This window comes from Diorhabda carinulata, chromosome X (genome assembly GCF_026250575.1).
Source record: "Diorhabda carinulata isolate Delta chromosome X, icDioCari1.1, whole genome shotgun sequence".
Lineage (NCBI taxonomy): Eukaryota > Metazoa > Arthropoda > Insecta > Coleoptera > Chrysomelidae > Diorhabda > Diorhabda carinulata.
This window is the reverse complement of record NC_079472.1, coordinates 28,130,084-28,274,262: the sequence shown is the minus strand read 5'-3', so window position 1 is coordinate 28,274,262 and position 144,179 is coordinate 28,130,084. Positions and strand designations below refer to the sequence as shown.

General features: G+C 32.2%; 2 protein-coding genes across 3 annotated transcripts; both read left to right on the top strand.

Moving 5' to 3' along the window:
* The first annotated feature begins 57,668 nt into the window (after window positions 1–57,668).
* LOC130900618 (uncharacterized) lies at window positions 57,669–60,225 on the top strand. 2 transcript variants are annotated; one of them, XR_009060198.1, is made up of 6 exons: window positions 57,669–58,197; window positions 58,554–58,757; window positions 58,846–59,154; window positions 59,244–59,537; window positions 59,619–59,790; window positions 59,893–60,225. XR_009060198.1 is itself a non-coding variant. In XM_057811337.1 (5 exons), exons 1-5 carry the CDS (start codon window positions 57,915–57,917, stop codon window positions 60,063–60,065), a joined length of 1,263 nt encoding a protein of 420 aa, XP_057667320.1. In that variant the 5' UTR covers window positions 57,669–57,914; the 3' UTR covers window positions 60,066–60,225. The 2 variants fall into 2 exon arrangements, 1 of the variants encoding a protein (XP_057667320.1); XM_057811337.1 differs by lacking the exon at window positions 59,619–59,790.
* Window positions 60,226–62,528: 2,303 nt separating this feature from the next.
* Window positions 62,529–130,951, top strand: LOC130900832 (muscle segmentation homeobox-like). Its single transcript, XM_057811726.1, has 3 exons — window positions 62,529–63,221; window positions 122,004–122,191; window positions 125,639–130,951. Exons 1-3 carry the CDS (start codon window positions 62,660–62,662, stop codon window positions 125,912–125,914), a joined length of 1,026 nt encoding a protein of 341 aa, XP_057667709.1. The 5' UTR covers window positions 62,529–62,659; the 3' UTR covers window positions 125,915–130,951.
* The last annotated feature ends 13,228 nt before the right edge of the window (window positions 130,952–144,179 follow it).

Sequence of the window (144,179 nt, the reverse complement as noted above, 5' to 3'; positions counted from 1 at the left end):
TAATAAATATCGGATTAAGAAGATTTGTGTAGTTCGCTGAATAGCATAAAAGCTGTCCCTTGTCGCGTTTAAGTAATTTAATTGATTAGTCGTCGGCCGAAAATACTCCTTGTGTGAAAATTCAAATTTATAGGCAGAAAATTAGTGAGGTTAGAGTTGATGTGGTTGATTATTTATTATTCCGGTTTGAATTATACAAAGTTGAGATGGTAGTTCTCGTATAATGGAAGCACAATTATTATTAATTACGGCTTCAGATAGGTGGGACGTTGAAAGCACCAGATGATCGGTTGGAGGATTATTTCCTATATATGTTATTCACGGGTATTATAATAAATATGAAAACGAGAAAGGGCTTGTACTAAAAGAATATTTATTTTACTTGCTGTAAATTAAAGAAGATTAAAGGAACATTCATAATGTAAATAAATATTCTTCCTCACAGTAGAGCTTATATTTTTTGATTACACATTAACATATTTAGAAACAATACTGCCATAGATAGTTCAGCTTCTGAAGCTACAGAACTTTAGCAATAATACTGTGAGCCCCAGTATAGAATTTCTTAAGAATTTGGTATTGGAAAATTGGGAAATTTGATTTTTGGAATGATTATAATATTAAATAGTCAGATTTTAATACCGTTGGGCTTTTTTTGTGTACTTCAATGACGATGGAAGTGTTGAGATTATTATAAGAAACAAAATTAAAACTAAATAGAAACCATAGCAATGATATCTCATACAGTTTAACCAACTTTAAGAAACTAAATGAACTCGATAAGTGTGACCATATCGAGCAATTTTTTCAGTGAAAAATGTATATTTAATAGCACAATATCTACTTATTTCCTGTTGTTATTTTTATGGATAATAAATGGATTTGTGTGATAATTTTGAAAAATATTGTCGCGAAACTTAAGAAAGATAAAAATAGGTTCAATTTTCAGTGAAAAACAGGTAGAATGAACAGTGTCATGTATGGTTCTCTCCTTCATAAAGATATAGAATGTTGAATTTTTTAATTATAAATTTGCTAATTTTTCTAAGCAAAGAGTCTACCTTAAGTCAATTTCCGAAAATAGTGGGAGGCTATAAATATCTCAAATGAATTCTGCATATCTTGAAACAGTTAAATTTTTATTTTTACTGATACCATGTGTCCTTCAAAGTATTATTTTTACGTATTCGTATGTATGGATATACATTTATATATAGGAAGGAATTTAAAAATTCTTGACGATTATGCATATCATTGTTCTTGTGAACTAGGACGGCTCCCATTTGGAAAACTGAATCCAGATTCCAGACACTATCAAGCCTCAATATTTAAGATCAATAGAAGAAACTCTAGGAAACCCCATCAAACCATATCAAATCATTCGAATTTTCAAGTGAACAACGCTGGAACAATTAAATAATTTTAACCCCCAATTTATATGATGGACAATGCAGTGCCATCCTGTAGTAATGCATATATTGAACATCGACGTATAACTCTTGTGGAAGTAGCTTCTCTACTAGAATCGACTTTTAGACCACATGTATCCTACAGCAAAGCTAGTAGTTTTTGTGAAAACTTAATCAAATATATTGCTACCCTATTAAGTATTGCGCTACAACTCGTGACGCTTTTTAGTTCGTTGATATAAGGCTGCGCCAATTCGGGACGAGGATATGTCTGAGTACAAAATACAACTCGTGGCAGATTCATCGAGATTATTACCTGGAATTCAGTATGTAATCCACTTTGCAAAACTGGAAAATCCAAAAATTAAAACCTAGAATTTCTAAATCCTTTAAATTTCATTTTAATATTAGGTAGATACTAAACAATATACAATAGAAAATTTTCGAAATTTACGTATAAGTTGTAATTTGTAAAATTCCATATAACATAATAATGCACACTTGCAATTTGTTAAAATTCTACCCCAAATATTGCCATCACCCTCAGGTTAGATTAGGTTGTATAATCTTCCGTCACGAGTTGTCTAACCACGAGCTGGCACACGACGTTATTAACTTCTCCTTATTGTAAAAGATAGATCAGCGAAGAAAATAAAAAAACCAAGAAAATACGTTGAATAGTTGAAGTAAAATTTTCTATTTAAAAACGAGTTTCGACAAATAACATATAAACGTATAATACGAAGAAGAATGTGATATTCTTCTCGAAGTGGATGAAACCGAATGTTCAGGATGTGGAAAAAGATACATTGGCACCCGAAAAAAAAAATAATTTGGTTGTACTACATGATATGCTCGATGTGGAGTCATGAAAATTGTTATCTTCTACAAACACACAAATACAACAGTAGTATAACAGTAGTAGTACAACAGCATATAAAAACAAGAAAAAATTAAGAAAAAATGATAAAATTTTTATTCTAACTTTATAAAAAGTTTGTTATTTTTCCTATTCTCTATTATATCGTATATATATAAGTATATTGGCCCTATTCATTTAACTGTATCAAACAGTGGCCATCTAACCCTACTTCACCTTAATTTCATATTAATTTTCAATTAATTTCTATATTATCCTCGGAAAATATTTGTTGTTTATATTTAAATGCAAAGCCGACCATTTCGTTTCAAAGTAATTCCGATATGAAGCAGTTTATTGTAAACACCAATGATATACCCTCAGGTGAGAAAATTGAAAGATATTGTGAATGAAATTCAAAAGGCAAAAAAAGGTAAGGGAACCAAGGTAACAGGAGCCGTAAAAGCAATGTCCAATATATTATCAAGATCTATTCACTCAATATCAAGAGGGATATTATCAAAACAGATGACAAATAAACTAGAAGGGTGGGAAGGAAAATATTGACAAAAAATTTTAAAGTTGTCCAATTTGATGAAGGTGTCTGCTTAAGAAGAAGAAAAAATACGTTTCCGATCAACCATCACTTACCAAGGTAAGAAGGGAATAACGAGATACACACATTCCAGAATACCAAAAAAGTTATTGAGAAAAGTAATAGGAAGATTGGATTGAAGAGGTACATGACAGAGTCAAATGAAAAAATTTAGTGAAAAAGATCAAGCTAATCAAGGCTTTTTGTAATTGAATAAAATAATATGAGTGAGATGTAATAGAAATGCAATTCTACTTAACCTAAAAACTAACTATTTCTAAACGTACCTATATAATTTCCCATTTATTGTCTTTTGTTTTTCATATTTCAAATTATCTATAATGCAAGATTAAATAAAGTATGATTGATATTACCTAGTATGGAAGTTGAAGGGTTCAAATTAACCCTAATTTGTTCGAATTACAGATAACAACACGTTCACACATAATGAATAGAAAATTTCTTCATCGACTCATATCAACAAAACGTTTGTTGCCCAACCAATCATTAAATGAAATTTAAAATTATAAGGTATAGGCGTAAACGGTGAAAGAAAATGACCCCTCTGTGAATCATTTCGAAATTGGATCACGTATTACCGAAGCCATTAGCAGTCAGTTTCACACCAGTTAACACGAAGCGAATTAAAGAGGATTGATAATGCTGTATTTTTCGATCACGAGGTAAGTTTAAAACGGAAAATTCCTATTTGAATCGCGTTGTTCGAATTTGGTAACTCGCTGCTTCAACAACTGTTATAAGCATTTCCTTGTGAATAGAAAACGTTTTTATTTTAGTACTTATCAATGATTGTTCGTTGTTAATAAATCCAAGATGTATAATTTTTTTAATAAAATCCTTCTGTTTATCATCCTTAGATTTCAAACAAATTTTTGGAAGTATGACTTCTATCGCTGGCAGCACGATTTTCAGGAATCAAATTCAAAATAAGTGCAAACCATAGGCGTTACATCGACTATTACAAAATAAGACGAAAATGAAATTATTCTTCCTCAGAAAGGGGTATTCGGCCTCAGTTAAAGTATATAAGTAACTAGTACTTAAATTGTAGGCTACCAGCTTTTTAACGGACGAAATTAGAAGTGAATTTAAAAAAAAGTGAGTAAGCTTGAAAAACCTTATGAATTAAATAAATAAAACCTAAACATACTATCCCCGGACACGGTCTTCAAATTAATATGTATTGCTGAGAACAATAAAATAGGTTGTAGGAAATAATAAATTTATTAAAAAAAATAATGAAATTCGCATTAACTGCGTATCCACGAAAGCACAACGCCAAAGCAGTTTCTCTAAAAATAAGAACTGGGATATGTCGAAAGCTGGGATGGTTGCTGAATTGGTATTGAATATGGTGTTTTTATGATTGTGCACTGGCTAGGTCAAATTCCAACTTGCCAGCTGTAGAATAGATTTGAATAGAGCTTATGCTCTAACATGGTAAAAACTGATGGTAAAAAATGATATTTTTTGATATGATTTGATTTAGTAAATATCACCATACTGTTCTATTCTATTCGTTCTGTTCCCCAAAGCAATACAAAGTACGAATTTACACAGCAATAAATATACAAAATTTAATAAAAAGTAAAGAGCAAAGTTTGAAAATATATTAGAAAAATTTAACAGTGATTACAAAGAATACTATCATCACAATTTTCTTTGATTTTAACACTTGTAGAGTGTAAACAGAGGACGTTTCAGCAATGAAACTGGAGTTTTATTGAATTCTTTGATTGGAATGGGAGGCCGATAACTAATTATTATATTCTAAAAACTTGGACATTAGAATAAATGAAAAATAAGTGACTTCTGTGTCAAAATATGTGAACAAAGGTTAATTAAAAATATGTGAAGAAAACCGCAACAAGCCTAACCAAATTTTTATACGAGAACTCAAGAACAAATTTTAACATTATCACTAGATACTTACAAAATAATAAGAAAACCTACTTCCATTACTACTTGTTCACGAATCAAGGTGAATATTTGAGAACCCACTATTTTCAACAGTCACGTTGTTTTTAAGAAAATAGTATTACAACAACCCACGACTTACGTTCACCACACATATTCTGATATGAAGGGATGGGCCAAAAAGAATTTACAGGTTTTCAAGTGAAAGGGAAAGTGTATTAGTGCACCTAAAACAAAAATTCACCATCCATTCTACCACAGTGACAATTACAAGACAATTACAAGACAATTGCAAGTACGTAGCTGCCGGTATTCTGGAATTGAAATGAGCTTAATCAATTTTTCACGTTCAGATCTAAACAATGTTTGCATATGTACATACCATCAGAATGTTAAACTGATGTTGGTAGCAGAAAACATTGATTTTCGTTCTGCAGAAACCAATGTGTATCTTCAATATTATAAAGAACACTCTTCATAGTTCGTTGTTGTGGACAGCCGTGAAGCCGCTGCGCACATAGGCCTTGAGATAGGTCTATCGTGTCTCACAAGAGTACTCTTAAGCGTACTCTTTATAAGATTATATAAATTAAATAACAATGTATCCCAATCCTTCCAAAATTTGTTATTGAATGACTTAAAAATTATCTCGAAGTGAATATTGTGTTTCTTGTTCTGTATTATTCTGTATTGGAGTCTGCATTTGAAAATAATTTTTGATGATAATAACAAAAAAGTGTTATAATTGGAATTATAATAAATATTGTTTGATCCCTCATGTTGTTCCTATATTAGGTTGCTTCATCCGACCACACAATGGAATGCTGGAACTGCGGATCATGCCGACTGCATTCAAGGTACCACTCGCAAAAGTCATCATTGTGAAGTGCGTGGAGGAGACGCGGACGGTAAACTCGATAGTGCATGCGTTTCATAATTCGTCGTGAAGAATGATCGGATATTTGAAGCCGCTTTGCAAATTGGTTCGGCTGCTTAGCTAACTCCAGCGAAACTATTTCCATATTTTCGTTGTTATAGATACCGATTGTACAGAGCTCGGCAACAGAGCTCCACTTTGTTAAATGATTTGGTAGCAGCGAGTTTGGAAATTGTATAAATTTAGAAAACATACCTTCGAAATCCGCGTTCCTATGCAGATACGACGGAACAAAAAAACTTGAAGCGTTAATTGTATCGGTTATTCATTCTGAAAACACGTCAACTCAACGAGCTCGTGTTATCATGAGACAGACACAACTGTCTGAAGCAGAAACATGCTTGGTTTTAATTTTGATCTACAGCTTTGCCACACTTATGAGCGGAGTTATGCCGATTTTCTGAGTTCTGACTTATGCAGACCCCTGTATCTATATGTACTAATAAAAGAACTTTTAATTTAGTATTGTTATAAACATGTATTGTTCTTTAGAAAGTTTCACAAATAAATATACGGCATGGTTACCGAAAGCACGTCACTGATCTATACTTTCATATTCGATGCTTTGTAATAATTCCACTGTTCTATTGTAATTAGAGGTAAAACAGAGACGCGTTTGTTACTAGATTATTTCAGTAGGTTCGCATTTATAATGAAGATGTTTAACTGTCAGTGAAAATAGGATATACCTTAGTTTTTTGTTGATCTCCTGATTATGTGTAGTTATTGTTGGATATTACAAACATCTCGTAATAAACGAGATAAGTTATATGCTTGTAAAGAAATATGGAAAATGAGACCGCCGGTATAAAAGTGAATGGGGTTTTGATTAACGACATCAGACATGCTAATAATAGCCGGTAGTTTGAAGGATTTAGAAAGAGTAATGGTGTAATGGGACTCACGAACACAGGAAAAGGTACACTTTTTAAAGAAGACTTATTAGAAAGGGAAATAAGTATAACGTATATATAAAAAATGGAATAGAAAAAGTCTGTCCTTGTCTGAACTTTACAAACATAGAAGAATATTGTGGAAATTACCTTTTAGAAGGTTCATCGTCTTGAAATGAGGAATTATTGGAACCGTTGCCAGACAAGAAGAATATGTATAACCAATCTTTACTGAGATAGTTTTCTTATAGTTTACTACTTATGTTTTTATTTCTTTGAAGAAAATTAGTAATTTCTCAATTTAAAAACATGAACAACTTAAACAGATTCGAAGCTTCCAATAAACACGTTGGAAGATTGTTCACTAAACTAAGGTATACTTCCGGACAAAAATTAAGTCTATCTGACATTATTTTTGGTTCGCAAATTTTGTAATCACTTTGTCATTGGAATTGTCTGTTCGGAATATAAATTGTTTTCAATGGTTAGCATGGGAGAAGCTATTGAACGATCTTCGTAAAATGCATTTTTTGAGAACGTTTTGATTCGATTTAGGGTTGAAAAACATGTTATCTGATGTTATTATAAGAATTGTGACTACAATTCCTATAATTTCGAGGGTTTTCGGTGGTAGATAGCTCACTCCAACTCACATTATTCTGTGATTAAAATAGATAGCAGCTACGCCTAGACAAGTCAGACATGTCAGTTTCTAGCGTGATACTACAGGGTGAGCGAGAAAGGCGTACGATTTTACAAACTCTCTTGTGTTTGAACGTTATGAGAGGGAGCTGCAGGGGTGGTGGGGATGAGTAGCTCGGCTCTTGGAAATTTACTCGCGATGGATCACTTCAGAGGAGCGCAACGTGCATTTTGCATTAAACATTATTACAAAAATGGCGATTGGTGCGCTATTGTTTGGCGTTTGTTTCGACCGGAACTTGGATTACATGACATAAATCAGTGTCCGAGGGAAAGTGTGATTCGATCGTTGGTCAGAAACTTTGAAGCTACTGGTTCGACTCTCAATCAGAAGCCTACGGGACGCCCAAGATCAACAAGAACAGAAGACACAATTCAACAAGTTATAGCTTCATTTCAGCGTAATCTTGGTCTATCGACTCGCAAGCAATCAGCCGAATTTGTGTTATCAAGAACATCTTTGCGTTGCTTTTTGTCGAAAGATCTGAAATTACAGCCCAATGATTTAATTTTAAGACGAGTTTTTGCTGGAATGATGTTCGAACGCTATCAGAACAATATTCTGTTCTCCGGCGAAGCTCATTTTCACTTAAATGGGCATGTCAATAGACAAAATTGCCGTTACTGGGCTGCAAAACATCAAAAGCCTCTGCATTAGCCAAAAGCTGATCGAATTCTGATCGATACATAGCCATGTTAAGGAATTTTTTCTTTCCTCAACTGCAAAAATTTGTAGCCTATAATCGTACGACATGGTTTCAACAAGATGGCGCGACATGTCATACTTCTAATGCTACTTTGATGATCGTAAATCAGATGTTTGCTGAGCAACTGATATTTACCGAAGTGACATTGCATGGCCGCCTAGAAGTCCGCACCTAACACCACCGGATTTTTTTATGTAGGGATATATGAAAAGTACAGTTTATTTTTTTATTACTATTTTTTTGAATTCGCAAAACTTTCTGGCCCACCCTGTATAACACTACCCACTTATATAAACATTATAAAGAATCAATTGTCTAATTAATGTTTATAGGCTTAGATAAATAATCTAATTATCTATAAATCTAATAATAATTACAATAAATTGTCGCCATCACTTTTCCGGCCGATGAAACCGTCTTTGCCTTTTTTGAAGCAGGTTAGTCCTTTGCAGTTGACTGTATTGCCTGTTCTTTCCTTTGAGTAGTGCAGTGTGAAATCTAGGTTTCATCTACAATCAAGAAACAATGCAAAGAAATCGGCTTCGTTTTGTTTAAATCGCTTTAATTTAAGGTCTGCAGAATGCTCATTCTATTGCGCCTTTTGGTCCAAAGTGAGCAAAAGAGGCACCAAAAACATAATTCTTCTGTCAGTACGCAATTGCATTCATCTGATCTCTCAATAGACTCTTTTATTTTTCCAATCTTAATCTGACGCTCTTTTAGTACCAGTACTATTTGGTGAACTTTATTGATGACGTCGCTGGTTGTCGCAGCTTTTGATCGTCCCGTTCACTGAAGCTGAGGCAATTTTGGATTCGGTGGTAAATAATGGTGCAGAATAGCCGTACGAAGTTTCAAACTCTTTTTTCATTTGCGAAGACGTGATGCTTTTCAAAAAAAATATTAAGTGACATGTCGATACTCAATTTTTCCACTACACCTTATAACCTTAAATTCCCCGACAGGAGACTCTACTTTATGAAGTGGTATTCGGCTTTAGCGGAAGTATATAAATAACTGGTACTCAAATGGGGTGAATAATTAATATTAAATTGGATGCAACCAGTTTTTGAAAGACCGACGTTAAAAATTGATAAAAAAGCAGAAAAGCTGGAAACACCTTATGAAGTAAATTAAAAATATAAATTAAACAATCTAAAACTATCTCCGAACACGATTATCCAAATTAATATCTATTGACAACAACAACAAAAAGTTACAGCAATAAATAAATTTATTGGAAGAAGAGTAAGACGAACAGAAGCAGTTATAAATTAAAAACAACTCAGATTTATTTATATATTAAAGATAAGGCTGGGACTTATCTAGGTAAATCTGGGATGGGTGCAGCCCTCAACTGGATTCCTAGATGTTGAAGTGAGTTGAATTATTAGTCTGGTGGCTGGATCCTTAGTGGTCGAAATTCCGAACCTGGCATCTGTAGAACTGAATAAAATGAGGAAGGTAACGAGAATACAGATGGAAGAAGAAACGACTGGGAAGAACAGATTTTAATAAAAGGAGCTTACGCATACGAGAAAACTGAATTGATATTTTTTAAAATTAAACAAACAGGAATATGTTCTATTCTATTCGTTCTATTCCCCAAATAAATAGAAAATACGAATTTATATGACAAGTATCATGCCAAATAGGCTTAAGACAGAAGGAATACGAATAAGAATAAAATAACCACATATTTACTCAAATTTACTTCGATAGATTCTATTCAATTTCGAGGTTTTATTGAATTTGTCGATGTAGTGGGAGGTCGATTACAAATTCATTTCTTCAAAAACTTGAATGTTAGAATAAATAGATCCGAAGTGACTACTGTGCCACAATACGTGAAAAAACGAATATTCAAAGTGTTACAACTTATACGATTTTTAAACAGAAACTGGGCATCCAAAACCGCAGATATTTCAGTGGGTAAACATATTTATAACCTTATTATCAAGTTCCATGGTCGTCAAGGAGCGTAGCCATCATCTCAATAATTTAAAATGCTGGGTTAACATTTTTTTCTATAAAACGACAGATAGATGTTTTTAATTGACATGATTAGGGAAAATAGAAAACTTTCATGCGAAATTCTTCTAAATCATTAAGTTTGACAACAACTTTCACTCTTTGCCTGAAGTCCAATATCAACACCATTGAAGTCTTAAAGTGTGGTGTGGTATTCTATACGTAACTATATATAGGTTCCCATTCCTTTAATTGACCAATAAATGACGTAGTCTCCATTGATTCTATGGTAAGCCAGTTGCCTATTTTATTAAGAGATGTGGACTTAGGTATGGAAATATGGAACTAGACGGTTGACCTGCACAGTTCTGAAGAAATGGTTTAGTACATTTAGATCTGAGATATGATCATGAAAGAATTAGGCGAGGATGTCTATTTTCTTGGCCACCTCGAGCCCTAGGCCTAACTTGTTTGGTTTGGACTTCTATCTATATAGTAGTGTGGAAGGTATTGTTAACAAATTCCATTAATAACGAGAGAGAATGTGAAAATATCAAAACTATGGTAGCATCTTAAAAGCTGAACTTCAAGCTGTTGTAAAGTCCATGCATGGGCGGCTCCAATAATACGAGGTCTGGCTATTAAATAAAAAGACTGCGTGCCAAGAGGGCGGCCTATGGGGACAATTCTCCATCTCGTGCGTAGTGTAAGCGCTTTAGTGGGAGCAAATAAAAATTCAAGGCAATGCTGATCGTTTTTTTTTCGACATCAACGGTATCGTGATGACTGAATGTGTTCCAGAGGGTCAGAATGTAAACAGACTATTTGTCAATTTTGGCAAAATCCGAGAATGAGTTCGTAAAAAACGGCTCTATTTTTCACCACGCACCTGCTTATAACGCGCTATCTGTGAAGCAGTTTTTGGCCAGTAAGCTCACTCCTGTGCTCTAAAACACGCCGTACTCACCAGATTTGGCATCGTGCGTTTTTTTTGTGTCCGAAGATAAAATCTGCTTTGAAAGGGACTCGATTTGGGTCAATGTAAGCGGTAAAGCAAAAAACGACAGAGCTCCTAAAGGCACTCACCAAAAAAGACTTCCAGCTCTGCTTCGATCAATGGAAAAAACGTATGGAAAGGTGTGTGGTGAGGGAAGGGGAGTATATTGAGGGAGAGCTCTCGACTGTAGAATAATTTATATAATAAAACCCTCTTTCGTAACCGGTCTCGTTATTTAATAGCCAGACCTCGTATACTTTGTGTGATAGAACACAGGTAGAGGACTTAAATAGGCTTAGTATACTCAAATTTCAAGAGTTCAGTGGTTGAATCGCATTCATCTATTTATTCACGTGAATTTTAGTACCTTGAGATATTAAAATTTTTATACTGAAAAGTTAGTTTTATAGATTTTTCAAAAAAGTTTCTGATTTTATATTGTGTGCCGAATAGATCGATCTTTTAATGTCAAATTGGACCACACCAGAAAACATGTTCTTTTATTAACAGCACTTCAAATAACAAACCACTAAATAAACGATTTTCAAGTGTGTGTCTATTATAAGGGTACTCGTAAAATTATTTTCTAATGGACTTTTACAATATACAAAAATATATGGATCACAAAAGAATGAATGAAAATTTTCAATTTATACCTACCACAGTTCTCCAAGAGAACAATACTTTTTAGTAACAATGAAAAAGTGTCTTCGAAAGGTGCTTTATTTATATAAACGATTCGTCAATAACCGCACAGAAAAAATCTTCAGGGGAATCACCAAAAATTATTTCAACTATAATAATAGTTGAAGCACGAATAAGAAGAAAATTCGATGAAGATTTCACAATTGTTCACATTTCCATCGTGACATTTGCTAGGCCACACTTAACATCAAAGGTCAAGCATAAGTGTAAATGTTTATTTGAAATAAATTTTGAGATATACATGGTATGTTGAAAATAAGAGCAGTATTAACAGAAGCGGTATAATCAATATAGTAAGAAATTTGTAAAAATTTATATTGAAAATAGTATCTAGCTTAGTGTGATCTGATTTTTCTAAATCCGAATTCAATGTACGTTAGTACGGAATACCTCGATCATAACATGGCGATGTTACCAAGGTGAAAAAGCAGGAATTAGAAGAAGGAAACACTGAAAGCAGAGATTGAAAAACGCTTTTATAAAGCTAAAACTTTAAAACAAGACAGAAATAGATTGTGAAGCGTATGAACTGCCGAAAGATTATTTACATTATGAAATAAAGTCAAATTCAATCAATCAAGTAAGTTCAATAACCTAGGTCAATATGGTTTCGCTGTTATTGGACTTACCAAGTCAGGAGTTTTTTTTCGTATCTTATTCCTAAGTCAAGAATTTGTGGCATTTTCAATTATGAGATCAAAATGTTTAAAAAAAATAAGGAGGTTCTTGGAGTCTTCTGACAAATGAAGAAAAGTATGCTTACATTTTTATTAGTCAGAAAATCTTGCAGGTAAATAGTTTTTTTCACTTTTAGTTCAGCTTATTATTTTCAAATATTTAGAAAATCATTTTGAGTTATCTTATTACATATAATTTTTTTATGCATTTAGACTGTGATTGTATGATCTTACTCTGTGCTTAATTTTATAATATTCATTTCCCCAGTAAAATCATAATTATATGGACAACATGGATTACAATCGACATTCCAGTGCCCTTAAACCTACCTTCAATCGCCGCTCACTATTAGGAACTCAAGTGGGTTGACTGAGCTTTTTGTACTTATGAATGACCCTCTGGTCACGGGTGGTATCCAGAAATCGCACCTTCAATAAAATTTTGAATAGTAAATTTACTGACTTCTCGGCGAAGTACAATACCGTTTAAAATACGACTGTTTTTGGACTTTAAGTGCAACAAATTTTTGAAGATCGATGTTGTTATAAGTTTTTGTTAAATGGTAAAGCAGATGGTATTATACAGGAACTATTTTTAAGCGACAATAGAAATCTTTAAAATCGAATAAGGAGCTTAATTGAGGTTCAAAAAAGGCACACTTCAATTTGTGTCTTTTCAATTGTGAAAATTTACAGCATTTTTTCTTTTTTAAATCGATGGATCGATCCAAGTCAACGACCAACATTTAATGTAATTATACTCAGATTAGATGTGTCACATAGTGAAGAAATAATTTTTTAAGGGTGTTTAGAACAATAAATCGAATTCTACCTCTACCTATATACACAACACCTATCAAAGTGAATTTTAGTAAATTGTAGTAATTTTATTCTTTATATTCGCTGGTAAGTTTTTCTTTGCTTTTTTTATTGTGCGCACAAAGATTTCTATGGATTCCTTTTGTTTGGGGAAAATAACGAATAGAATAGATTTGATTATATTTAAAAAAATATAAATTCAGCTTTCTCATATGTTAAAGTATAAGCTCCTTTCATTCAAATCTGTTCTTCCCAGTCGGTTCTTCTTTCGTGATTTGTGTCCCGTTTCCTCCCTCATTTTATTTTTTTCCCGCATTTCTACAGTTGCCAGGTTGGGGGTTTCAGCTCACTCCAACATCTGGGAATCCATTTGAGGGCTGCAATCATCCCGGATTTCCATAGATAAGGCCCAGTCTTATCTTTAATATATAAATACATCTGAGTTGTTTTCAATATAACCGCCTTTGTTCGTTGTGCTCTTTTGGAAACGCAGTCAATGCGAATTTACTATTTTTCAATAAATATATTTATTGCTGAAACTTTTTTTATTGTTATTAGCAATAAATATTAATTTGGATAATCGTATCCGGGAATAGTTTTAGATTGTTAATTTTTTAGTTTTAATTCAATTCATAAGGTGTTTTCAGCTTTTTCGCCCTTTTTTATTAATTTTTAACGTCGTTCATTAAAAAGATTATGACATCCAATATTAATTGTTCACCCCATTTGAGTACCAGGTATTTATATACTTCAACTAAGGCCGAATACCACTTCCTCAGAAAGAGTCCCCTGTCGAGGAAATTAAGGTTATACCTTCCGAAGGAAACTGTACAGGAAAGTGGAATACTACAGTTATCCTTAATTATTTCGAGTTTTCACCATGTACTGACATCTTTACAGAAACATTTGTGACCTATTGCTTATCGGGTTCACTGTACTGTAATGAAAATCGTTCATGTCTGTCGGATATGTGCAGAAGAAGGTACAAAGTAGATCAACGGAGTGGTACCAGATAGACTCTTCAGACAACTAGCTCTTTGTTTTATGAACACGCGTTCATTTACTGAGCCTTGGTTTCGAGAGGAGGGTAGGACTGCTATTATGTACACACTAAACCGTGAAATTTTAGCTATTGGTTGCTTTTTGTGGCACGATTACTTATTCGTTTAGCTGCGGACTACGACAGCTCTTAAGCTGGCTAAGACGTTACCATGTAAAGTAAAGAGGTATTGGGTTTTTGTTATGTTATGTTTGTAGTTAATAACTACTTGTATTTATTAGAGGCTAGTGTGTACATATATTAAGTAAATTCTACGGGAAATATAGAGAACGGAAATGAACGTGAGTGTGGTGATGATGATAGGTAATGAAAAATAATGAAGAGGACGGAATGATCAAGTACAATTACCCATATTTATATAATGACGATGAATGAACTTAACAGTGTGAAATTAAGTGAAACCAATTATGTTATAAATTTATGGATATTCCTAGAGAAGAAGAATTTAGGCAAAAATCTTTTCTCTCTCCTTTGTTAAATCAAACATTTGTTTTCTCTTTTTATTTAATGTGTCTCTGGAGTCATCGTTTTTACATTTCTTTTTACTTTACATTCTGTACTTTCTCTGTAGAGAAACTGATATGGAACAGTAACTGAGGAAATTTTAGAAGAGCCTGACTCGACAATTACAAAAAATGTAATAATGGCAAAGAAACAAATATGTTGATACGGAGTTTAATATTGTCCAAATATCCGTTTTGTGTAGACGAATCAAAACACTGATCTTCCACAAGGACTACCATTCCTAGAGTTTGAATAATGAATGACGAATATCATGCCAATTCATTGGATAGACTCAATTGAGATTAGAAAAACAGAACGTCCACATTTAGCCATGTATTACTGCTTATGAGTGCAGTTTCCATGGTTACAATCCATTAATTCTTGTAATGTAACCCCGTGGGAATATTTCTCGTTTCTAAACTTGGAGGAATTGGAGGAGAGAAACATTGGCTAATTGTATATAAAGCTACTTTTAAAAAATAAAATAATTTTCTATTCAAAAACCTGTATTTCTTCCGCAATTTTGCGTATTTTTATATTATCCTGCCCTTGTATCAAACCACAAAATTGTACGTGTATCTTAAGTAAACCAAAATTCTGATAAAACTAACACTAACTTGGACGATATGGCCTCGAAAAGTACCATCGGCAGGTAGTAATACCAAGTAGTACCCAACCATGTTGTCTTCAGTATTTATGTTCTTACTTGTGATGATATTTTAACAGTATAGGCTTGTAAATAACAAAAGTCAAAAGGACCTAATTAAATGTTGTTTTAACAGAACCGGTCATTAGTCCGTGGACCGCAAAGCGCCGCTGAGGACCTTTCGGCATAACACCCTCAGCAAAGTCTTCCAGTGTCGGGTAATTTTAAATTTTCTTGAAGATATTCAAATGAAAAATTCACATTTTAATGAGAATGAAATTCTCCGACGCATTATTCGCATATTAGTTCGTATTAAATATCATGCATTGTAGTATATTGTTGAATTTTATTATTTTTGTCAAAAATTTTGTTTTAACAAATAAAAATTAAGATATTCATGAGATTGATTTGCCGTTATAAATCTTCAAATGGTATTAGATAAGGACGAAAATTGGTAAAAAATCGACAGCTAAAATGAATGAAAATCACATAAAAATACGAAACATGGAGAAGTGACATAAAACTCAATCAGACAAGAGATGTGGAACTTAATAGAAGGTCCAGATAAAATAATTGTACCGTTCTGAATCTGGTAATCATCATTTTAAACATGAGCTGCTCAATTCACTTAATCTGTTTTTTAAATACAAGTTTATTCTTACAAATTATATACTGTTAATAGTAATCAGTTCATTACTTATTATTCCCTATTCAATCTATAAAAATGCTTTTTTGTATGAAATTTGAAAGAAGAAATATTTTTCGCTACTCCACTGCTCTTCTCAGTCTGACTTCTTGTTCTTTTTGAGTCGGTATTCGAAGGATCACTAAACAAACTTTTATTGTTTGGGGTCGAAATCGAATTGTTCTTAAATTACACACTTTAAAATTAGGTTATGAAGAAATAGACATTTAGGAGAAATTTGTCATAAAATATGTTTTTTACCTGGAGCTTTGATTTATCTTTAAAGTGTTTTTTTAATAATGGTGGCTGTAATTTGACATGACTCACTTAAATTAATGAGATTATAACGACAGACTCTTAAATGTTTAACTCGCCAGATACCAAGCTTAAAAATGCGAAATTTTTGTCTGCCATGGAACTCCATTTTAAATGAATACTTGGACTAAGAGATCTACAGAGTGTCCGGTGGCAAAATTAGGATTTAAAATCTATATAACAAAAAAACTACAGAACATATACATTTCTAGTTTTAATCAATATAAGGTAGACAAATGTGGGCTTTATTTTTTCAAAATTACATCTACCAAATGTTTCCTGTTACGTCGGACACATTCTTGGAACCTGGCTTCGGTATTTCTTGCTACTCGCTGGAGAATTGCCGCCGAGATGCCATTGACTTCGCGAACGATATTTCTTTAAGTTCAGAGATTGTCGCCGGGCTTATTTCGTACACTTTACTTTTTAAATACCCCAACAGAAAAAAGTCTATGGGGGAAAGATCCGGGGACCTGGGTGATCAAAGGATGTCACCGAAACGGATTATCAATTTGCTAGGGAAGAAATCACGAAGCAGCGCCATGGTCTCCCCAGCAGTGTGTGGTGTGGCGCCAACTTGCTGAAACTATGTCTATAAAGTGGAGGCAGGATGTTCTCTCAATGTTGGAAATAAATATTCGTTAAGCATTCACCTATAAGCAACAGCGTTGCTGCTTGAAAACGCACATCAAACCTTCAATTTGGGACTGTGAAGTGGGTGTTGATGTTTTCAGCGGGGGTTTTGACTTTTTGGAGACCAATAACGACAATTTTGCTTGTTTTACACCACCATTCAAATGGAAATGAGCTTCATCACTCCAAAAGATAGAGATCACTGTGTGAAATCGTTCCAACATTGTCTCACAGAAATGTTTACGCATATTGTGATCATTAGGCTCAACAATTTGATTATCACATATTTCGGTTCTCGGACTCAAACTGTTGTTTATTTCATACTGAGGCCTCCAATAGCTCAGTGCCCATAATTATTTAACTTCGAATTTTACACGGCAGTAGTATTTTCTTTGAGTTTGCCATGGAAAACTGTGATTCATTGATAGTTATGCCGTTGTGTCAATAAGCAAATATTAATCAAAATGTACTCAAATTTTTAATACATTGACTTATTATTAACCTTAGGGGAGTGTTTAGGAAACTCCAGTGCAGCTGTTACGCGTTATGCGCAAAAGTTTCCTCGATGAAACTTACCAATTAAAAATACATTTTAAGCCATTGAACGAAGTATCCGAGAAACTGGGAATGTGAGAACTAAAAATATTAAATTCTGATAGGCCAAGAACAACAAGAACCATTAATAAAGAACAAGCAACAGTTACCGTAAGGAATGTGGCAAACCAAATAAATACGTCTTCTTCAAGTACTTGGAGGATACTTAAAGAGCAACTGCTACATCCTTATCATTACAAGTCCAAGAACTCCAGCCATAGGATCTACTGGTTAGATTGAATTTTTTCAAACATGACAAGAAAGGACAGCCCCCAATCCAAATTTTTTAGAATGTATTTTTTTACAGACACGGCCACTTTGAAGTGACAAGGTATATTTAATTCCTATTATGTAGACTACTGGTGTGATGAGAATCCACATGTTAAAAGGGTTTCACATTACACTCATTCAAAATTAATGTCGGGGCAGCAACTTTAGGTAACAAATTAGTAAATTATCAAATTCTACCTGGAGATTTAAATGGTGATATGTACCTGGATTTTTAAAGCAATTACTTATTCGGGATATTAGAAGATTTAACGCTAAACGAACGAAGATCTCTATTTTTTATACACGATGGAGCTTCACCGCACGTTGATAGAAGGTGTCGTAATTGGATGAGTAACTATTTTCCGAATAGATGGATTGGTAGAGGTGCAGAAGCTCAGATTCATTGGCCTCGTCGGTCATGTGATTTTAATCCCTTGGATTACACAGTTTGATCTTATCTTAAAGAGGTAAATGCTTACTAATTAATAATAATTATTAACTTTATACTTCTATACTTTATACCAGCATCAGTTATTACTTTATAATTTTCAAATCAAAATATTCCAAAACGATACACAGTATCGTATTTTATCAAGAGTCAGACAAATTCATTAGATACATCAGCTTCCAATCCTTATTCGTATAAAATTTCAATACATGGTTGTGAGCTTTTGTAAGAGTCGGAGTACACAGTTCTTCTCATTGAAATGAAAACAATCGAACAAAACAATGACCTTTTTATTCGTCTTTCATTGATGGACATTTCTAAAGCCGGAATAGGCACTTTTTTCCATTGAGAACTAAATTTTTTTCTAAGGATCGTCGGCTAAGATCCATATGAAATGCGGATCTGTACGAAGTTTCCAATTGAAATATGATTTTCTCTCTTTTCATCTGACAAAAGTTTTGACACTCGCTCTTCTTACGTAAATCATCTATTGAAATGATTCCTTCATTTATGAACTTCCAGTGATACAACATTATTTGCATGGATAAATTTTGCTATTTTATTAGCTTTCTTAGCACTTTGTAAACATAAAACTACTCAAAGCGTTTTTCAAGTCAGACGTCACAAATACGATCTCACCAAATCAGCTTTTGTAGCAGCCTAATCTACCGGAAATGGATCCAAACCTGTCACTTCTGGTCTCAACAAAATATAAAATATAAAAAAATCAAGTGGAAATAGATACTGCGTAAGTAATGGCTGTTATAAAAATATGTTTACTGTATTTTTTTGATAACTATGACTCAAAAAGTAGTATTATTATTGAAATATTTTAAATATATTAAAAGTACCATCTAAAAGTAAATAAATATATTTGTATAACAATCTATTTATCCTCGTACTAATATAAGCAATATACTTTGTAACATTATAATCAAATTTTCTATTATAAATAGACAGTGAAACTCATCTAACAGTAATTCTGATCTCACGACGAACTAGACAACGGCTTCATTATAGTAGATAATTTCTTTCTTCAACCTGACCTGAATCCTATCTTGAAATTAACTGAGCCTTATAATTAATTGTTGACCATAAATATAATTAAATAGATCTATTGTTTATAGGGTATTAGCATTAGTTTAGACATTAAGTGGTATGCAAGGATCGTGTCTGATGATGCCGTTCTTTGCGGCACTATAGGGTTGAAATTAACGATCTGAAATCTTACAAGGTGTGTTAAGTATTACTGACCAACAAAACAAATGTTTTCTCTATTATATTAAGCAGACAATACTATGAAGAATGAAAATATTCGTATATATCAAAATTCACACAATCACAAATAAAAGACAGCTGGTATTATTAGTTGTAGCGTACAAAGAAACAGGGGAGTAGATACATAAATATTATCATCAAATGGAATGGTATATGAAATAGATATGAAAAAGTTATTTGCAAAGTGGGTACTGGAATTGTTTGGTACTAACCTCGCTAGCATGAAAAATTCAAATGAATGTTTGTATATCTTTAAACGTAACCCAAGTAAATTTCTCCATAGATAGATCATAGTCATAGGGACTTGGGATTCTAGAGGTGTAATCTCTCACACGTTCGACGTTTCCTTAGTCGTTGAAGGTTTACTTTTAAATCCTTCTTAGCTTCCCAAAAATTATCAGTGTGGATGAAGAATTGATGATCACTATAACAAATTTTCCCTAAAAACCTGTATCAACTTTTCAACTTATATATACAACTCAACTCTAAATTCCATTGCTCTATTAAACATACCTCAACTAATGGTACTTTCAAAAATAATGTGTTAGCTGTACGAATCTCAAACACAAACTGTGGAAGTGGAAGGTAGACACAATGCTACCAGATCGCTTGCAGTGAGTTAGGTTCGACGAAGAATATTAAAAGTTCAGCCTCATGGAGTCATTCGTTCATTCCGAGCGACGAATTGGTTCACGTGATAAGATAAAATTTGTAGCAACAGATTTGGATTTGATATTGAGCTTTGTCGCTGGAGGATTAACGTGGAAATTAAAATAAATTCTGATCCATACTTTCCGATCTAACACCAACCTAACCAACCTAAGGTTAGGTTAGGTTAGGTTAGGTTAGGTATGAGAAGGTGTGTTGTCCTAATTTTACCATATCCAATACCTAATGATACGTAATACTCCTCTGTTAATGTCTTACCATTTTGAAGATAGTCAATCTATGACTATCCCAAAAAAGCCGTGATCACTTTTACGGCCGATGATAACGCCTTAGTCTTTTTCGGAGTAAACTGACTCTTTGCAATTCACTATTTTTCCGTTTGAACAGTGTAGTGCTGGATTCAGGATTCATCTCGAGTTCTTTTTTGACTCATTTCGCTTAAATGCCGTCAATGCGTCATTCGAATTCGTCAGTCAGTATAGGGTAAATGCATTCGTTTGAAATTTCTGTGATGTTTTTCTTATTTATTCAAAGTGTTTCTAGCGATGAATTGAATTTATTCTTATTATTATCTACTTTACTAACCAACTTACATAATTGAATCAAATTCCCCGACTACTTTTTACTCTTCCGATCAGTTCACTATGACTGCTATTATTCACTGACTTTTCCGCTGATAAAAATAATTTCTTGTTAATTCGGCTCAATAATATAAAAAGGTCGTTCTAGAAACTGATTCCATAGAAACAATATGAACAAATAGCCGCCATATATAAAAACATGTAGAAAGCCCTTCTGAGAATTGCTGCATACATCAATCTTTAGATTCTTTTAGCATAATCGAACAGAACCGGTTTCACCTTTCATGTAATGGACGAGTTTGTAGCATTTTTCCCTCCTTAGAAGGAAATTTCTCCTGGAACTTATATATAACCGAGACTGGATGTTTATATCTACAACTACAATTTTCGTCTTTTGAAAATAGCAGGGCACCGACCTCATTAGAAGCTGATGACAGGGCGTATAGCTTCAAACCAATAAGTGGACACCGATATCTTGGAATATCATCTCTACTATGTTCTGACGAATCGCCAATACAATTTGTTACTCAATATCTTGGTCATAATCAGATTCTTCTTCCAATATATGGTCTCGGAGGCTTAAGCGTTTTCCATACATCACAGTTGATCGATCTTGAAATTCGTTTTTGATTATCAGCTAGAAGACGTATCTGATCCTCAGTGTCTTGTCTGTGGTTGGGATGTTCTTTTCAAGTTTTTATAATTGCCAAAACTTCTTTCGAAAGACGGTTGCCAAGACTGATCATCTATCTAGCTTTCCCGGCACCTCCGAACGCACCCAAATATTCTTCAAAGGCAGGGTCAGGCTCTTCTCGCATATGGTTCACTCCTTCCTGTAGATCATGATCTCCTTCGAGCGGCGCTAGTCGATTTAGGTGAACTACTTATGTTATAGATGACATCATTGATCCTTTTATTCATTCACCTTGTAATTATAGGAGACCTATTGGCGGGATGGGTAATAAATGTGTGGAAATCAGCATCTTGGGTGACTTTAGAGGTAATGTTGTTGTTGGCCGGAGTGATATTGGAACGAAGTGGATGAAAAGGTGCTTCCAAGTTGCAGGCAATAGATGGCTATCTTCCCTTGTGTTGAGACAGTTTGGACCTTTCTCTATTTCGATAGCTTCTCGAATAATCCTGGTCTTGGAAGAGCAGAGTGGAGCGATAGTTTTTGTTCTATTGACATCGATTGTGTGTCCGGCATGGACACGATATTGGGCGAGGGGGGAGGAAATATCGGAATAAGTGACACTTTTTGTTCCTTGGCTCTGACGGAAACACGTCTATTTGTCTGGCCAATATAGAAACGACGGCAATCGGAGCAGGAGATTTCATACACTTCATGGTATTCATTGGATATTTTGTCTTTGATGGATCTAATTTCTTTCTTTTTTAGGCGAGACGCGCGGACTATCCAAAGTTGTAAGATACAATTAGTACAAGTATTTTTTTTATTTCGTTTTGGCAACTTTAATCATATTTAATTAACAAAATAGCAAATTTTGTAGTAGAGAATACCCAAAATTATAACACAAAATATCTTGACATCCTCAAAAATTTTCGATTTGGACAGCAAACTCTTAAAAACGGCATTATTGGCCCATAAACTTTTGAAAATGCACGTGGCGATTCAGTGCAAACTTTGCAGAGCACGTAAAAATGCTAGGATATTTTTTAAACGTCGTTAAGAAATTTTCCCAAATAAATTTTCCCAAACAAATTGATTTCGAGTAGAGGCGATTTCTTTTAGGGATATGTTAGAGCCTAAAGATAGACCTTGACTATTATTCGATTTCTGTTCTAATGTTAGATTTATTTTGTTAATATTTTTTTTTCGACTCGTTCCCGACATACATCTTTTTCTGTAGGTGAAATATAATTTAGACTTTCAACTATTCTATTCTATTTCAACTATAGTAAATTCAATCAGCGAAAGCTTTAAAATATTGAAAGTAACTTGGATTGATTTACTTTTTTTATCTGTACACTTTATCCAGACCTTGTTCACAACTTCTGAATTTTCATATTCTCACCACAATATCTAAATAGTAATTTTGTTGAGAACCTCTGTTTGTCTAATTAATACTATATTCTAATTACATGACATGTCGGTTGAATATAGCGGCAACTTTTTGATAATTTTTTCAACGTTAAATTAATGATCGATGATCAAAATAATATTAATCTTGCAAGACTGCAAGTCATTCGCTCCATTCACCGTAAAAAATAACAATATAAGAGCATATGTGCCAGTGCGTACTTCTTAGTTCAACTATCAACTCTTCTTGAATATCCAAATGAAATATTCTATCTACAATAAGGACAATCTGAAATTGCTGATTTACTAGTTTTAAAGGCCGCTTGAAATGGTGAAATTTCTTGTATATAATTTCTTGCAAGCTCAAAATATTGCATAGATAAATATTGCAGATGCATGTCTCTTGTCATTGCATCATGGCTGCCACTAACAAAAATTCAAAATGTGAGTGAAAAAATGGTCAGTGGATCACTGTCAATAATTATATCTGTTGTTGCATTGGTTTGGAAGCCTGATGGATAGGTTGGTTGTTAAGCCAAAAGTAACTAGACTGCAGCTTGCACGCAATAAAAATGGCACCAAAGCAATTATGTTGCAAGTGCGAAATCTTGCATGAAACAATCAGCTGAACTTCATGGACGTATGGTTTTTATCAAGGAATATTGCGCCTTGCATTGCATTGCACGTTTTATTGCATCATGTAAAGCGGTCTTAAGGATACAACTGTAAATTATTTGACTTATGAAGGAAAAACTATAAAGTAAATAATATGTCTAACAGTAAACTACGCTGCGCAATTTTTCTAGATCATCTCTAGATATGTATAGACCATTACTTGTCTCTTCTGATTACAGTGTGATTCACAAATAAATGTAAGTAAATTTTGTTGTCTTTTTGATCAAGTTTCCATTTGTATTTTTCTTACTTCTGGTTGAGGGATTTTTTAATAAGGAACTGAACTGTTATATCGTGCGAGTGTAGATATGATTGTCATTTTTCAGTTCATTGTTTACTTCGTAGAGGTTATAAAGTTATTGTTATTTGTTCACTTCTAAATAAATAAATATTGAACTTTTCTTGGAGTTCAGGCTGAAATAGCTAGCCAAATATCAGAAGAGCACTTTCGGCATTGTCTGCTTATGAGTATCGCAATTATAGCAACAAAACTTTTGCGATGAGTGTACGAGTGCACTAGACGTTAGTCACACACAAGTTAATTGTCTAACTTCTGATTCGGTTATTTTGATCTCTTGCACTTATCTCTATCAGGAAGAAGTTAGGCAACTACATGATAATGTAGAAGTGGTGTAAAATCAACGTCAAATCGAGGAAATCTTAAACCGCCCGAACCAACTTTGGTGACAAGCCAAAGACACTTGAAAAAACGAACGGAACAAGTTTTTGTTTCCCCCATAAGGGCTACAAAAGCAAGAAAACAAAAATAAGAAATCTAAGCCAACCGATACATCACATGCTAATCACAACCAAGTACTCCGAATCTTTGAGAGAATATACGCGGAATTGTTCAGTTCAGGCAGAGCTGAAATCCCAGACAAACTGTTTTTTAGCTGATTTTTATTGTAAACGTGTGAACCAATATTAATTATATTGAATAGGAAATCATCCGACGATGTCAAAAGAAAAGGAGTGCAAAACGGTGCAAAACGAACACGAAAAAAATAATGAATTGAGGCGGTAGTAACTATTTCACCATCGTATTGTTACGAACTTATCTCCACCTTGGAGCGGCCTTGCTGGGATTTGGTGGACTTCCAAAATTTGGATTTGGCGAATGCGTCGCCTTTGATGAAATATCTGGAATTCGTTTGATCTTGGTTTTATAGCAAGTGGTTTATTTACATTATCTCCTTTGAATAATTTCTAGGAAGGTTTATTTAATTATTTGTTTTTATCTTTATTTTTCTAAATATTTTGAGAATTGTTTTGGGATATATAAAGAGTTTATGTAATGCAGTTTAGTTCACTTTCTAATAAATAGTCGTAGTGAACAGACCAAAATAGAAAGTAATCGGATATTTCAAATAAATTACTTTAGTTAGTTAAGTGATAGTGATAAGTGAATTATATTATAAGTTAGTGTAGTGTACAGTATTTAAATAAATTAAGAACGTAAGAGGCAGTGTTTATTAATTCACAACACCATTAGAAATCGTATAAATAAATAACATATCAATGTTAACCAGGTAATGTCTGTCATAATTCTGATGATATCCAAAATTCCATCTCCAGATATTTACAATTACTTTCCGGTCCTCCTGGTTAATTATGGATTTTATTCTACCAAAGCGACATTGTCACGCCAATTATTTCTTTGACACAAACTATGAGAAGCTTGATAAACTTCAATTACTAAAAACTTAATCGTTCGATTACAAGTTTTAGAAAGAAGTTTTGTAAAAACCAATCTAGAGCCAATTCATATTTACAAAGTGTTGCGCAGCATCTCTATGAGAGAACCTACGCAGCAGTAGGTTCTCTCATACTGATCAAGAGACTACAGACTTACAACCCTTAATCTCGCAATAAAAAGGAAATTGCGTAACTTATTACGATAAAATTGTATTGTATTGTATCTTGTATTTCTGCAATGAGCATTATAAGTGAAATATTTCATTATTGTCTATATGATTTGGTGTTAAATTTGGTATATGAGAAGACATTTCGGAATAATTCCATGAACAAATACTGACGAAGTAGAAATGCGCTACCTAGTATGGATTGGTATTGCATACCGTTCAAATAATTCTGATAATTTAACACTGATTATTAACGTTCATTGATTTGAAGGTTCGACATGTACCAAGAATATTTAATCAACATTTTGCGTTTTTCTAGAGAACACTGAACAAAGCAACAGTTAATCGGCGTGATATATGGTAATTTATGGCCGAAAGTTTTCATTAAATTAGGATGAACTAAATATACACAAAACAAGGAAGTATTTGGATCTACATAACATTTAATTAATAGGTTATTCGCATTACTGGCTATCAAACCAATCCTTCTTTTTTCATCATCAATCCTCTAACAATATAAACGGGTAGCAATGGAATATTTTACCACTCCCTGTCATTACGACATGACCTCTACATAATGCGCGTCAAATTTTGCAATCTATCATATTCCTTCTTCCCCTATTCTATTGAATATTTCGTATCATTGGGTTCTTAACGAAGTAACGCTAAGGGATTTACATCCGTCTCTTTCGCTATTATATGTTTCGTTGTCGAAGTGTGACTGTTTTTGATACTGGGATATACTGGGATAACATTTTCCTGCATTCTGTTAAAAAAGCCACAGACTAGGTGAACCATAACCTACTCTATAATTGTGTCCAATGATTAACTTGGCACGAGCTTATCACGGAAATTTGGAGTGATTGTATGGAGGATTTTCCCAGTTCTTTTGAATTTATGAACTGCTTTCTCAGAGTTTTGTACTTCTATCGTGCAGATCGCCAATTCCCTTATCGCCTTGTTTTATTGGATTATTAGTACTTAGCTATTCAATACAATTTTATATTCTTCGAATAATTCTTCATGCATTGTTTCCGGGGGACAGTAATCACTTCTTGAGGCATCTGTATTTTTTCTTTGTTTGTGTCACATACTATTGAGACATGGGTGATTCCGTTCTAACTGTGATTTTTTGTATTCAAAATTTCAAGATTTTAAAATTTAACTTTTCTAACTTTTTTATGCATATTATTCATCTATTTTACTGTAAAAATAAAACTCTAAGAGGAATTTACTACAACTTCAAAGTATCACGAGCAAGACACAAATGTCGGATTTTGAGTTCCACGGTACTGACTCATTTATCCACGGTACTGACATGGTAACTTAAGATATTAAACAACAAGTGCATCAATTTTCCTCAGTTTGATCATAAACATTAGAATTTATAAGGTAATTAGTTTAAATCATTTGTTACGACAAAAAAAATTAATAATTTATCGGTAAATTCTAGGAATGGACATGACACGGTACTGACATTCAAGTGATGTAGTATAAGTTTTCTTTAAGTGGCAAGTTATATTGTATAAAAATAATGTTTAAATATCTTAAGAATTATTCAATTAACACAAAATTTTTATTAATTGATTATTAATTAATGACTAGTACAAAAAAACAATACAGGACATTGAATATCACAGTTATAATGGAATCACCCACATATGTGATTATAGATAATTCTATAGATCTAAGTATCTTGTCCAATTTTAGTTTCCTTTTTCTGCCTCGTGTCCATGTGCTGGGAAAATTTCAATTTTTGGTCCTTTAACAAATCTAAGTCTTCGCCATTTTTGATTTCTCTGGACTGTAATTCGTTCTTTTCTTATAGAGCTCTACTTAATTTGCTAAATTTTACTTTAAGGCTTTTAGTGATACTTTTTACTTCTATGCATTTTGGTATCTTCCGCACATAGTGCCTTAATGGTGTTTACCGTCTCAATTTTCCATTTGCTAAATTCATTGGGAATTTTCTATCTTTGAAACATCATTAAGGATTGTTATGTGGAGTTTGGATCTTATACTTTCCATTTAATAAAGAAGTCCCTCATGGTCGAAACCTCCCGTGGATTTTTTTAAGTGAAAGTATAAGTGGTAATAAAAATTTCTATATCAATTTTTTTTTGGTTTTTCTCAATACTAAAACAATTTAATAACAAATTAAATAATTATTTTCATTTTTAAATCAACCACAATAATTCTTCAAAATTGTTTGTATTAATCTATATATTTTTTCTTAATCACTTAAGTGAGGGGAGACTTGACCACTTTCGGTAATATTGATAAAAGGTGTGAATGCCAGCCAGGTGTGGTATGAAGTCTCTAATGAATAGTTTTATTGTCCATTGCCGTGAAATGATCCTCTAATTGTCCAACAATCGCAGTGCTGTTCAAATTGGAAACATTTCCTGAATGCCTTTCTGATTGCTTTGTATTCAGACGAGTGTTATATACGGGTCCACTATGTTTGTTGACTTTTTTTTATTGTTGTTTATTATCATAAAGTCTATCGTCATTTGATCGTTTGGTATGTGAAGAGGATTAATAATAGGATATTCATTAATGATAATTTATTGTCGGTGATTTGTATGAATAATAAGGATTCGATAAATTCCCAACTTAAAAATATCACTCATCAATTACGTTTATATTTGTGTATAGAATTTTATTTTGTGCAGCTGGGATAAAAACTAGGAATGGGAAAATCACTTGTAGCATGCCATTCGATAAATTCGATAAAATCTCAAAATTGATTCGAATTCTTTTTATACCTATTTACACTCCAAATAAAAGTAAATATTAGTAAATTTGTGGTGATTCAATTCATTATATTCGCTTGTAAGTTTTTCCTTACATTTTTTATCATTGCGCCCAGAAAAATTCCAGTTATGGTTATTAATTTCCTTTTTGTTTAAGTTTTCGCGTGAACTCGTATTTTCTATTTATTTTGGGAACAGAACGAATAGAATAGAACAGATTCCTGTATGGTTATATTATAAAAAAATATAAATTCGGCTTTTTTATATGTTAGATCATAAGCTTTCATTAAAATCAGTTCTTTCTACTCGTTCCTTCTTCTGTAATTTTCATCTGTGTACCTGTTTCATTCCTCACTTTATATTTTCCGCAGTTCTACAGCTGCCAGGTGGGAGTCTCAACCACTAGCACTGCACCACGAACACCGGACTACAAAACACTGGAATACAGATTGAGCCAACAACTCAACTTCAACTCTAACATTTGGGAACCCAGTTGAGAGCTGGAGCTATCCCGGATTTCCATAGATAAATGCTATCTCTTTAATATATGAATAATTTTGAGTAGTGTTTTAATTTATAACTGCTAAAAGCTGGTGACATCCAATTTAATATTGATTGTTTCCCCTCTGAGTACCAGTTATTTATATACTTTGACAGAGGACGAATACCACTTCCTGAGAAAGAATCTTCTGCCAAGGAAGTAAGGTTACACACTCATTAGTTCATATAAATACATTAGGAGGATTAGATATAATCTTGACCAACGAATAAAACTATTAGCTAGGCCGCTACCCATACGTGATCCTGGCAATCATGCATACATCTTCACCTCACTGAAACTATTGTATTATTTGTTTTCAACGTCCTTCACCGCGATTTAATCATCTGTCTAAACCTTGAAAAATTGCTAAAGATCAATTAACATTATTATTATACGAAAGACTTATGCACTACTCAGTTTAGAGCCGGTATTATTTACCTATCCCGAATACAAAGGATTTGGCTCGGTTCATATAATGAACTTGCGCATTGTGTGGCAAGTATTCAATATTACAGCTTCTGGTGTTTGTTGAGAAAGTTATGAGTGTTCGACAAAAGGAACTGAATCGACTCTTCTATCAACTACCACGATGTCAGGTCTGTTATTCGTCACCTGTCTATCGGTGATAATGGACCTATCGTAGTAGAGTCTAAAATTGTCATTTTCGAGGACTTTCTGCGGTTGGTACTTGTAATACGGTGAATACGTATTGAGAAGACCGAGCTAACTGGCCAGTTTCTGGTGGATTATGTTGCACACTTGGTTATGCGTATTAGCTAACACACTACAAGCAGATGTTATTATGGTCTCTGATATCTGTTGGCACTTTATGCATTTGTCAGATTGAGTGTTCGCATCCTTAATAATATTTTTCCTTGTAGTTATTCGTGTTAATAACTTGATCCTGGATAGCCATCATGAAGTCTTCGGTCTCTGGAAAGAGATTGCCGGTAGTAAGCCATCTGTTTGAAGCGTCTTTGTCAACATGCGGTTGGTTGAGGTCATGATGATGTCTACCGTGTGGGGCCTTTCGTGACCACTGTTCCAGCTTCAGTGTCCAATACTATATTTAAATTAAATTCTGGCGTTGCGACGTTGAGGGGTGAATAATCCTCATCTACTTTGGATATAATTCGGTGCAGAGTTGAGATTTCCTATTTAGTATGAAAGAACTCGCGTAGTTTCATTACCTGGCGAGAGTGCAGGTTAATAAGGTCAATGAAGCGTCTCCCACCTTCTTTTCGGGGTAATGTTGTTCTAATAGTAAATGACTTCGGGTGGTGGTTGTTGTACAAGAGAGTACGTTAAAACAGGTGTGGCACAGGTGTTGACTAACTTACTTAACTATTTTGGTGTATTGATCGTGGATTCTAGCTTTTACCTGCTTGTGGCTTAGCAGCTTAGCCTGTTGAAATCCTACGTATTTGTAGGTTTCTTCATTTTCCATCGTCTGTACGATATATCCGTTGGGAAGTTGCACATCTCCGTTCATGATAATACTTTTCTCGGTATGTAGAACCTTATTATTAGGTTCATAACTGTTTAAAATCATATTCTTAATGTTTTGATAATCCTGTTAGTTACATTAATAATGTAAGTAAGTTTAGTTTAGTTCTACATCTCCTCCACCTTCTTTATTTCTTCACAGAACAAAAGAATAAATTTATTGTTTTATTAGTGACCAGCGCAACTCTGAGATGCAAGGAGATATCTAAATGAATTTTAAACTGTAATAATTAGCAAATTGTCGTATTTATATTGAGAAAAAACAACACAGATTATGAGGAAATAATTTTTGAATTCATAGAACCCATTAATTGAACAGATATGGTAATATAAGAGGATGAAAGCTTAACCTGCAGAGATGAGTTGATGAAGTAGATCTCGAGAAATTCATTACTGAGAATATACATACAGGTCGCTTTAAGAATACGGTGCACTCAAAAGAGCTTCCGCCATCGTATCGGCTTATTAGAATTTGACAAAATTATTATTATTGATGGAAGTTTTAAAGCTTCACATCGATCTCTCTAGGAACATGCAATATTTCTTATGTAATCTTCATTGGATAAGTACTTATTTAAAAACACCTTGTCTGATTTTACATTTCCATTCATTAGTTTCTATAAACTTCATACTACATTTTAAATGAAACAAATCTCTTGAAACATATTTGAAATAACGTTTTTTTTTTTTGCTTCAAACAAAATTATCTGCTGGCGATCGTATTACTTACATACGTCCTGTCAAGATCCTGTCAACATCAATAAAATTCTAAGAACGTCAACCTTCTTCCGCACTCAAAAATCTGAAACGAAGCGAAATACTAAACACCCAGCAATTAAAGCCCGTTTTAATTACGTATATATCTATCCGAATTCAAGAACATGATTAATTTTAAAGGAACACATGTCTCTTTAACACCGCATACCTCCTAATGAGGCAACTAGTGACTCGAACATTCCTCCTGCTCAGAAACATTAAATTTGATGCCCGTATCCGGATTATCGGGAATCTCATTCTCTTAGAAGGGCGATGGTCAATTGCACTTAATTTATAATTTATTAAAAAGGGTTAGAACATAAGAAAAATGAAAGAATTTATTGATTTAGTTGGTCTGAAAAGTGTGAGAAGCGTTACTTATTTATTTGATTATTTGGCTACTGACAAAAATCATTATTTTACGGTATGCTTCAATAATGGTCAATTATTTGAAAGTTTTCCCGTCAATACACTGGTAAAAAAAAGCCGGAAAAAATGTTTGTGGTAGCTATTTCATAACTAGCTAATTCTTTATTTGCGATTATTACTTTAGAGTTTCACTCATATGTGACTTGTGCTTCTGATATATTTTCTAAAAAAAATTAATATTCTTTGAGAGCATTTTTTGTACCGTGCTGGTCGAGTACCTGAAGCATTATCATTGAGGTAAACTACGAGGGTTGTTACTTAAGTTTTGATATATACAAATAAAGACAAATATTTACAATTGGATTTTTTTCCTTCCGATGGAGGTACCTCCAATATATGTGATTTCAACGCAAGTGAAAAAAGAAGAGAGTGAGAATAAGAAGAAATCATTGGGTGCCAAACGGAGATTGATGCGGATGACCCATAAATTCGATGTTTTCACTGTTCGAAAACGTATTTATTTGTGATGTGTGGGGGCACGCATTGTCGTGGTGGAGAATGATTCGTCTTGTTCGATTGAATTTCTTCGATTACTTCTGGCAAACAAATGGTCAGTCATTCCGAACAAACAGGCGACCAGTTACGTTCTTCGTTCAACAACATATTGTTCGTCTTGAAAAACAGCCGATTGTTGTTTAGTTTCCGGTTCTTATGTTTAGATCCAGGATTCGTTGCCTGTGAAACTAATTCTCAAGTATGTCTCAATTTGACAGTTTATCACTTGACCATCTTACAATATCAGTTTACGCACAGCATCTGGCACAACAGCCAATTCAAGACGACCCTCATGAAATTCATTCTGTAGTGCAGTGCGATCACGATTGAATGCGGAAAACTAGTCATACACGCCGCTTCGATATGGTGATTCATCACTAAAAGTCGAAGCGAATTGATTGCCACACTACTATTAATTTAATCTTTGTCGAAGTCCACGTTTTGACCAATATGAATATATTTGTATATACACGTTGTTAGTATACCATTCAACTTTAAGATGACAATGTCAACTTTGACATATTCCCATCAGTGTTAACTTAAATAGCAATCCTCATACCTCTTTTTCAGCTGGTGCTACGTAGAACATAGTCTTATATTCAATATAAACGAAGTACACAACAGTGAGAGGCATTTGTTTGGAAATTTGTGCTATGTTGTTCGATTTGCTAGAAAGTTTACTTGCGTTGAGGTAATTTATTGATATTTTGTACTGTGCCAGTATCAGGTGATATCATGCTCGTTTCAACCTAATATCTAGTAACATTTATGTCTATTTCACTTTAAATCCACACTACAGTACAAGTACATGAGTTTCGGCAGGAAAAGGATATGGGAGGACATCATTTGAAAGCGACTTTTTGCTTCCACAGGGAACATATCCTGCGAACGCCCTTATACCTCCAATGCTTTTGTGTTTAGATTGACCTTCTGTTTGTATATTTAATCTATTTTAGTTTAATTTGGCATATCAGTTAAGAAGCAAGTAATATTTTTTCGGTAGCTATTTCTCTATTAAAATATTTATAAGTGAACTTATGCTAGGACCTGACAAATTTGAAACTGTCGAAGCATGCTAGGATTAGAAGCTCAACTTCGAAAGAAACACCTGATTTTAGTATAGTGCTTCACACCCAATGCAATTTCACAATAATTTTATTGCAACTCCTGCCGCAGCCGCAACTGAGAGGAACCGAAGTTATATAGTGGGAACGATTGAATCGATCACAGCGCTCGATGCGGTCAATTTTTCGTCAAATGATGCTCTCAATATAATTAAATTTTTTACAATAGTTATTATGTTTGTTTGCGTTGTAGTGTACATTCTACATATCGCCAGTAGCTAAGTGAATAGAAGAAATATATGGAAGAGTGGAGAGAAAAACATGAGTAGTTTATAACTTCACTCTGTATCGTGTAGTATGTTTTTCTGTAAAATCAATATTGATTTTGTAAATATACACAATATTTACATTTAAATAGATGTAATAAACAAAATTAAATTGAAAAATTTTAGGACTGGTCATGGATTTATTAAAATCTTTTGCATTCTTTGAGTTTGTTAGTAGCATCTACCTCTACGATTGTAAACGACAGCAGTCGATCTGTAATATTTAAAATGATTGTTAATTGGAATGTGGTATTGAAATATTCAAATATTTAAAAATATTTTACGTATCTGTAGAATTGTGTCGTTAAGTGCACTCAAAGTTACCTGAAAATTATTAAAAAATAAAAAGGTTCAACAAACTCATTTTACGATTATCACCTATTTTATCACGTCTATTATTTTTTAAACGGATCTTACATATATTATTCTATTTTCGATTCTCTACAACTATTAGAAGTCTGTTTCATAACGCACCCTGCTAATAGCACACACAAGCTTCAAATTAGTTCATTCGTCATATTCCTCAGATTTGCTCCCCAGCCATTACCTGTTTCCAAAACTTAAAGAACAGCTGCGTGGTATCAATGCATCTTCTTCTAACAAAGGCTGGCGATAACCCCAGCAAAGTCATTTCTGTCTGAGAATCTAAGCCGGTCCATTCGCGAATATACATTCCGTATAATAAGGTACCGAATACATAGCATTTCACCATCCGGTACCGAATTTTAAGGTCGAGTGGTCGTAATGTAAAAAATTGTTTCATTTTTAGAAAGACATTTCCTGATTACTGGATGCGTGATCTTGTTACTATATCTGGGTCTATATCTTTTGTTATCCAATACCCCAGATATTTAAATTTCTCGACATATTCGATAATGCCACCATTTACCTTGATATACATGTATGTTTGGATGTTTTGAAGATAATCATGGTTTTGGTCTTTTTGATGTTGATGTCAAGGCCATAATCTTTTCCTACAATTTTTATGCGATCTAAGAGTGCTTGGAGATCCTGTTGAATATCTGTAATTAAGGCAGTGTCATCTGCGTACCTTATATTATTTAGAATTTTTCCATTGATTTTTACACCTTCTCTTGCAAAGACTTCTTCTGAATATATATTGAAGAGTAGAGGAGACAACACGCATCCCTTCGCACGCCCCTTTTAATGCTGTATCGTTCTGTGTTGCCGGTTTCAGTTCTCACCACTGGAGTTTGGTTAGCATAAAGCTCCCGTATGATTTTGAGGTCATTCTCGTCTAGCCCCTTCCTGTAAAGGCAGTTCATCAGTTTATCGTATCTTACTTACGAAAGCCTTTTCGTAATCAATAAAACATAAAAAGAGGTCCTTTTGCTTGTGTCGGCATTTTTGTAGTAGTATAATGAAACTGATCAATGCTTCCCGAGTCCCAAATCAATGCATACATACAGTAAATTGATAGTTTGCCACAGTAGAAGAATCTTTCTAATTAGAAATTACTACAGCATCGATATTCTTCTTTTTTGAATTCATGCTAGAAAACTTGAATTTAATGCTTTGGTGTCAAACTATCGTTTAATTAATTTTCCTTAAATTTAAATACTACTGACAACTTGATTCCTTGTTTTAACCGAAGACAATTAAAAGCAATCAGTCCTCGCGAATTGAGTGTCTACCTGTTCGAAACGTATTATTTAAAACCAGTCAAATTGCTAGTAGTACAATGGCTCTTCTCAAGCACATACCGTCTTTTTATTCCCCGGGCAATTATCACCATTCTCCCAGAATTGACCAATGCGGATTCTCTTACAGTTACCCATCATCAACCATCGTCGATGTCATTATATACTAATTTGACGTTCGTAACAATATAACGAATATAGAGATGGGAAGTAAAATATTTGGGAAAATGCTTAGAGAGAAAACAAAGTGATGAATATTATTATGTAAGGAAATATATAATGGAATTATGTTGTCACAGTTTTTAGTGATTATTTTTGTTTTATTAGAAATAATTTTTGGAAATGAAAAACAGGTGATTTGTGGAGAAAATCCAGATGTTCTTATTTTCTTTGTTATTAACTGAATTATATTAGTACCAATTGAGAGCAAGCAAAATTTAATATTTACTGATGAGCTGTACTATAGTAAAAGCAGCTTTATGAATGTCTGATATATTAATGTTGTATGAGGCTCAACTACATCTTTTTAAATGTGATACTTGAACCTTTATCTGATTATTTAAAAATACTCATAATATTTCTAGTATCAGAAGGGCTAGGAGTAATGTGATATAATAAAGGAAAAGAAGACATATACAAAAATTGTATACATTAATTCATAATGAAGAAAACTACAATATGTAGGACGGTTTCTAATTGGAAATTTTGATATTCATTTCTAGAGTTTTATTTCAAAATATTTACTATCTTTGTATTCCTGTACTCGGTGCTCCAAAATAATTTACCATAATGTAGGACAAAAAAGTAACAGTCCCACTTCTGAATTCGATTGACCAACGACCGGTTGTAGCCGGTTGGTCAGAAGAATGCAAGACGAAAGGAAACACATGTTTGGTTGCCTATGCACGACAAAATATTTTCTTAATTAGACCTAATAGAGTTGAAATGCTCAAGATTATTTCCGTAATTTGCATAGATAAATGGAAGGGGCTAGCTTAAGGGATTTTTTATGGGTTTGTTTCGGAGTGTTATTAAGGGCTCGGAATGATATGTAGCTTTTTGGTAATTTTTGTGTCGATTAGGTTGGTATTATTTTAATTAAATTAAACTATAATGCTAGTAACGCTAGATAATCGAATAATTATACAGTTGACTATAGATATAAAATATACAGGGTAATTTTAAAGTACGTATTTCTATTTTTCATTAAGTGTTTTTGATGTCTTATCAAAACAACAAGAGTTCTGTACTTCTATAGATATGGAGGATAATAAAAAACACATTCCACCCTATATACACCAAAGATATATCAAATAGACCAATATTGGAAACTTAATTTTTGAAGCATTTGAAAATGAAAACTAACTTCAGACTTGAAAGCAATAGTATCATAAATACGGTCCATTTATGTTGTAAAGCTTCTGGCAAAAGAGAAGATTGGACAATTTTTTTCATTTTTACAAAACAGACAAATGCAAAAAAACATTTTTTTTTCTGTAATAAACAAGTACAAGAAGATAAACCCAATTACAATCGAGTAGTACGAGTGGTGCCTACCGTGTGGAGATGCCTGTGGATATTAATCTTAAACTTCTGTAGGTTGTATTGTTCGGGAAAGATGTGTCTTAGTAGCTGATTCTACAGGCTTGCACTTCTCCAAAGAGAGGAGAATAAATTATTGTTTAAGGCGTCACCAGGTGAATTCGGTGTTTATAGGTAAGCCGTGTCTGTCGAATATGTTTTGAAAATACTGCTTCAGGTGGGATTATAGGATTATGGGACAGCTCGAAAGAGCATTTGCCGTGATAGTGTCGGTAAAACAAAGTCAGATCAGTGGCCTTTCTTCTTTGCTCTAAGCTGTCCAAGTTTCTGGTCAACTCTAGATCGTCTAAAGTCGAATTGCATTATATGTCCATCTTTCCAATATTCTTATAATCTTCACTGGAAACCTACATTTATATATAGGTCATGAAGTGAAAATAATTGTAATGGGCAGCACACGCATATAATCATTCACACTGAAACGTAAAACGCATTCTGATTTTTTGTTCCCAATTTTTCAACAAACACTCATTGATCAAGGCATTAACTTTCAAACAATAAGGAATGAAACGCAAATGGAATAGTCGTCGCTTAGTCTCAGGAATAAAATACCAATGGGAGGTAACCATAAGATGTTGAGCAGCCAAAGACAAGAATAATAGATTATCATATTTCCGAATGGATAATATTAGACAAACTAAAAAAGAGTTGGTCACAAAATAGAAGCAAGAAGATTTTAAGAGAATTACCCTTGACTAGACAACTAGCTCTAAGAAGGAAGAAAAATGAGGTCTGCATTGAACTAATTCAAACCGATAGATGATGCTAAGAGTACACAGTTACATAGATCGCTACTTTGGCCAAGAAAGTTACAAAATATCTAATAGAACAAACGTTTTGCTCGACTACGTACGATTCTACTCGTACATTCCTTTGAGGCTTTTAATTGCTCCAAAAAAATCGAAAAAGTGCTTTCATGTTTTTATATGATCATAAATGCAGTTTAGTGATGATAAAATCTAAGCAGCTTCATCATTTTATTACTCCAGCTTAGGTAAAAGTTATTATCTCATAAAAAACCTTTTTGGGCAGTTGAAAAATGTACAAAAGGCTTGTATGAGCTGTGTCCTTTTGATATGTTGTAAGAGATCAAAAGCTTTTAAACCTCATGAGCAAATAACATTCTCAAATGGTGAAGTTACCAATTTCGACGTATAATGAACTTTTTAAGTACCAATCTAAATAATAAATTATATATCTAAATGTTCTTCTTTCATTTATAACGTTACTTTTCATTTATTTCTGATTAACCTCTGGTATAAAAGTGAACGCAGACAGGAAATTGTAAACTGTAATTTATAAAGCCATCAAACAAAATTTCCAACATCCCACACCTACAACAAACTGCGCTATAATGGCCTATACAACATCAAATGTAAACCCCGTTGAAAGTCGATTACTATTATGTACAGTCCGTAGAAAAGTAATTAACACAGAGTGAAATGGCTCGTGCGTAATTGGTTCTGCAAATAGCTAATAATTGTCTAGAGTTAATGACGCGCGCATTGATAAATTCTATCAACATATTTGGAGTATCTCGATGTCTATGGGAAATAGGGATAGGGTAGGAGATTTTATCTTTGTCTCAAATATGCAGAATTGGATCAACAAAGGGTTTCGAAAATTTTTGTATAAATAAACGAAAAAGAAACAAGAAAAAACAAGAAATATTTTGTATGGAATAATTTCGGCATATATATTTGATTTTGTTATCAATACATAGTACAGTGTAAAAATGAATTGATTATGAATGTGGGATCTTATTGATATAGTGAACCATAGACCACAACAGACATTGAACTGAATTATTCCGGAAATATTGATACGTATTTCCTTTTATCTGAACTTTTAGTAATGCTATTGATAATAGTTGTAGGATATTAAATACACAGTTCCACGAATATACTACAAACAGTAGTAGCAAAAGATCTCATATGAATTCTTTTTATTTGCATTTCTTTGTCCAAAAGAATGTATACTTGCACGCATCATCGAAAATCTTTCAGTTTGTCACTTATCCTCTAATTTTATGTTGATGATGATGATGATGATGATGAGGCTGCTTTTGCGTCTATTAAGTTTTCGTTGCATTGCTGCACAATCACTTCAATAGAATCTCGGATTCTTATCGATCTCCAACTCTACATATATTGCATATTTGAATCGAATAATCATTATCCTAGGAAGGCTGCGAGATCCGTTTGAATTGAACTGAATATTTAACGGAAAAAAACTACCAATTGATTCAAGTAGCAGTTAACAGGTGCCAAAAGTGTTTGTTATTTTTGGATCAAAGATATCCGGCATAGCTATATTAAATTCTGGCATTTCTTTGATCAATATCGAAGAAAGAAATTTCAATTGCGACGGGTATAAGACAAGATTTGACTCATTCAAAAACATTTCTCTGGCTTAAGGAACCCAAAAATGGAATCTAGCTGTATAAAAACAAAATTTAAAGCAGATCATGTCCTAGCTAATGGAGAAATATAAACCGAAAGTAGGTGGTGCACAGTCAAACAAAAAAAATTATCTGATATCAGAGCGACATAATTTGGTATTTTTGTCAGAGAATACGTTGATATTTCTAAAAAACTTAATCTGAGGAATTGAAACAATTGAATGGACAACACTAATAATTACATAAGTAGATGAAAAAGAACTTGGCGAGATTCCATTTTTTACGAAATTTTCAATGACGCTAAACATGATACTCATTTGCATTCCAAAAATCAGGATCTATGAAACATATGTCAGATTTGTCATGACGTATGTTATTAACGGAATTAACGGAATTATGAAACAGAATACAGTTGAAAAAACATTTATAAGATGTCTGACGACTCCTCATAATAACAAAAATGGACGACGTTCAAATCGCTAGAACGAAATCTGAATCAAATCATCTAAAATTAAAAAAAATCAATTTTATCTCTCATCAAATTTCAATTCATAACAAATGTCGACACGGGCCTAGAAAACCACGTTTTTTCAGTGAAAATACTCATCAGAATTAACACTGCAAATAAGGACATTTACGTTTTTAGGGCTTAAATTGAATACCTTCAAAAAAGCGACGGGCTTATGAATGAATAAATGAATTTTTCAAAGTCCGTTACTGTATCTGCACATTGTGTACAACCAATTCACGCAAAGCAAAGTGTTAAAGTGAATGCTGTGAGCATCCCCATTTCGGTTCCGGCTTGTGACTCCCTAATAGACATCCAGTTTAAATGTGACTTATGTTCCCACACCCCAAAAATAATCACTTTATTTTATCTCGCAATGGCTTTTTATAGGGTTTTTACTCGGTTGAAATTGTAATTAAAACTGACAAAAGGGTTCGTTTAGTCGTTTTTAATATGGAGGAATAAGAGGAGTGCTTGTCAACAAGAAAGGAAATTACGGGAAAATGTGTATGTGGTATAAACCTACCAATAATAATTCTCAGTTTTTTCCGTTCAATTATAAAACTTTGGATATGTTTTGCCACTAACATTTTTCATGATTAAACAAATAATATATGGAACTACCTCTTCTCTTCAATATTGGTGTGCTTTACAAGAAACAACCCAAGGGCGAGATGGTTTAGGAAAATCATACAATTGAAATCTGTGAAAAAGTCTTCCTAGACAATTAAGAAAAACAACTTAAAGTCAGAAAAATCCTCAATAGATCAAGTATAAGTAACCATGAGTGATCTTTCTTAATAGATTTTGAATCCCGAGTCAAAATGACTCTTTTCTTTGAGTTAATACGGTTAACCCTAAAATTGGATAAATAGGATGCCAATGAGGTAGAAGTTATTACATTCTAATGTCGATCTATCACTGTGCGGGAAAAATTGGAAGGAAGGAAATAACATCTTGTTATCTTCCTAGGCAATGAAGTAAACTGTGCACGAGAGTCATATGGGCAATGTGCAATAGCCAAACAACCTGCGACAATACCAAATGTTGACCGAAACCCTTTTGGCGCATTGCAAAATCAATAACTAATGAGATTACTGAAATATATATATAGTAGAACTCTAGGTTATGGTAGAGAAATTCGCCAGTTCAAAGAAGAAGACAGTAAAGACAAGAAGACGGTCTAAACCGCTGTGTTCAGTAGGTATCTAGGAAAAAGTCGTTATGTACATTCTGGGATCAAAAGAAAAAACTGCACATTATATATCTCTGTGACAGTTTCTCAAACTTATGGATACTATATTAGACTTAGAATGGCCTTTAGCAAAAAATTACGAATTCAATCTCTACGCTGCTAAGCTTTATACCAAGAATAGAGAGGGGAATGTAATAAATTTAGAGAACTAAAATAGAGATTGTATTTCTTTGATGCAGTGATACTAAAATAGTTTATTCGCTTTCTAAATAGCAATTTCAGAACATTGAAAGCCGTGGCCAAGGAAAAGTCTCACCAAAAATCATTCTTATGTCGTTCAATTCATAGGTAGTTGGGCACAATGGTATGTAAAGCAGAAGTCAAAGATCAACTCATACCGTTAACAAGTTCAAAAAAAAAAAATTATGTTGTAACCTCTGTAAACTGTTCTGTTAGTTATATCATGAAACACTTGCACTATACAACAAAAAATAAGTTCCTGTTGGAGGTCAACGTCTTAAGAACGGATTGCAACAGCATTCAAGGATATACCTGATAATAGTATAATAATCGTAGAGCATAATTATAACTTAAATACTTTGCGAAGTATTGTGGTATTTGGTGGAGATTAATCAGATTTGTATTTGTAGATTGCCTACCTACTTTATTTTTTAATTGGACAATTTTGGACGAACTGTATTATTGTTGATACATTTCAAATCGGCCTTAAATGAAAAAAGTGGATCTGTTCTCTGAACAATTTTAATTAGAACAAATTCTTTGGATTTTTATCTTCTCGTAGTGGTAAAGAGGGATCCCGCCTTTTTGTGTGACAAAAACGATAAATGTCCACCCAGTTTGGAAAAAGTAGCAGCGAATCCAGTTTGCAAATAGTGCATCGTGAGCTACCGAGAGGACTGGTTCAATATTGGTGAATCAATAAGGTATATTTCGAAATTGTATGATCCAATCAAGATTTTTAAGATAAATCCAGTAGCGTACAAAGAAAATAAGTAACAAGTTCTTATTAAGACTATAATTGATCATTATTATAATTATACGAAATAATGAAAATGATTAAGTATGAAGCTTGTTCAAATGTAGATAATGGTGAGTGAAATAAATCAAATCGTGCGGACTAGAAAAAAAAAATGAAATGTACATTAGACTCAACAAAAGGTTTGTTCCAGCATCAGCAGGATTTATGATCATATTCCGAACTTTGATGCAATACGCATGACTATTATGAACCCAACAATTGTTGCTGGAACACCACTTTTATTACAGGTAGGGAAGGGAAGAAAATAATCATTTTTGTTTTTATAAAGCTTGACTTGAACATTTACTTTCATTTTCACTATCATTAGATACCGACTAACTCATTCTTAAGAATATTTTGATAAAGCACGATACACGACTTAAAATATGTATTGACATGCGCAGATCCATATGTGCTAAAATTTTTTCAAAACATTTTTGCTAGTCTCGAACCTATAGTCTATTTTTATGAATGAGAAGTTTGTAAATGATTTGATCAATTATATATTGATGTTTCTCCATCAACTGTAAAGGGACCGATTTTTCAGCGCTTATTAACTAATATAGCCTACACACTGCACCTTGCAAGAACTAAGTATCTAGTCATGAAATCACGAAACTTTCAGCCCTCAAAACATTCAACCCTCTTTGACCTTTCCACTTTCTTTGCCTTCTTCTCCCCCTTGGACCAAAAATATTCCCATAGTAGATACCTCACTTATTTAAAATAAACATGAATCTCCTAGCGTCCTTATCGCCATATGTACTGACTCTCTTTCATCCATACAGTCAATTTCAACCATATTCATCAAACATCCAATAATCTAAAACATTCACGACATCTAGCAAACTCTCTTTTCTCTGGATATAATAGTCTCTCTCCTCTGGCTTCTATCTTATACTGGAATTGCTGGAAACGAATCTGCAGATCGCCATGCCAAAGAAGCCATTAAGAATCCCTCTGAAATCCTAGTTCAGCTTGCCAATAATCTGAAGACTAACTTCAAAAATCTTGACGCGATATATGAAGCAAGAGTACTACAGCATTACATAACATGCACCCATCTACTTCTCAACTTTCCCTGAACTCTTCGAACAGCAGAAAAGCTGTGACAATAAGAAGATCGCAAAATTTACTCACGGCTATTTTATGTCGTCTGAAACTCGTTGTGTCTGCCAAGGTTGTCAAGTTCCTGTGCTTGTTGAGCACATCCTCACCGACTGCACTCTACCGCATACCAGCAGTTTAATATGAAAACCAACCTCAAGAAAATCATAGAGTTTCTCAAAGCTACCAAGCTGTATGAGAAAGTATAAATAATTTACGTATTGTATTAGATTTTGTAACAGTTCTTTGTTTAACTTATGTATCATATGATTGTTTTTGTGTGCCAATGACCAGCGCTGCGAGGCACGTTAAACTAAAATTAAAAAAAAACATAAAAGTTCGTGATTAGATCTAATCTTCAATCGTTCAGATATTCATCGTCAAATATCGCTTGGCAGAAGAGCCGAATACATCAAAAATCATTTTGTGATATCATTATTCAAATATAAACACAGCAATACAATAACATTATGAATTCAAGATAGGAACAGATTTAATCAAATGAAATTAACAGTCTTGAATTACAATCAAAAGGATCATTTAAATTTCAATATGCTCAAAAATTTTATATCGTTCTGTTTTGATGTATTATAGATTGAAGCTTGTGATAAGAACTTACAGACAACTCAGTAACTTTTCCAAAGAGCAACATAGAACTGAATTGCAAGCACAACCCAACCTCATTGTAAATTATTACACGTTTACAAATTCTATATGGTAAAAATAACAGAACAATTTTCAATATAAAAAGTGTAACAGTACTAACGATATCAACAGGAAATTACCGTTTTTTCTCTACCTATCAATACCACACAATTTTCCTTAACTTCTTCGTACCTGATACGGTTCTGGTTATATACAAGGAATTAATTAGAAGATATTTAGAGTGATGTTTCGTTTTCTGATACATTCGAGACAAATTTAACATATTAACTACCAATTTTACTGGTTAGAATGTCAACTGTAAACGTTACAGGAAAAAATTGGGTTAATTGCGATGCAATCAATTCACACACATTCGCAACTCGAATAATGTTTCTGTGAATGTAATCGCAAGCTGAATTTTAAAAAGTAATGCTACTAAAAAAATCTAAACGTTATGTGAACAACATACGCAGCATTGCAACAAAATAACTAATAGTATTAGTGTATTGATTGACTCTATTGAAGGACCCAATTGAATAACATAAACTTTGACGGGACCTAGAGGGAGAAATACTAAAGATGCTTTAAGATGAATTTTAGTAGGAATGATAAGGAATGGTTGATTATCAACTTATTCCAGATATATACGTATACAATCATACATAATGAATATATAAAAAACCATATAGACAGACTACTCATAGATTTCGATTTATATTAATACCACGTGTGGATGTATTTTACAAAATTAGCAACCAAAAAGCATACCTATCTAATTTTGTGCTTAAAATCACTCTACAATCTCAACCAATTATTATTTTTCACTTGAATGCTCACATTTAGTCTCATTTAGCTTGTCAACCTGTGGGAGTGGCTACCAAAACGCCAAACGTTGTCTATAGCAATACAAAACTACTTTGAAGACTAAAAATGGTTGGTAATCTCTTGCAAGAGTTATTCGGGGATTGAGATCTTCGAGATACGAGTCTGTTACGTTTCCTTGGAACTATCAAATCAAAAAGCCATGTCAGTATTATAGCATGTGTGAAGACAGGAAGTTGCCCCGAAACACATTTCAAAAAAATTATCAAGATCAATAGCATACGCAACTACACACTATATATTTACAAATTACTGTAAAATCTGCCTTAAATAATTTAAAATATACATGGTGGCTATTGCAAGTTTTGTAAAGTTGTTCTGAAGAAACATAATGTCCTGCAGTGGCTTTATGTGTGTTTAGTTAAATGTCTTTTGTTTTTTCTGTTCCAGTTCCAGTACCTTTCCAGTTGTAGTTATTCGAATATTTCTTCATAATACCTATGTATAAACAAAAAATTAATCCTTTTGTATGAATGTCCCTTGTGCTATTAGGCCTCCGTCGAAAACAACTAACGTTACTTGACGTCTCGATAGCTCATGCGATTGGCATTATCAGAAGTTGTCTGTTGCTCCGATTAACGATTATTCTTTTGTATATTATCCAAAATTGTGTCATTGGATTTGAGTCATATAAAACTTTTCCTGATCTCGACGAGCACAAGAAAGAAGATATATTTCACTAGAAATAAATTTCTTCACAGGTACTGCAGCTTCATTAGGCTTTTCAACAAACATCAAGTAGTTGCTTATGTTATTAAGAAAAGAATCATCCTGATAGTTATCTTCTTCTAGCCATGCTCTCTAATAACCTTTACCGGTTATTCACACTGTATCTCAGTCAATCAAGTTGAAAATAGTCTGACTTAGTAACATCTTTACTATTTAATTTCTTCTTCCTACTTTCTTATAGCTTCGACATCAATAATTCTCTTTATTTAATACTGGGCAACCTTGTACCTTTTTAAAAAAACAACCGTTAGTAGATTCTTCAAATACAATCAGGGCAGTCTATAACGGTTAGGAATGAAATGTCTCTGATTACTACTTCACATGATAGAGTCATAATTAAAATCCCATATTTCTGCCTGCTGTAATAGAAGAATATTCAATTGTTTAGATAGTAGGAAGACTTTTACTCTATAACCAATCATCATCATCCTACAACTGACCAACCAAATAAGATGAAGGTAATGACTTCTTGCTGGCCAAACTGCAGTTGCAATTTGTAATTTATGTAGTTAAGTATTCACTACTTCATCCATATTTGCACTTTATTCTTTTACAAATGGTGCATATGTTACCACATAGATACTGTTCTAAAATATCTGTTATGTATCGAGCAGTTGTAAGAAAATCTGCCTGAATCACCACCATCTGGGTTTGGGCATCCAAACTAATTCTATCCCAAAACTTCTTACAACGAAAATAAATGTAAATGTTGTTTGAGAAATATCGGGAATTTGCGTATCACATATTGAGGAATTCGGTCATATGCACTTTAATATCCGTACTTACTTCAATATTGTTTTTTGTTATTAACAAATTTGGACTGTTGTACTAGCAGCTACTACCAAAAGATTTTTTTACGTCGGACGTAATTTGCTCTTTTAATTCATAATTCGGGCCACATGTTTGTTGTAGAGTTTCAGTTCCACCAAAAACCAATAGCTTCGCTGGTGTTAATTATGTATTCGTATTTCACTATAATTACTAACATATGAATACCTATTGAGAATAATAATAGTTTTATAGTGCCTCTTTGCTTTCCGTCATAAATGATTTGAGCAAACGTAAGTGAAAAAATCACAAGATGTTGGGTGTTTTACCATTTGACAAACTCCGTGTAAATTTTCCTCTTAATATTAGTAAAACTATTTTTTAAATCTCATTATTCAGATGAAATTTGATGAAAAATGCTCTATAGATGTCATTTCCACATATTCAGGATGTCGTACAAAGATATCGCGATAAATTTCTAGTGTCATATTCTAAGTTCTAGTTCTAGTTTTATATTCTAACAATGCTTCACGATCATTCTATTTTCCAAATTTCACCAAATAGTATATTTTTGGAGGTTATCTTCCTCTACATCTCACATGCTATCTTGTAGGATCAATAGAAGAAAATCATTCTTATTGGTATATATTTCATTGGCTGTTCATTCCATTAACAATATAATAAGCTGTATAGATTAATATCTAAGAGTTGGTCGTCAGTAGATTCATAATAACAAAACGAGAAAAAGCAAACTCGAAAGAACCGTTAGCCAATACATTAATTTTGCAAATATCCACATCTACGTTTATTAAATGATCTCTAAAGCGGTGGGCTGTGAACCAAGGACTTCAACTTATAGGTATTTGAACGCGGATATGATAGATCAAACCAAAATGAACTAAAAACTACCATATGAAACAGCGGAGAAGCTTCCGACAGCTCTTGTAACTTCTGTAAGGAACGAAAGTAAACCGCCAAACACATTCTTTGTGAGTGCGTGGCAATCCATAAACAAAGATTACGGTACTTACAATCAACTTTTTAAAGCCAGACGAGGTAAACCTCATAGCCACCAGGTAGGTAACTCACTTTGCAAAATCGTTGCTGCCAGATTGGTGAACAGTCCAGGATACTTAACAGATCAATAGGTCCAAGTGTTAGAGAGGTAAATTCGCGATCTTACTCCCAAGCTCATCTAATCTAATCTAACCATATTAGTAACATAATTTTATGGTTTCAATGATAGATACTATAATGATTTCTTCTGCTAGATAGCTATAAACACATTTCAGTTAGTTAGCTACTATAAAATCTCATCAGCATTTGAAATCTATTGCTATTGCTCACATTGCATCATTGATCGAGTATTCGTTCTATCCTTCATAATGTGTTCTTTATGACCCTTGAGCTCCATTTATTTCATAAGTGAGGCTTCTTTAGCGTTTCACTGTGACAATCCACTTTTCTAATGCAGATTCTATGCTCTTACGTATATCCATAATATTTTCAATTAACATGTTTTTACGAAGATTTGGAATAATTTCGTAAGGTAATCGATAAAAATAGATAAATATCATAATGGAAATGTCATCAAAGCAAATTCAATAGCAATCGCTTTGTCAATTTCGTTTATCCCATTTCATAATAATAAAATATACATCATCACACGCATCATCAATAGAAAATCTATTGATGTTAACTTCTATATGAAATCCATCGCTGTCACAACATGCTGGGTGATCATTATTTATTTTTACGGACTTTTTTGCCATGGGTGGAGAAACAAGCAGTTTACAAAAACAAAGTGAACAGTTACAAAAATAATGGTGGCAAATAGTAGAACGATATATAATTTACAAGGTAGCTCACTTAAGAACCCGGGATACAAACATCAGATGTAAGTCTAGGGGAAATTTTTGCGTCTATTCCTAACACTACAAAGAAATACCAATTAATGCAAATAAAATATAGAAATGATATTTGACTTAGTTTCAACTTCATGTTTTCTTTTCGAACAGGATTGTTATTACTAAATGTACTGAAAGGTTTAATGTCGAATGAAGCATATTGATTTCAAAAATATTCAACTTCTGTCGAAACTAGATAAATTTCCCTTTGGTAAATATACCTACTTCTATCCAATCAAATTCAAGTTCAACAAAACCTGTGTGGTATGGATTGATTCTAGGTGCAGAATTCATATAGCATTTGTCAAAGTTTTTATTGAATAGGAAAATAATTTTGTCTATATTTTTCTTCCATATAATTAACTTTTGAACCAAGTGTGAAATTTCTTTGAATACAATTTGAAGATTTATCAACAACTATTGTTTTAATAATGGAAAATCAAGTTTAACGGTGCTTTTTCCTATAAATAAAATCATAACTTAGGTGAATAAATATTTTTTCTCTACCAAATTTTTATCTAAGAAAAATATCACTACGCCTATGTTCTTTGATACCCTTCATTATTTGTTATATCGTCGAAATTTCGAATTCTACGAATTCCGATTTATTGACAGGATTTTTTGCTGATTCGACCAATGAGGACGGAGTTCCTGTTTTATTTTGGTAGGACGGAGACAAAAGGTTTTTAATGAGGTTTGCAAATTGCTTGTTACTGATTCGAAAATAGGGACAGACGGCTCTAAATATAAAAAAGGGGAAAACTCAGGCTTGGACTTGACATTTCAGAGAAAATATTGATATCATTAAAAATTATACTACTTTTGTTAACTTTACAAACGAAAACGATTTTTGATTTATTATTTTGATGTTCCCTTCTTCTTATTTACTTTAATTCTCAAGTCAATGATTTCTTTCATGAGTTTTAAAGACTCTTAGAGGAATCAACAACCTCTTTTTCAAAAAGATACGGAATTCAAGTAACGGATTCCACTAGGAGGGCTGATGGATATGTAGGAATCCCGTAGCCTACCCACTAAACCACCATCTTCTGTCATATCCGTCCAACCAGTAACTATTGTGATATTACTTCTGATTGGTGAGTCTGTCCGTGTGTGTTTTTTGGTATGTTTCTATGATATCGTCATACCAGACATACTTTTACCTAAGAATTTTTTCTGTGTAGGTAGCAACCAGTTACCACCATTCTACCTTGTGCAGCATCACCTAAACCATCAGAGTTTATGCTGCCGACAGACAGTGGTGGTTACACACTTATGTATATCCTCTTAGGCTCGAAGGCCAGGAGTTCCACGGGGATTATACCCGCCACCACTAGGACAGCCTATGCAATGACAGTCCGGTAAGAGCTAGCGATTCTCAGTTCACCTTGTCTCTGTACCATCGTCATCGCTTTGCAGTATTTCTATATTCTCAGGGCGTCTGACCCGACCACTGCACCATACAGAAGAATTGAGTGAGTCGTCGCCTTTAGCATTCTTTGTTTCTCCGGCAGTGGTCCGTTAATATTTGCCATTAAGCGTCTCAAAGATGCTGTCGTATCGATCGTCTTTTGAGCTGTCTTCAGTATGGAGGGCTACTTTACGTAACCTTGAAATAATTTCTTTGAACTCTTGGCTACCAAAAATCCATTTTTCATTCTTATAAACATGCGAACTTATTAAATTTAATGATATTGCTCTTTATAATATGTTCGACACAATTTTAAGAAAATAAGGTTGAAAGTCGAATAGAAAAATTATTTATTAACAATACCTAAGTAGAAAATATGAAATGGGATTAAAAGGTTTTTTTTCACATAAAGAGCAAACCTATTTTGACATGTAGAACTAACTTGCCTAAATCGATGGATCCAAATTTCAGCGGATGTTAAGACATAAATGTCTGGAAAGAACAATGTGTTATATAAGTGCTATTTCAACATAACAAACAAAAAATAGTCACTAAGTGCCAAATGTGGACTGAAGAATAATTTCAGAATTTTCTCTAGAACTTCCGCAACAATTCCTGTAGGTACCTGTAGTGAAGTATGGAATCTACCATAGTCATGCAAGAAGATGACATCTTCACTCATTATGCTCTGTCGTATGCGTATGGTTATATGCTTCTCAAAATATCATAATATTGATGGTTGATGGTCTAGCCATAGTCAATATAATCGAACACTGTATAAATCTCAACGTCATTTCTAATTACTACTGTAATTCTTACTGTCGTTTCTGTTGTTGAAGAAGTGCACTGGTTGCCACCTAGCAAGACCGACTCCATTTTTATACGTGTTGTTTGCTATTTGCTTCTTTATAAAAAGATATAATTTAATTTAAAGAAGACCCAATTTCGTATTATTCCAATCCTCTTGAATTGTCTGGAAGCTTTCATTACTTACCCGCACGAAATTTATTTTTACTCTATAGAGACACACAATTTCTTCGCCATAAGTAATTTGCAAATACTGTAAAATGTTATTTCTTTCTTGATCATCACTCGTACTTCAATTTCTCAAGAAAGCTCCGAAGGTTTAGCTTCCGGAGAGTTCAAAACTACACCAAACTGTTCAAGGAATTCAAAAAGCTGTCGAATTCTTGAAAAATTAATAATCAGTTTTCGGGAAAATTGTTTAATTTCGAAAAAAAATCAAGTAGGTTATGGAGGAATTTCTTGATGTATTTTATTATAATAAATTAGAGAAAAATTGACAGCGATTTTTGATAAATTTTTGAATCTGTGGTAGGGCTAAGCTATAAATTCTAATAACCCATTAATTGGGCCTTCCTACAGACCGGGGGGCAATTGATGAATTTAGTACTATGGATGCCAGTAATATTTCAATCCCATCCCTTTCAGAAAATCAGATGTGTGATTGTTCTGGCTGCCGTTTTCTGTTTCATACGCTCCCAGGAGTAATGCTCTAGAGCTCCGTAGTCTTTCCCCTTTTCAACGTTTACACAGGTTCCGTCCACTACGTAGTATAATCTGCAAATCGTTCCATCAACTACTAAATCAGATGTTCATGCCTCGTCAACTTGGATCTTGTGGGATTGGAGCTTAAAGCTCTAATGATTGCTTCGCTATAGGACAAGATGATCTCCTATTTGCGATAACACTCAAACGAAATTTTACTAATACACGATGGTAACTACAGAATTTTTGAGATACGACACTGATGTGTATATGTCAATCCTGACATTGCTATCGTTAAGTTTGACGTTTTTCATGGTGAACGTACTCAGAGTGTGTTTTCATATTTGAGTTTTTTACAGATACTTGAAACAACAACTCGAGTCACTGTGTTTTATTGGATTTCCGATTCAATCGTGGTTACAGTTTGCTACTGGATGCATTTTGTAGAGGTTGTTCAAAAACAGATGTTCTTCCAGAAAACATCAAGGATGTGCGTAAACTGACGTTAAGATTAAGGCATTCTTGGACATTAATTCCACTCGCATACATTCTATATTGCAAGAGAATTTAGCTGTCAAAAAGTTCTGGTGGCGTTGAATTTGACAATGTTTCAAAAAAGCTCGTGACGCTGAAGCTGAAGCTGAAAAAATTCGCGGTGCTTCAGATATGTCTTTGTCCTTGTTTGGCTTACAATGATTTTGTCTTATTCGCACAGCTGATGAAGCGGTTGAAGTGTTCAAATCAAAGTTTTGTAGGTACCTCAATCAGAATAGAAAAAATAATGCTAATTTCCTTAATAAATAATTTTGTAGATTTTAACTATTGAATAACGAGTAATGAAGTCTTTGCCAGATATATTATGAGCGGTTTCTTATTGGGAACGTGGCAATGAAACACCAAAGTAGACTAACTTTAATATATTTTCCGATCTCTCGAATACTTATGTATTCATCGTCTAGGAAATATTTGTTGGTTGGTCAAATTTGTTCGCTCTGGATACGACATAATTTGACAATTGCTCATAAAAAAGCTCGTGTCGATTAGTGAAATACTTACTGAAAATATCTAATCGCAGTGGTTGAAAAGACGTCTATGTGAACTCAATGGGAGAATATTTTGAAAAATTTAAGGCAATATCCAAAATAGATCTAATAGAGTTCTCATTTATTTATCGCAAAACGTAATGTACTTGAAGATAAGCATAGTAGTTGCAGATGATTTCATAAAAACCGAATAAAAATAAAGTAGAAAGCAGTGAAATTACTTTTTTTATATTATAAATACAACTGCAAAAAATATTCGAAGATTCTTGCATTTGGCAGTGTTTTCCATTCTATATATAAGTGAATATTTGAAAAAATTTTTTTTATATCAACTGATAAATAGAAACAAGAATGAAACCGAATATTAACTTAATATTCTTAAAATAAATTGTCGCTAATCAAGTTTTATGGAAGAATATCAAGAAAGAACACATATTTATAGTAGCTAAATCATTTACGTTAAAACATTGTAACAGTATATTTTGAGATGGATTACATTTAACATACTTTCTTTGAAAATTACTTTTTTTGATCTAAACCATAAAAGGTCTCATATTAAGGAGGCATAGTTTTTAACGAATGCATTAAAAGTGGTTTTAACTTCAGTAGGTATCCAAGTAAGGAACCAAGGATTTTAAAATACCCACCAAGACTAAATATATTGATTTCTTAATCGAAGATCTTTGAATGTTAATTTTCCTAGTGAAAGATTAGGTATTATATTTTGAAATGTTGATGTGGTGTGCATTTTGTCCCTTGTACTCAGGAATTGGTTTTGCCTTTATTAAATTGAAGTTAGTGGTTAGTGACAATCCCGAATTTTTTCTATAGAATGCTATAATTTCACATTACCTACATAAAGAACAACATCGTTATGTAATTTCACGATAATGTTATGTATAAATATTGATAATAATAACGACTTAAGAACTGGAGATGTACTCCGGATGTTTATATTTATGGAGCTGAAACAACGGTGACTGAAAATTACCAATACGTTAAGTGTAATATGAAAAAATTTCTAGATCAGAATCAGTTAAATCTATAATGGATTCTTTGATGAAAAGAATACCATGCTGCGAGTGATCAAAGGAAAAATTTATATTTGAGTTTTATGAGTGTGCTGTCTTATATTGCATATTGAATTCGTAGTATGGATCTATCAGGATAAAAACCATGCTTTTCATCACATATGGATGGTTTAACGTTGTGGAAAACAACGTTATAAAGGAAGATTTTCAAATATTTTTGAGAGATATTATTTAAATGGGGCCATTATTATCCTTTTTAACAATGAGACATACACAATTTCAATTTTCATATAACGAAGATTTGAACTCTATTGCTCACAATGCTGTACAAGGTATTTTACAGTATAAATCGTATTTTCTTGAAGCCCGGTTCTGTGTTTCTGAATGTGTTTCTGAATTGATACTGTCTCTGCAATTAGATATAATGATCACTTAATTGTGAATTATTGGCCTTGTTAAAGGATATCTTGTTGAAATTATGGATGCTGCTGCTATCGACTTGTATTTTGAACGGTGGTTTTTTTGACAGAGCTGCCTTTTCGACTTATATTCATTCCACTAGAGTTGACTGGCAGCTTTTTCTTCTTACCACTAAATATTTATTAACTGATTATCAACATTGGTTTTAGATGGTCCGCATCAATTTTGACACTAATTAGGATTACTGTTATGAAACATTAATAAATTTTTTTTGTCAGAAGTGGGTTGATTTTTATTTCAGACAAGTTTTTGTCAGTCGCAACACACTAATTTGGTAATGTATTTGGAGTGTCGTTTACGAAAGAGAAACGATCTCTTTTACACAGAAATACTGAACATAAACTTCTTAATTGACTTTACTGTAACAAAATCTGTAATAATATCATACAAAACTAGGATATTTTTCTTATATGAACAGGTAAATAATATTTAAATTAAATTTCACATACCGAAAAACTCAAACTTAATTTCAGAATTAACAAATCAATTGCGTTCATTTTTAGAGGTGACAAATGGTACAACAAACAAAATAAAAGTATGGGCGCTAGTCTTAGGGTTGAGGATGGTGTAGTAGAGGCACCACAATAAACAAAATTTGATAACTACTTAAACATTATATACATTATGTACATCAATAATATGCACAAGTTATATACAAAACGTAAAACTAACTTAAGTTGCGCGTCTCAAATCTCTAGGAGCAGCGTAGCTCCAATGAGATGTAGCGTTTGAGAACTACTTGCCTCGCTATCCTGAGTCAGAATGACTCTTTTCGATAAATCAAAATATCGATATTTTTTGTTCGATAAGGTTTAAAAATATGTCTTTTTTCATTTGCTTATCTTTGAAAATGAGTCTCTTTGATTCAAAATATCTCGCCTGGGTTCGTGTTGGTTTTACCTAAAACGGAATCGGGCACATATTTCATGCTAATAGGACATTAATAAGATGACAAAAGAAAATGTACCTGTATTATGTGTTTCTAACTGAAAAAAAAAACGTAATTCTAGGTTCCAACAGGAAAATTTCTGTTTTTATTTTTGGCCAATCTGTGGCATTTACTCGTGAAGATAATTTTGAAATTATACGAGGACGGTTTGACTGAATAATAATTTGTCAACATCATCGCTACTCTAATTTTATATATTATCAGTATCCGCCATATTACTAATGTTTCTACTGCCGTCATTTTATAAATTGGACAGATTAGTTTTAACAAATAAAACGTCACAGGTTTTGAGTGAATATTGAGAATTAAGAAATCTAATTATTGATAAGAACAAATGAAGTAATCAAGAAAAAGTTATGTGAATATTTTCGTCGTGGTCCTATGGAATGGTATGTGAATTATTCTCTATTTTTTTTTATTTACACGAAACGACAGTTCCTCTTGATTATAAAATATAAATATCGTTTTCCCGAACTAACGGTCAATAATATAACCTTACCAAACGAAGCTGAAAAGGAATCAGCCTAACCTGATCTAAAATCAGGCATCAGGAAATGGATACACTTCTTTATCTGCTTAACAACATCAAGAGACATGTCCTAATTGGAATATAAATAAAAGTTGAACAGAGAAAAGCACAAACAACACTTTAGCCAAGCTCCGTGACCAACAAAAAGGCACCTCAAAATTTAGCCTTTTGTTTAATTTGAAAATCAAATGCCGAACCGGAAATCAACCCATGCGATTATTCAACAAAACCAATTTCCTACATATTTGATATAGATAAATTGATTTCAAGACTAACGTGTTTTCATTATGATTTCGAACCGGGCGGATAGCCAAAAATTCAAATCAATTATATTTATTCGTCAATAGTTCACAGTAGATGAAACCATTATATCCCGTAAGCAAAAATATAGTCGAAATAATAGACTTCATTCAAGAAACGTATATAAGAATAAAATCTTAGTCATGGTGTTTCCAAGGGATTCTAAGTATTTGATAATAGAAGAAGAGAAACCATCATTGACATTGCTGCTTAACGAAAAATCCGCATTTGTAGAAGGAAGTTTCATGTCCTGTCGATACGTTTACTATTGTTGCAGAAACTTTGGCTGAACTGCATTACAATTCATTGCTTCATTCTCTATATTCACCTGATCTGGTTCTTTCCGATTATATATATATATATATATATATATATATATATATATATATATATATAAATTCAAGTTCAAAACATCCTATGACGTTGTCCGATGCTTATTCGCTGATCTTTCTTGTCGCTGCTTATTCAGATTTTGTACACTCATTGATTTTCTTATTCCATGTATCCATGATAATCTTAATCTTCCTCTCTTTCTCTTTCTGTTCTTCTGTGGGATCCACTCCATTATTTTTTTTAGCAATCTCGCATGTCCTATCCTCTGCAAGTGCCCGTACCAAATCAACTGCTCAATATATATGATTTTTTATTTTAGATTCATTTGCCCTTTTATTGTGTCGTTTCTGATTCGTTCTAGCCTTGACATTCTATTTGCTCATCTTAGGGTGTCCATTTCTGTGGCTTCTATTTTTTCTTTAATTTCTCTTTCATTATCCATATTTCCAATTCGTATAGATATCAACGTATTCCTAATCATTGCATTGTAGATCGTCAGTTTCCTTTTGTTTTCCCATTTCAGTACACCACAGTATTCCATTTAGTGATCTAGTTACTGTTCTTGCTCTGTTTATTCTACATTTATTTCTGTATTATCTATCCTATCTTTGTCAAAAATAACTGCTAGATATCTACAGTTCTCACATCTCGTTATAATTTAGTTGTTTTATATTTGTACCTACCTTTTCTACATTCATCTGGAGTCCTCATTTTTCGTATTCTTCCTTTAGTTTGCGTGTCATGTATTCTAAGGCATATCTGTCATTTGCACATCTGCAATCTGCACCTAATCATCTAGAAATTGGAAAGCAATCGTTCATTCGGATTCCCATTCCTTAGCATTTATTCTTCCAAGTTGTTAGAGCTTTTGAAATATATATTTTGACAAGTCTTGGTGGTACGTATCACCCTTATTCCAGGCCTTTGTTGACTGTGACTTGATTTTTATGTCCAGATTTATAAAAGACCCTTTTATATCTAGTTAGTGAAACATTAGAATATCCGTTCGAAGTTTCAAATACAAATATCGATAGGCTACAATAAAACGTCATTCGATTTTGGATCCTCCAGGAGTCGAATTTACATAATTCGTCTGCAATGAATTTATTTTATTTTAATCTTAAACATATTGTAGGAAAAATATATTTTCTTAATTTTGTAGTGTATTAATAGTAATTTACTTTTTTCTTCAAATATTTTGAATATTCCTTTATTCACGTACTGTGGCACAGTAGTCACTTTTGATTTATTTATACTAAAGTTCAAGATTTTGAAGAAATTATTTTATTTTCGATCTCCCACTCAATTCGAAGAATTCAATAAAACTCCAGATTTGTTGCTTAAACGTCCTCTATCTATATATACTCTAAAAGTGTTAAAAACAAAGTAAATTTGGTAAAATTTATGGTGATATTAATCTTTATTATCACTGGTAAATTTTTTTTCTAATATCTTTTCAAATTTTGCTTTTTACATCTAGTGCACAACTATTTTCAATAATTTCCTTACATTTTCAGCAAAGTTTGTAAGCTTATTTCGGGGTTAATTCGTATTTTCTATTTATTTGGGGAAGTATAAAGCAATTTCTGTAGGCATCCCGTTTCCTTCCTTATTTAATTTGACTTCACCGTAGCTTGTTTTTATTTCTTTCATTTTAATCTTCGATTTAGTATTGTGCGAGAACACATATTTCCAGTCACGTAAGAAATATAATACTTAATTTAACTTATTTACTTGCTTTTTGTAAAAAAACCCTAGTTCTGTGACAAGCGTGATCTAGTCTTATAAATTCCTCAAGTGGAAAACTAAATTTTAAACCTACGGGGTGCCATAGTCGGAAAGGATGGTTTGATGACTTATGGCATCACAATGTGATGGATGTATCAAATGTAAGTAGGTACATTTCTTTTTTTTTATTTTATACTGGTAGCATTTTTTTGACATAAACTTCCCGACTAGAATTTATGAGGGGGCATGCCTTATATAGCGTGTGGGCCTCATGTGGCAAATGGGGGGCATGCCGATTGAGGGATTTCCCCGCAACTTCCTCATGAGCACCTCACGGAAAAAATTATAAATATTGAAGTGAGGTATGCCGTATGAGTTTCCCATAAGGATATTATAGGGTAAACCTAACACATATATGGTATTTTAAAGAGATGGGCAATCCCCTCGTCTACCCCATGAGGGCTCGATTTGACAAATATCAAATATACTATTTTTGGTAAAATTAAACTTGTCACAATTGTTACTTTACTACTACTACTACTACTACTAATTGTTAATAGTACAATTGTTCATGAATTGTAATAATTGTTAATCGTTGTCTTATCGGATTTACCTTACGAAATTGCAATATTTTAGAACGTATTGCATAAAGTATATCGTTTATGTACATCGTATTGCGCATGCTCAGGTACACATAGTGTACATAGTACATATAGTTCAGTCGTTCGTGTATACTCTTAACCATATAATTATTGTAGGTTAATAAATAGTGATATAATTAAAATAGTTGATATATTCTCGAAAAATAATCACCATGAGTACTGATAATAGTACATCAAATGATGATGTATCAGAAGTGGTTGCAGATTATAAGTATAGACTAGTTGTTTTTGTTGGTAAGAAAAAAAAAAAAGATATTGACATAGTGCCATCGTCTTGGATTTTTTATGATGAAAAAACAGACACAATCAAGTGCAAATTTATGCCTCCACCATACGATGTAAAGCGATCGGATACGTTATCAAAAATGGTACAGAATTGTGAACAACCGATAAATGATTGGCCAGTTTATTCAGTAGACATCCGAGGAAGAGCTCGTAAGTTGTGAAATTATTCGATTGATTAATTTCATCTCGAATTTATATACTCTGAGAAAATAAGATAAATAGAACAAAGGTATGTTTCTTGTGTTGGATTCATTTTTCTAACAACCTCAATTAAAAAAATATTTCTAGCTTAAAAAAACTTTTAATGTCAATGTCTAACATGATATTATGATTACTATATTATTTTTAGTGATAAAAAATAGTTTTCAATACTGTAATTATTATTTAAATGAAAAAAAACTTTTTCGCAACAATTACAAAAAAACTCCTTTGTTCTAAAATTCTATTTTTTTCAGTTATCATTTTTTATTGATTTTTTTTATTAAGTACATTATTCTAATATTCAGGAACGTTTGAAGAAGCTAATGAATTGGCTATCCAATTGGAATATAAGCCATTTGCTTATTCTACACAAAATGAAGAGACAGCTAAAGTAAAGGCTGCTAATGATGTGCATTTTTTTAAAAATAGAAAAACATTCAGAGATGAATCTTTGAAGATGTTAAATGAAATCAACATCGATTTAGGTGAAAAAACACGTGTGAATAGAGGTAATTTATGATGAAAATATAGATTTTGTTACTTGGAAAACATATATTTGTAAGTACGAAAAGGTGATGATATATTTTAAATTTTTAGCTCAGCCATCATCGCAAAAGTTACCAACAGAAGAAGATAAACAAGATAGATATTATTCTTCCACAGACTCAGACGAAGAACATTGTTACGATGCATCTAGATCAAAAAAAAAGAAAATCATTACCAGAAAAAATATCAAAAGATCTCGCATATCTTCGTCCAGTACATCTGATTCGAATTTAAAAATTGATGAAAATAATCCACAAACACCTAATGTAATGGAAAAGCTAGATAAGAATTGTCAACCAGTATTATTATGCTCGTCAACAAACCAACATTCAATTGAAAAAATCGAAGGTGACCAATTTGGTAGGTATTGAAAGATGAATAGAAACCGCATTATTAATTATAATTATCAACATTTGGGAAACGAAGTATATTCTTTTCTTATGTTACAGAAAAGTTATATCGTATGATTGATGCCCGCTTTAAGACTTTTTCAAATGAAATATCGGAGAAATTCACTAAACTCAATAGTCAATATAATTCATTATCTTTACAAATTGGACAGTTAAGTGGAAAAATTATTGAGATTCAGCATCAATTAACAAAGAATAATATCAATAACACAGATATTGAAGTCGATAGTGATGATGAAAATGCTGAAATAAAACTTCCATGTAAAACAAAAATAGATTTTGATCAGTTCGATGAAAAACTTGAAAAAGATAAGAATTTTCACAAAAAAATTCGTAAGTATTCATGTTTAAAAAAAGTTTTTATTATAATATTAACGATTTGAATACTTACCGAATATTGAATTATACGTTTAGGTTCGGAAATTACTTCAAAAAGTCAATAGACGCTTACCCATAACTAGGAATTTTGGCGAATTATTAAGATATTGTATATCTCGCGATGTAGGTCTCATGTTCGCTCCAGTTAAGACTTCAAAAAAAAAATCACATGTATTCAAGGATACATGTCTTTTTAAAGTTATAAAAGGTTAGTGAAATTAATGTTCAAGTTTCACAAAATGAATACAAATAATTAATAAATATTGTATTTAATATTTATAATTGTCCTAAATTAATGTTTTCTTTTTAGCGACGCTCAGAAAAGTTTTTTCGAAACCAGGCGAAGATGTCCCAGACCAAAATATTCTTGATGCTATGGCTTCAGCTCTACATAATTGTAAAGACTGGGACGGTGGACGAACTGCTCGTTCCAAGAAACCTGCTGAAGCTAATAGTGAAATAGACAATGAGCATTTAGACTAGTATTTCAGATTAGTATTCTTAATTGCGTAACTTTTTTATATAAAGTAAAATATACATTATGTAGTTTATCCCGTGCATTATATTGTATTCTGAAAGTTTGATTTAAAAAATAGTTCTTTATTACTTATTGTATTTTAAGATTGTAATGACTATGAATGTATTGTTTGTAATTGATATATCTATATATATTTTAAAATACATTATTTTTAATGTTGCCAATGAAATTCGGTTAATTTCCCTGAAAATTTTCAAATAGGGTAACAGTTAATTTTCCTTATGAGGTCCACATGCGGTATACATAATGATGCACGAATGAGGCAAGGCGTTATATACCCTTTGTGCGCCCTATGAGGCAGCATCATGAGGTCCCCACGAGGCAGTGTGGCTAGCCTCGTGAGGGCCCTAGCTGAACCCCTCCCAAAATTCTAGTCGGGTTCTCGACTAAACTACTGAAGTTCTTTATTCCAAATAATACCCTAGACAGGACGGAATAAATTACATCATACTGTACAATAGTCTCATTTTTATATTTGTAGGGTAAAGTTATATCTTCACATAATTACATAACATAACATAATAGCAAATTTACTGCACTTGCACCTTGCACTGCATCATTCTTCCAGTAATTAATTTCCTATCCAAACTAAAATATAAGTACAAACGCTCAGCTTTTGAAAAGAACCCGGAATGTTTTGATTATTGAAAATTTGAAGTGGCAGTTACAAATTACCATATAATTAATGATATCAAGTGTCAGATGTACAAATCTCTTTATTGAGCCTCAAAATTATATATTTGTGCATTTTCACGTGGAAATTATAGTGCTTATTTTACTCAATTATTGTGGCTCAAGTCAACTATTTCAATCAAAATTGAATTGATATTACCACACAATATTTCCATCCATTTTGAGTAAATATTTCAAGTTCGAAAAGGATTTAAGCTGTTTAAGTACCTCCATATTGGTTCAAACCAAACGGAAAGGAACTAGAAGCTGTTAAAGGTTCCAAAACATAAACCTTCTTACGATGCTAATATTTCCTTTGCTGTTGTAGGAAGGAATCGTCTCAGTTTACAGGGATAGCAGTTGATCTGACAAAAAAAGCAACGAAACGCTCCAGTTGATTTTGAAAATGGAAGAGAACAAAGACTCTATCATTAAAATTCTTCAACTTTCAAAACCAATGTAAAGGACTGACACATTTGAAAAAAAGTTTATTAGTGAAAACAAATATGTTTTCCAAGATTTCATAAAAATAAATAGTTTTTCTTAGGCTTATTTTAAATTCTTGTAGTTATTGAATTTTTCTGTATAGGTGAAACTATCTTGGACCAAAGTAATCCAAACGTAAATGTAACATTGGTTCAAATTTAAAAAAAAATGATAACAAAACTTAAAAATATAACTTGTCATTTGAAAATTGAATTAAGATTAGTCTCAATGTAGAGAAAGGTCACCAAAGCATAAAAATCGAATAGTAACGAAATTCGCTAGCAAATATATAAAGACTCCCAAAATACAGTCCAAGCTAGTACGCATATTGTTAAATCTGAACTAAAATATTGAACCGATCATTTTGACTTTTGACTTTTATCCACAAGTACTGAAGCCTTACTCCTCTTGACATTTTATATTTGCTTGAGTATCTACCTGCTTTTATGACGACCACGCCATTTGCACTCCTCCTCCTTTCATTCACGACATTTTATATAATGTTTTCTACCTCATTACAATATTTCTTCGCCAACCGATTGACTGGTGTTTGATCCGGGGAAACCGAATCTCTCCAATATACCTTGTGGAACACGAACCCAAACGCGACGTTTTGGACCCTAGTGTTGACCGAATCAATCGTCAATGACAATTTTAAACTTTTTATTTAATTAAGGTTTACGACGGCCCTCGTAACAATTCAACTTGAAAGTACAAAAAGACTTGATCAATTCAAACATCTATTTTTGGGTTTTTTCTTCCTAATACCTCGTATTTCGAGAACTGTACTGCTATAATGGCGAAATTTTTTGATTTGGCTTTTATTATAAATTGGACTCAATTTAATTACTCTTCTTATAAATCTCAAAGATTAAAAATTCTTAAAACCCATCTGAAATTATTCTGTCTATCTTTCCTCTTCATAATTAAGTTATAACAATTTCGAAATGCTGCTTTTAACGACTATAAACAAGTGTAAGCTCTTTAAGCACCAGTTATTGCAATAAAAATTCAAAGATACACAAAATAAAGGTATCAAACTATCAACCAACCAAATATTTAATCATACAAAGCATGAAAGAAGGGCACAAGCTAACTATTTCACTGTGTGACTGGACTGTAGTTAAGGACAACCGGCGGTGATTGGCTGATTTGCGTAATAACGCAGTTAAATGCCAGGCGGAGTTATCGGAAACGCCTACTGCGACCCCGCCTTACAACTGATATTAACTCTATAGAGCTCCTTCATCAGTTTATCTTCAACACTATAAGGAATAAGTCGGTTATTATTATAATATACTTTAATTTAATGAGGTGTCCAGCGTATATTTTTTTAGTTATTATGTAAAACGTGACGGTGTTTGTTCAATAGTTAATACTTATGCTGAAGAATTCGTCGGAGAGTGTTCAAATAATGACTGTCCAAAATTTGGATAACGTTGACAATAAAAACGGGGAAACTATGCAAAATATTAGCGACAAAGCTACTAACGATGCTCAGTCGGCTAAAAACGGACATATCAGTTTTAGTGTAGCCTCTTTACTAGCCGATACGAGGCCGAGTAAATCCGTCTCCCCAAACTCCTCCACCGTACCGTCATCCAGTCCAACGCACCAATCTTCCGACGATGAATACGATTCAACTCAAGAAGATTCTATCGTAGACGTCGAAGATTTGAATGCGGAAAATAAAACAGAAGACGATTCAACGTCGAAAGTAAGTGATTTCCTGTCGCAAAGAGACGCAATAGAAAGAAACTTTTCTAAAGAAGCCGGGCTTAATCAAGGTCCTATTAGACCTACTCCTTTTTCCGCGTTAGCAGCTGCTGTGTATCAAGCTGCACATCCGAACTGGTCCCACCAGGGGCTGGTGAACCCGTTTGGAGGTCCTGGGCCTATGTTTCAAGGAACCACGCCTTTCGGAGTACCCAGCATGAACACAGGTTGGTAGTTTGTAATCTTAAGGATATGATTTTAGTTTCTTAGCATTTCTCGCCATTTTTGCTTCAAGTTAAAGGAAAATCAACAAATATGAGATATTATTCTTGAAGACATCCAAGTATGATATTTAATAATATATGAAATGTATTCTCCAACTCAGACTTTTTCCACAGACCTTTTTCTGAACCTCTATGTTTAATAACTTGTTCATTATTCTTTCTCCAACTTAACCTTGATTGTGCTTCTGTTTTCTATATTTGTAATACCCAAAGGTTTTTTAGGTATTTGATTTTTACGACGTTAATTGGATTTATTCTTCAGAACTGATTAACTGATTGTACTTCCTATCATTATAATTTCTCATCTATAGCTGTGCTACATTTCAAATATCTGCCCTACCCAAATAAATCCTCTATTTTAACATTTCAATTCTTTACTCTTTCATACCTACTGGATGTTGTTATACTCTGAACGATACTATTATATATTTAGCGTTGGTTATTATTTCAATTTTTTTTCTGTTTGCTATGTTGTTTGTTTGTAAATCCGCAATCTCGTCACACGATTTCAATTTGAATGTTGAGGTACTTAAGCACTTCAAATCCTCTTCAAACATAAAGCGCTTAATGACAGTGAATAGATTTTCTGTTTCTAATCTATTTTGTAAACAAAGGTCACAATATTTAATAAATATAAACACTACAATGAAACTTTTTATTGTATGACAGTCAATTTTCGCTGTTAATTCAAATATTCTAAGGACGTTATTGAATTTAACTTTTAGTAAAGAGTAGTCTTCAATGCGCGCTCTCAAACCAATATTGAATCTGCTTGTTTCGAAAGGCGTCAATAACGAAGCAGACTGATGATTCTTATATAGAATGCGTAATCAAGTTTCATGATATCATCGTATAGATTGAAGATTGATATGTTTAACAGTAACTCTTAAAACTCTTAGAACCTAAAGCCTAACAATCTTAAAATTTTTCGATTTAATACCTAATGTGAAATCATTTAAATTCGAACAATGTATGGCGAATTAGATTTATTTTACTGACGTACTGTAAAAAAATATTATTGAAAAATTCACCTTCCTATGTTGTTATTTCATCTCACTATTTTCTTTCTAGCACATGTAGTTTTTTTCTGTCTACTCCTCTTCATAATACGGACTGGAAATAGTTCATTCATTCATTTGCAAACTAATTTTATTAAAACATTTTCAAACGCATTTGTTTCTACGGGCTTCAACCTCTTGTAGAAATGAGTGCTTAGAAGAATACCTATTCAAGTAATTACAAAAAAAATTACCGTAAGTTCAAGTTTTAAGGGAACTGAAAAATTAAGACTGATTGAGTTGAACCGAGTGGCTCAGTTTGTAACTTGCCTAACATACTAGAATGGTCCCAGAAATATCTGCCCCAACAAAGAAAACAATAATTTTGGAGAAAATATATTCATTTCTCAACGTAATCTCTCTTTAGCACCATACACTTTTCCCAGCGATGTTCAATAAGCCTTTTTATAAGAAGAATCGGCAAGCTCCTCAAAATAACCATACTGCCGATATCAGAATTTCATTGTTGGAAAATCTGTGACCAACGAGTCATTTTTCCAAGTCTGGGAACAGAAAATAATCCGAGGGGGCTAAATCTGGTGAATAAAGTGGAAAAGGTAGTGATTTAAATCTTAATTCAATAATTTTGGCCATTGCAATAACGGAGCTGGTGTATTGTCTTCATGGGACAACAATCCTCTCAGCCAAATGCCGCCGTTTTTGCTTGATTCCCTAGCTCAAACGTTGCAATAAGCTTGCATAATATAGTTTTTTCTTTTTCAAGATGGTCAATGAAAATTGCGCATCCCAAAAAATCGACGCATCACTTTGTCTGCTGATGGAACGGTCTTTGTATTCTTTGGAGCTGATTCTCCCTTTTCAGTCCATTGTTTTGATTGTTCTTTTGTTTTGGGGTGAAGTAATGGAAGTTCTATCAATGGTTATGAAACGGCCCAATACACTCGGTGGAATCATCTTCCCGACATTGTTCTTCTTCCATTGTGAGCAAACGCGGCACCCATCTTGCGCACAGCTTACTCTCTTCCAAATTTTCAGTAAATATGCGATGTACTGCATTTTTTTAAATGCCTACCTACTATATTTGCTAGCTCGAGCAGTTTCCTTAACATTTCTGCAGTCATCATCTCTACCATCTCAGGTACTTCTGAGAATATCCTGGTAATAAGTTGGTCTGGAGTGTAGAATTAAGAAGAGCTCTCTCTTATGGGGGTCGGCTCTCAGATGTGTCCGTCTAAAATAGTTTGGTTAAATAACTTTCCAAATTTCCATAATAGCGCTCGCAATCGACGATAAGGGGACGATCTGAGAAGAGAATATATTTATTAAAGTAGAGATAGATGCCTTGAATATTCGCAAGATTCGCAATAGTACGGACACATTTTATTCATAGAGAGAGTTCTTCTTACCTCTATCCTCCATACAAAGCCACTAATATGTGTGACAATAGTGAGTAAGTTTGGTTGGAGGAGTGTTGCTTCAACACCGAACCTCGGTCTAGTCAAAGCGATTGATTTATTACACGCTTCTCCTTATTGTTTAGATTCGCTCAGATCTTGTTTTATTGAAAAACTTTGAGCAGACTTTGAAGTTGATTCAGGTTTTATAACTTCACTGCTACCACTTTCAAAACAGATCTTTTTCTAGCCTTTCCAACCTTTTAAGAAAATCCAAGCAGACCCGTTGACGCAAGAGCTTTTGGTCAGTAGTCAGATTTTTTGGCACCAACTTCACACAGACTTTTGTCATGTCATAGCTAGACCTGGTAATTGTTCATCAAAGGCTGGAGATGTAAAGTAGGATATTCCAATAGTCCAAGAGAGAACCTTTAGGTGCCGTTTTAGTTTTTTGTTTTCATATTTTTGACTTTATTTTGGTCCAAAGATAATTTATTTCTTGGAAGCAAAGTGGAATTTGGACCATTATAGCAAATATCCCCTCATTGACAACTAAGTAACGATTTATTTGTATCTTACTTGAATTATGAGTGCTACAAAACGTAAAATAAAACTTAGTCGCGCGTACCTAATCTCTAAAAGCAGCGTAGCTTTGTGGAGTGTCCTTAACACTTCGTTCCAAAACGTCTAGCCTAGGTTCGTGGGGAATTGGAGGGGTGTCATGTAGAAGGTAGAGGAATGTAGGTTGTTCCTGAAACGTTCTACCAGGTATATCGAAGAGAATAAAGTTAATTCTATTCTCTTAGGACACTAAGAATCTTATGAAATAAACGTGTTCGGGGAATCCGATAGAAGGGTGAAAAATGTCGTGAATGAAATTGTATCTGTTAAATGTATTTATATTTATACGAGGATATTTGGCGTGGTCGCAACAGAATCATTTTGTATCGCCTTTGATAATCATGGGATGTTCTTAGTAATTATCAGAATTAAGTGTATTGTACAATCAAAGAAACGGTACCTTACATAAATTTAATAAATGGAAATCTTACCCTCAATATTATTTCTTATTTTATATCTAAAGAAAGGGAAGGTGAGCGGAATACATTATACAATAACAATTCATTCTGGAAATGAAAAAAAACTTATCATTCTAAAACGCATTTTTGCTCTATTTGGAATATCATAACATAAAAAAAAACAAAGATATCACCATAAAAAATATTTTTGGAAAATCATGCAATACTTGAATGTGCTCAAGAGATCGAGGCCATGTACTTTGTAGAATTGAACTAATATTTAAGCTAAATATGTAACATAGTTGCAGCTATGATCCTTTATAAGTGCATTGCTCCTCTTTCTTATTACTACTTTAATTTGCTACGTCGTCGAAACTTGAGCCAATATATTGGTTTCTTATTGTTTTTTCTTGCCGTGTTGTCTATTTTATATATCTGATGAGGGTTTTCAGTACAACTGAAGAGATTTTCAAAAAAAAAATTAAGACAGCTACCTTGTTACTTGAAGTTAGTTTTTTTAGATTGAAAATCTCTTTCCTCAATTTTCTAGGCTTATCTTGCAATGCCGATTTCAGTAATCCGTGAGACTCGTAAATACATTTCCTAATTATTTACTACTTGAATATTCTTTTTCATGTTTCCATAATTCAAGATCACTTACCCGAAATTTCAATAGTACCTACTCTATGTATGTAGATTGGATTCGCCTAACATCTCCCAATCTTTTCTTCTTTTCTCTGCGTTTTAAAGTGTATTTATTGTAACTTTTCCTGGCATAACAATGAACTTGATTTAATTCGTTAATTTGTTATTCTCTTCTTTTTATATTAGGGCAATGAGGGAATAAACTACTTATAAATAGTATTTACAGCCTAATCAATCATCAATCATCAGCCAACTAGTTCCTGTTTGTCTCAGGATTGTACTCAATTAGTACTCAGGAAATTGGGTTGGCTTAGAATAAAAATATCTTGGGGCTACTGAGAATTTTTTTTTTTGAAATTTTCAATCTTTGTGTTATATTTAATTCTAGATTTATGTGGATATTTAGTCCAAAACAATTATAAACTATCAGGGGACCCTTATTTGTTTGAAAAAAACCCTTTAACAGTTAAAATAAGAAGATTGTGTCTTCAACTGTTTTGAGTAATTATGTTTTTAATCTGAAAAAGACTTGGATGGTTGCCAAAACTTCATTGATACCTTTTTGTTAACTACAATTTTTGGTTATTTTATTATCAGAAACGGTGGCGTTGTGTTTAAAATAAAAACAAATCTTTTTGACTCAAGAAATATATTAATAGTAATAGAAATATGTAATCAAAATACCAATAAAATGTAATCAAAGCCGTAGTTCTTATAATTCATAACACACTGGTAGTGTAATTGATTTCAAACTATGGAATGATGTAAATCCAAAAACTGAAAACGTAAATTTGCCTAATGTTCACCGATAGAAGTTCGGTGGATACTAATATGCACATTTTGAAAATACTAGGGTTTACTTATCTTAATTACTGCTGAAATCGCACCAATAAATAAGAAATTAAGTGAAGATAGAAGATATTTATATAAAAAACACGTGAAAATTGAAATTTTTTACTTCACAAAATACAAATGCAAAAAATAATGAATAAGTTTTGTATATTTATTAGTTTTTCTTATCTTCAATAGTATCTAAAAGATGTATCGGGTTTTTTCTAGCTTACTCATTAACCAGCTGATACATTTTCACTGTTATAAGAAACGAGGTAAATTAAGACATTAACAAAAGAACAAACCGAACCGAATAATGGGTTTTAATAAAATAAGGTGTCGAAAGTGGCAATTGCCTATTGGTCAATGATTGCAGCGGGATCTTTAAGTCTAATAACCGATAAATTGACCATTTCGTTTAAAAGATATATTAAAAGCGTCTTGGCAAATTGATGTCTGAACGGTCCGCAATTTTTATGATGAGACTTTAACTACTCATCAACTGCAAATCAGACAAGCAAAGTGAGACAAATTGGTTTTTATATTAATAATTTTAATTATGTAAAAAGTTCGTTTCGTATTTAATAAAATATTACGACAAAAAGGTTTTTGGATAGAAATTCTTTCTTGTTACAGCGTCAGATTATTACTAGTTTTTCAACTACAAATCTATTCTAATCCATACAAGAAAATCCGTTTTCGGAGATCATTTTCATCAAATATCAACCAATTTAAATTGTAAAAACTTGTTTTGTTCCACAAACGATGGCTAAAATTACTAATCAGCGTGTACGAATTCTAATTATAAAGCAATTTGAGTACTTTTCTCAGACAATTGAGATAAGGTGTAATTTTACTATTTCTTACTTGAATAGTTATTACACAGAGCTATTTACTTCCTTTCAGTTACAGTCTTTGACGTTTCACAGTACTTTCCATTTTTTGATTTACTATATTTAATTGTAAAATTAAAAAAATATTTTGTAATTTGAATTACCATGGAATTAATATAGAGCTAGTCCGTTTGCATTTATGCTTGAATTCAAAACACTCAAATTTGAAAAATGTTTTGTGATTTTGACAAACTGAATCGACTAAGTTGTTTTGTGTTAGAGCTCTACCTATATATTTTTTGTAAAGTTAACATAGAACAATCAAGATAAATCTAAAATTGCAAAAAAAAAATCAAAAGAAAGGGGAAAAAATTATTTTTATATATGAGTTAGGGGGTAGTTGGTATACCTTTCTTTTAAGTTGCCTAAAATGATCCATTATCATGTGTATATTGAGGAATATTTTGCTATCCTTGCCTTTAAGCTATCAGAAAGATTGTCAGAAATACCCTAGAAATCTGCAGCTCTTTATCACCTACTTTTCTTAATTTTGCTTCGTTTTTTGTTTGTTAGTGAATCCGCAATCTTATGATCAAATTTTGAATTTTTTTAATTCCTTGGACCTTTTGATATATTCATGCTTCTAAATGTTCTTGATTTAAGGTGTATCTGTTATAAAATTAGTTTTTTTTAATAATTTTTGAAAGAAAGATAACTAATTTAACGTTTCGTCTTTTCTTCAAGTCTTTATCAAAATATGATATTGACACTGACAATTTTCGTATTAATCAATAGATCACCTACATCATGGACATCAAAATAAGAATAAAATCAAAATAAAAATTAGTTCTAATAAGTTAATTTTTCCTCAGTCTTTACATATTTTGATAAAGACTTAAAGAAAAGTCGAAACGTAAAATTTTACCTTTCTTTCAAAAATTATAAAAAAAAACTGATTTTAAAAAAGTAGAGACCTATAATTGGGAACATTTAGAAGCATTAAATTTTGAATTTTGAGGTTTAGAAACCCCACTTTAGCCACAATATACAATTCACTAAGTATATCCCAAGCATGTTCAATAGGATTCATAACAGAGAATATCGCAGATCACTCCAAACGATTGATACTTTCTGTTCTGGCTCTGTAACGATGTCCTAGCCTCTCATTTAGTCTCATCGTGCTTTGTGTTTTGTTATAAGATTATGTGATACTAACACTCTCTCCTAGAAAAAGACGTGTGGGACAAGCATAATCAGTTCTCGCCAATTTTGTATTCGACGACACTCACGGGACATATATGGTTTGATCAGAGAGTAGTTATAAGGTTAGGTGACAGGCTCTCTACCCCACTGATCAATTTGGTGCTCATTTTGAAGTCGGTGAATTTGTTTCAAGTATATGTTTTTGTTATATAGAGATATCTGAACTCCCAAAACTTATCTCACATCTTGTGTGACTGTATCGATTTGGTGGGATACCCTATATGTGCCCTATAGCAGGTTTGTTGTTGTTTAGTGAAACGTTTTGGACTGCCCTAAAGCATACATTGTCTCAAAAATGGGAGCAGCATCACTCAGAAAAACACCAATCCTCTGCGATTTGTTCTATCCCGCTAAAAGTCACTGTTTCGCATGATTGTTGTTAGTTGTTGTTGAAAAGTTGTTAGAATATATGTATATTCACTTATCAACGATGGAACTCGATACAATCTTCAGTTACTTTGGATGAGTGCCTATCTATTCCTCTATTCCAAGAGTTTTTTTTATTGTTGATAAATTCAAATCTCATTTAATTTTTGTCCTCTAAAATATAATAATATCTTGTAATGATAAGTGTAGTGCCTGACTAGTAAGTTAATTAAATCATATATTAAAATGGTAGAGGCATAATAAAATTACACAAAAATATCCTATTTTAAAAACCAAATTAAATGGTTCAGCACGTTTCAACCTCGGGCCTAATGTTGTTTTGGTCGGATGCGTCTGATCCTCCTTGACACGGTTATTACCTGCAGTTTAACCAGGAAATTATTCAATTTATTCCTTTGATGTGATACATTAGGTAATTAAGATTTGGTTAATTGAATTAATGTGCTTCCAGGTATTTGTTGGCTCTCTAATTGGGTTAGAACTTTTGATATGTTTCACTATATTAATATGAGGGTTGCTACTTAAGTTTTTAGATATGATAACATTGATGTGGATATTTCAAATCTGTCATTGCTATCATGATATTTAATATTTTTAATTGCGGACATACATAGAACGTGTTGTCTTATGAGTACTATTTGAGTTGTTGTCAGATACTTGGTATATTGGACAAAAAATGTGATTAAACCGCGAGCATTTTCGTGCGATGATTTTCTGACTTTCGACGTGGATTAACCCAACAGCAGTATATAGATCAACTGGATTCGATTAAGCACCGAGTCACCGTGTTTCTTGTGACATATCTTGAGATTAAGGCATTCTTGGACATTAACTCCTCTCGCATACATTCTATATTGCAAGAAAATTTAACTGTCAAAAAGTTCTGGTCACGTTGAATTTGACGATTTTTGAAAAAAGTTCGTGACGCTGAAGCTGAAGCTGAAAAAATTCGCGGTGCTTCAGAGACGTCTATGTCTGTATTCAGCTTACAATGATTTTGTCTTATTCGCAGAGCTGAGGAAGCGGTTGATGTGTTCAAATCAAAATTTTGTAGGTACTCCAATCAGAATAGAAAAAATAACGTTAATTTCCTTCATAAATAAGTATCTAGGATTATCTCTTGAATTTTGTAGATTTTACCTATTGAATAACGAGTAATGAAGTCTTTGTCAGGTATATTATGAGCGGTTTCTTATTGGGAACGTGGCAATGAAACACCAAAGTAGACTAACTTTAATATATTTTCCGATCTCTCGAATACTTATGTATTCATCGTCTGGGAAATAATTAATTAAGTTTTTTAGTGGTTTTGAGTTGTATCTTTACAAAAAAAATTGTTTTCAATTTTTTTCAGAGGAAACCTGTTAACATATACTTTTTATTTGTTTTCAAAATACTGCTAAGGTTTTAATTACTCAATTGATTATTCATTATAAACGCTGCTCGCTTTTAGGATAGTAATAAATCTTCATTTCATTGGGCTTATTGTTGAAAAATGATAGTTTTTACAGTTTCAAGAATTCAGAAGCCTATAAAAAGTGCTTTTTTGTTACATTCTATCAGGTTTTTACTAATTTGGAAGGAAAATAATTCAAAATCTATCAAAGTTTATCAAGAAAGAATTCTAATTTAAACCGTGTGTAATAAAGTTAATTAGCTTGGGTGTGGCGACTAATTATAATTTATGAATCAGGAAGAACGTAGTAATAAAAGTGATAAAATGATAATTAGACATTACAAATGATTCCTGACAAAACCAAGAATTTTTCTCTCTGTTTGTTACAAACCAATCTAAACGAACGTAGTATTCGTTTATAGCTTCGGAATTTTATAATCACGAATTTATTTCTCAGTAGCGCAGACGCATTAATAATTATTATAGATAAATATTTTTCGATCTATATTGAGATCCTTTGATACATTTGACGTCACTACAAGATTAACCATCACATTTTGTTTTGCTTCATCTTCCTCCACATAATTATGCCCTATACAAGGTATATTCACAAAGTAAGTTGCGCTTGGTTATATAAAAAAACGTGTACAGATACAGTAAAAATATTTATTGTACAAACATCTACAACTGTGGAAATAATTTTCTACATAGGTTCTGAACGCACTTGCCAAAGTGTGGTACAAGTTTTGTAAGCATTTTTGCCTATGTTTCCAAACATGTGCCAACATGTTTTTACAGCTCGTCATCATCGTTAAACAGTTAATCGACAAGATTTCAGTTGTAAGAAGAGACCAAAGTCTCTCTGAACAAGATCCAGGCTGTACGAAGGAAGTGTTTGTATGTTTATACAATGTTTCCTCTTTGAAGTGTGCCCTTCTACTCAATACGATTGCATGTTGAAGCACTTAATTGAAAATTGAAGAACATACGTCAATAATGTATATGCTTTCCTCTAACATTAATTCATCAGTTCAAAATTTCAAAAAGCACCTCTGAATATTTTCAGAAGATTCGTTTAAGTAGCTAATTCGATAGATATACATCTCATTATCGAAATCAATCGTGTTATAGTCTATTTCTATGAATGAGAGAGTGATTGAATGAAGAAACATTTGTAATCCATAGGCACATCACTCTTTTTAGTAAATAGTAAGAAATATTTCTTTAGTTTGCAATTATAATATAGTGACGATCCAACCACCATAATTCAACGATTTCCGTCAATTTCATATTTTTAAAATTTTTTTATTAAAGAAACGCAAAGAATATAGTTCTTTTCTCACAGAACTGAAATAGAACTGAATATTCTTTGAATTTGGCCAATTCTGAGAATATTTTTTTAACCATTTGGTTGTGGGCAATTATTATAAAAGTCTCGATTGATAACTTGCATTACCTATAATTATTGTACAGTACTGAGGCAAAAGATGCATCATTTGTTTGAACCATTCTTTAAAAACATCAGCATTCATATCCTCATGGTAGTCACCGAAACAAGCAGATTCAAAAGTCAATAAACCACTTTTAACAAAACCATTTGAACTGATGATGTGTACTACTATATATAATTTGAACCAGTAGATAAATTATTTGAAAAAGCCAGTCTTCGACTTATAAGAGTTTCATATTGCTAAAATTTGTATGGTGCATGCCTCTCATTTCTCTCTCCTCTCATTCAGAAATAATTTGAAATTTTGATTTTCCTCGAGCTTCATGTTCAGTTTGAAATTAGCCACATTTGTCTTCTTTAATCTCTGTGAATCATAGATTCACAAATTCCACTTTGTTATAAACTCTCTTACATAAATATTTGTTTGTAAATAATTAAAATTAACTAATTGTGAGACTTTTAGGAAACTTTAGGATTAGGCTTAATTACTCTCTCGTGCATAAAAATAGACTACAATCAACGTGTGATGATTAAATATAGTGTATAAAAGAGATAAAGCAAATTCACAAAAAACTATGTAAAGTTCATGATCTTACATTTTTAGAAATATACCAATTTGTTTGCCCATATCAGCCAACTTATTTATTGTAACTCTTTGTATGGTGGTAATTCAGAAATAAAAAGTTTGATGAGGCATGAGGTGTTTGCAGTTAAAGATATTTCCTACATTTTCCACAATATTCCATTGAATTGTCACGATTATGAATTGTCAATATTTTTGTTTGATAGATTACGTGATATTTTTAGATAAAATTATATACGATACGCCATTGATTGAGGCTACTGTTGAAACTTGCTAGACTTAATTATAGGGCCTTTATTCGTGACAGGATTTAGTGTTTCGTGACAAAAAACACTTAAACGGTAGTTTGTGGGTTGGCGAAACTGGTAGGCCATTAAGGTAGTCGCACACGAAGTCGTACATATTTTGCATACTAGGATAAACAAATTACCTGATACAATCGCGGTAGAAGATAATTGGTTTTAAGTAGAAATTTCAGCTTGTATGAATTAATTTGCTACCAGAAAAATAATCTACATCGGGTCGGGGATGATATGCAAAAAGCTTCTGTTTCATTTAGTAGTTTCCGTTTTTTTAACATATTTTTATGATTATACAGCAGTAGAATCAGCACAAAAATGGAAATTGTAGAGATTACACGGATTTCGAAATTTTTGTTCTCAATTATATCATATATTATTACTAGATTATATGTTTTAATTTATGCTGATTCCAAATATGAGCTCCTCTCCTCATAACACGTCAGTTTGTTTATGTAAAATCAAAACATATACAGTATTATTAACTGATATTTACTTTTTTCAATAACATGAACTTTTATTTTTTTTGGCCCCTCAAATATTGAGAAAAGTTAATTCAAAATTATTTTTTCTTGTGAAACTATGTGTGAATCTTCTACACCCAGCGTCTTTCGATATCACAGACATCTTTGTGGAATTCTACATCTTCTCTACTTCTAAGTTTCCAAGAAAATAGTCAATATAGGAGAGTAGAAAAAGAGACTCTTAACTCACGTTGTTCCTTGTGTTTTTCACGGTGTCACTATACTGCAAGTTATTTTGTAGTAGTATTTTCTATAAACAATATTACATGCTAAAATGTACACCAAGTATTTTTATTTCATTTTCTCATATTTTCCATGAATTGGAAGTCTTTTATGCGTTTTATAACGAGGAGAATCAATCTCAACTTTGTTTCAAACAACTTCAGAAATTTTAAACAGATATCTAGGACTATTTCTTTCTATTTGCAATGTCTTATAAAACTCATGTTAATATGAAGATTGGGCAATAAAACATTTTTCACATCTACACACTATGTGAGAAGTTTTTGCTTATTCTGAACCTAAATCTTCAGACTAAAATAAGCCAAAGTTTCTCACTAAACCATTCACAATTCCTCTTTTAGTTTCTACAGAGTGTGAAAAATAGAAAAATACTAGATTAAATCAGACATACTCACATTCATCATCTCGTTTATATATGAAGTAAATCTGTTGTTTTATCTTTACAAGTTACTATTATACAGTTTACAAGTACTAAAAACTAATCTGCAGAAATAAATGTGAGTAAAACACCTTAGATGTGAACAGAAATGCAATCAAATGGTACACGCATATCTCCTAAATAGCAGACAGAACTGAAATAGTGTCAGGAATAAGTACATTAAACAGTAGGAAAGCTTCGGCAATACGCAAGTATTTTTCAGGCAGAAATACAGTTCAATTCGAAAGGAAATCAACGCATAGATACAGGAGATTATCATCTTCGCCGATAACCAAACATCAGAGGTCTTAGCTCTAATGTGATAGGATGGTTTGGGATTGTTTGAAAAAGTTGAAGGAACTAGGCAAAAATAATAGTTACCTTCTAATGGGTTCTTGGATACACTGTAGTGAAGGAAAATAAATAGTAGACAGACTTGTTGAAGCAGGAGATTTTAAAAATAAAAGAGTAGCTAAAAAGTAAAGGATGTTTGATTGTGAAGGCAGCGATCAACCTATAGAGACTGTTAAAAGCCGGTATGAAACAGAGTTTTTTAACACCATAATTGATTCTGTGATAGTAACGTGGAATCGAGATTTATGTCTCAAAATTTTGAAAACTCTGCTTTTCGCTATGACTTAAACAAGTTAAAAAAACTCCAAACGAGAAAATACTGAAAAACTGTCAGGATTAACAAAGAGTCCTGCAAGTAGGTGAGAGCAGTGACTTATGAGTTGTATGAGGAGATAAAAAATATGTTCCCAAATTCACACAATTCCATTAAAGACGTGAAACATCTGTTCCAATATCTCATAGAGAACGATTTGGAACATTTTTTTAAAATTAAAAGTTACTAAAAATTATTTAAAAAAAACTATGTGTCATGAAAGACTTTCAGCTTTGGAAGTTTCATCTATTGAAGTAGATATAGCATCAAAGATAAATTACGCACCAATCATTAAGGAATTCAGTTAAATAAAAAGTAGAAAATATTTGTTTCTTTAATTATTTTGTTTCTTTTTATTTCATGTTTCAAAGAAATATAAGTAAAAATTAGGTTTTTTTCTTAATTAATAAAAAACTTTAATTTCAAGAGAACTCTTATTTTATATTCCGTTCTTCTTGCACCATCAGAGGGCCTCGCGAAATGTACCTTGCCCACATTAAGTCTTGCGCCACCACTGATAGTAGTACTGAATACCAAAAGTTCCAGAAATCAAAACACAACGTTTCCTTTAGCTAGTTATTGGTCTGGATTGGAAATGAAGAAAAACAAAAGTCCATACAACAAAAATAGTTCATAAAATATTACTGCTGCAACACATCGTCTTAAACTGATTTAAATATCTAATCCGAGTCATTTGTTTGCATTTACGACTCCTCACTGCATACTCTGTAAAGTATGTACAAATAAACAGTATTACGACCTGTTGCTTTTTACAAATTTACACTAAAACTAAATATCATTGTTCTATATGAGAAATTTCACGACTGTCATTATTGTTGAGGTTATTACTGGTCCAGCCGTCTACATGGAATCAACTAAAGATTTATTTTCTTCACCCAACTAAAAATAAAAGATGATCAAAAGTAAAAGATAGCTAAAAAATCGTTTGCAGTTGGTCGTAATTGCAGGCGGCATAAATTAAAGTGTACAAAAAGATAGCGTCATTAAACAAATGAAATTTTAAATTGCGTAGCCAACTTTGTCCCGAATATCTGTCGTGGAACGTGGCGTTAAATAGATTCGACTTGATGATAAATCTAACATTATCCGCAATTAGATAATCTAATTTAATTCTAATGTTTGATTCAATTTATTAATTATTATTAATTTACCTAATTTCACATTTAAAAAGGATTCAAATGAAAATATATACTTTGGATATCATTCCATTGATCTGTATACTTAGCTGGATGAATACCTTCAAAAAAAAAACAAGTTAAATTGCTTAAGTTTCGCGTTTTATTCGAGTAAACCATATCCAGTCATTTTTACTTGGTTACAGTTGGGTGTAGCACAAAAGATAATAAATAGCTCAAGCATGAGAAACTGCCGTAATATTTCGAGTTACAAAGATGGATTTACATTTGGTCATGCATTTGACTTTACAGTTGCAACATTCATATCCTTGACTTTCTAAAAAGAATTGATCATTTGCAAGTTTTCGTAAGCTTTTCTTTCTGCTGATATGCTCTAACACAATACAGTAGCGGAACGTGGTAAATTATAAATAAACACAAAAGAAAAGTATTAATTGTCTTCACGTCTTTACCGATGTCTTCAAAGAAAATTCTTAATTTTAAAAATATCCTGAAAAACCTCAACAAATTTAACATTTCCAGTAACTTGAGTATGTTGAGATATTGTTCACCAAGCTAGGATGCTTTATAATTTATTTAGATTTAAATCGAATGCAGCCTTAAAAGAAAGATCAAAAAATATGTCACAAACATCGAAAATTTCGTTTTTTTGAGAGGGAGAGAGAGAGAGATAGAAATGCCTTATTGTCAAAAAATTTGACAAAAGCTCATAAAAAACTAAAACACAAACATAAAAATAACTAAATAAAGATACAAGTAAAATACATTTTCAATATACTACAATGAGTGACAAAATCATAGGTAATAGTAATAGGTAATAAGCAGTATATAAGTCGAATGAAAGTCCATAGCAAAAATTAAACCAATATGCAGCATGTTCGGAATTAAATATTATTATTAGAATAGAAGTCGTGTACGGACTAGAAGGCACTTTCCAGTAAATATGTCCTCAAAATATTGCGGAATGCAGGAAGATATGATATCGATTTGATTGCAATTGGCAAGTGATTGTGCATTTTTTTGCATTGTAAAATGTTGAGCACTTAACTAATTTTAAACGTGGAGTAGGTAAAGGTCGTGCTGCGCGTTCCTAAGTGGATAGAGATAAGACCTTTCTGAAATTGGAGAAGCTTGCTAACGAATTAGGCAAACGGATTAAAATATGAAAAGAGCCAAAATTTTTAATCTTTAAAAGAAGTCCCTGCAGTGAGCCTTGCTGTTTAGTTCGAGAACATATCTAGGAGCGCTCTTTTGTAGTTTGAAGATTCGCTCCAATTGAGTCGCACCACACGTACCCCAGAAGGGAAAGGCATATTGGAGATGCGACTCAATAAGAGCATAAAGAAACTTAATTCTTTAGATAAGGCAAAAATATGATACTTCCATTTAAAGAAATTGTCCACAACAAGCCCTAAGAATTTTATAGATTCAACGACGTCAATGGTGGTGTTATCAGATAAAAAAGGCGCCAATGTATTTTTTTATGATAGAAGTATAGTTTTAGCAACGTTGAGACAAGATTTGGTCCTTTTAAGTGCCCTGAGATCAGGGTTGCTCCAAGAGAAACTAGTGTCGTCTGCAAATAGACTTATTTTACCACTGACATCTAGATAGGTTTTATAAACAGAAGAAACAAATTAGAGCCTAGTACTGAGGCCTTGAGGCACTCCATATTTTATTGGCTTCCAAGAAGACATCGTTGTATCAACCCTTACAAGCTAACTTCTGTGATGGCAACAATTTCTGGAAAATTAAGCTCATCTAGTTTTTCTTCTGTTTTGTAAAAACGTTAAAGGAAGTTCAAAAAATATGTCACGAATTATAAAAATAGCTTTTTGAGTATTAGTGTCTCTTTAACCTCAAACTTAAGTGCTCTAGACCACTTACCCCTATTTTTATCTAAGCTTTAACGCCATCAAAATGTGAACAGGGTAAACAAAAAGTATCTTTAATGAATTGTCTTATCGAGCTTTTACCCTTACTTCCAAGAGTTTTTTCTATAATAATATTTGGTAATAGTCTACCTTTTATTTTCAATTCTTTCTTGTTTTCGTATGAATATTCACAAAATATTTTGGTATCTATTAAGTTGAAAATAACTTTCACACTGCACAAAATCACATACAATCTATTATAGTATATAGTTATTTACTCGGCATTGCCTCACAGTATTAAGCGTTGCGCTGGTTTGAAAGAAGTTAATCATGCACAATCCGGACAATGGGACATCGTAGGTAATTGAAAGAAAGCACAGAACACTTTGTGTATCCGATGATATATATAAATAGTGCAACAGCATGAATCGGAAGATTATTCATCTTCAAGGTATTTTCTTTATGTAGTTATTATAAATCCGGTGATCTTCTGGCTCTGAATCCCCATGGTGGTTGGCAATTCAGTTTAACTGGGTTATGTAAACGATTCGATCAGTAAGAAGATAGGAATCTCTAAACAAATTGTAGAAGCTGAAAAACCATCTCATGTATCTTCCCCAAGCCAACCACCGTCATTTTCTGAAACTACACTTGCAGCACCAGAAAGGAATTGTCAGTCTGATACGTATAGAATTCAAAATTTTGTATCATCTTAGGAATATAAAATGGTCAACAACCTTCTGCAAGCATCAATTCATTTTCAAAACTTCAGAGTGATTTTACCATGAACTTTGATAAAGAAAATGAATACTAACCGCGTCTTTCTGAGGTTGTCGGAGAAATTTCCCACTAAAAAGATCGTTATAATACCAGCTACTTTGGCTGCGTGAAATGATCGAATATATCCATTAGATCGAATCTACGATACAATATTGGAATAATATGAATAATTACGTGAAAAAAGTTGTTATGTGTGTTATGTGAGACATCATAATCCGGCTTATGTTATGATAAAGTTTTCGACATGACAGACTTATGCATATCATTAACTTGACAAAAAAAAATGTGTCAAGACATTTTCATGTTGATCCTCCCTCGGTTCTGCTGAGTTTCTAAAACGTTTTTCACACACAGTGACGGATATTTCCATGTCCATATCCATGTTAACAGTAGAAACATCTTATAATTTGAATAATTTACTCGTATATACTTTCTTTCTTATATTTACTTTTAAAGCACCAGTTTGAGATGGAAATGTTCGCAATATCAATCATTCAATCTACATTTCAGGAATTATATCAAAGCAACCTAAATAACATGTGAGAAATTGTTTGCAATACTAAGTGCCTTATAAATTGATTTGCACATGATAATGACATGATTAACATTTGTAAGTCATATATAAAATTGTGTAAATATCTGAAAGATAGTGGAACTTTATTCTTAATCAATCTATTTTATACGAATGAAATATATCCATTCACACATCCACAGATATGGATATTTCTCCAATAAAATCTCATACATTCGCGTCTGTTGTCTATTATTCACCTCGGCATTGATGGCTTAGCCTTCATAATTCCATTAGACATACAACAAGACTTTCCACTCGAATCAACCTCTTTTGCAAGTGAAGCAATACGTCTAATAAAACGAGCAAGAAGCTGTTTAACACCTATTGAATCTCGGTTAATGTATGTCGCACAATTCCGCTACTTGAATCGTGATGGTATCTTGAGAAGATCCCAGAGGGTGTGATAATCGGCGTGTGCTGGTACTAGGCTGGGTTTCTACTGCTTCCCTTTTAACTTTAATATCTCACGCAGATGAATAACCATATTATCGTAGTTACCACGTCTGCTTCAAACTTTTGTTCACAATATTATCTTAACAATACACTTCTTTCATGTTCATCGGAAAGAGAATGTAAAATTTTAACTTTTCTTAAGTGGAAAAAGTGTTTATACCGTCTCTGAATATTAAGTTAGGATTGATTCAACAGAGTTCTATAGCGCTTAGGCATCAACCAACTCCGACACAACATATGTCTTGAAGAGTCGTTTTGATTTTAGCAGTTTTTGTTAACGTAAATGGTATTGTTCATTACTAAAATAAAAACTGTTTGCACTCAAAAACATCAAATAATTAGAAACTTCATTAAATTTTAGAAATGACTGTTGCAAATTTTACAAAACACAAGTATTAATATATCCAGTTATATTTTTTAATTACCCAAGTTTCCGAGGTACCACGTGTGAATTTAAGTTTAACCATGAAGGGTCTTCAATCTTGTCCATAATGAGTTACAAGGCGTTTTTAATAAGCAAGCAAGAGAGAGTCTTGTTGGTTTATTTTGTTGATGTATAGGGACATTTTTATGCGTGATGTTACATGGAATGACCCTGATATAGGTAAAATTTCCTCTACAGGGCTGAGATTGTCATGGATTTGAGAAGGTAGTGTGGTATCAACCAAAATAATGGAAGCAAAAAACTGACTTGACCGACCGAACAGCTTCTTGGGAGTATAATACATTTAAGTTATTATTGTAATTATGGGCTATTGACTGTAATTGTGATTTATATTAATAGAAACAATCATACAAAAATATTGGATTTCAAAGCAAATGTTATCTTAATCTTAAATATACATGGAATATGAAACAGAACACCAAATTTTAAATTGTCATTCAATCTGCTATGAGGAAATTGGATAGTGAGACAAGCCATGAGTTGGTTGCCTTAGTAAGCGGTGTTGCCATTCATATTAGTGTAGGAAAAGATAGTAAATATGCGACATCTTTCGTAGGCAAAAAGCTACTACGATTATACCCGAGAATGATCTATGTATGAACGTTGATTTGCTGGACAGCAAGGGTATAATTCAAATTCAATTTAAATCCGAAGTTTTTTATGTTTTGTCAAACGTGAAAGCACTCCTCAACAAATATCGTACCAGTACCAACCTGGGAAACGAATCAAATGGAAAGAAAAATAGGAGTTAAATGATGTGTGGCCCAGTCCTTCAAGGAGGCAAAATGAGAAGCAAGTTTTAAGAATAAAACGTTCTCTATATGCGGTACAGATCTTTGAATATGTAAAACTATTGTTTCAAAAACTTTCAAATGTAAGCATTTTACCCTGTCATTAATGATGTTGCCGTTTGGTTACGAATAGTTTTCTGTGGGTAAACTGAAGTAACAACACGATTATAGTTTTCGTTTCGTTTTTACTAGATTAAGATTAATGCAAAGTGCGGTATTTATGATACTAACTTAAGTTTAAAAATGTTTTGCATATAACGATTATTTGATTAAATTTTTTAGGAGGCAACTTTAACGACGTGCTGCAATTGAAAAAGTGATATACTGGAGATATTGGTGTGAAAGAATATCTAAAAATTTATTTATGTTCGAATATATCAGTTCTTATAAATTTTTAATACGCTTTTAACAATATTCGAATAGCTCGGTATCAACCATGTCAGAAATTATAGACTTTCTCTTTATTTATGTAAATATGTTTAGAATATTGAGAATTAAATCAGGAAACGAAAGTACAAATGATAAAATTTATTAGTATGACCTTCCAGACTATCTATAACTACCCTGTAGAACATATATCGTGTAGTAGTCGATATATTTTTCGAAAAAGAGTTCTCATCCGCTTATACAATATTATAATTAAAAACGGTTAATTCACTACTAACAACATGCTAATTACTACATTACGAAACAAAAACACAAACAAAAGAAAATGAAATACCCATATGTTGATGTGTATTTGTGAATTCGTTCATTGCATAATTACCCATGACACATGGTATCGTTTGTTTCTGTCATTGACTGCTGCGGTTCAAAAACTCACTCAACGTCTCTTGAATCAAGACCAAATAATATAAGAAACAGGAAATGCATCATTAACAAGAACTGTAATGCGTTTTATCAAAGAGATTCTATTTCGAATCATTTTGTATTCCCCAACGACATGCTATTCGCTATTGTCTCATAAACTACCGTATTCTTGCATATAAATTGATAGTTTTTGCCATTTTACTGGGCCTTATTTGCTTATTAGGTAATACAGAACAGAGCTGGAGTACGATGATTTTTTTTAAATATATTATTTTTTAGACATTAGCTTGCAAAAGATACTTGATCGCTTAAAACTATAACGTCAGATTGTGAAGATGTTCAATATAACCGACGGTTTCAGTAATTCTAGCTGAAGCAACGTTGTTGAGTGCATCATTGTTTATTCTTGCTACATTTATATATTATCGCAAAAAAATATGTAGTGCTTTAAAGTAAAATATTTCTATATTTTTTGAGGAGGATAATAAGATCGACACTAGGAATATTTCCAGCAGTGGCCACAAATTCGCGAATAACTTGTGTTTTGCTTTCTGGAATTGTAATTTTAGAAAAGTTGTCTTCTTCCAATACGTTTTCTTTTCGGAGGAACGTCATTTTACTTTTCCTGAAGGCTCCCGTAATCCCTATTATCATTGCACCCCAAGGAACAGATTTATTTAATAATGAATTATAAACATATCGTAAATTGAGTCGTACTTTTGCAAATAGAGATATTTCGTTTTCAGCCACTTTTATAAATCTTTCTACATTCTCCTTCCTCAAAATATCCGATTTTTTGCATGGTATCCTGCTGACCGTCTTCTCAGCCAAGTCAAAAGCATAGTGTACTTCTTGATATCGATATTTTTGCGCACGGTGAGTTCAGATCTCAACATTGAATATGTAGTCCACAAATTCAACGCCTTTAATGTTTCCAAATTCTCAAAATAAGCAATTGGTACCTTTTCATTGATGTTCTATTTTTTAAATCGCACCATTTTTCCAATTTTTGGTTGGCCAGGGCGTATCTGCTTCTCGATTTTTCGAATTTTCAGGTATTAAATTACTCACTGCAGCATTTGTAGACTGTCTCACTTCAAATGGAATGGCTGATTTGCTATCTGAAGACATTTCAAGTAATTACTTGTTCGAATGTATAATTTAGAAAATATACGTCACATTATTTTCACGTTATTTGCTCACTCCCGAATTTTTTGCATGAAGTCCTGGAACACCTTGTATAAACTAACATTGACTATGTTCATAATTAAAGTATTAATTGTAAAATGAAAATTTATGCCCATACTGAGACAAAATATCTTTTGTTCTGCAGCTTACGAATAGATATTTTATCATTGGGCGAATCAGTCTCTGCATCTAACAATACGAACAAAACTACTAGAATGTAAATTAATAGTTTCTGCATTCTGTAATCATTTTCAACACGGTATGCAGAAAAAAAAATGTCATTGCTCTATTATACAACGAGAATCATCTCCTGCAATCTATTATTTGAATGTTAAAATGGCGGGAAGAAGCTTTCAATATGGTAAATCTATTTTTTGCGTTCACTATAGATGGCAGCGCTCTTAGGTCCATTAAGTGTAATTGTTTTTACTAAGTCTCATTGAAATTACTATTCCGAGAATGCTACGTTGTCTATTTATCAACATGGGTGCAGGTAACTTGAAAAACTTGAACTGTTATCCACCATTTTGTTTTCACATTGAAAACAATCACAATTTAATCGGGTAAGGTGCAATAGAATGTACAAGATGGACCATAATTATTAACATGATACATTGAACAATACAGGTATTCTTTTCTATACATTTTTTCTAAACTAAATAAAACAAATAGTAAAGGTTTTGAATAAGGTATTGATATTTAGGATGTGACATAGCTTCCTATAATTTATTCAGAAGATACGGTGAGTTATGAATCTTAGCCAAGGTGGTTAGATTAACCTGTTTCTATCAGTTTTAAACTACTGAATTATCCAGAAATTTAGCATTCGATAACTGTGAATGTAGTTAGATTTTTTGCTGCAATTACATAAGAAAACCAGTTTCGTATTGTCCCTCATTCAAAGTAAATCTCTTATGTTATTTTCTTCTATTTTCATATGCAAATTTTCCTTTATAATATCTCTTATTTCACATAAGGTGATATGTCTTTAGGTTTAACTAGTATTAATGTCTTCCGATATTTTCAAATTCTTGATATACAGCTTTTTATTCTCTATCTTTGGATATTTATTCATAACTCTTGCTACTGTTGATGTATTTCCCAGCACAATGCAACCCTTTCCATCCAACCTAGGTACTACGAGTATATACTTTTTTGAATCAATCTTCAGAAATCTTCCAATTCGTGTTGTGATAGTAAAGGCCAACCTGTTTTGGTTCAAAGAGCAACAAGCCATTATCGACAAAATCACCAACTGATCTTATGTTTTTGGGTTCCATTTAAGGAGATTTAAGGAGATCAAAAGGAGATCCTTTTGATATTCGGCAAATCTCTAGCGTTATTAATTTTAATAAAACCTTATCTTGTATGTTGAGATATTTCTTTCTTGAAAAAAATAATGTGTACGATTTTCCATACAAAGTTATATACTTATTTTCGACCTGAAATCTCTATTATTGGGGAACCAACCCTATTCTTCATACATCCCGATAACTGAGGCTCTTACTACTTAAGTTTCAATAAAAATTTAGTACATTTGAATTAATTCTATTTTGGATTATTTTATTTATAAATATTGGAAATATATAAAATGGTTTGCTCCCAAATTACAAATTATTAACTGATATTAATACCCATCTTGATTTAGCTGACGTTATTTGCAATACAACTGAATACTTTTGATAATTTCCAAATTGCATTTTCATTGTCAACGAGATTTTTTTTCTATACTTAGTACGCTTCTGTACCAGTACCTAACAATGTAAACAAAGTGCGTAATTATGATGAAATTGGACTGGATTTTTGTCTAGCAATTGACAGTCGCCAGGCATCTTATTTCGAATTACTATAATGACAGTTTACGCAATCGGATAATTTGATGTGAAAGATATGTGGCAGCAGATTAATTTCTACAAACGTTTAAAAAACGAAATTACTTGCAGCAAATCATAGACATTATAGCACATCAAAGAGAGATAATACCTTATACGATTTTCTCTAGTGGTGTATACTTCAAGTCGTTTCACCTTCTATGAAAAACTTCAAGATAGTAATTGCTTTTAAGTAAAATGCGCTTTATGTGGGAAAATAGTTGTATAATTGGTAGACTGACAAGTAAATTGCCGTAATTTGATGATATTTACAAGTTGCTAAGACTGGATGTTCATTTAAATAATTTACGTATGAATTATGTCTGAATAGTTACTACATATTTATATTATTTTATTCTATTATATAAGTAATTGATTGTTTCTACCGGTCGTTTATTCCGAAAAGGCGGCGTAGTGAATCTCCACCCAATACAAATTACAAAACTAAATATATTAAAGAAGACAAAACCCGAAATTGAATTGGGTGCTTCTGATTTTCTAGATTCTCAGAGTTTTTCGGTTAATTAATAAGCCTAGCAACTCTTAATAAAATTACGGGCACGGATTTGCGAAATTTTGGAACTCGTTACTTAAAATAAAAACTAAGAGAAATTTTCTACAAAAAAGGTTTTTTCGCTGGATCCACTATTTTTGAGTAAATCTCCCTCAACGCCGAAAGCATCCGCTCGCGCATTTCCGCCAGTGCGAATTCAAGTCAATTTACGTTCCAGGCGCATATGGAAACTGCACTAACTCTTGTAAAACTACTTCGTTTACAAAAAATCAAAATGCTTGATGATGGTTATGATCTCTATTTTCTATTTGGGTAAGCTAGCATAAATTTCAAAATTTTCGAAAATCTTGCGAGATGAAAAGATATATTGGCCACATAAGCACTTGAAGTTTCAATGGATATATTTCCCACATAATTCGCCATATAAACAAGAAAATCCAACGAGAGATTTGTCGTTCATGTTATTATCAATATTTTCATGTATACAACACACATGGACTACTTCTTGGTTTCAAATGAACTAACTAAAAACGAGATAATGAACAATATATTCGTACTCGGTTGATTATTATTTCAATATTCAGAGTCTTCTTAATAGTTTCTCTTTTACAAAAACATTTTGTGCTCCGGCACTTTTTTCCGAATTCTACTTAGTTTTCCAATTATTTGCGATTCACACTATTTTTGAGCGTTCAAACTCATTTTGTATTGCAGTATTAAAAATCGCATGGCTCGTTGTATTCATGTAAATGGACAACTTTGAGCATCTGCTGTAATCGCCTTTACTGTATATTTTCTAAAATTCGTAATTTTTTACTTCACAAATGTGGATCTACTGCTAACCTGACAAAAACATTTAAAGATTTGTCTTAAATTGCTGTAGGTTTTCTGCGCCATGATTTGGATAATTATTGTACTGCGCCAGTTTCGTTAAACTTTTCACTAACTTACTGACACTAGACTATTTATTGTAACTTTGGTGGAAATACTGTAAATGTTGCTATAACTACGAAATTATGGCAGTTAGTTATAGAAAATATTACATAAAAATAATTAGTACTTTTTAAGGATTTTTAAAAACTTAAAATATATAGGGTGATTTTTCCGGAAAAATAAAATATTTGCCTACAATAATTTATAAAAAGCGTACAAGCAGTTTCAGAGATAATTGAGGCGTTCCATACATTAAACTCACTCAATGTATAAGTTTTTATTGGCAATACATATTGTAAAATATAGAAATTAGAATGACAGTAAGCTCTCCAAGGAATTTATATTTATAAACCTCCATATATCTGTTCATGTTTATAACCATAAAGTAATTACCAAAACAATTAATGTGTTTAGCTGATTCCACGGCACTATTCGCTTATAAGATAGATAGTCAACGCCTCTTCGATGATAAACGACTCTCTTAAATATTATGACAGTTAATGACTTGTATTTTGACAGCTACATACGATAAATAACGTCCAAATCACCGGATATGTTTATTTATTCCGAGTGAAAACCGAGCAGGCCGTACTCGAAGCACGGCATACAGCGATTTCTAAATATAACAGGTGAGCGAAGCGTTTCGTTTTCATACGTCACTATCGGATATATTATGGTGCATTCTCTGTATCGTATTTACTTTGAAATTTATTAATGAAGGTTTGTTAAATAAATTTGAAACCAGGATTATCATGGCAGTTGAATTCAGGTGTATAAATTCGTCTGGCGCCACAAAAAGTGAAGGGATAAGTTCACTTTAATTGATTATAGTAATTCTTAATACCTATTTTTTTGAAAGTCAAAAAAATTGTGTTCAAATAGTAACTGTGGCTAATAATATTGCTTATTGCAAATTGAAAAAGTGTACGCTAAGAATAGCATTCGAGGATATTTGGAAAAGTTTTCTAACATTGACAGCACATATCGGAAATATATTACACATACTTTGACAGATTTTCATTAGAATTTCAGCCATTTTTGACACTTGGTTTGTGTTTGTATCCATCGTATAAGTGAGTTGTTGAACATTTTTCTTAAAATGGACAATATTGAGTATCGAGCTGCCATTGAATACGCCTACACACAAAGACAGAAACTACGACAACTATCGATATCATTGAAAAAGTTTACCAAATAGTATTGGAGGATCGTTGCATTGAGGTTAAAGAAATAGAAGATGCTATTGGCATATCAAAAAATGTCTTTGATATATACTGACTTAAGAGCTGTTCAAGCGAAAACTATCGTGGATCGCCATGGCTAAAATGACCGAATTGCTTTTCTACTTGGTTGACTATTCACTGTGTTTACCAGATCTAGCATCTAGCGACATTTTACTGCTTTCTAATCTTATTCTAACTTTTATTTGCGATAGGGAGATTTTCATCAGATAAAAAAATTATCGCATATGTTAACGCATATTGTGACAGCAACTATTATTTAGAAGCGTTTAAAAGATTAGTAGTATCAGTAGACTAAGTGTATAGATTTAGAAGGACTTTGTTGAATAACCCTTGTGTGAATGTTAACCTAATTTTATCAATAATTAACAAAGTTTTGCACAAAATGTTGCTATCGACCTTCAAATAGTTCTTATGGTATGGTATCGTAGTTACGGTTTCATTAACGCCATCATGATGAATTCCTTGGAGGTGTTATTTCATCGTGAGAAATAATGAGGAGAACCTTTCGAATGCCTTTTTGTCAAAAAATCCTGTACACACGATGCGGAATATGTCATTGTGCTATCGCTTCACGTCGCTTTCATAAAACTATCCAGTCACTTTGGCCGACAAGAAGTTATTATGAACGACATCATGGCCACGGGAAAAATGGTTATCATTGCCTTGTTTGTTTTTCATCCAATTCTACATGCTTGCTGATTTTGATTACGGATCTCGGGGTCATATTGGTTTCTCTTCAGTAATCACCTGACTTCGCTTTGAATGTGACGCAACAAACAATTGCTAATAATTTTTTCAATTTGTTTTTCTTTATGAGTGAGGCACAATATTCGTCCAATATCATAATTATAAGTTTAAATTCTCGCAAAGCATCGTTCATCTTCATAAACGGTCTACATTCGTATCGGTAACAGGAGCTCCTTCAAGAGAATCGTCTCCAACTGATTCACTCCACTACTTAAAGCTCTGGGTCCATTCAAACATGCTTATTTTATATATATATGACACATGTGTTCCAACAGATTTCACATGGTACCAAAATGCCCATAAAACCCTGAACAAACCTCCTATCTACTTTAGATTTGAAGTAAAATTAAAATAGAGAGACACTTTGTGAGGATTACGTTGACCAAATGGTTTTTTTGTAATTGCATCAAGTAATAATTTCTAGAGAGCTGAAAAATTAATGAATCTGAGGATTTCATTATCAAACTGTTTATATGGTATCGCGGACCTGTGCCAAAACTATTTTCTACCAATGAACTTTGGACTATAAGACTACAAAGTAAAAGAGAGAAGTCGATAGTAGTTTCAGCTCTATCTTTCTAGGTCTGTTTCACTTAGATCTTGTAGTGCTATAACGTTTTTTAAACTGAACCAACTGAATCTGAGCCTCCACTCCACAATGATAGCGATGTTTCTGTTTAGACGTTGAGCCATTTTTTTTAAAGAAATCTTGCTATATGTTGGCCAATAATTCAAGCTCCTAGCATGTTATTGGGTAAAAAGGACGTGAATGAAATTAAACACCAAAAAAAGAATCTATGTATGAAACATGAAGATCAGATTTTTTTAACTGATGTTACTTTAACATCCACTTGATTTTTACTAGAGTTAAAAATAAGTAAATTTAGATAGAATTTATTAGAAGTAATAAATAAATAAATACGTTTTCTAGTAATTTGGTATCTAACGATTGAAATTATGATTTTCTATTGTTGCAATTAAATTTAAATTACGTTAGTTCTTTTAATTAGCGAAATAAATGTAAATATCAAGTTATCGTTTCTAAAAAACACATAAAACTAGGAAAAAACTCCAATTAAGATTCTTATTCATTAATAGATAATAAAATTCGAGTTCGAGAGAATTACTCAATTCATAATAATGAAGCTAACTAGGATATTATTATAAAAATAATGAATTAAAGTATAATTACAACTCCAAAAACAGAATTTCATAATAAATTTATTGTAAATTGAAGCCTACCACAGATAGGTACGACCTTGGAGTGATTTTCAACGTAAAGGATTATGTTTCCAAAATGGAACTTAGTTGATATGTTCTTACGTAAGTACAAGTATTCAATATACTGCTGGAATGAATTTGCAATTCCAACATTCTATACCTAATTCCATTGAATATATCGCTGGCATTAGGGTTTCTGCTAGTATTCTCTATAAGTGTCTCTAAAGTTTTTTAATTTACTTGGGAACATGTAATGTTTGATCGGAAAGAGCCGGTGCCTTACTTGTTTATTACCGTAAATAAAAGAAGAAAAATTGTAAAAGAGTTAACAACAGAGTAACATAAATGCCATTATAGTCATAGTCTCCTAACCTAACCTAATCTAACAATTCTTAAATTAAAATGCTTTTTTGTAGAAAATTCAAAATACGCAATTTTCTAATTATTTTGAACTTAATACCAAAAATGCGCTCATTCTTAGAAAAAATATTTTTTTTCTATCAATTTTTGTTCAATATTTTATATATATAATATTGAACATTTGCTAATTTTGGAAAATGGAAAATATGTTGCTGATGGTTTTTCGTTTTGTCTTAATGATAATAATTATGTCCTTTGATTATACCGCAATTTTCCTTTTTGTAAACAAAGTAGTCGTGGTATTTTATGTTCAAATTTCTTCCATCATTTTTCGATAATTTATATACGTAGTGATAATCAATATTTTACTTATTCGAACGAAGTCATAGATGAAATGAAAGCTTTAGAGGCCTTAAATGAATTCAAAAAAGAAAAGTTAAAATATGCTAATCTCAGAGAGGTAAGAAGTCCGCCCTTAATATATAAAGTTCTAATAAATATTTTATAACGTGCAGCTCTTAAAGAGTTAGGAGTCGGAGTTTGTATGATGTTCATTAATTTGTTCCATGAAAGTCTTCTATATTTTTTTTTTGAGAAGTATTGTTTGGAAACCATCGAGCTATACCCCAGATCCAACTTTTTCCTAAGGGGTATGCTGAGGATTGATTTAGACGTATATGCTGAGGAATATTCTAAACAATGTGAACTTTCACCATCATTTGGCATTATTTACTGCCAGACACTTCAGTAAAAGCAGTTTGGTGATTATGTCATATCATAATGGGTAACGCAAAAAGAACGCATGATTTTGCTGTTGAACATTTTTTGTTGTTGAAAGTAATGAATCTCTTATTACTGTTCAACGGCCTTTCCGCACATTGCTCAATGTTCCAATAAATCGTTCAATACTTCGTTGAGTTGCTTCTTGTCGCACAACTGGATCAGTTATGCAGCAGAAGTTATCCGGTCGTCCTCGCACGGAGCAAACTCCAGAAAACGTCGACAGAGCTAGGGCTTAGGTTCTTCAAAGGCATCACCGCTCCAATAGGCGGTACGCTCCAGCTCTGAACTTATCTCGACGTTCGCATCTTGAATGATGATTGTCAAAAGTAATGAAAAACTTCGAAGAAAGACTTATGATGTGTATGGATGCGGAAGGACGCCATCTGTCTGAAGTAATCTTTTAAAAGTGATTAGTTCACTACAAATAACCCATTTCGATATTCCAATGAACAAAGTCATAAATTTGATAATTGTACTGTTTTGAAATACATGCGTTCTTTTTGCGCCACCTGTTTTATTTGGATGATATTACCTTACAAAGTTTATGTGACATATGTTGTGGAAATAAACTTTGAATCGAGACAATAAACTATGGATGGATTTCTAGTTGAGTAGATGAAAATTTTTTGCTGGAAACTATTTGATCGGATGGATATTGTACATAGTTCAAGTATAAGATCAGACGCTGGATTTGATGTTATATGTAAATTATTATATTCAGTATCTGTTTTTTCAAGTAAAAACATTTTTTGATTTTGCCTTAAAAATACTTTTTCATTAATCCGATGAATAACTTAATAATCCTGTGTTATATATACGATGAACCAGATAACGACCCTTTTTTTTATGGTAAAAATTGACTAGTACTTTAAAGATTGTAGCACTGTCTGAAGCAAATGAATACTAGTGAATGCGAAATTGAAATAATTGGGAAAACTCGAGATATTTGAACAATAAAAATATCGAATCCATACACGCGTTTCGAAAATGTATTCCGTGAATACCTAAAGATAATATAATATAAAGTGGAATTCTGAAATAAATCTTACATCCTTGTCAGGGATCACAGAAACAAAAGACCGTACACTGTCACTCAAATCTCGATTCGAATTTAGATGCAACAGGCTTTGCATGTCGTTGTTCCATTGTTTTTCAGTTTGATGGATTTCCTTCGAATGCTGTAACATTCATTTTCTGATATAATTGTTGGAGATTATCAGTTTTGTGATGAGCCGAATACATTTCGAGTCAATTAGGACGGGTTATATTCAAGGTTATAACATAAAATCAAAGATACGGGGTCCTTTTGTACAATTATGGTCGCAGTATATCAAATTTGAGATATGAAAAATATACTCGGCAACTGATATTTATTATAATATTATTAGTATAATTTGACTTCGAAACATACTTATTTCTTTTATATGAATGTAGCAGCTTTTGTAAAAGAAAGAATCATTAATGCCAATAAACACAAACTAACCGTATTCTTTTTGATCGAACTTTGGAGATGTATTCGCAACAAATATACGGTCGGCAACTGAGTACTTTAGGTTTGTCATGTGATACTGGTCACATTGACGTAACTTTAGAAGCAAGTATTGTGTGATTTTTATTAAAGCTATTAGTTGTGGGTTAATTTTAAATTTGTGCATATTTTACTTTTTTATTTCCGTAAAGGAAAGAAAGCTGCTGCGACTCGCGAAGAAATATGTGAAGCTTAAGTTTCTAATTTCTTAACAGAGCGCACGTATCAGAATTGGTATAAAAAATTCCGTTCAGGAGATATATTCCTCAAAAATGAGCAACGTTCGGGTGTGCCTACTGAAGTTGATAATGACCAATTCAAAGTCATAATTAAAGAGGATCGTCAAATAACTGTTCGAGAGGCTACATGCATCACTCACAACAATTGAAAAATACTTAAAATGTTTTGGGCTAATTAAGACGCTTGATATTTGGGTACTTCAAGAATTAAGAAAAATTTATTTTAACATAAAGAACCAAACTGACCTTTTCTTGAAAAGAATCATCACAGGTGTTGAAAAATGAGCCCTGTATAGTAACATAAAAGCTTATGCTGTCAGTTTGGTGCGATTACAAAGGTGTTGTGATTTTGGAGTTGCTTCCAAGGAACCAAACGATCAATTCTGATGTTTACTGTCAACAATTAATAAAACTGTATAAAGCAATCAAAGAAAAACGGCCAGAATTGTCAAATCGGAAAGTTTCAGTTTTCCAACATGATAATACAAGGCCCCACACATCTTTGGTAAATCGGAGCTTGGCTGGGAAGTGATCATCAAGTCACATCCACAATACAGCCGTAATTTGATGGTTTGAATAGTCAAATTTTCACAAATGGTGATGACCTTCAATCGCACCTGGTTCATATTTTTGCTGATCAGGATCAGAAATTTTATGAACGCGGTATCATAGAAAGATGGCAAAAGTCATTGAGCAAAATTGAAAATATATAAATGTTTAAAAACTGTTCGTTGTTAAAAAAAGTGTTTTGTTTTATACTACAAAACTGAAATGACTTTGAGGTCAACCTTAATAATATTAACAAAAAATGGCTTGACTTTTCAATCGTAATTACCACAGAAAGAGAACTCCGACATAAATGTGGTACAAAAAGTCCCATAAACTGCGGAAAATAATTCATCTTACTATCAAAGGAAAGCTTAAACAATTATCACCAATATTCTTGGTTACCACCATCAAAGAGTAGCTCACTTACTGGTTGGCTCGGACTCATACAAATGAATTCAGCGTGTACGAGAAGTACAAAACAATATTATGAAGAGTCAAGAAGAATTCTGGCAAAGAAAAATAATATATAGACCCTAAATAACAATGAAAAAAATAGTTCTATTTGGGTATTTATTAGTCGAGATTTTGAGGCTTCACTATACAGGGTGTTTCTAAATTCAGGAGATGATTGCTGGTATAAAATTAAGATGGCTCTTTCCTAGAACAAAATTTATTCATCTCACCCCTTTCCAAGATATCACTCTAAAAAGATGGTGAATGATATTGGGTTTTTTATTATTATGATTTTTTATTATACGGTGTCGTAATTAGCAACCGTTACTTTTAAGCATTTATTGTGGATCGTATTATTCATTTTATATCTTTACTGTTATCCCACTCATTTAATTAAAAAAATTATAAATTATGGTGTTTATTTTTATTCATTGCAGCTATTAGTTTTGAGAAAAAGATTTATCAATAATAATATTTTTCACTAAAGGAAGGATTTTAAGCAATAATCCTATTTCAAAAAAAACTTTATCTCACAAAAGTTGTGATATGAAATAAAATGAGGGCCGCTAATTTCACTCCCGTAAACTATAATAGGAATACTAGAAACATACCCGTGGTTAGTCTACCACCCACAAGGGGTGATATGTCAGAAAAGTGTGGGCTGATTAAATTTTGTTATAGGAAAGACTCATTTCAATTTCATACGAGTAATCGACTCCTGTATTTTGTCGCAATAATTTAGAAACTCTCTTTTTCATTACATTATACTTATAATTATGAATTGTACATCAACTGGAAGAACAACTCAAATTGTTTACATAAAATTATAGGTATTCAATGTAAGCATTAATATGCGAGATTTTCCTAAATGTTCATCGATGTCATCATTACAAGAAAGTTCTTTGGCTTTGGAGGCACATGATCCCGATTCTCCATAAACTCCCGAAAGTAGAATCAAGCATCAGGCATCAGATAGGGCTATCGTAGGCAATGCACAAAAAGTCCGCTCATTCCTCTATTTTTGAGAAATTAAATGAATTGGATGAAAATATTCCTATTTAACACGGAGAACTCGTTGCATACAGTAATATAGTTTTCCATACAAAAGAAACTTTTGAATGATTACAAAAATATTAGCATCATAATATATTATGAGGAACAAAAATCATTCAGTCAGAAAGATGAAGAAAGAGAAAGCTAATTTAAAATTTCATCGATCTCGAATTTCAAACACATCAAATTCCGTCGATAACATAATTTTAAAATTATTTCCCATCAGGTACGAGTAATAAAAACCACATGTCCATCCTATAAGAAGGCGATAAAATACAGTCAATATAATAGCCATAAATTTCAAAATACCTAACACAAATTGAATAAACTCAGATAATAGCTGTAGGTATGTTAATAATTATATTCTTAACAAAGCTTCAATCAATCTGTCAACATTTGATCGTTATCTACTGACTCGTTTGTCAATTTGAATAAGGATAATAATTCTGTCACTAGTTAAGGTTAAAAATTCAAACTATGGACTGTAATAAACAGGGTCGCAAGCACTTGCATTTCTTCATCGATTTGTCGAGAACGCACTAAGAAAATTTATAGTTGTGTTTTCTCAGTACACTATTACTAACCAGATTCTCTGATTAGATCGTTTAGATTTTAGTGAAATTAATGTGTTGAGCCTGGTATGTCATAAAGGCAAGTTAGAAATAATGTGCGAATTTGTAAATCATTATACTTTTAATCAAGTAAACGGAATCAAGGCAGTTTTTAACTATATTGTGATGCTAACCTTCGTGTTGACTTTTACACTATTTCTTATAAATGAAGGGCAATCGCATAACTAGCAATTACTTATCAATCGTGTGTTGATCTAGCACAGGAACATAAATCACAATAATTTATGTTTTGAGGTATTTAGGAGTTGTTTTGTCTTTTGCGTAAACTATGATGTATTTCATCAGATACTTTTCATTTTTCTTTAAGCTGAAGTGAATTTAGACTAAAAGAAAGGTTGAAATATTGATTTTAAGAAGTGAATAAAAAACAAATAATTCATAAGAAACTATAAAATACTTCACATATATAGTAAGGGACAAGAAGAAAATATAGCCAAAATGTTTTGTTCTACTCCATCCTCATCACATGTTCGTACCAGAGCAATTGTTTGGTCTTTATTCTCTCTAAAGTCGCGTATACTCGACCTGTTCTTCATCATATATCTTCATTTCATATATGCCCTGCTCCTACACGATCTCCTCAAGTAGTCAAATTCCACAGCATCTATTGTTTTATCATGTCTATCTGTTAGTTAACAGCTCCCGTAACCATACGTTAAAATGGAGTCCACTATGACTTTGTATATTATCATTTTTGTGTTTAGGCTATTTAGGCTAATGTTTTCTGACCAAAGCAATGAGTTCAGCTTTTTTCCCTTGTTGCACTCTATTTCTTCTTCTTTTTTTGTTGTTCCATCTTCCTAAATGATTCTATTCTAGGTATTTGAATTATCTACATCGTCTAACCCTATTTATTTGTAGTTCGGGGTCTCCTGATGTGCTTCCTACTGGCAGATATTCTTTTTTTGACGAATTCATATTCAACCCTCATTTTGCAGTTTTCTCAACATACAATCTGCATCGTCTTCATCATCTGCGAAAAATATAGTTGTTAGGCACTCTCCTATATCTCAATTCCCATTCTCGCAATTTAGTTCTCCAGCTATTCAGAGCTTGTTGCTGTTGCTGTTGCTGTTGCTGCATCCTTGTCTCAAATTTTTAGAATGCGAAAATGGCGTCGATATGTTACTTTAGGAATAATTTGATATGCAAGAATTATTGTGATACTAGGGAATTACAAAATATAATATTTCTAAGAATATTGAATCATACAAATACAAAAAATTGAGAAACTGGAGCTGATTGATGGTCGTAACAAAATACTTAAAAACATAAAACAGTAAACATATTGGAAATTAGCAAGTATAAAATTCGATTTGGAGAATAATGAGTATAAATTAACAGCAACTTGGGTCAGTTTTCATATAATAGTTGTGAATTTTTGATATATAGAGTGAGTGTTATGTATGGAACGCTTCAATTACCTCGGAAACGACGATTTTTATAAATTTTTGTGCGCAAGGATCTTGTAATGCGGCCGGTATTATAGTGGTATCGACATTGTTGTCATCTTAGAAGTAGATCCACATTTGTGAAGTTGTCCATTCACTTCAATACAAACCATGCGATTTTTTAAACTTTGCAATATATTTTGCCACATCCCTGACTGCTCAATTCTTCTTATCTATATGGTGATCCTATTTTTAATTCCTAAATATTGGCAGGTTTTGTTTTATAAATGATATTTTCTTAGTGACTCCACAGAAAATAGCCACAACACATATGTTTAGTGAGGTGAGGTACCATCTTGTTTTAGCCAAATATTGTCCATTGAAATATTGTTATTGTCTGAAAATTTCTAATAATGAAGATTTTTTTAAATATAATTGAAAATACTTACTTGGATTTGGAAATATCCTATCCAACTCAGTTATAATACTATCTTCCAATAAATCAAAATACGCCGGACCATTTAAGTAACCCTCAATGAGAAAGGGACCAATTATTTTGTCGTTTATAGCGTATACATTCAGTTTTTCGGGATATTGGGTGTGGGATTCACGCATACAACAAGGATTGTTACGTGGCCAGTATCTACAATTACCCTAGCTTCTGGCAGTTCCTATGTCTCTGTTGAGCATAGATATAAAACAGCGAACTAAACAAATCTTATCTGAAGATAATTACTTGAAATAAATTGTAGGAAAAGATATTCTCAGTGTTAGATACTAAAGTAGAGGTTCAGAATGATCAGATTTATTCATAAAGGTGTTTCTAAATAATAAGTCTCAAAAAAAGAATCTTATCTAAATTATAGTGGTTATAGGAGGTACTCTGTGATTTTTCTAAGATTTAGTAAGGATTTTTTATTAAATTCTTTAAGTGAGATGTGGTATTGATTCCAGTTCCTATTTATTAAGCAAGCAACAAATTCTTATAGAGAACATTGAAATCTTGTAAAACGTCATAAATAGGAAAGATTTATCCATTTAATTTGAATTCAAATTAATTGGATAAATATATACAATATTTGATTAATAAATCCAGTTTTATTGCTTTTTTTTCGAATAATTTTCTCAACGCTGTCATTCTGTTTGTATAAATTTAATAAGCTGTATATAATGTACTGGATGTAAATGCTTAATTAAGTTAATTTAAAATTAATACAAATTAGTATGCGTTTGTTTATGTAAATCAGGCAATTATTTTTGAGTTAATGTTGTAGTCAGTTTTTACATGGTGAATACTAAGATAAATAATTTTTGTCTACTTTGAATATTTGAAATTAAATTAGTTTTGTACATCTAATTCAAGATTTATGATAAAAAATCTGCCTCAAAACAAATAAAATTTCCACTTTTTAAAAAAATGTTTATGTAATTGAAATATTGGAATTACATACGAACAATGCCCGAATAGAATTTTTTCCTCATTTCCTTGAAATATTATAATCATCATAATATCAAGTTAAAACAGGGTTAATCTAATTAGGGCAAATCTGACGAGGTCCACGCTAGGTGGACTTAATCCATGTTCATATAAGGAAACTGTCAAAAAGTTTATTCTAATGAAGTCCACATTAAGATCACATTAGGTTACGTTAGTTTGAACATAAAGTAATTTTTCTTTGGGCTTTCCCCATCATGTCCATGCAAGGAATCTCTCAGGATCACCTTACTAAAATAAAGTCATCCGGTTATCCCGACAAGGTCCCCACTCGGATTACATTAGGTTAACTCTATTGAAAATGAATTACTTTTCATCAGGTCCTTATATTCTTCATACAAGGAATATCTCAGGTTTACCTTACTAGAAAAATAATATTTTTTCAAGAAATTTCGATCAGTCAATTCTTCCCGAATATTTCCATTATCAAATTACACATTATAAACCATATAATTGAAACTTTCTATGAAATTTAATACAACAGTACTTTTGGGAGTTGCTTATTCATTTGGTTGTTGAATTCAGACATATCAAATTTAATTGTGAACTACTCAAAGAGAGAGCTTTTCAATAATATAAAGAGAGGTTGATACCAATCTAAATCAGATCAAAACCTTTGCGTGAATAGAAATTTCTGAATATAGTTATCATAATGTATAATATTTCGCTTCTATTATTTCATCGGAGTTAATATTGGAAGCGTTCTTTCTCATAGGTTTACATCCAGTTGTTTGACTCTTGCTTTGGAAATATAAAATGAGCATAGCTTGACTTGTCTCTCAACAACGGGTGGAGCCTACAGAAAGATAATGTGCAGTTGTTTTATTTCTTCTCAAAGTGATAGTTGATACAAGTAAAGAAAATTTGCTTGCAACATTGAAATTTTGTATATTACAGTACAAATTAGTGATTTTATAATAGATTGAAAATTGAAATAAACAAAAAAGTAATTCAAGTGTAGTGATCAAGAAAGGGTTTGTCAAAAAAAGCGATCCTTTAATAAAATTACTATTTTATGCTTTTGAGAATTGTTTATTTTTGGAAGTAAAGGCAGTGTTTATGATTTGTTTTTTTTTGGTTCATCTAGAAATATTATTGATTGATATTATTTATTGAATGTTTCTTGTGATATGAATTTACCAAACAAAATTTATGGTAGATATAAGATAATGATTATTAGAGTATTGTTATAAATAATTTTTTGCTTGTGTTAACCTCTTACTCTCATACAATTCAGAAGGAAGATCTAATCAGGAATATATTAGGTTCTCATGTTAAAGCAGTCCAAGGCAATCTTGATGAAGACCATGTAAATTAATCCTGATCATAACCATATGAGGTAATGCTGATAAGGATCTTATGAGTCAAACCTGGTCAGAACTATACAAGGTAGGTAATCCTGATATATACCTTAAAAGGTAAGCCTGATCAAGACCTCATTACTGATCTGCGTTACATCCCCATCAGGTCCTTATAAGGTTTAACGTAACCAGGTTGTGGAAGCAGGTAATTCGCAGGGACTGGCTGCATTGCCTAGTTTAGTGTCGTGCCGTCGTGGAAACTCGCTCTATTTTAATTTGAGTGCGACAAAACCGTACATATGATATTATATTTCGATATGTGAATTGACGATCTACAACTTTTTTTCAAATTACGCGTCGTTTTTGAGATAAACACGAAAATTTCAAAATTTTTTCAAATTTTTTACAATTTCTGCGGATAGTTTTACCAGGTTAACCCAAAATCGACTTCCTGTTGCGAAAATGCACTTAATAGTGCAATTCGCAGCCTCGGATATGATTTTTTTTATTTCAGATCCAAATTGTTTGAACTATCCTGGCACATGATAATTTTTTTCCCAGTAAAGTGACTATTAAAATTCCCTTCGATCTTCTAACAATTGTAAATCACTGATTCACCGCATCATCTAAAAATGTTGTTCAAGTTTTGGAAGCAGCTGGTAATCACTGGTAGCCAAATCTGGCGAACACGACGAACGCTCAATCAATCCAAAACCCACTTCAGCTATTGGGGCTGTTGTAATTGAAGAACTTTCTCTGGCAGTTTTCACATAATTTCAGAACTAACCCTTTGTAAATAACCTACGAAAATTACTACTTTATCATCCCAAAATAAGTTTCTCCACTGAGGTTACGTATTATGGACGAGAACCTTGTCATACACCACCACTCCGAACCGATTTTGCTCCAAATAACGGATCGGTGTGGGATCGAAAAGGGTGAGCACACATATCCTATACGTCTCCAAGTTCTTTCCGATTTCCAGTTCTGGCTCGATATATTCGCAACTCTCGCCAGTCTCGATTTAATTAAAATCGCGAAAGGTTCTGTGCGCAAAATGTTCAAATATTTTAGCAACTGCGATTTAGCCATGGTGGTACTTTGTTCAGAAGAGAAAGATGAAACAAAACGGAGAGAGAAGGAGAATATTCTACACTTTCACCTCATTTGTTGGTTAACGAGACAAAAACTCAAAAATATAGAGACAATTTCCAACTGACACGCGTCCTGTAGCCGTGAAACGAATAGACTTCACGATGGAATACGGTGGGATGCATGATCGGAGTCGTGCAGGACTGAGATCGGACACGTGTCGGAAAGGTGTGAACTACGCTATTCAAACTCTAGTATCATTTCCTTTTCAAACACTCGACCGACTGTATGATCGTAGTCGAATCGGAAGGATGCATACAATTTCTATGACCAATTAAATTGTCCGGTATTTTATCTTTTATAGGAAAGTTATTAGTACGTTATTAGTACTTATTATTGTTTGATAATATATAAGCTGGTGAGTTTTTCTAGATAATTTACAAGTATGTGATTGGAAAGCAACTTCAAATTTATATAAAATAACTATTTGCCAAATTATACTATCTGATGCGTGTTTCGATAAATAACTTATCTTCAGAAATCTATTTCCTAGGATTTTTAATAATCTTAGAGGTGGATATATGACATCATATTTTCTTCTTTGCCCAACAAACACAATGCCCCTAATATTTGGGAGTTATATTCAATGATGACATCAAATAATCTTACGAATGTTTCCTGAGTCACGCAATGAGATAACTGGAAGAAGAAAATTTAAAACTTCCACTTTAAAGTAACTTAGACGTTCATGGATGACATCCAGTATTATATAATTATGTGTGACCTAATGACAATTATTTCGTATGGGCTTAATGCGTATTGTAGTACCACCTGGTAAATTTAAATTTCTTGTAGCAAATTATAAAGAGTGGAAACATTAACAATATGTAAAAATTTTAATTAGACAACGTGAATGATAATTCGTAGAACTTTATACGACCCATTAAAATTGCAAATCCTACGTTAAACTTTTAGTTTTCTTGTTTTCTTTCAGACGAATGATATTAGTATCTTCCTTTAATTAACGAATGAAATATCGTAATGGTTTTTTGTACTATAATAAACAGAGGTAACTTATGTAATCAGAAACATATATTGATGTTGAAAATGAAGATGAAAAAATAATAATGTATACAATAATTATAAAGTCGATTGTAATTTACCGAATGAGAGAAGAAGACAGAGGAAATGGTTTTCTTGAGAAGATCGTCTAATATTTTCACATATCAAAATAAAAACAAGGGGCTTGATAACAAGTAGGTAGCTATTGAGGCACAGAACATACCAGTACAATGAGTATGGAAGAGACGAAATAGCCGAAGAATAGATAGAGCAAGCAATTGAATAAGGATAATATAAAACAACAAAATGAATTTGACAGAAAGAGCCCCTCAAGATGGAGACTGAAAGGGAAGGACGAAGCGGAATATATAAGTTCTTTTGGTTGTCAAATAGTTTTTTGTAATCTACTAGCTTATTATGATCAATAAAGTCCAAGAGAATATTAGTTGTCATACTATTAGTTTTTTTTGTTCAATCTATATGCCAAGAAAAGTTTGTTTTATTGTTTATTAATCGTCAAACGTAATAATTATTCCATGATTAACATTAAGGATTGAAACCTACAAAACTGATCTTGCACAAATATGAAGAAATAGATATATTTTCATCAATAGATACTTCGACTCAAATGGGGTATAAATATAAAAAGAAGAAATATCACAGCAATTACATCGATTTGTTCATTCTAGTTAGAATAATGGTTTATTCCATCACAGTAATGTAACGAAGATATTGTTACGGACTCGTCTACTGAAGTAGATCGTGAAGCTAGTCCTTTTCTATTATGTTAATAGAATCAAAAGTTTGGCGAATGCGAAAATTCTCGGAAGGACTATTTACATACAGTGGCAATTTTTTTATACTGTTTCTAATAACTTATTTACAGGATCTCATGGCCTTTTTTATAGAATCAATTTGTATGGAAACCTTTTTGTTTGTTCACATTCTAGAATCCAAAATATCGAGAAATTCGTTTTGTATATATAGGCGCTAGTTTATCAACGAGTTGGTCAGATAGATAGACAAGTGAACAGTGTGTCTAAATAGATTAATATATTAGAAATTGGATAAGTGTATAGTAATAAGTCTAAGTATATATTTTAGTGAATAGTAAATAGTGTGAGTGTAAGTGTATGAATAAATTAGGAAAGTTGGCCAGAAACATCGTGTTAATTAATTCAGCCCACCTTAAAACAGTTTAAATAAATAATTATTATCATGTCTCTGTCTAGACGCTAAAGCAAGTTTTATATGAAGAACAGTTGCATCATATCTTCTTGAAAAAATATAGGGAGTAATTATCATTGATAAATTCATTTCGAAATATAATTTAGTTGGATAAATATTAACAGTAATCATCTGGACATTTTGTTGAATTTACAAGATAAACGGGAGCTGTATAAGAACAAAATATAAATTTTAATTGTTGATAATTCTATTTATTAAAACTTCTATAGCATACCATACCCTGACGAGGGTATGAAATTTTAAATCTAAAAACAACACCCTCATACCTATTGAAAATTTCGAAATTAAAATGTTAACTAAAATTATAGGTATTCATTTGCAGGGATCTTGTCTAAGAGATTAAAAATTCTAACTCTTCCTCCCTTATTCATATTTAAATCTGCTTGTCTAATTCGTAAGCAATCTTCTTCTATTTCAAAAAGATCGTTGCACGGCTATCCACTTGGGAACGTGAAACATGACCTCTACATACCTACTCCACGTTCAAAATTGGTTTACAATGTAAAAAATGCACAATCACTTACCAATCAAAATCAAATTGATATCATTTTTTCCCGCAAACCGCAATAATTTGATTACATATTAACTGAAAAGAGTCTTCTCTATTCTTATATTCTAATAATAATATTTAATTCCGGGCCTGCTGCATACTAGTTTAATTTTTATTATGTACTTACATAGGACTTTTATACTAATTATTACCTATTACTATTACCTATAATTTTGTCACTCATTGTTGTTTTCATCGGTATATTGAAATTTCATTTTATTTGCATCTTTATTTAGTTATATTTATGTTTGATTTTTAGTTTTTACGAGTTGTTTTCTACAAATTGTAACAATTTTTTGGCAATAAAACATTTCTCTCTCTCATCTTTTTATTCGTAACTTTTAGACTTTTTATGATAAATTATAATTTTATAAATTCCACATTTTTAGTGGAATATCTTTTTGACGCTTCTATCAAAATGCTTTGTATAGAAAGCAATTGATAGAATAGAACAAATTGTTGATGAATTAAATGCTTAAAAGTCTTATGCACACAACGTATCAAAGTGAATAAAAAGCTGTTGTCTGGCTTTAGCTCTCTTAATGTCATTTAAATATTGAATATCCTAATTCGTCCTTAACATAATTAGACCTAAAATGTAAATTTCGATTAACATTCTTGATTTTATCCTAAAGTTAAGGTTTCCGGTTACGTTGTATAATCGTTTAACTTTAAGGGAGACTTTTACAATTCAACCGGCTACAAGGCTACAATATTTATATTCAGTAAGCACAATTCTAGACAGATAAGTTCGTAATTAGTTTTAGAATTACTATGGAAATATTTGATATGAGTTTCATTAATTAGTAGTGTTTACGCAACAATTCTTCCATTAAGACTTAGTGACAATCCTTGATAGAGAACGGTTCAGATTTCAATCTTATTAAAAATATAATCAAGTAAATTTGAACAATATTCCTCTGGATCGATTAATTTTTTTCTCATACTTTTTCTTTTATGGCTGATAAAAAACGAAGTACGTTCTGTGAAAGTACTTTCAAAGAGTTCAAGGGTACTACGAAAGAAAATGTTAAACACAATAAACGTTCCGAACCGCCCAGCATTTACTTATAAAACAGTAGAAGCAATAATTGAATTATTATAAAAAATTATTGTCCGTTACAAACTCATGAATATGTTTATCAATGAATTTAATAAATAAAAGTAAAGTGGAAACAAATACACTTGTAGTTACAAAAATATAAAGAAAAGTTAGTTACATAGAAACCATTACTTTTTGTTCCAGTGTTCCTGAGCACTGTATACTGTATACATCAAATGCCCATATTTTATGTTATAACTATGTTCGTTCACTTTTAAACGTGTTTTCACTTTATAACATTTTACATTAGTATCTACGACTCCATAATTTAGACTATATATAAGACTAATTTTGCCAAGATTGGAGCCAAAAGCCTATTTTTAGTGCCTTTTCAACGAAGAGTTGTTCAAGAAAAATTGATTTGCCTATTCACGATCCTAATAAGATTCGATATAATATCGTTAGGATTGTAAGCTGTCTTTATGACCATTGAGTTCATATGTATGATTTATTTTAGTAAAATCGTTATAGAATATGTAAAACTAAGTAAATTCAACTATAAAATAGATAAGTGATTTATTCGTGAGATTTTATTAAATCTTTTATGTGTCATGTTGTTGTCATCGAAAGTGAGAAACTCTGCTAAATTTCAAGTCAAGCTTAATTTAAATTTAGTGGAAATTTAATTAGAAAAATTCATCTAAACATATACACAAAATTCGTTAAATAAAGTGTGTAGATATACGACTGTTGAAAAAATGTACGACTGTAAATTTTGTGATTATTTATTCTAATATGGAAGAAGGTTATTAGACAATACTGAACCACGAAATATGTTCTAGCCCTTACAGGTACAATAGGACTTTTATCCAAATAATCTATGTCCTTATAATGAGCCTCCTATAAATGCCGCAAACGCTTGAACAAAGTTTTCTCGATGGCATTCTACATTCATAATCAGTGGAGGACAAGAATCTACAGTATTTAATCATGGCAGTCTGCATTTGTAGGTAATCTAATCTACGTAATTTTTTATTTGCAGTAGCAGGCTTTTTACAAGCCCATCCGTCTTCTCCTAAAGGTTAACTTAGCAATCTGACATTTTTTACAATTTCCATTGAACGCTTTACTCTCTACTAGGATATCAATTTGACATGTAAAAGTTTGTGATGCTTTGACTATGTTTCCTATATAGTGATCACTTAAATCTTCTAATATTCTTGAATTATCCACATAAGGGATGATTCTTCCTATTCCAACTTCAAGTTATGTATCAAGTTTCCAGTAGAACTTCTATTCACACGAAACGCACAAGGATCATATTTTCTTATTGACTTTCGATAATTATTCGTTAAATTGAAAATTGATTGAAAATTCAGTGTAGCAATTCAATAAAGTACCTGACTCGTATTTTTGCCATTTCTTCTGTAGTTTCTAGTACTTGCGGCGCAAATAACTTACCATAAAAAATGTTTTGCCCACTATGTGTTCTGACTGCTTCCTTCTAAATTAATTTGAACCCATTTTTTATAATATATATATATATATATATATATATATATATATATATATATATATACAAGACTATCCATTCTATTGAGAATTACAGCCGCTCAAAATTGAGCTCTTTTGACCCTGTATTTTGTGGGAGGTCAACCACATTTTACCCTATTTAATTACAGTTTATTACATATTTTTCCAGCTTCGACTATTGTTCTCCATTTTTCTCTGTCTTGCATCTGTTTGTTCCAGTCACGTACTTCCAGATTTTCCATATCTTGCACAATCTGATCTTCCTATCCATCTGTGGATTAATTTTGCTATTCTATTTGGATTTAGTCCGGGTCTGTATTTTTATCAATTTGGATTTCTATTTTTATTGATTTTTAACGATATTTGTTTATCGCTTTTTTGTTGATAATTTTGCATTTTTTTTTATCGTTTATACGTTCATGTAGATTATCCTGTTCTGTATTGAATATGTAACTTGTTCTGTTTATTGAATAAAATTTAAGAGTTGAATTAAGTTCGGCATATAACTGAGTAAAAGTTTGGTTATTTTATTGGTTATATTATTAAGGAGGCAGATTAGTATGTGGTGTGTTGGGATTCCAAAGGTGTTGCATGAGAAAAATGTTCGTTCCATCATTCCACCCGCCTATTGTTGCTTTTCGTTCCCAATAATGGTTAAGTGGAAAGCCGATCCAGTCAAACGACAAGGTGATGGCAAAGACAAACCTATATTTTGCGAAACTTACTGTTTGAATAAAAATATTGGAAACTCGCAGAAATGAGTGTGTGGATAGGGAGATTGTGGCTATCACGTCATGTCATGTCATTGCGAAACGAGATCTTGAACGCCTAAATCTCAGCGGAACTGTGCTGCTCCTAGATATTTGGCAGGCGGGACTTTTTGTTTTTCGTTTTGTATATAATATTGTGCCCATTGTTTTGTTTGGCTTTTATGTATATATAGTAAGTTTAAGTAGTGATCAAACTTTGATTATTATGCTACCTCTTCGCAATCCTCGAACCTAAGACTAGCACACATAATATTATATTGAAAAATAAGATCTCTATGAAAATAATGTTTTCTTGAAGAGGCTGTCTTGCGTGAAACTACCTTCATACATGCTTTTGAACTGTCTATTGGTTCACATAACAATTGGAATCGTGAGATCAAATATACTAATTAATAGTTATAGTTAATATGATACTAATTAGTTTAAATGAATAATTTCGAGCCACTTTTTTATTAGTGCAAAATAGCAAGGTCGGTTTCACGGTTTTGTTTAACAAACTAATTATTAAGTATTTTATGAATAGATCGAATATTAAGATAAAAATAAGTAATTTATACTCTTTATTACAACTCCATAAAATATTAATTGTTGGTTGTTTTCAGTAGTAGTAACTCAAGGACATTGATAATTATTCGAAAAAAAAATTATAGCAGCTTTCGAAATGAGTTAAAATTTTTTGATAAATATCAATATTCGATGTTTAGTCGTATAGAAAATTATTTGCGAATTATAAAAAAAATACAGAGCAAAAATAATTTATTTAACACGTTGAGTCTGGTGCGGTCCATAGGCCCACAACTACACTCTCCACATAGCCCAGAGTGGTCCTGTGGACCGCACGACGTAGTTGAACCGTTCCGTATCCTTGAAAAATTACCTTACACTTGATTTGTATTTTCTTATGATTTTTTTATTGCACTCTTCACAATCTCTCCTCACCTTGTGACTTGGACCTTCTTTCTTTCCTAAGCAATGTTTTTGTTTTGGTTTTGGCATCTCTTGATCAGTAGTTTCTTCCGTCAGTAACTTATTTGCTACACTGATTTGAGAATCTAATTTTTTTGTTATACTTTTATAAAGTATAAACAGTTATCATTTCTGTATCAAATAACAGCTAAAAGAAGTGTTATAACTTGTCATTTGATCAGTATCTATAGTAGATTAGCCTTTGTGATAGTCGACCTCCAGGCTTTCCAACCCTTCCTGACCGTCTGTCAATGCTGTCTATCTCATCAGCATACTTTGTAGAACGCATCAATAGGTTTTCTTTGCTAATAATATCATTTCTTCAGCTTCTTTTGTATAATGTCTTTGGGTAGTACTTTCCTAGTTTTTCGCAATGTTCCTAATAAATGGTTTTGGTTTCCTTGCAGTTTTTCTGCTTACTCCAAACTTGTATAATATACACAAAAACATCATTTTTCCACTTTTTATTGGAAATAAATCTTTTTACTATCACACAAAAAATATTTTCGGGCCTTGGGAAGAGTTTATCAATTTTGGTTGGGGCTCAAAAAACAATTAGAAATGTTAAGTGAGGATCCAAACTTATTGGTTTCTATAACTGATGCTGTTAATAATTTGTTCATGATGCTTTTCGTCAATATTCAAGTTGGGTTTTGTTGAGTTGGCATTGTTGTGACCTGTAATTTTTATAAGCTCTTGCTCTAGTACATCACTTTTAACTAATCGACTAGCCACAGTCTATCTATTGATGTGCTAAGTAATTTTTTTCCTTAGTATTCAAGCCAATCGCTTCGGCACAAGATTTTGTCAAATTTCGAATAGTACTTCTTCCAATGGGCATATTATCATTCCATCGATTATTATCGGATTTTGAGTGACGATTTATTCTTAGGAATAATCACATCACACATTCTTGAAGGACCTTGGCAAGTCTTGCTGAATACAGTGTTATAATCATCTCGATTTGTTACAAAACAATCTTTGTTTGACTCGATACCAAAAAGTCGGTCAAACAAAAAGCATTTTCCCTACCTCGCCAAGTTAATTCTACCGTGACTATGTGATAGAATTTCCGTTGCAGCCCTCCGCGGTATTTTCATTCCATAAATTTATCAATTTCGTTATTTCTGCGAAACTTAATGTTGTCGAACCTTGCTAACTTTTACAGGGATCTGATTGTGGTTTTCTTTGTATAAAATCGCGGGCTGCTCGCGTTTGTTGAGATACAATACTTTTGAATGGGTCAATAATAACTTTAATTTCTTTATAATTTTCTTTCAATAGCTTTTTTGTTATGTTCCACATGGTTTTGACCGTAGTTTGTATAAACCGTGTACCATCTTTTCTTCTCATGTTCACAGCCCAATCCTTTAAAATCAATGACAATTCTTCTGATGTCCGATTTCCATTTAATTGATACTTTTTTAATTGCAGAAGTCTATATGTATACAAATTTTTTACTGTAAACGGTATTTTTTTGGTGTGTTTAATTCTATGATTTCAATAATATTCTTGTCAGTATTGTAACCAAATCGTGACATTTTGAAATATTAAATATTTGAATCGTCAAAATCAATCAAAACAAAGACTCATTTCGCAGCTGTCACCTTTCTCTTCTTTAATCTTTCTTTCCACAACTACTCAGTATTAAATTCTCTTTTCTGAAATACAACCGACGTTTTGAGGAATTCAAAGCACTACCGAACATTTTTCAAGCAGCAAAGCAGCCGAATGTTAAATAGCAAGAAAAGATTTCTGTGTCTGTCTCATGATAGATGGATATTAATCCTCTGAAACGCCCCGGCAATAAATATATTGTAATGATCATTTAGTTGGCTGTTTAGCTTCCGACATAGATATGTGGTACAGTGCTGGATTCACTATTTTTGTATTGTTTGTTTTATTCTGATTTGACGAATTAATTTCTCATATATTTGATAACTTTGATAACTACGATACCTATTGAATTTTACCTCTTTTACCTTTTCTATTATCTCATCCCTTATTAATATTTGAGTAGATTTTGGAAGTTTTACAGTCATGGATGTAGTAGAGTGAACTCAGAACCAGCCTCAAGCTCAAAATTCATCTATCTTTATAATTTAGATCACAACTGCATTAGCTTGTATTTTTACATCCTTAACTACTTTGAACAACCTTCAAAGCTCGTGCAACTATTTTTTGAACAATAAAATTCATGATACGTTTCCATTTTCGTATTTTGATTCGAAAACTTGAGATCATTTTTAGAACTGATACTACTTATGGGGCAGTTAATGAAGTAACAGTTGCTTCAAGAGAACAGAAGCTTGGGGAACGAAACCTTAAGTGCAATCTGCCAATCCTCTAGAAATGCTATAAAAGCCATAACGACTGAACTAGTATACTTTAGTGCTGTTCCAGAGTGGCAAATGATAGCTGCAAGGTCGCTCGAACAATGATAAGGCTGGAGTCAACTAAAGAACCAGTGGGTCCTAATCCAAATCTTGAGGTAGCTATTACTGAAAAGTCTGCCTACAAGACAGCTTCTACGAAGATGAATTGAAACACCTGAGACAAGATAAGGAATACATAGAGGAAGGTTTTCATGACTACTAATTAACTGCTCCGTTAGGTTAGGTAGGAAAATACCACTGGAAGCTAGTGTTCTAAACAGACACGTTTATTTGAGTCGTTATCTCTAAGCTCTAGGCATCAGAGATGATACGAAATACCCTCTGGTGCATGGGAGATGAACTGCAAACTATATCATTGGTTAGTTGCCAGCACTCTGGTACGAGTTCCAAACAAATAGGGCAGCTTTACCGTTTGCCCAGTGACATCAAAATATTTAAGCGAAGGTGTAAGATTACTTTCTCTTAAGTCATCGAAGGATAGGAGAGACAGGAGGTTCACGTGCGTAACGGTTCATAACTATCCACTGTCATAGCTGCGAAGTATTTCTGCAACCTCCTTCAATATTCTTCTAAGCTGATGCAACTACTTTATGAAGAATGAAATATACAATGTGGGAATTTAAATAATTCTTTTTATTTAAAAAAAGCAAAAATTACATCACAAGAATGAAATGTGAAAATAAGGCTAATTTGACCCTGCGCAAGTTAGTTTCAACTGAATCTGTCGAGATATTTGTGGATGATTTTTTATTTTAGAATCGTGTCATGTTCACTTAAAAATTGTCATGGAAATATCACTTCGGCTGCTGTACTCTTTATTCTTCCTTTTTTTTACCAACAAAACAGATGTTTGGGATGTTTTGAATAATGACCCATTAGTTGTGGAAACTGAAAACGGAAAAGATGTTCGACTATCATTTTCTTGTGTTATTTATTTTTTCATGAAATTGTACAAGAAAGTAACATATATTTTTCACGATGTTTATTATCATAATAAATCAAATTTCTGCGTGAACGGATACTATGTAGCAGATTGTACCAAATGTAATTATGAAAGAAATTTGATGCACAAAGAATCGAACTGATTGGTGGATCAATTGTAGAATTATATTCATTCCTCGAAGAAGCAGTTGATGCCTCTAAAGAGCTTGTTTAGGATTGAAATTTATCTTAAAATGCTTGATAATATAGTTTTTATGATAGGTAACGGATTTTAATGTAGAAGATATTTAATATCGATAAGTTCTTATTTGACTTTTCACTGGATTTTAATTTAACCACTTCGAAAAACATTGATTACATTAAATCATAAAATGTAATTCTAGGTGGGGTGCGAGGATCGCACGTGCATCGAGCCCACAGGAACATTTATAAAACATGGCACAAGAAAATTTCATCTGCCGAAGTCCTTGAGATGGGCAAACATATGAATTTTTGAATAATTATTATCATTAAGACAAAACGAAAAACCATCATTGATAAAAAAAATTATTTTTTCTAAGAATGATTGCATTTTTGGTATTAGGTTCAAAATAATTGAAAAATTGCGTATTTTGATTTTGCACAAAAAAGCCTTCTTTTTTAAGAATGGTTAGGTTAGGTTAGGAGACTATGACTATAATCGCATTGATGAGACAGTATTAACTCTAATTTTTCTTCTCTCATTTATGGTAACATTTATTCAACATTTCGAGCTAAATACGTCTTCATACCTGCAAATGTGCGCTCGATGCACCCTCCTACATAATCTGTATGCTCGAAACACCGTGCGCTCGACACACGTGCGCTCAATGCAAGAATTCGTAATTCTATACTTCAGCATAAAGGAACACGAAATGACTAAAACTAAATTTTATTATTATATTATACAAAAATAGTATACTAGATAGGACTTCTTAAAATTTAAAAATAAATATACACACAACTCAATTAATAGTGAAATAAATTCCTAAGAAAATCCTGCTATTTTGATAATAATTAATTTCTTATGATTTATATATACAGATAGTTATATACATAAAAGCCTTTTTGTGAGGTGGGTTATTTTCAACAGTTCCTCACTTAACACCAAAATAATAATCAAAGTAATAATCATTTCAATTGTTTCCCGACAAGTTTCATTTCTTTTGTTATTTCATATACATATTTTAGTAAATGTTTAAATTGCTTCAATAACTTTTTTTTGAGTAATTATTTTTCTACTATTTCTTCGGTTATTAGCCAATCAGAGAGTTCTTGCTTTTTCTATTTAGGTAACGGTTCCTTTAATATTAAATGTTAATTGGCATTATCCATAATTATTACTCCAAAGTATTGGCAGCCATTTTTCCATGCCTAACCGTCTTTCCTAGAATTTGGAAAAAATTTTAACAAGCCTTTATTAACAAATTTATTTCCTCAATATGAATGATAATTGAACGGCAACTTTACTCAAAAATTTTAAGCTAATAGACAAACTTTCTATAAATTACATGTAACTAGTTTATTCCTATTCCATATAATTAAACAATATTTTTGTCTTCTCTTCTAATCTTCCTTTCACAACAAATACTTTTATCTTTCTAAGCATTAATTTTATTGATCAATATCACTTTTCGTCTCTTATTATTACAGAGCTGCCAATTCTAATTATTACAATCACAAGGCTATACAAACAAAAATGTAAATGTTAACTTAAATAATTTACAATACTTTCTGTTTATTGGAAGTTTTAATTATGTCTGAGAAAGTTGAGGGTTACTTAAATTGATCATGAAGAACAAACATATTCTCTAATTGTAGAGATAACATACTCAACTTATTTTTTTTTATTATATTGATTCGAAAATTTGAGATAACAATTGGTGTAAATTAATCTTTTTATAAATTTTTCCAAAAAAAGTAAAGATTATATTTTGCAACTAATATTTCTAAAAATTTTAATTTGAAATTTCTCCGTCACTGGGGGTTACTCCCATTCGTTATGCAATAAACAAAGTATGGGAAAGTTTGGATTATGAAATATCCTCTAACGAAGTCAAGATGAAAGTTCAATTCTTAATACCAATACCTAAAATTTAGGCGAAAGTTAGGAAAGAAAACAAGCAGGAAGAGCAGGAAAAGAGAAATGTTTTGGATATAAATTTTCGAGATTCTTAGAATCTCTAGATATCACATACTAACGAACGTTGTACACGATGTACAGAGACAGAAAGTCTGTTATTTGATATGAGTCCGATAGTTTAAATAGTACTTTTTATGATAAAATGCTAGAACCGTCGATTATTATTTCCAAGCGAGATTTCTTATATATACAGAGTGCTCCCATTTTCTTTCCTAAGCAATGACGATGTAATAAAAAATCACAAACTTTTGGAAAAAAACGAAATAATTGAATTTAATCAATTCCAACAACTACAGTCCATTTTCTACTCGAATTATTAACTAACAATGCCCTTATTGCTTCTCACTGCTATTGCTACCAGTTCGGCGACGTCAAACATACCACTCAGCTTTTACTGAATCCAAGTTCGGTTTTAAATCTAAGTCTGCTTTCCAGCACCAATAATGTCATCAAATTGAACACGAGATATTTCTCTGTTGTTTCTAAACAGTTCTTTTGATTTACTAGAAAAGGTGATTTTCAATAATCATTTCTCATTTCTAAATAGCCAAATATTTTTTTTAAATTTCCATTAAATTCCAATATACATATATTTTCATGACTAATATACCTACTGAGGACAAGTTTCTTACAAAAATGGAATAAAGCTAGAGGATTAGATCCCGAGATCCCGGATCTCGGATGATTTCATATCCCGAAGATTTCGGGATTGTAAATCACTAATGTGTAGGAAACTATTTAGACTTTAAGCAAGAAGACGAGTGTCTGTTAAGATTTTTACATACTACCAATATATAATATCAAACATTACGATACTAATATGAGTTTCGTAATGAGTTACTTTATCGCAATAGTGGAATGAATAACTTTTTTTGAACTACACCAGTCTTCGAATCGCTTATACGCTTTTTCGTATCTATTGCGATATTTAGCGGGTACTAGGGTTTGTATTGTGTTATTTGCAGCAAGTTCTATATCACAATCCACACTTTTATAGACGGATCTCATGTCGATACAATTATACCAAAGTGAACGCGTCAATATTGACAGTTCGCAAAATAAATCAACAATGAGTGCTTGTTACATGATTCTAATATCATTAATTTTAGGAATATTGATTAATTTTAAGTAAATAATTAACATTATTTGTAATAGGTGGAATAATGTACTATATTCGTATCGGAAATTCATATTACGATATTCAATGGGTTATCAAACAAATTTCCCATCTCATTTCGTAATATGACGACACTTCGTAAATATCTATTATTTGAATAAAACTATAATTTTAGTTATTACACATTACATATCACATTTCTATTGCGTCACAATATATGATTCTAGCACCATCTTGGGGTGCGTTTTGTATTTTACATTTCATACAGTCTCAAATCAAAGTTAGTATTGGTGAGGTAGAATTAGAAACTTGAAATAAAAAGGTCTATATTTTATGGTCAAGATTCACATCCCTTAGGAATTGAAGCACGAAAGAAATTTGCTGCAAATCATTCGGGATGTCTTTGTAATTGGTCTTGAACTGGAACTGCAATATTTAAGGGGGATATTTTATCGTCAAATTGCAACTACAGGTTGGTCTTTTATTTGCAATCCGTGAAATTAGAATCACGTGGTCGGAGACATCAAAGTCTTCCAGAACTTACATGGGTTTAATTTCTAGACTAAACGAAATTCGTTTTCAACATTTTCAATGTCTTGAAACGAATTGAGCTACACTCATTTCTTATTAAAATATTAAACATATGGCTCTTTCAATAAACTGAGCCTTTTAGGTAGCCCCATAAAAAGCACTGCAAAAGTTTAACACGTTGAGCCCCAAACAAAATTGATAAACTTTCCCCTGGGCTCAAAATATTTTATCTGTTTTTACACTCCATATAGGGTGTGCAGTTTGGAAAAACCAAAACAATATTTTGTTTGCTTTTTTATGCTTTTATGTATAGAGCCAAAATGCAGGATGTATTTTGAAAAATATATGAGATCAAAAATAATGCTTTTGGGTGATGTCGTATTTACTTATTTACTATGTTTATTTTGTATCGAAACATTTAGAAATATGCGTGTTGTGTGTTGTGAAAAAAAAATTATTGTTAAATCCACATTATTTTATTTCGTGTTTTGCGGAAAAATAATTGTGATTGTAACAACAATTTATTAACAAACGACAAATAAATATTATTTGAATTATATTGTATAAAAAAACCAAAATATGAAAAATGAGGTTTTTGTTGTACAATGATCATGAAAAAAAATCAAACTGACCAGGTGTGGGGTAATGTTTCAAGGAACCAGGACCGTCCAACCAAAGTGTAAAACGTGGAGAAGGTTTGAAATAAAATACGTCGTGCGGTTCATACAATCGCTCTGGGTTGTGGAGAAAGCTCAGTTGCGGGCCTATGGGCCGCACCGGGGCTCAACGTACTAAAATCTGAGAATCTTGATAGCGATCTAGTTAGAAATATAAGTTTATTACGGATAAAAATTTTACCAGAGACTAGTTAAAATGTTCACTGTGTAGCTTTTATGTCTTTATAAAAATAGACAAAAATCTTATGTTCCCTTTGGTTGTTGATCATCATTTTCTAGAATTAAATTGAATTTTTGAACATTTCGAATGAAAAATTATCACGGATGTTCCCTACACCCGTCTAAAGCTTTTTTTATTAAAAATATAATTATATAATTCTATGAACACTTAAAGAATTACCCCGTACCAACGATAATATTCCGTCAGTGTCCAATTATTTTATATAGTTGAACAAACATCACTTTTTGTTATTTGGAACTAAAATGCACCTGAAACTTCTGTTTTATTAATTTAATAATTTTATACAATTAAATCGAGACATGCGTGCCTGCAAACATGACGTCGGCAAAGACGAGGTCATCAGGACTACTAATTAAGAAGATATATTGTGTTTTAGTGTCAGCACACCTATTAAATCATTTTTTTCATGCTATTTCAATTAATTTATTCAAAAATTTTTTCATTTGAATACAGAATTACTGTAACAAGCGTTGATGTGAAGTGAGAGAACACATGAAAGATAAGACCATCTGTTGAAGTTGGAACAAAGCAAGCAAATTGATGGTTATGTATAACAGCAACTGTGAAATTTTTTGTATTACAATCGCGTTTTTACAGAATTTACCCCTATAAACACTGGTTAACTTTAATATATCAAATTAATATTGATTTTATTAAAAAATATAATATACTCAAGTTTTAATGAATACCTCTATCTTCTGTATAAGAATCAAGAAATCTTATCTAGAGGTCATACAGGTTTTGTTGACTATATAGCAGTAGATTTTAATTTGTTGTAGGAAACTATCGACCAATTAAATTATTATAAGTTTCGTTTGACATTAAATCTAATATTTCTATTTACCCAAATTGTTCGCTTTTTGTCGGTAAAATTATTAAACTTTGACCTCGACCTGAAGATGTTAGCACTCATCATAATAAGTGAGGGGATATATAATTGCGTTGTAACATTCTAACAAAATTTTTGACCCTTAGTCTCTGCCCCTTTAGATATTCAACTCGAGTTGCTGTTTCAGCACCATTCTTGGTTCATTAGCAATAATAAACGTATATGGAAACAACAGTTTCCTTTCTGCTTTTGGTGGCATCTTTCGACAAGCTATTTTTCGAAACAATTCAATGAAATTGCACCAATCAAAACGATTTTCGTGGTTTTTGTAGTGGACACCAAAAGTTATTGGTGGAGTCATCAACATGCATAGTCTATATAAATAGTGTTCATCTATTTTTGAACATTAACAAAAATTGAAAAATAGCTACGAGGAAAATGGAAGGATGGTACTGCACCCTTTACTAAGCTCAAACCTTTGCCAACTTGTTCCAAATACATAGAGCTGAACATTTTTGGACATATTTTTAAATTTTCTTTAATGTTGCCAATGAAACCGACGTAGGTTACCAAACAGTCTTTAAGAGGGAGAGCAAAACTAAAATAACTACAACTTTAATATATTTAACCAACACTTTCCTTTCATATTTATAATATAGAAAAAATAGAAATTATTAGATATTTATATCCTCATGGTCTAGTTACCTGGCCATATCTGAGAACAAACACATTTACACACTCATTTCAGATATCAAAACAAATTTGTACGTAAATAAAACAAATACGATTCCTTATGGCTGAGCATGTACTATAATGAGATCAACGAGTTGTTGGTAGTCATCCGCTGCAGATCAACTACGCATTCACTATATTATGTCAAATGTCAATGCTGTTCTGTGATTGGCTAGCCCCTAGTGTTACCTTCTGTCAAATCTATGAACGTATTATCTGTGCTAATAAACCAAGAGAGTGTGCTATGTTTCATTTTTCCCGTTTTTTTATAGTGTGGTTCCTATAGGGGATATCAAAAATCGAGCTGTCATTATGTATTTGTAACCAATACGTCTACGAAAATAAAAGAAGAATTGGACTCTGCACACATCATTTTCGACCGTAAAATTTTTAGCAGCTGAATTCAATCGTCCAACTTGATTAACGGCAAGTGTTGGGGCTAGCCAAAAACTAAAACAACCAGTAATATCATCAAAAAAGTTCACCAAATGGTACTGTACGACCATCAGTTTAAAGATAGAGAGATATAAGAGGCTGTAGGCATATCAAAAGAATGTATATGCTGTCTGAATAATTGCAGGCGTAAACTCTTTGGTTAAACTCGGCCTTATTGACGTAGTTTTAGTAAAAAGAGGAAGTTTTTTACGTCGATTCTAACTGTAGAAAAATCCCGATGCACTACTACACTCCATCATTTAAGAAAATGATGGTGACCATTAGTGAAGGGATTGTATTCATCTTTTTAAATGCAGAATAATAACAAGAGAGTATCACGCATCATTGCTTGATAAAATGAAAATAGAACTTGCCAAACAACGATCATATATAGAAAAGAGAGAAGAAAGACGTCAACTGATATTTGAAAGTGTTAAAAAGTGTGGAGATTATCTAGAAAAAGTATATACACTTACTAGAAGACAAAGTTGAAAATTAAAAATAATTATGGTGGACATGTTTTCGAGCAACTCTCGTAAAAATTAGAATAATTCTCCTAGTGAAAACCTTTACAAAGTATGAATCAGTTTTCTGTGAATCTGTGAATGATAATATATTTGTCCTTGATTGGACATCATAATACTGAACCAGATATTTTTTAAAAGCGCCTGAATTTTAGAAATAAGAAAGAGTAAGGCCGACCACTTACCAAAAAGAGAAATTGAGAAAAGCTATATAAGTTTCTTTCAATAAAAAGGCAGTTACCAGATCCAGAGTTCGGCGACCTTATACATACCACTCAGCTTTTACTAAATCGAAGTTGGGTTTTCAATCTAAGTCTGCTTTCCAGTACCAATAATGTCATCAAATTGAACACGAGATATTTCTCTGTTGTTTCTAAACAGTTCTCTTGGTTTACTAGAAAGGGTGATTTTCAATAATCATTTCTCATTTCTAAGTAGCCAAATTTTTTTTTCAAATTTCCACAAATATGAAATATATATACATGAATTTTCATGACTAATATACCTACTCAGGACTAGTTTCTTACAGAAATGGAAGCTTTGTTCAACTATTTGAAAACCACAGGACGATCTACGAAAGGATTATACACATTTGTTTTCAACATATTCCTTTTTGTGAAGTCAAAAGATAGTTGCTTCTATCTAAAGGTTATACTGATTTAGCTAAATCAGATTCTACAGTGCGCAATTGTGTCATAAATTACAGTCACAAAAGCAAAAAACTAATAAGCTGAATTATCTGTAATAAAAAACCGAGTAGAAAGATTTAGTTTGAGTGAGATAGAATAGAAATTCGCTTGCAATAAATTTTTGGAATATCGGTCTATTTCGCATTTATGAAATCTGAATTCAAAGACCTGTATTTGTATTTTACGATTTCACCTTTCTGAGTTAGATATCTCACTGGAATCTAGTATTGTGTCGATAGTAACTGACAATCCAAACGTGATGCTAATAGTAGGCAAACTGGATAATACTAAGCGTCAAGTTTGCTTTGCGCATGATATTCATTTAGCCGTTTGCTATTTACTATAAAAAAATCACTTGATACCACTCCGAATGGATGTATCGATAATTCAGATTATGATAAAGATTTCGAATCAGGTTTAGTTGTTGGAAGAGGGTTTCACGAATGATTGGAATATAAGATAAGTTCGCAAAGTGATTCTTTCAAGGGTCCTTGAAATACGACACCAATCTGCAAGAGTATGTAGAACCAGCACATAAAAAGAGCTTTGCTTGTTGCTTGATTGCAAGACTAGATGGAACATACCCAAATTATGTTCCAAAAAAATTATATTCAAAATGTGCTGGTACACCCAAATAATCCTGTGAATACATTTGATAAAACTGATTTTGAATTCATAAATGAGTTGGTTGATTTTTATGGCCTCGGCTAAATTATCGGTAGAAGGGCTTTGTTGCCTTGATGCTACTTTTAAGTGTTTGTTTCAATGATTGAGCGAAAACATTTCAGGCTTCCACATTGAAGATCCAGTCTCGTATTGAGCTACTTACAAAATCCTGTTATTGAGAGTCATAATTGTAATGACAGTTCCAAAGAATGGTTTTCCAGTATAAGCAAACAGCTTATAAAAAGTAGATTATCACCTTAACTGAAAAAATGAAGAACAGATGCGAAGTTGAAAAAGAAGATGAAAGGGAAGTTAAGATGCAAAATGGTTAAAAGAAAAAAATGAATTTTTTTGTAGCTACTTCCACAAAAGTTATAATTTGGAGCAAACTTATAAATATTTAAAAAGGAGTGCTTTTTCAACACAGCAGCACATTTATGTAATAAGCTGAATAGCAAGCTTGGAGATGAAACTTTGGATGCATTATTATTTGTAAGATTTTATTTTCGCAATCTAAAAAAGTGAAGCATGCTCACTTCAACTACCCAAAGTCACGCCACGACACATATTGATGTCCGTAGTGTAGATTGCAGTTATAATGTTGAAACGGAAAGTGGTAAAAGTTTTGTTTATTAAGAGTAAAGTTAAGTGACACAAAGAGATGTATGCATATGATTTTTTATTTTGATTCAATTTACAAACATTCACTTAATTATTTCGCCAAATTAAGAGGAGTTTTTTATTTAAAACAATGATATTTAGTTCATATTTGTAATCCCCGGATCCTGGGATTGCAAGTATGGAATCCTATATTCCCGAGATTAGAAAAAAAATTCTATAACATACAATACGCAATCGGTCTCCTACTACTTAGCTCTGTTCAACTTTGCTTTCAGTTGTTAGTCAACCTTCATTAGTTTCATAGTAAAAGACTAGTTGTCAAGTATATAGGAACATATTCTAAGCTAAAGCGTATATCCACTATTTCTATTACATGATTCCTCACTATGACTCAATGGAAATAACGAAAAACATAATTAGGTGTAGTTAAAATTATAATAATTAGATATGTAGAGATATAAGTAAGTCAGTCACCTTTGAAATAATGGAAAATTTATGAAATTACTTTATATGAAATCTGTTAACTTCATTATTTTTGTTGCAGTTGATTCAAATGGGGAACCTGCCAAACTAAAATGTAATTTGAGAAAACACAAACCAAATAGGAAACCCAGGACGCCTTTCACAACTCAACAACTACTAGCTTTAGAAAAGAAATTCCGTGATAAGCAGTACCTTAGTATAGCCGAAAGAGCAGAATTTTCGAATTCATTGAGGCTAACGGAAACTCAAGTATGTTTGTCTTATTTGGTTTATAAAATTATCATCATCCAATCAGCTTTTGAATAAGTTTATTTTTGAAACAACTCCCTACATGGTATTCCGTCAAGTATTCAGCTACAGCGATTCGTAAGATTCTATATATATATATCTCATTTTCTTACGTTATAATAATCATACGAAAATTTTACAAAGAAAGGGAGGATAATAGTGGTAAAATCACAAGATACTACGTAACTCACTAAATCACAGGAATAAGAGGTACTCTGTACATTTACATATATTTACGTATCGCTTTTCTTATTTCCTAATTTATTTAAACTGTCTTTCAACGGTGGGGTAAATTTTGTTCACACTCTGTTTTACTTACTTAATTCATTTAAACCAACTTATGTTTAATTAATTTTTCTATTTCGTTACGTTCACTATGATTTTCGCTGGTAAACAAGCTCGAATATATATCAGAACGAAATTTCTAGAGAAGTGAACAAACGCTGTGATAAAAACAAATATCCAACAAATTTCGCTTCCGCCAAATTTTAGTATGAACTATAATTGAACAGGACTGGCTAAACGTTCCGTATCATGGACGAGTTCGTAGTATTACTCCCTCCTTCGAAAGAAGTTTATAGTGGAATTCATGTATAGCCAGGACTGGATGTTTAAATCGGCAGAAAATTTACCGCAAATTGTGTTTGATTTTCAACGTCTTATCGACGACTGGGATCTGCTATTTGCAGATGTTTCTAATTGACAAAACTTTTTCCGGAAGACAGTTACCAACCCTTCTGCGCTTTTGAACGCGCGATGGTATAGGCCAGCGCGAATGAGTTTTCGGCAAAGTAAACAAAGATCGTTCTTGTTCTGTAGTGACTCCATATCTAGCATTGCCGGAAACTCCGTACGCATTCTTCGAAGGCATGGTCAGGCTCTTCTTGCAAATAGTTCAACCCTTCCTGTCGTAGTCTCCTTCGAACGGCGCTATCTGTTCTGGTTGAAAACTTTCGGTTTTTCATTGGAAATCTTACATATACAATAGATGACATCATATATCCCTTTTATCATTAAGTATGGACCTTCCCAGGATTTTTGTTATTTATGAGAAAATCCCTTTCTTCTTGTCAAGTTGTGCAGCCATACTGTATTCCCATCTTTAAAATAACCGTCTGTGGCTTCCGTGTCTACAAGGAAGACTCATTTCACGTCCAAATCATGTGAAACACCTACAAAATAGAATTTTTGTAGGTGTTTCATCGGTAGACTCATTATTAGCAGATCGATAAGCCATTGCCAATAGGAATAAATACCGGTAACAATCTTTCTGGTAGCTGGAAACAACTTTGGGCAGATATCTGCTAATAGTTCTGTTAATTCCCTCGACTATTTTATCTAATTGAGGATTTAATACGGTCGTACTTGTCTTCTTCATTCCCGAGTGATCATAGATTTTCTGGAACACATGGCTCTCAAAGTTTCTTCCTTAATCGCTATGGATTTCCAAGCTCACACCATAACGGCTGATAACCACTGTCTGTCGTCGGAAATGGTCCAGAGATATCCAAAGCAACCCTTTCGAAAGGGTTTCCAACATTATATTGTTTCATGAGTCGAACATTTCTTACACTAGTCCTTAACATCGTCGGAACTGTTCATTCAATAATCCTTTCGAACTCGCTGAAGGGTTTTTTCAACTCCCAGATGACCTCCCGATGGACTTCTCAGTACCTAGACTACACTCGTTCTCCTGATCTTTGATCCTATGGACTAGTATTTTCTCCTCTCCCTCTCCCAAATTATTGTTTCAGCTTCCTCTTTATTTGTTCTGCGTAGTCTACGAACTGATTGTCTGGTTGGCTTAGCATCACCAGTATCAATTTTGTATTTGCGGGCTGCTGTTATACCAGTTTTCCCTTCTTTTGGCATGAATAGTTCTTTATACTGCGACAGAAATTTCTCCATTCTTCTTTTCTCAGTTTGATTGAAGGATTGACTAGCTACTGATATAATCTGTTAGGATTGGTCATGGGAATTAACCGTTATCATGGTTTGGCAGACTATACACGTTACTGGTACGCAGGATCCAGCGTTGTTTCCCAGTTTGATGGTAATTTGGTAATCTATTATATTGATCCCACGTACTGGGATCTCCTTCGCAGACGTAACTAATTCTTTTCCAATTAGTACTCCTTTACAAACCTTTCCGTCGTGGTTCCATGGCTCCATCATAACCGGTTTACCATCATCCATGATTTCTAGTAGCTGCGCTGTTTTCATAGTTTCGCTCTATACAGGTAGACCAGTATCTTTCTGTATAGCTGCCAACACCGTGTCAGATGGATGAATGAATACTTCTTCAGAATCCACTTTAAGGGGTCTGTTTTTAAAGTCTAATTGAAAACCATGTAAATTCATTACGTTCATTCCACGAATAACTGAACAGGACCGGCTTCACGATCCATGTCATGGACAATATAATATTTTCAAGAAAATCATTATCGATCTTATTTTAGTTATCTGTACTTTTGTATTATGATAATATTATTCTTCTCGTTCTATGAACTATTTTTAATTTGGGTCTTTTCAATTTTCCATACACTTTTGTCGTTATAGTAGGTTTTCTCATTATATATAAATATTATTTGTATATAGATTATAGAAATTTTTACTACTGATCGAACTCGACATATAAATTTATAATAATTTATAGTCTTGTCGCTCTATATATTTTCTTTTTCTTGATTTAGGTAATTTTAACTGTCCATGCACAAATATTATTTGTATATTGTGTATATAATCACGATTAAATGATTTTGTGGATGATATAGGTACCAATAAATAGATGTATGTTAAATTCTTATATATGCGATAATAATATTTAATCTCCTATATCTACGATAGATAACTTGGAGAAGCTAGCTCTTAATTTGGATCTAAATATAAACTGTGAAGTTGTAATTAAAAACAGTAACTAACAGCTCCCTTGCAGACAGACTAATTTTGACGGACATTCCTTGGCCGACTTTGAGTACCGTTATGACCCGATACTCTAGATTGTTGTTCTTCTCCGCATTGTTGTGTGCTACCCAGTAATTATTATGTTCAAATAGTACTTCCTATCAGTTTGGTGAAGTGAAATATGTTCTAAGGCAGCACTCATTCTGGTTATCTTCATTTTTCCAGCTTTTAGACAAAACATGTATTAAACTAATAATACACAAGACTAAGTCACATAAAAAATTTTGGGGATTTCAAACCTACTTTAAAAACTCTCAAACATTTTTCTGAGCAATACTTCGTAGTGAAGTGAAGAGAATATCAAACAGAAAACATCCGAAAAAAAAAATGACTATGACTATGACTAACCTTTTCATTGCACCTTGTATATAAATAGACGTCTTACTTAGTATTTAACATTTTTCATTACTTCAAATTGAAAATGATTTTTTTTTCTTGTTACAGGTGAAAATCTGGTTTCAGAACCGAAGAGCGAAAGCAAAACGACTTCAAGAAGCCGAATTAGAAAAATTAAAAATGGCTTCACTTTCCCGCCATCATCACGCACTCTACCCCCATCCAGCCCTCCAGGGCTATTTCTCTCCAGGAACGCATCCTTTAGCTTCACTGCTGGGGGCTAGACCGCCCATGGCACCCCTCGGTCTCGTTCCCCAGCCACCCTTGCCGCATATGGCATCACCGCAGGGGAATATAAGATCGCCCAGTCCGCATATTAACTAAAGTATTGAGTAGATGGAATCAATTTGGGGGTTTTCGTGATTTGAATGGTTGAAGTGAGAATCTGTTTTTTATATATCAAATTAAAACTAATTCGATTCTGTTATACATTTAGGACAACTTTTATTTTATATTTTGCGATATTGCACATTGCGTTTCGGATTTACTCTTGTAAATGTGAAGATTTTGAAAAGAAACTTTTTTCAGGTGAGCTGGAACGGAAGTTGAAACTCATAAAATTCAATTCATGATAGACAATCTAGGTAATCAACATAAAAAAGGTGTTTATGCTGGTTACTTTTCGGGTTTGTGTTACAAACTGATCACAATCTAATCTGATTAGTATTGATCTGTGCCATGAAACTCGCTATTTAATGATATATTAACAAAAGTAGGTGTTTTTGCAATTGATTCATTCTATTGCAAATAAAATTCAATTACAAAACTAGTTACACTGATTGGTTTGCAGTACAGGAAAATTAGAAACTAGAAATAATTGGGCCATTACAAAATTTCACACTATCCAAACTGTTATTATTATATTAATACTAAAAATGATTCAGCGTAAAAACTTTGCTAGATTTTGTGTAAATAAGTATTTCTTTTTCTTGATCACATATAGTCTATAATAGCAATGCATACAAACCATAATAACGTGAAATAGTTATAAATTATTTACTTCCAAAATCTTGGAAATATTTCGTATTGTTACGAGTATAGAAAGATGTGTAGATGTATGATGATGATAAGGATGATAAGGAAAAGATCAACAGAAAATGGTAACGACGAATAAAATACTAATATAACTATAAAGCAGTAAAAATTAACAAAAAGAAAATAATTTGGGTTCATTGCAAAGTAGAATTAATGGTAAAAGTCTTAACACAGCTTTCTTCTTCTTTTTTTTATCGGGAAGACTGTTCCATATAAAACAGGAAAAATATTCGAGATTTTAGAGGTGGGTACCCCAGAGAAGCATTCTGATGTATATTATTCACTTGAACTACATTCCATAAGTAGAGAATCATATAGATGATATTGCAAATTTTGAATATAGTATAAGAAAACATCAGAGATAACTTTTCAAATCGAAATTGAATAGAGAATAAGTCTATTAATATGAATTATTCACAAGAATGAAGCGAATCAAATAAATGATAAAAATGTTCCCTTTAAGAAACCTATGAATACTTGCGTATAACTATGGGTGGAACACGTGAAGAAAAAGAGAACGGAGTCAGATATTGGATACAAAAAGATGTATTGGAAATTTCAAAAAACAAATATCCGACATATCTCAATTTTTATGGGGACCGCAGGTTTACCATTAGAAATAAAAGCCCTCATCAATCCCATGGGTGCTAACAAAATTTGTCAAGGTCAACATTTTGGAGTTTTTGAATTTTTATTGTAAACGTTAAATTTATCAAAAGTAATAGGCCATACAAAAACTGTGGATCATGAAATTTTCTACAGATCCTGTTGGCATTGTTTTCCCACTAAGATTCACTGTTCTCTTGGATACGGATTACATATACATAATTCTTAACCCACACATTTATCAGAATATAGATCAACAATACACGCAATTTTCATCCTCAGAGAAATAATTGAAAGAACCATAGAATTTCAAAAACCCCGTTCCTTTTGTTCAAACAGCTGATATTATTGATATACTTTGGAGAAATCCGTAAATTGTAAATTATATAAATGTAATAGAAGAGCTAATTAAAAACAACAAAACCCTGATCAAAACACAACAAGGGTTTACCGAACAAGCGCCGAACAAGCGCCAATACTAACAGGAATTCGACAAGGTGGTAGTCTAAGCCCATTGAATTATAGAAAAAATGATTAATATCGTAAAAGAAGTTTCTGGAGGATACAAGATGGGAGAAGATCAATAAAGATATTATGCTAGGTCAACGACGCAATTTTGATATCATAGATCGATTCTAAACAACAGCATTACAAATCTTAATATGTAAATATCTGTAGAAAAAACATAATGAATGGTAATGCAAGATGTAAACGACAACCCCATTCACCAATGTATGCAATGTACACTCAGGGATCCAGATCACAAGCGACAAAAGATTACAACGATAAGTGAGAACCCAAGTGGCCTCAAAAATAACTGTTGGACCTCAAATGGTAAATATGTCCACCGATAGTAAAGTACACATGAACAAAATAATTATATGTCGTATACTTACATATGCAGGGGAAGCAAAAGCGAAGAGTGTTATGAGGGCAGCAGAGATGAAAACATTCAGAACTATTGAAGCAGTGAGCCTAAGAGATCAAATAAGAAGCCAAGCTAAAAGAGAATATCTAAAAATTTGTATATAGTACGATTTAAGAGATCGGGACGACAAAAGTGGAAACACCACGTCGACATATTAATGGAAGATCGCTGTGCAAAATGGCCAAAGGGTCAAAAACCAACTCCAAGGAGACCCCCCGGCCAATCTCTCAAGAGACTAAATAAAGAAGAAACAAGACTCAAGAAAACAAAATAAGAGAGAGGAAATATGCCGCAACTTTTTTGAAAATATCAAAATACTCTGTTGAGCAAATTTTCTAGAGCAGGTGGAAAATTGTACTTGTTTATAGTTTCGCCTATTTCTACTACAGTAAAATATATGAAGTTGTCTATGGAATTAACTCTGTAGATAAACAAGAAAGAGAGAGTGAATTCTTTCTTTGTTTATAAGAGGTCATCCCTTGTTTCACTTAAAATTTGTTGGAACAATCGGACGTTGATCAAAGATGATATGGGAACATGAACATGTTTTTTTATCCGTCTGTAGCTTTTATTTTTTGTAGAGACGCTAAAGGACTTTTCGGAAACCAAGAACCCAATCATGATCTGAATGTTCGAAAACCAAAGCGGATCACGTTCATTGTTGTTCGGAAAATGATCAAGTCTATCGGAGCGTAGTCATATGGTAGGATATTTTCTACCCTGAAATACTGGCGCGCAAATGCGATCTGCTGGCGGATTTTTTCATTTGCCTATGGTTTTTTGAACTTTAAAAATTATTCATTCCTCTCAAAATGCTGTCTACTATTAATTCTAATGAGTAGCGTCATTGATAGGTTAATGATGTTTGCAGTTTTCAGCATTTCAGCAATAAAATATTAAACTTCAGAGCAAAATCCGCGTGAGTGGGTAAATTACCGATAACTGCTCAATAACAATTATCAAACATATAGAATCTATTATATATCTAAATAGTGATTGAAAAGTGATAAATATTAAAAATTCATGTTGAGAATTTTCACTTATATTAAAGGTTTGACGTAGTATATACGCGCATATGCTTTCATTCGATATAAATGATGTATCTTAGAATCGCGAAAATTTTGTGGATAATTTTATTCATTTACAAACTAATTTTTTTTGAAATCTCAACGAGAAAATTCTTTGCCCTTCAACCTTGAGCAATTAATTCAACACTAAACTAATTCAATACGATCATTGTGATATAATGATCAACATCTTTAACTACTGCTTTCGACAGTCCGCGATTATTTAGATCGTGTACTTTTTTGGGACATCATGTATATAAAATCAATAATTAACCGTAATTATCTGAAATATTGATAAGGAATAATTAATTTGTGATGCACAAGACATTTCTCAATTAATTTTGCAATTAATTATTAAGGATAACATAAATGTTCAACGAGGCAATTAATATTAGTGACAATTATTTTTTATGATAGTGTAAGTATCACAAACTACTTCATTATTTGATAATTTTTTATTTGATGATGCTTCAATGTGAAGATTACCCTAATCGTGATTCCAGTTTAGAAAAAAATTAAATTTTAATTACAGAAATATCATTAATGAACTGAATGAGAAATAATTAAAATAAGATAGAGTTGATGCTCAAAATAATTAGAAGTTTCTGAAAATTAAAAATCAGCTAATTAAAGATATAACAATTCGCATGGTTCCCATATTGAAGCTAAATGTTGCTCATTTCCTAGAAAAATACGGACCAGATCAGCCTCGATCTACAATTTTGTTTTTAAAAAAATTTAGTTTGTTATGAAAACACAAAAAAATTAATGGTTTCTTTTTTAAATACCTTCATTTATAAGACGAAATCCAATAGAATTAATTAATATCGTTTTCAGTTTTTGCCACTTATTGCATCAACAAACGCGTAGTACATACCCATTGAGAGATATCATAAAGTGATAAGTATTGCCGCTGAAAAAAGTTTATATTCGAAACATTTGACTTCTAAACTAACAGTGAAGAATGATAAAGATCATATTCGGCATTGCATGCTTTTCGACGTCCAGTTGGGAAAAAAATCAATCGAGTCTGTATTAAACGTTTTTATTTGCTTCTGGTCAAATATCGTTGATATTACAAAATGTTTTGAGAAATTCGAGAGAAACATGTTGAGGGTAACCAGCATCTGGTTGTCTAAATTAGATCAGGAAGCATTTCAGGCATTTTTGCTTAGAAATATTTAAATAACGCAACAAGAGCTTGGGAAATCTTTGAAATGTTAGTAAAAAATTTGTTTTCAACTGTCGTCACTTCAATATGATTCAAGACTTTGTAGTGGCTTCTATGTAAATTCGCTCATATGTCTGATTTTGATTTTGTAAGGAGATTGTTACTAGATATGAAAAATGCATGAAAAGAGAACCACAATGTTCTGACATGCGAAAAAGTTGATGTTGTGTGATTGGTGGAAATATTTATCATAAACTTATATGAACTATCCAAACCATTATAAGTGAGGTGTATAGTGTACAATTGCAAAGTTCAGACCGAGCTCTGAAAAAAACAAAACCTGCGCCGGCTTATCAGAAAACGTATTTTGGAAGGGAAATTAGTCCTTAAAGAAGCCTTAATTAAATTTTCTCGATGAAAATTAGATTTTACAATAAGAAGAATACAAAGATGCAATCTGAGTGTTCAGTACAAGTTCAGTACAGTTTACAAGCTTCGATAGTTTAAAAGAATAATGTAAAATTGATGATTTTACTGATTATTTAAAATTTTGACTCAGAAATTTAAATGATTTTAAAGTAATTTTTATGGTATTAAATAAATTGATTTTCTTACTTCTAATTTTATATTTCAACATGTTTATTATATCCTAAGATATATTTAGATGTAAAGTTCGAATTACTTTTATAAATAAAGATGCGTGAATAGTATCTGATTCCCAAGAATTTCTCGACTTCTTTATTCATTTTTGAAAAGATATTCTAAATACCTAATTGGAATGAAACACTGAAACTAAAATATTAGTAAGATTAAGCCTAGTGAAGGATATCTGTCGTTTTTCAGTTTAACTCTGGTGATACTTAATGTAATTATAATAACTTTATAAAATTACCTCTCCTAATATATGAGGGTGAGTGTGTTTAGAATCTACTAACAAAAACATTTGTTTGTCATTTTGTCCGAACAAACATTTTTTTCGTCGTGATGATCTTTTGCATTGCTCTCATATAAGGTCACAATAACGTATTCTGTACTTACCATATGACTAAAAAGTAACTTCAAACATCGTCCATAGCTTTGTTTAAAAACTCGATGCAATTTATGCGTATTTTTTTTTTAAATTTATTATAAATATTCAGGTTAAATGTTATCAAATTCTTTATTTACTCATAGTGCTTTTTTCGTAAATATAGGAAAGAAGAGCGTTATATTTTCTTGATTTACTAATGGAAAAGCAAACATAGAGATTCGCTAGTTTTGCAAGAAAGGACCTACAACGTCCACACAAGTAGTGCTATAAAGTTTTTGTACGTTAATCAATTTTTCCAGGTGTAGAAATAAAAAATAGGCACTTCAGACAGATAATAGAGAGATCAGTGCATAGGTTAATTCATGGATTTTTACTATGCTGCCTGTTTTTGTTATAACCCTATGATTTGGCATAATAGTCGTCATTGAATATTTTACCTTTTTGATGACAGTTAATGTGGATTATATCATTGTAATCAAAAAGTGGTCACAAACTCAGTGTTTGGGGTGGTGTTTGGTCCAAGATGTGTTGGGTTAGAACCACTTTTCGTCCATGGTTACAAAACTGTACGAAAGTTTGTCCATATAGAGGTTTAACAACGTCAAATCATAGCATTTGTTGCAGATTCTGAGGGATCGCGGCACCTATCTTAAACAAAGAATTTACCCTATCCAGGTGATTGAAAACAAGTAAACAGTCGTCACACGCTCGGCGCGAAAGAGTATAGCGCATTTTCTACCGTTATATAAAGTTATTAAATAAACAATTGTCATTGAAAAAAGGTCAAGTAATATTCCGATAAAGACCGCAACAAGTGGAAACATCAAATTTTTATCTGTCTTTAAAAAATCTAATCTTTTTCTAGTAATGCCCAAATTTTTTTTCGTTTTGGCACATCTACAGGTACACAGGAACTTTTTTTGTTAAAAAATGCGTCAAGAAGTTTGAAATTTGTATAGTATTGGAATTTCTTGCCTTTTACAATATGAGATATATATCTAAATATCCACTATATTAATGTATAAATGATTGATTTTAATTTTAGGAATGAGATCGTATCGCGCGTTACAAAATCAATTATAATAATATTTCTTGTAATAAATGTGTTTGTTTTCTTTTAATTTTCAGTACAAATTAATTATCTTTATCTTAAAATTAATAAATTATATTCAAAAGAGGTTATCTTGCGTTTAAATTGAGGTCGTTTCACTAATCTCACTAAATAGAATAACATTTCTTGGAATATTGATAGATCTTTTATAAGTTTTAGACAAAATTAATGATTTTTCATAGTTAAGGGGAAGTAGCATTAAGCCGTTTATATTTTTGATACCAGGTCTGGTTTCACCGTTAATTAGATTTTTTGTATACATAAATTGTTATTTTTATGGAACTATCTAATTTTCCTGTTTCAACCTTCATTTCATAAAATTTATTGATCAAAACAATGAAAGTTATTGAGAAAATTGGAAAAAGAATGATAGATCATTAAGAAACATTCCAAGTACTTACCTTTTTCTGATCTTGTTAGATTGTGGGATACAAGTTGATGAAAGGTAAAGAGGACATGAAAAAAATATAATAAAACTAATTTAAGAAATTTCGAGGCTTAAATTTTTAGGACAAAACAATAGTATTAATATTCTCAAATATCAATAAACCAGTCAATCACTTGTGTTAATTTTTTTTGTAATTTGAAATAATTACTATTATCTGCAATTGAAGATCAAGTAATCTATATGGAAAGTATTTTCTTAATAATGTAATAATAATGAAGTAATAATAAATCATTAAAGTTGAGAGCTTCATCAAGCTAGATAATTTTCACTTTTTATTCAAAAAATCTAGTGAAAAATTTCATACAAAAAACTTATTATGTAGAAATATGAGGTATTTTATCAATAGAGTTCAATAAAGTTTCTGGTACAAAATCATTACTATATCAGAATTCACGAAATTGACACTATTGATATTAAAAAATAAATAAAACTAGAACTGATATGTCGAAGAACTCCAGAGTGATTGCTTAGTGTGATAAAGCTCAGTGCCATAGGAGTCGTATGATATATCAATTAGAAAATTTGAGGGGTTATAGTTATTATTAGTCTTCACAACCTAAGTAATAGGCAATCTAGAAAAACAAGCTTGGAGAAACTGATGGAGCGGTTCAATTGCACGGATTCAGTTAATCATAAAAAGCAAGAACGATTAAAAACTGTATATAGTGACACAAAGTCAAACTAGATGGTCATTAAATGTGTGGAGAGTTATTGTTGCTGAATATGTAGTAGGATCATATTTTTTTGAGGAACATTTGAATGTTGAGATATATTTAGATTTTTTAATAAACCAATCACCTCTTTTATTGGAAAAAGTCCCACTTCGTCAAAAGACGTGGTTTTAGCTCACGCACACAATTAATTGATGTGGTGATGGTGAACTGAATGAACTATTTCCTGGAAAATGGATCAGAAGAAATGGTCCAGTACAGTGGCCACCAAGGTCACCAGATTTTGATAAAATGGAATTATTTTTTTGGGGTCACATCAAGAATAAAGTAAACAATATACCTCCAGCTACAAAAGACATGTTGAAAAGAATATGGAATGAAGTTTCTATAGAAATGCCTCGTGATGTGGGTAACTCTCAATTATCGCTTTAAAGCATGCATAAATGTCTTTGGAGGTCATTTCGAACACCTATTCTGATAATCAAGACGTGTACGTATACTATAGTGAATAGGATAACTTTTTATTCTTGCAATTCAACCTCGATAGTACCAAACAGCAATGATAAATTGTCAGTTTTTGACTAATAAATCATAACCAACTCACACTGAATGTTTAGAGATAGGTACATAATCTTTATTTTGCATAGAAAAATCAAAATATCTCAAGAACTAATAATTTTTGGGTATAGGAAACGCTTGATAAAAGAGTATGTTGGCATTACTTTCCCATACTCACATAAAATACAGGGTAATTCATTTTAAAAACCGAAAAAATAATGTTAGTGTTTTGATTAACCCTGTATCCGATTAAATGAATATTAACGAAATATATTATAATGAAGATTTGAAGCTTAAAGCTTACTCCTAATAATATTCAATAAAATATAGGGTGTTTCATCTAAACAATGTAACTTTGACATGGCACAGCATTCTGAAGCAACCTCTAAGATTGTGAATAATTTTGAAATATGAAGACAAATGATGGCTATAATCCCTTAAATTTTCAAATTAATATCTCAAAGAGCAAAGGAGCCACCAAACTTCATCACACTAATCAATTACCCTGCATGTCACGTAATGATACAAAAAAATCTCAGTGGGGAAGAGGCAGAACTCAGGACTTAAAGTTTTTTTTGTTTAAATAGTTGCTTATGAGCTATGAAACGGAGTAGCCGTTTTCATCACAACATTGGCCAATTGAATTGTCAATACTAGACCATCGGTACTTTGAAGCTGATAATCTTATAAGATGTAGAAAAATTATAAAAAGGCAATCGAAATATGATCTACCATTCTTCTCATAGTATTCATGGCACGTCCACGCTTTTTCTGAAGTAAGGCTTTACTTCAGTCTCATATATATTTGATTTCCAAATTTAAATACAATAATATTGTAGAACAACATCCTTTTTCCATTGTAATGAAATCAAATCCAAGCGTATAAATTAAGTGATATAATTTCAATGTCAAAATCGACGTATCGATTTTGTTGTAACAATTAACTTTGAATTTCTTTTAATGGCATTTAGAAAGTTGTCAATTGTAAATATTTTGTACAATGTATTTGTATATAACGATGTATATGTGTAAATTATTCGAATGTTAATTTAATTACTGTAAAAAATATGTAAACACAGGAATTCTAGAAAAACAAGTAGACAAGGTTAGGTCACTCTTGATTAGTGAGTATTATGTATTAAAAAAAATAAAAGATTAAATGATTTTCTAATGTGTCTTGATTTTGACAATCCCTTATATTACCTTCTTTGTATTCAAGCGTTGGCAAATAATGTTGAAAATTAATTGATATGAATTTATTTAAAAAGTAGCGACGCTGATTGAGAAAATTATAAGCAAAAGCTGAGAATTGGATTCACTTCAAATTCTGTCGCAGGTAAGTTTAATATTTACTTTCTTACGAATATCCATGTTTACATTCTTTGTTCTTGATTCTTTTTAAACAGTCTTTCTGAGAAATTGTTATCACGGCTTTTGAGAGGAAAATTATTTCGTGTTGAGCTTTTGACGTTCCACCATTTTTGGTGTAAAGGGTGGAGTTTCCATAGTTTCTATATTTCGCTGATACTCTCATAATTTTAAGGAATTCTCTAAATTTAAGATTTCAACAAATAATTAAAAATTTCTAGAACTGGTTGTGATATTCGTCCTGAACATACTATTTACACTACTACTACAGCAATTCTCACAATTGTATTGTCTGTCGCATGTTTTGATAACCAAGTTATCGTCTTCAGAGACTGAAGGTTAACAAATTAGAGTTACATTTTAGATACGATACGGCTGATATCCTCCATAAAAATTGAGATATAATTTTTAGGAGGTATCTCCACTATATTTGTACAAGATTTACGAAAACAAAATATCAGCTTTTAGATTTAGAGATATCGAATATGGTTGATACTCCAAGTTTTCTTATTAATCATCAAAAAACAACAACAAAAACAAAAAATATTTTTCGTAATATATGCGGAAAACAAACGTTTATATATGTTTAGAAATTTGAGAACCGAGTCATTATTGCGGTAATATTTGGATATTTAATGGACATGGTTGCTCGGAAAATAATGAGAGGGAAACAAATAATGTTTGTACCAAAAACATTTGAAATAAACAACAAAACGAAACAATTGTGTATTAAAAAACATAGTGCTAACTTATGGATAGAAATAATTTTAGATATTCTCCGGTGTCTATCCGTTTATCTATGTTTTCATAACTTTCGCATTGAAATTTGTCCAGTTTTCATCTTCTTAAGATGATAATTATTCTGTACAATTATTCGATATTCTAAATTATGTAGTTTCTGTTCCATTTAGTCTTATTCCGAAAACGTAAATTGAAAAATTGTTAACATTTCTCGTGATTGTAGAAAGCTACTTACATACCTCGTATATAATATTTCCTTCAACTAATAAATATTCTTGTTTATCTTTAAAAGTGACAGTTTACTTTTAATAGTCTATTTTTCAGGTTGTAAGCACAAAGCTCTATTAATTCCCAGCATAAAATACTCTTACAGCTTTTAAATTCACTGTTAATTTAATTTATTTTCGGTTTAAATTGCTCCCCATAAATCACTGGCGTATCTTCAGAAATCTGATGTTGGATGCGCTTTTTAAAAAAAGCAAAGGAAACTGCTCATATAATTTAGAACATGCTGCTGTTGATATTTTTGGAATAGCCAAATTAACGGCAATAAAAGTTAGTGGAATCTTGTCTCAAGTTAATTAACTGGAACATTTTTAGTCATGGGTGTTTGGCATAACAAAAAATATATATTTTTAAATGCAACATCTAGATTTGAATTGTTGATATCAAAAGGAATGATAAATTGTTCTCAACGGTTCGTAGTTTGTGATATATTAGATGGAAATTGGCCACGTTTTATTTTGAAAATAGGTTATTAATTTCACATAACAGTTGGGTACACTAATAAAAAGTTTCGGTGTTTCATTTCACAGCTTATAAATTTGAAAAATTGGAAACACTATCCTCGTATGTACTTAAAAATATTCAAAATGATCCATTTGGTTAACTTTTTACAACAAATACTATGCGTGAAAGAATAATCTACTCGAATTACTACTTTTGAAATAACGAGTACTGAAGAAATAAGAATATTACATACGAGCTTATGAATTCAGTTTAAAGTGTAAATTAATTAATTAATAATGTGAAGAAAATGATGAACACAAATCATTATCTAAGAGGTAATACAAGGTGAGGTGAGGTGAAGTTAAGGAACTTGTAGTATTGCTCTATTCGACAGCATCTGTCTAGCTTCACTTACAGTCTGAAGTCAACGGTTTATCATTGTTTTGTATATATTTCTTAGCAAACTATTTCAACGACGACGAGTTTCAATAGAAGATGTGAAAGAGATCCCGTTATCACTTGCATCGCATATTTGTGCGCTCCGATGGCATCTATACGGAGCTTTAGTTGAGTATTAACGCAGACACCAGCCTAAAGATTCAAACATGTCAAATATTGGGGCGAATTTGGTGCCAAAAATCTTGACTGTATCAGTATGACCCCTAGACCGTGAATCAAATCAGCAGTGGCAAGGAATCGGTAAAGAGCGTCAGACAAAAGCAGAGATTTGTGACTGTTGTGACCAAGTTGTGACTGAAGACAATACTAATTGTTTCTCTTTATCTGGATTTTATATAATGACAACTCTCTCAGCTGTTCCTCAATTAATCTTTAAGACTTTGTGAAAAAGTCATTATGACGATGCCGCAAGCACATATAGTAGTTAGGTATCGATATTGCTCTTTGACTTTCATTTAGAGAGATGAAATTACATATGAGAGGAAATCAACATGGTAGTGTACAAGAGGAGGTAAAAGAGGCTGTATCCGTGATTCTAAATGGGTTAAATATTACCAGAAATATTGAAGACCACAAGAAACTTTTTTTTTATTGAACCTTTCTTCCTCGATTTAAGTAGTAGTGCCTGAATATCCTGCAGTAAGACTGCTAGAAGGAATCAATTCCAATTTAACATCCACAAATTGCTCTATACAACGGGCGTTTAAAATGCCTCAAAGCGTGAAAGAGTTAATCTCGATTTGTTTATTGTTAAATTGTGATTATACGATGATAAATCTCATATCATACTGAAAAATTACCTAAAGTCATTCTAACCTTACCCAGTCAATATAATTGAGAATTAAATTCCATTAATTTCTTAATCAAGTTATAAAAAATCAAGAATAAACTTCCACATCACTTTGACCTAATATTAGAATCATATTTCAATGATAAACTCACGAGTACCACAAGGAAGTATACTAGGATCTATAATTGAAACACATGACTCAGCAATGCTTGCAAGATGTCCAAATCCTCATACCACATCGTAGAATTTGAAGAGGGTTTAACTGAAATTCAAATCTGAATGAATAAGTGAATGAATAAATTCAAGCGTAACGTAATTAAGTGAACTTAGGTAACATTCACTTTACGCTAATACACATGCCCACCATTGACACTAAACAGCAAAATAAGAACATGAGACAAACTATGTGGGTATGTACCTAGAAAGGAAATTAACATGGCAAAATCATATCTTAACAAAATAGAAACAACTGGGTTTCAAATTTAGAGAAATGCACTGGGTAATAGGTAGAAACTCACGACTCAATATTGAAAATAAGCTGCTCCATTATAAGGTAATTTCAAAACCCATATGGACCTACGGGATTCAATACTGAGGTACTGCAAGTAACTCCAACAAAGCCATTAGAACTATGTGAAGGCTACGTGGTACATGTCCTATTCTTTCATCGAAAGTGACAAAATAAGTGCCTACCCTAATGTACTTGTAAGGACACTAACTGAAGACAACGCCTTAAGAGATTCAAAACAAAATAGATTATAGATAGTCCATGTTGTCATAAATACTGTTTATAAAGAGTGGTTATAAAAATAAGATCCTTATTGGAGGATTCTTCTCCTTTGTCATCTTAATATAGAAAGTAGGTATTTATAATCTTATTAAGGCAGATTGTAAATGGAATTAGAAAAAAATCTCAATCGAGTGGTGCAGCATAATTATTTAAAAGATATTTTAGATAATGAGCGTTTAATGGTCGTGATGAATTATACCTAGTTTAATAACGTGAATTATTGTTTAACCAGTACACATAATGGAAGAGAGTTATCAATTACAGCTTAAGACTTTGCTCGTCCAAAATATCGGATAAGGTTGCCTTTCTGGTCCGGCAATTGCGCTGCAACAAAGTTGGGGTCTTAATATTAGATTGATAAAAGTATACGTACATCTAATACTGATATTCAGTAGTTCTAATTACGTTTCTACAACTTCATCAACAATTTTTAAAGCTATTGAAATAAAATCTAACATCAATACAAAAGCTCCTTATCGAATTTCCTCACGATCCGTTCATGAAGATCGAGTTTCAGTGTGTTAAAAGATTGGTAGCTACCGTACGGTCTCTTATCTCCATCTAAGTAATTTGAAATTTTGGAACGTTAATTAAAGAAACTTATCGGAATTCTAATCGATGTCATAACACCAGAATTGTTTTTTTAATAATATTTGGTTCTCAAGATACTTTTATCGCCCATTACTTTAAATTAATATAAAAACTAATGCGGATAATTTGTGATATTCCGGGAAGTGAAGCTGTAAAATGAAATAGGTTTGAATAAATTACTAGAGCCCGGTCTAATTCATAATCGTATACAGAGACGTACAACAAAACTTTTATATCGGTGGGTTGCTTCAATATAATTTATATAAATGGAAAATTAATATATCAGTATCTCAATTGTAAGGTCGACAATTCCATCCCATGACAAATTGTTTTCTCATGTATTGATTCTAGCTAGTTTTGTTCTCAAATTCATATCACAAAGATGTTAATTTTTGTCAGGTCATTGAAATTCTAAATGTCTTCGGACCTAGTTGAAATTTTTCAATTTTTAAACGAAATTGTAATAAACGTTGTAGTTCAAGATCATTTTTATATTGTATTTTCTTTAAATACATCTCCATATATATATACCTTCAAAGACGGGTAGTCGGTGCTGGCTAGCTTGAACGTTCCTCATAAATACCATCTCCTTTTGAACCTCTCGTGTGAAATTTCAATGTCAAAATATTTTATTACTCAACATATTCTTCTCTAAATTGGATACATTTATTACAGCGAACCTGCAAGATCTCTATACCTTTCAAAAAAAATGTTTCTTCTTGCTCTGCAAACCAGATCTTCACAGCTTTTATTATTAGATGATAGTCGGAGGGAACCAAATCTAATGAATAAGAGGGGTGTAATTCAAACTCTATAACACGAATTTTTTGCATGGCAACATGAGATTTGTGTGCAGGGGCGTTGTTCTGTAAAAACAAAACACCTTTGAATTGCTATTCGCGTCTTTTCTCTTCAATTTATTCCCGTAGAGTGCTCAGTAATGTTGAATAGTAATCTCCAGTTATTGTTCTACCCTTATCCAAAAAATAAATCATGATTACTCCATGGCAATTCCAAAAAACTGAAGCAACTCCAGCAGATTTTTGGACACGAAACTTCTTAGGTCTTGGAGAACCATAGTGTCGACATTCCATCGATTCTTGCTTTATTTCTGGATCGTAAAAATGTACTCAAGTCTCATTCATAGTGACAATTCGGTTTATGAAGTCTACATAGTTTTCAAATCGAGCACAGATCGAACGCGATGCTTCTACACTTGCACGCTTTTGGTCAACATTCAAATATTGTCCAAATTGACTTGAACTATATGTTAAACGCGTTAGTATGAAATATTCAGTGCTTCAGATATCCGTTTTAGCCCAATCCGACGGTCTGATAAAATCATGTAATGAACTGCATCGATATTTTCGGGGACTGACACAGAAACTGGCCTTCCCGTTCGGTCATCATCTTCAATGAAAAATTTACTTCTTTTGAAGCTTGCAGTCCAATTTTTCACGGTCGCATACGAAAGACAACGAAAGACATTGATCAACAATGGTATTAGGCATATCTTCATAAATATGCTTACCTCTTAACCCTTTTAAATACAGGTACTTGATGATGGTTCAATGCTCCAATTTATCGATTCTCACAATTTCGATGGACTTCTTTTTTCTTTTAATTTATTGCGTAACTCTGGTTTACTTTTTTGACGTCAAACTTTACACTGACACTTCTAATAAGTTATTGTTCGTTGCTATGGTAACGCAATATTTTGTTTATGCATGGAACTGGTCTAGGCTAACTAGATATCAATACATCCGCGATCTTCTATACATATTTTCAACGTTGAGATATTACATTGAATTAAACAAGTAATTTAATTCAGTTTGTCATAAAGGGGACTTGTTCGGTACTTCTTTATACTTTAACATTTCACCTTAGTCGACAATACCATGGTATTTTCAACATCTAGGAATCTACCTTTAAATTGTACGTCAGGTTTGTTTTAACCTGGTAGTTGGAACGGTTATTGGAAGCGTTTAAATTATATTTTCTGCGCAATATCCGGCTGTGAACGTGTCTTGTGAAAGCCAAGTATCGGAAAGACTGTCCCGAAAATAGTTCACAACGGTCACAAGTCGGTTGGAACACAAAACAGAATCGTTCGTATAACGGTAACTGCCCGATAGGAACACGTAATCTTTATTGCACAAAATCGTCACTGAAAAATGGAAAGTTTTTTGGCGCGTTGGAACGAATCTATAGATTTCACATGTTTCACAAATGTATTAGATTGTAACTTTCATCTCATGATGTTATTATATGTTATCTATAATGATTCACAATTCCAGGATTACGATAAATATGCTTCAGCCTTTCATATATTGCAGACACTTACTTCTATTTTCTCCACTATTTATTCAGTTTTCTCTAATTGTGTTTCAATGCAAAAATCATCTAACTTTATTTCCTATGAATAATTTTGATCTACGTCATTCTCTTTATTGCTTTTTGCAGTGAAAACCACTTTCTGTTAATCCAGTCCTGCGTTCTAAAGTTTTTTTTTCATCAATCTGACAGACAAGTTTATTATTTCAATATTTGTAAGTCTTCTTAATTTTCTTCCCATATTTCACCTTCTGTTGATTCGTAACTTGATTGATAAACAATAAAGCTATATGAAACTACAGGTACCGGGTAACATTTTTATTTTTTGGTACGCCTATGGTATGGATAAATTTTTTGAATCGGTCCTAATTGGTGATCATAGCGTTCTTCCAGTTTAGGAACAATAATTTTTGATTTTTTATTTATTCTTGTCAAGGCTTTGTTGTTTAGATTTGAAGAGATAAAGACATTAGATAAACCAGTAAAAACTTATTTATGTAATTGATAATGCCAATGTTCAATGGTATTTTAATTACGAAAAAGAAGGAAACTATTTCATAATAAACGATAGAATTAACATAATTTTTAGATGGTTATATTTATTTATTGTATTCTTCTAGATCGTGTGGCATTTCACAATAAAATGTTTTGAACAATAATACAGTTGATACAGAAAAATATAAAGAACAACACTGAGGAAAGTAGATTATTCTTCAAAATTAATTTCTAAAATGAGAGATGATATGATTCGTAAATTGAAAAGTGTGAAACGTGATATGAATATTGGAGAATTAAAACAGCCCTACAATACAAATTGTCTCTCTAAGAAATTCAAATTGCTAATTGCTAAGTATCCTGTATAAACTACGATGGACCAAATAGAAAAAGTTTATCAATAATTGAATCAACTAAGTATAACTATTGAAAATAATCAGTCTATTATAGAAAATCAACTTGATTTTTGGGATATTTTATTTTGTATTCTTGTCATCATTTTTCTAAAAAATGGTTATAGGTTTTACTAATACAGCCGTCTACCTTTGGGAACATAAATTCAGGAATTCAGGATAATTGGTCAATAACGTTGGAGAGGTTGAAAATTTCAATACAATATATATATGAACATGCAAAGTTTCACTCAAAAAGTCTCTACATATTTTCACGACAAATTCTTCTTTTACGAGAGCTATAATTATTAAGATCAGTCAACGACTCGGAAAACTGTAAGACTTGCCTTGACGCTGGACTAAAATATCTATAACTCACTTCTTTTTGGATGGAAAGTCCCAAAGTAAACAAAATTTTGAGGAAAATTCTTCGGCAATAATTGATATATTCAGCTGGCCAGTGTCGTCAAAAGTGGTTTCTATTTATTACATAAAATTGGAATAACTTTGTTCAATAAATAATATAATTTTTCTAATTTTTTAAATTTCTTATTGTATTATTCCAATAAAAAGAGTATATTTCAAGATTCAGTAGATTATATTCTATTGAAATTAGATGAAATTTATTTCAGTAAAAGTATTAGTGCAATCAGCTCTTCGTGTTTAATCTTTTGAATACTTTACGTTCATAATTCAAGGTGATTTGATTTATGTCGATTAATAATCTAATTAATGTTAACTTCTAAGCAACTTTAACCGACCACCAATCTTCTTTGGACAAATGAGTCTGTAAATAAATTAAAACCAATAAAGTTATTGCATGGAAAATATCAATAAATCAAAATATATCATAATTAATTCCTATACAGTATACAGCGAACAAAATAACCAAGTGTTAAGTCGAAAATAATAGGTTATCGAGCAGTCAGTTTGAGGGTCAGCTGCTTAGAGGGGGTTCGGCATGAAATGGGCCCATAATTGGACCCCTGTGGGGATTTCGGACCCCTTGTTGAAAATACCAAAGGCCTCACAAACTGATTAAGAGAATTCATTGACTTTCAATTGTACGGACTTTAGTAGGTATCACAAAACATCCACAGCAAATATTTATCAGTAAGGAAAGGCAGACGATTTTGTCTTTCCTTCATATATAGGAAAGGAGAAACAAGTATATATCTAATATTCTGTCTAATAATGGTCAATATGATGCCATAAATACTGTAAAGGAAGAAGTATCAGTCACAAAAGTAGAATAGTTGTGAAAAAGAAAGAATT

Coding starts and splice junctions, on each gene's coding strand:
- LOC130900618 (XM_057811337.1), top strand. CDS start 57,915: ATGAGTACTGATAATAGTACATCAAATGATGATGTATCAGAAGTGGTT. Junction 59,155..59,243: donor AATCGAAGGTGACCAATTTG/GTAGGTATTGAA, acceptor CTTATGTTACAG/AAAAGTTATATCGTATGATT. Junction 59,538..59,892: donor GAATTTTCACAAAAAAATTC/GTAAGTATTCAT, acceptor TTTTCTTTTTAG/CGACGCTCAGAAAAGTTTTT.
- LOC130900832 (XM_057811726.1), top strand. CDS start 62,660: ATGCTGAAGAATTCGTCGGAGAGTGTTCAAATAATGACTGTCCAAAAT. Junction 63,222..122,003: donor AGTACCCAGCATGAACACAG/GTTGGTAGTTTG, acceptor TTTTTGTTGCAG/TTGATTCAAATGGGGAACCT. Junction 122,192..125,638: donor TGAGGCTAACGGAAACTCAA/GTATGTTTGTCT, acceptor TTCTTGTTACAG/GTGAAAATCTGGTTTCAGAA.